Source organism: Anomalospiza imberbis, chromosome 3 (genome assembly GCF_031753505.1).
Source record: "Anomalospiza imberbis isolate Cuckoo-Finch-1a 21T00152 chromosome 3, ASM3175350v1, whole genome shotgun sequence".
Taxonomy (NCBI): Eukaryota; Metazoa; Chordata; class Aves; order Passeriformes; family Viduidae; genus Anomalospiza; species Anomalospiza imberbis.
The window spans coordinates 15,183,261-15,326,533 of record NC_089683.1 but is presented as its reverse complement, the minus strand read 5'-3'; the positions used below and the strand labels follow the sequence as shown (position 1 = coordinate 15,326,533).

Sequence of the window (143,273 nt, the reverse complement as noted above, 5' to 3'; positions counted from 1 at the left end):
GAAGCCACATAAAAGGACCTAATTCAGCATAGCAGTTTAGTGTGAAGCTTGTCTTCCAATGAAACTGAGGAGCTTCAAGACAAATATGTGTGTATGTGAGAAAGGGTCCATTTAAGTGTCTGTTCAACCACCAACAGTGTAGGGTAACACCTGCCTTCTAACCCCAGGTTAGCCAGTCCAAGTCATGCTGCTTTACTGAGGCTGAGAGGGCAGCTCGAGCTCCTCTGCAGAAAATAAAGTATTTTCAGTCTCCAAGGGTGGTGTCTCAGTACTTTTTGTAACATTTAAATCACTTTAAAGGGTCTTTAAGAATTTACAGTAAGCCCTCGTGTTCTTCCACAAGCCACAAATTAATTAGCTTGTTCCTTAAATTCCAGCAAGTTAAGTGGAAATGCTTCAGAGGTTCCTTTCCTGGAAAATGTAAAACATCCTTTGATTAACTCCCCACTTCATGATAATGAAGGCTTGGTTTTTTTTCTTCAAAGAGCTTGATATGATTTTTAAATTTAAGATCGAAGTGGGGTTTTAGTCAGTGTTTGAGGTTAAACTGGTATTTTACTCAAAGTTGGAGGGAAAGAATTTAGCTGGCCACCAGCAAGGAGAGACCCTTCTGCCAATGAGAGAAGGACCATCCATCTCTGCCTGCTGGCTGAAGCAGCTTGCAAAAAAAGCCCAAAGCAATGTACTACTACAAGTTACAGATGGAGACAGAGCAGAGGCTGGGGCTGCAAACCTTGTGGGTGCATGATATCATAGGAACATAGAATGGTTTGGGTTGTGAGGGACTTTAAAGATCATCCAGTTCTGACCCCCTGCCATGGGCAGGGACACCTTCCACTAGACCAGGTTGTTCAGACGCCCACCTGACCTGGCCCTGAACACTTCCAGGGATGGGGCATCCACGGTATCAGACCCACCTGCTAGCTCAGTGCTCACACCTGTGTGTGTCTGTCATGAGTCTGCAGAATGATCCATGGCTCAGCAGACTTGTAAGGGTGTTTGAGAGAGACCTGTGGACACTGCCCCTGGACCGGGCTATCCATGTGTCCTGTCAAACCATTGCATTGCCCTGGTGACCAGTCAGCCGTTTTCTTACCACAGTCTCTGGAGATTTCGGAATCCTGATGTCTCCTGTAAAGGGAAAAAAGGCCTGTTTCTTAGGAAGCTGCTAAATGAAAAGGTCAGATAAGATCTAAAGGGATTTGAGAGACTACAGAGTGGGGTCCATACAGGTGCTGAAAAACACAATCTGTCCAGTTCCTGGAAATCATATTGTCATCTACCTGGAGATGAAATAGTGAGGGGGAGGTGTTCTTTCTTGCAGAAGGTCTAAATCCAACCATCCAGCTGAGGTAGGTTAGTTGCCAGTTCCTCAGAGTAGGTCCTGTGGGGTTTGGATCATGCATCCACAGAAGCCGAGACTGAACGTTACAACAGTCCTGATAGTGAAGCCTTCTCAGACATGGCCTTGGAAGAGCTCTGTGGGCATACACTGCAGTAGAGAATTGTCAGCAGATGCAGATGTGGCATATCTGTGCCAAAATACACAGCCTTACTGTAAAACAGGCAGCTGAGAGCCAGGGAATGGCTTCAGGCAAGGTCTGAAAGGGTTAGCAGAGTTTAAAAATCAAGTCTTGACCACTATATCCCTGTTCTCAGCTCCACTCTGCAGTGAGACTGAGGGCTAGGGAGATATCTCCATGGCCTTCTGCATCCATGTTTACTTAAAAATTGCTGTTCCAAGTCCTGGGGTCCCTGGTTCACTTTCACTAAATTCTGGATGAGAAAATTTTCCCACTGAGTTAAGTGATGTTTTTGCTTTGTAAATCCTGAAATCCTTCAAGACCGAGTGCTATTACACCTCCAAAGTGGTGGTATTTATTTTGTGCCAGTGTCTGTGAGCCTGATCTTCGTTACTAGCTACATAACAGTTGATTTTGTTTCCCAGAGGAAACAAAGTAGGAAGTTGCAAAGGATGAAAATATCTGGGCAAAAGACAGTTGAGGGGAAGAGGGTAATAAACTGAAGCCTAATGAAAGGGCATTCTTAGAGAGTAGCTAGAACAAATACTTGTACAGTAGGTCATGAAAATCTGAGGAAGATGATTAACCCAGCAAAACACTCCTACAAGGTGGTTGTTTCTGAATTACAGCTGTTTAGGTGCTTTCATCTATCTTCAAAGTAAGAATAATGTAAACCTCTTTCATACTCTCAGGTCAAAATGTACTGCTTTATTTTTCCTTCAACGTAGACATTATGGAAGGTTATGGAGTAGAAAATATTGCCATGTTACTGCAGGAGAATTGAGTCCCTCTCCCTCTAATGACAGTCTGCGCTGTAATACATCTATGTTTTTATACCAGCCTACTGCTTTTTTTATTTAGGTTGTGACATAAGGCAGGATACAGATTGTGTATTTCAATGACTGTAGTACTATTGAAGGAGATAACAAAAGCCAAAGTAGTTGACAGTAAAATACCCAACCTTATTTTAAAAGGAAAACTTTCAAAGCAAGTGTGCTACAAGGAAAGGCAGTTGTATAGTCTCAGAAAGTAGGTTAAGGTACCCAAGAGACAATTTGAATGAGCTAGTAAGGAAAAACAGATCTGGGACTGTTTTGAGATATTCCTCCAATAATATTGTAGAAATGAGTAAATCCAAGGGAAAAAAAAGTCGCATTTAATATATATACTGTTTCACGTTGTGCTGATTTCTCAAGACCTCAGTGAATTGTTTGTATGTGAACTGTGGGAAGAGAGGATGCCAGGAGGAGACTGACATCTGTGACCCAGTGTAACAATGCTATAGCAAAATTTACAAGGAAAGACTGGGTTTTGTTTCTTATGATTGAATGTAGGAGAACCTTTTGGGGTCTTTGTTTTTGCTGTGCATTGCTTGTATCCCTGCTAAACTGTTATTGTTGCAATCAAGGTTCCAGAATAAAAGCCTGCCCTGACTGGGATGTCACAGTTTAGCAAGATACACAGCAGGATCTAACACAATTTCTTGGGAAGGAGCAGGAGAAGGAGTGAATCATGGCACAACTGAGAAGAGAAACACGAATTGTTGTGTGTGGGCTGGGAAAGGCTCTTGCTAAGGCTGCTCTGAGCACCGTACCTGCGGCTTTGGCAGCAGCGTCTTGGTACAGAAACCCTTATGGTGCAAATAGCAGTCAAAAAGAGAAGCACTGCACAATACAAGCCATCAGTTTAGGCTCTTGCTAGCCAAAGGCAAGTCTTTATGCCGGAGGCTGCTAATGGAGGGGGCTGTAGACAGTCCCTGCTGCAATTTCTGTGGCTCTGGGCTCCTCTGGGGGTCTGGTGCTCTGAATGCTTTCGTTCAGCCAGCACAAGAGGAGTACACTATTCAGTCAAGCCTCAAATCTTTTAGCTTGGCAAGCTGGTAATTTTTTCTCTTAATGTAGAAAGGATCCTTCATTTCAAACACACTAAAATACTGACAGGCAGAATATTCAGTGGTCCTAGAGCATCTTTTATGCCTTTGTTCAGTTACGCTCTAGTTGTTCTGTCAGCTGAGAATCTGCCATAGGGGAAAACACCACTTACACCCTGTCCTTATTCCTTTGTAGCATCCCCAGGTGAACAACACGGTTTGAAAAAGTCCTCAGTATGACCTTCTATCTTCTTTATGGCATGGCTCACTCACCTGAAAATAAGGTTTTATCTGTTAGTAAAATTAGAAACCTTTGTGTGAAGTCAAATTTATTTCTACAGCAGTTTGTAATGACATTTATTTCATTTGGGATTAAATTCTGCAATTTCCAAAGCAGTAACTGTGAATACTGCTGAACCTTATACAGCAGAACTGCAATTCTAAGACCATTACAGGCTATGATAAAATTTCCAAATCAACTGGAGCTAGGTTTACAATATAAGAACAGGAGTAACATACAGATTTTCATCCCGATGTTGCCAGTTTTAACCATTTGGTCATATAACTATAGCAAAAGAAAGGATGCGTGTATGCAAGTTTGCTTGCAAATGTTGATACTGATACAGAAAACAGAATTCAAAAATTTGAATAAAAATCTTGAGGAAAAGCAGGGGTTAAAAACAGAGGAGAAACTCTGTCCAGCAGTCTGTGACAATCAGACTGATCTTTCATCCCTCAGGATTTCCAGAATCAAGTACTATTTATATTTCTGCCTACTGGATGATAAGAAGGAACAAGCAATTTTGTGTGCACAGGTACAGATGAAGTCTAGTTTCCAGTGTGCTTGTCTGCTGGTCACCCCCTGGCCCAGTGGATGTCTTATCCTTAGGGAACAGAAGGGCCTCATAAAAAGGCTCATGTAGCTGGCATTGAGCTATGGCTTGGACTACAGCTTTTGCATTTGTCAAGGCACTTACAGCATGTTTTCCATCTCCACTACTTGCTCAGTCCTTGTGCTTATGATACTTGAGGAACTAGAATATCTCTGCATTTTTTCTCTTCTTCTGACAACTTCTGTCTGGAATGAGCCAAAGGGTTCAGAAGTTATTAGAAAGAGACAAGAAGAAAGTGTAGAAACATTAAGCTTTGTTCCCATAGAAACCTGTCTAAAAAGCATTTTTGTCATCAGATGGCAGGCAGGGAGAGCCGGCTCGCTGTTCCTGAGGGTTCGGCCACAGGCAGGGGAATATGCAGGTACTCTCTGATTTGTATCTTCGTGTGGTCAATTCTGTGTGCTGTCAGCAGGGAAAAGCCAGGCACCAGGAATACCCCCCTGGTTGCCTTCTTCTGGCTGCTGACCCTGGGTGAGGTGGGGACTGTATTTTGAAAAAGGACTGCGTGCCTGCACCCAGGGAAGGAAGGTGTGTTTTCAGCACAGCCTCACAGAGAGCCAGGAGTGGCCAAAAGGACCAGGCAACTACTGTGATAAGCATGCTTCCAACTGGATTCAGAGAAGAGAGATTTCTCCTTAGGGTTCGGAGGGCACGCAGCAAACTAAGAGCCTTGATGAGGAGACCAAAGTTTAGCCCAGAGGCTGGGATAGAATCATAGAAACACAGAACAGCCTGCATTGGAAGATCACCCATCTGCAATCCCCCTACCATGGGCAAGGACACCTTTCACCAGACCAGGCTGTTCTAATCCCCATCCAGCCTGGTGTTGCACTCGTTGAGGAATTGGCATCCACAACTTTTCTGGGCAACTTGTTCCACTGCCTCATCACCTTCACAGTAAAGAATTTCTTCCCAACATCCAACCTAAACCTACTCTAAATCGGAAGCTATTCCCTCTTGTCCTATTACTGCATGCCCTTGTAAAAAGACCTCCAATTCTCTTGTAGGCCTCCTCTGGGTTCTGGAAGGCTGCAATAAGGTCACATCAGGACCTTCTCTCAGGCTGAACAATCACAACTCTTTCAGCCTCTCTTTATAGGAGAGGTATTCCATTCCTTAAATCATCTGCCCTGCAAGGACATGGATGGCAAGGAAAATACTGGCTGACATATTACCTGAAAGTTGATTCTTGCTACATACAATCTTATTTTACATGTGAAACAAAGTCTCAGAGTTGAAATTCTCTTATTGGTTTTGAGAACCACCTTTTAATTTGTACTGTTTCGTGGTGAACCAGCACTTTGCCACTGCAGGGTTTCATTCCACATGCCACTCAGCAATAGCATAAAGATGCACAGCAGCAGAGCACGGCTGCTTTGAGCTGGGAGAGGGAATGGTTTCACTGTGTCTTGGTGAAAAGCACTCTTCCTAGTGTACACATTCTGCATGGGTGCCCTGTGGTCATTATGCTCTGTCACTGGGGACTTTTCTCATGGTTTATTGAGGTACACCAAGTGGAAGTTGGCCAGAATGTGTAGAGTTTCTAAAAACTCAGGCCAAATTTGCATATTTCATCATTGTGTATTTTAGAAAATTATATTCCAGTGTTCAAGTTTTCATGTTGTACTAGGCAGCATGCTGTGGCATTGTGGAGAGATTTTTTCCCTTGAGGTCCTTCCACATTGTTTTCCCATGCCAAGCACAATAAGTCCTAAAGCATCTCAACTTGTTCTGCACACTGGGGGTGTCCTTTGCACTCCTGACCACTGCATATACTGTGCAGAGCAAAAAGGAGTATCTATTGAAGATGCAGACTGTCAGCTTAGTGGACAAGATTCTACTTAGGTCTGTATGAAGGGTATTTTCTGAAAGACCAGTGTAGGGTCTTCCCTGAACCATTTGATAATGGGGAAAGAATGAGGAAATGAGGAAAGAGGAAACAAATGAGGAAAGAAAGGGAAACAAAGCCCAGACAAAATCACCCACAGGGACACCACATTTTGGGCTTTCTCCTTTGCTTTTGCTGAATATCCATTTCCATGTATTACTAAAAACTTCTGGTACCACATCCTGCTCAGCAAAGCTCCTCGTTTTGCCATCTTCAGCAGGATTTCAGCTCTTAAATGTACTGCACTTAATGTAAGTTGGCATTCTTGTACAAATCTGAGCTGACATTCCTGTATATGAGTGGTTACTGTGGTCATCTGGGCTCCTTTTGAAAACATAGTTCTTAAAGAACAGAGCAGTTGCAGTCTTGGAAATATGGAAAAGAGATGTGGAAGAATAATTCAAATGATAATTGGAAACCATAACAAAACCAGTTCATGGCTTGAGGTGACTCCTGTTTCAATTTTGACAGCGTGATTCTGTTATAAATGTTCCTTTCTCTTTCCTCTCTGGGGTGATGTTACATTCTGGTGCTGATCTGAGATGGCAGGGTTGAAATGCCAGGCATTTCTACCCTCCTTACTTGCAATACTGCATCAAAGAAGATGAAAAGTCTTCCGTGTATGTTTATGTAGCTGTGGCTGAGGGGTGAGCAGTTAGCATTCTGTTAAAGGCCTGATAATGCTAAGCCAATTAAAGATAATTCAGGATATCTAGGTTTTGATTCAGCTACTGCAGGCTAACAACAGTTTTTGCAGAAAAGGAATAAATTTTCTTCCTCAACTATTTGGTCGGGGAATTTGAAATTATTTTAAAAACAATTTCTCTAAGCATTGATCAATTTTTCCATCCATGCCAGTTGAATCTGGCAGCTGCAGATTTATGTCAGACAAATTCTTGCTTCTTTACATTAAAGTTTTTGTAATGTGTTCTGTTGGTGTCTTTGAAATCCTGAGGGTTTTTTTGTAACTTGCCTAAACTTAAGAAACTGATGAAGACAACCAATTTAAATTTTCTTAGAGAAGAACTGGGTCAAAAGTTTTCACCTGAAATGTACTGCTCCTTTTAAAACTAATTTGTCCTTTAATAAATTCTCTAAAACATTGAAATGGAAATCTTCAGACTTCCAGAATGACATTTTAAAGGCACAATGCCTTCTTAATGTCAACAGTTTTTTGTGGGTGTAGTCTGCAGGTTTTGGAAAACTAGTTCACTCTCTTCCACAAGAAAATGCCTTCAGTTTCCTCATATAATGAAATGTGAAGCAAATACTGGAGAGGAAAGTCTTGAACAAAAAGATGAAGTCATTTGTGGTTGTGCTATCAGTCAGTTGCAGAGCTGGCATGGGTGCTTGGCCTTGGAAGGTCTCACTAATGCAGCTCATTCACTTCCCAGCTTGAACTGATGGATTTTAACTATAACTTCCAGCTGGAAAAAGTGGTTGGCTGTATCCTATTGTGGTTCTGGGGATGGTGGCTGCTTGGCAGGGCTGAGGGCAGTGTTGTTCTAATGCAAACTTTCAGGGTGTCATCCTTTGGTGGCTTACAATTTCTGTTCCTGTTAAGGGGTGTGCTGTGTGATCCATGACTGAGTATAGCCACAGAGACCCATCTTATCAGCATTTCTACCCACCAACATCTTTAGTCTTTTTTCAGAAATGGAAGCTATTTTAAAAACAGCTTATGAATCCAGATTCAATGATGTTGTTGTAATTACTGTACCAGGCAAGATGGCTCATTTCAGGAGGGGGAAAGTAGTTACAAATGCAGCATTTCATAAAAAGAGACTTTAATTAAGTTGAGAGCCAAAATATAATAATAGTCTTCTTAATGTAGACATGCTGGATCAAAGATCCTCCAACTCACAGGAAGATTAAACTGGTTAAGGTTTCTACATCATCATAACTCTTGAATTCAGTACTTACCAAAATGAATAGGATCACAAAATAGGCAGGTTCTTATATAGCAAACTATGGAAGCTTTACAGGATTTTTTAAATTTTTAATTTGGATGAAAAAAGTTTTATTCACAGTGTATGGTTTACTAGTGCATGCATTGGTATAAAGAGAGATAGAAGATCCCCGGATTAATGAAAATTACCCAGGTTCTACCTCACTTCTTCCCAACAGAGCTAAATCCTGGCAATATCTTTTCATATATACAGTGCTATTCATATGTGCACTGCTCCCACTAAAGCTCTTCTAGTCATGGTAGCAACTTCAATGGCTTTTCCCATGTCCAGTGGGAGTCCTTTAGTGGTGGTCTTGTGACGTTCCACACTGAAAATCTCACTGGCCTTGCCAAAGTTCTCCAGCTCTTGTGCCTCCCTGAAAGTCTCTTTACACCCTATCCCAGCTTGTACATGTTGAATTCTATCCTCTATCTCTCTGTTTTTATTTATTCTCCATCCTTGCAAAGTGACAGGGCTTCTCTTTGGGACTTGGGATACAAAAATATTCTCAGTGGAAACAAATATTTTTTTTCCAAATTCTTATTCTACACATAAGCAACAGATTCATTGTGTTACTTAGAAAGCCAGACTGTGTTGGCTTGATCCCTAGGACTGCCTTTGGGATGGATGGTCAACCTGGGCCAGCTCCTGTGTGTCCCTTCTGCTTCTATGACATGGTTAAAGCCCCTGGGCTTGGCTGCTCTAGCAGCAGATGGGAACATCAGGGACTAGAACTGGAGCTTCTACCCCAGGAAGGAAAGGGTGATCATTTCTGGTCAAATAAGCACCAAGTACCTCTTGTGCTGTGGACTTGTTCTGCCAAATCCTTAAAACCTTGGACTTAAATCAGAGACTTCAGTTCCTATCTTTGACACAGATTTTTTTTCTAAGTCAGGTAGGTCTATGTCACAGAAGGCAATTTTATAAGCCTGACTCCACTTGTAGTGATAATTTCTGGTTAACTTCAGTGTGACTTAAGCATCTGGATCTAAATTTTCTCTGTTTATGAGATGTGGATCCTTTTCTTCCTATTTGCCAAAGCTGGCAAGTGTACTCTTCTGTGCGTGTGAAATAATTTGTATAATAGGACACTACTACAGTAATACTATTAATTATTAGTGGAATTCTGGCACAGAATAGTAAATGAGGGTTGTGGATCACTATTTCCTTCAAGAACTTCATTGGGGCTTCAAAGTGGGGAGCAAACCAAGGCTACGGTGCTATAGGCTAGACTGTCATTTCATTGTAATTTTAATTATAATGACCCTTTTGGATGAAAGATATTTTGTGAATCAGAATATTATTTGTAATCATTCAATATTTCAGAGCTACTATACTGATGCTGAATATCGTTACTGGGAAGAAGCAGGCCTTTTGGAATTCAAATGATATACAGAAATCATCATTTGCTGGGATGACTCCACTTCTGTTGGCAATCTATCAAATATGCTGTCAGTGGGAGTCCAATTCTGCAAGATGAAGAACAGTCAAATCCACTGGCTCCACTGCACCCCATGCTGGTTTTCAGCCAGGTTTGAAGATGGGCTCCCAAACATCCATTCTCAGCCACAGCTGGTGGTGGGGTTGATCATGGCTGCTTGAAATTCTTCCAAAGGTAGGAATATTTCATTGGCAACGGGAAAGATCCTGTAGGCTCCTGGACAAGGGTCTTGTTTCTACAGCACCATCATTTTCAAAAATATCCCCAGAAGAGCATTTTCTCTACCTGTAATATTTTAGTTGCTTGGGGTCTTTTTTGCTCATCAGGTTTGTTGACAATGATCAGGATTTTAATAATAATGTAAATAGCATCTGTTTTCACTATAGTGTGTGCACGGTACTCTTGGGAGATAAATGACCTTTGTCTGGTTAAGGGTTTGGTTTGATGGATTATGCCATCTACATTTAACTAAGAAATTTTAGGGGGCATTGTCTTGGTCTGGAGCCAGAAAGCAGTTTCCTTTGGCTGGGGTAATCTGTCTGCATGTTTGGGTCAGCTTTCATGGCATGGTCCCACAGATAGGGACTCTTTAGGGCCATCTGGTTTCATGCAAAGGCTTCTCTGAATGACTCTTTCCTGGGTTACCTGGGAAATCCCTCCTCAATCTGGCTGCTCTGAAGCTTTCACAGGTGTCATTCAGCTGTTTGACTTCTGTTCTGGGACTGGGTATGTCATGAACATCCCTTTCCTGCTCTCCCTTGGGGGCCACATACACCAGCTCCCTCACATCCCAACTGTCCCAGGGCCCCCTTTCCCAAACTGCCAGGAAAGCAAGGTCATGGCAAAGAATGGGGAGGAAAGGTTTTTCTTTCCATCTGTCAAACCCCACATAATTAACATTTGAACTGTGTCCATTGGTGGACAGTTCATCTGAATTGGTTTGAGGCAAGCGCTTCTTGTTTTTCAGACCAAAGTGCAGAGATCAGTGCTCAGTGTCTGTTTCCCTGACAGCAAAACACTAGTTTTGTGGGGAGGGAAACGCTTGGGAAGATTTAAATCAGGAACCTTTTGGCTCTTGAAACCTGCAGGATAAACACTGGTTTTGTTCCTGGCAGATGTTCTTAGCACAAGTCTTTAAGAAAGTAAGATGTGAAGCTGGGCTGTCACTGAATGCCTGGGTGGTGCAGGGTGGTGCAATGCACTGGCAGAAGATGGACTGGAGGAAATGTGGCTCTGCCTCTCTACACAAAGTGCTTGAGAATTGATGAAACAAAGGGCTAAACATCAGCCTGGTGATATCGTTAACGTTGTGAATGAGCTGTTGAACGAGAAAAAATTGAGAGACCAAGGCACTCCTTTTTGTCCCTTACCCTCTCTCTTTGCCATCTTTAGCTGGCCTCTGCTCATCACGTCCTTCTGTCACATCCAGTGAACAGCTGCAGCTTTGGCAGGCTTCCCAGCCCTCCTCCACTGCGGCTGGAGACAGCCAGGGCTTCTGCTGGCCACACTATCCCAAGAGGCTGGATGAAAACACTTTCGTCAATCAAGACTAGGTTATCATATTCTTTAAAAATAATGAGACCTAGATATGAAAGATCTTCTTGTGTCTCCAGCTGCACTTACACCTCTGCAAATCCTTAAGAAGCAAAGTGTCCCAGAGCTTATTGTGGTAAAGTGTAGAAATAGCTCACTAATTTAAAGATGCAAACCCATGGTAATATTGCTGTGTTATGTTCCTATGGCTAAAAGCTCTTCTTATGTACTGTTGTCCACTTGGTTAATATGAATGCCTAGGAAGGTGAAAGGCAGTGTTGCGTTTCTGTTGTTTTACCTTCCTTCTAAGTTGCTGTCTGTTGGGAAATTTAAATACCATATGTGGGTAGGGATCCAGTCAAGCTGTAGAGGTCCCATTTGGATGCTGAGTTATCAGGGTTATTTTCTGATCCGTGGAGGTACTAAAATGTGGTTTGTGTAAGGGAGGCAGGCAGTGGTCAAGGATACTTGAATCATTCATGACTGAATCTTTTCTTCTTACTGCAGCAATCAGACTAATACATTCAGTTTTCTGATTACTTTCTGAAATAATTCAGCAATTGCAAATGCTTAAGCACCTTCACAGATTTTGTCATCTGCAGTACCAGAATTAAACATATTAAATAGAAATGAAAAGTAAATATTGCTTGCTTCTCCATTAGAAGTATTTCCTATTTAATTTCTGAGATGTCACCAGTATCTGCATGATGCCGGTATCATACTTAGAGAATGGATTTGCCTGGTAAAACATGAAAAATAATAGTGCAATATAGGTTACAGTTTCAGGCACAAGGAATTGCTCAAGTGCATAAACCTGCCTAGGTGATGATCCAGCCCTTCCCAGAAACATGGTTATTTTCAAAGTTATAGAAGAGTGAAGCAAGAGGGTGAGTGTGTGGTAACATGTTCACACCTTCTTTCCATCTGTACCTCCCATCTGTTGAGAGGCACAGGTGGTATTTCTCCAGGTTGATACTCTTCAGTGGGCTCCTGTCCTCCTCCAGATTTGTGTAACGCCATTTTTTGCACCCACAAGCTTTTTGTAACCTGTGGCAAGGAGCTCTAGAGATGTTGTGTAATCAGGTATTTTCTGCACTCTCAAAATTTTGTCCAGCTGGAGAGCATTAAATAAAACTGATAGGAGACAGGCTGAGAAATTAGCATTCTGCTTGTCTTCTCTGTCCCACCTGAACTTTGGAACTCTCTGTGGTGCCTCTGATCCATTGTCTCACTGACCTGAAGATGACCAGGGCCTTGAACCTTCACTGCCCTGCCCTGTGCCCCTCCCAGCTCATCAGTGCTGCTGGAGGTGGAGGGCACCTGACCCACACACCGTGACATGGAGATGTTCTCTGCATGGCCCCAGCACCACAAGGGCAATTTCTTTACTGTTCTTTGCTTCTCTCCTTATTTTTATTACCACTACTTCTAACTGCAACTGTGCTGAATTTTTCAAAACTATCCCATTTATTAGAGATATGGAAAAAATAATTTAAAATTCATCTTAGGCAGGATTAGATGTTTTTCCATGTGTGTCACTATCTATTTTTCCATTAATTACCTACCAGCTTGCTGCCCAAGTACTGCTCAGTGAGGTCCTCCTGAAATTCTTCAAATTTTTTTTGTTCTAAATAACTCTGTGTCAGCAGTAACCTTTTTTGAGATCATAATTCAATCTCTTTACAGCTCATTAAATCTAATATAACTTCAGCATCTTTTTCCGGAATAGTAATGGATTGCTCAGAAACCACTATCATGGAAGTAAAGCAAGAGCTGTTGCTCTTGCTACAGCAGTAACAGCAGTAACAGCAGTAGCTGTTTCTTGCCTATTTATCCACATTGAATTTAATTTGCCATTATAGAAAATTATGTTGTTTTAAAAAACAGAAGATATTTATTTAAACCAGATTTTTTAATAAGCAAATAATGAAACAAAATATCTGCTTTGAGATATGAAATTATGAAAAGAGTACTAGGGCAGAACTTGTTACAATAGCTGAGAATTTAAGTTGATATAAATTAAATAGATTATTTAAGAATGACATTGCTTATTTTCAAAGAGAGGAAAAGTAAGATCATAAAGCTCAAAAAAGCCACCTCATAAGCATCTAAAACAAGGGGCATTTTTTGGTCAAAATAAGACAGTTTTACAGCTATTTCATCTCAGCAGGAATTCAGCAGAGGGTTTTTTTCAGCAAGTTCATCTAGTTGGGCTCAAAGACAAATCAATTGAAAGCTGAAAAACTGTTTCAGAATAGGAAAAAATGAGTGTGTCTTTTCTGCATTCTCATAGAAGTGGGATGTGAGGAGATTAATTTTAATGGTTTCAATGTCTTGACTGACCCTGTGGTTACTGATGGCTAGTTCAATTAATTAACCATAGAAAATCCCTAAGTTAATAAATAAGAAATATTTTCAATAGTAATCATGTCTCATTAAGGATTTAAGGAGTATACAACCAAAATAATTGTTGCATGTTTTTTATTTTTAAGTTGCTATTGTGCTTTGTATCTGTATTTTTAGACAAAAAACTTGATCCCAATTACCTAGGGAAAAAGCCACATGCAAAGAACAAATCTTCAACTTATATTTTAAAACAGGAAATTATGAGCTACAATAAAAATTTGCAAGCCAGACGTACAGATAAAGTTTATGTACCAGTCCTCAGATAGTACCTCACGTATCTCAATCTTTTATTAAGTTGTATCTTGGCTAATGCTAGAAAATATGAATTGTTTTTTAAATTTAAGTAACTTCTGCAAGATATGAATAAAACTAATTTGTTTCAACCTGCAGCTGACAGAAGCTATTGAAACTGATGAAAATTGCAGGTGGTAGGAGTCCACCCTTCAGGAGTGAGCTGCTGCCACTGTAAGTGTCCTAATCTCGTAATCTTGCTTCCCAGACTCTGAGCAAGATACCACTAGAGCCAGAGTCACACACAGTATTGGTTTATGGCAATAGGTTAAAATAAAGGCAAATGACTGGATACTTGAGTATATTCTGGCTAAATCTTGATGAAATTTAGCAGCTATTCCAGCTAAACTTAGTCTTGATAACAGAGGTCTCCTGATTTGAAACAAACCAGGTATTCCCTGCTTGGTAATACCTCTGACACCCTGAACTTGGGCAAGTTTTTGATTTTTAGGGACCTTGGTAGTGGCATGCAAATGGCCATCAAATGCCACCGATTCTGCTGGGTGGGGTCTGGCACTAAGAGCTTCCTTAATTTCCTTATGTTCCTCCTGGACTCTTTCCTCACTGATCTGATTCCCAGCCAGAACAAATCCACATAAACCCACTGACTGCAAAGGAGGCCCACTGACAACAGCCATGGCCTGGCCTTGTTTATGCACATGTGTGTTTTACCTCTAATACAAAAGAAATGTGGTAATTGTTCATGTTGGTAATTGTTTGTTTTGGTAATGGCTGCCCTTTTTCATCTACCATCTTTGAAATATTAATTAGCTTTCTTGCTTCTTCTCTGATGAGCTAAACAGGGTGGCCTTCCTGGAGGAAGATTCAATCAATATGGAAATATCAGATTATATGGAGAATAGATGTCACCCCTTCTCAGCCTTTGTGAACTTAATTCATAAAGCATCATAAGCAAAATAATTGCTTCTTTTTTGAGTCTGTAATTGCCAAGTATACTATATTTGCTGTTCAGGAAGAAATTATCACTGTGCTATCAGACAAAAATCTGGAGCTAATGGGGAACACAAAATTCCATGTCAGGGAAATACAAAACAAGGTCATGCAATTTCTGCACATCATTGTGATAATGTAAGGCCTAATTCTTCAAGACCATGAAATTAATCCACTGAACAGAAGTCCTGATCAGACAGACAATTCTAGGAGTGGATTCCTATTTAAATAACAATTGTGAAAAACATTCCTAACTAGATTTAAGTTGGGATAACAAGGCACTGTGGTAAGCATTCAGATAAGACACATTAGATTTGATTATAAGATGCATATGTAGATAATAATTTAAAAGTTTCAGGGAGTCAGCTGACTTGTTTTTGTCACATATAGGTTTTTAAAGCAAAATATAAGAGACTGTCTGATTAAGGAGATAGTATCTCAATTGCTGATTTGAGGCAGAACTTGAGGGCAGATGTTCTCCCCAGATCAGTGATGCAGTACAATCAGGCAGGTTTCTTTTGACTGTGGTATTTTTGTGGAGAGACCAGATCAAGGAGATGGAGCTTCTCTTAAAAAGCAGATTAAACATGTAAAACCAGAAAATACCCCACCTTTTAGGCAAAGAAAATGTGTCTAGAGCTACAGTGTAAAGGAAGGGTGTTTAATGCTGTGTTGGGGTCGGGTTGGCAAGACCCCAACAGTGTGAAAATCCTTATTCCCTAGCCCGGCAGCCAAAGAAGATGTCTGGAAGGCGTGAAGCTGAGTTTTCAAGGTTGTTTATTTTTTCTTATCTAAAATATTTTCTTTCTGACCTGCCGAGATCCAGCTAGTACAGAAGCCATGGCAGTTTGCCCTGAGCCCCAGGCGTCTCCCACATTATAGACTCAAAATTAATGTACCATGTTTGTAGTTCCCATACCAATACCTAAAATCTATGTTGGACAGTGTGTCCCTATCCTAGACCAATAGAAAAGTGTCACTATCACACCGAGACATGGAGGACAAGAGGAAGGAAGAAAAGGCTTGGGCACGCCCAGATTCCTCCATATTGTATCCCTGAATTACATTCTAAAAAACCCCAAAATTCTACTTTTTCACCCTGTGTCAATTCCCTTATTTCACTACTCGAGCCCTTTTGGCTTGTAATTCCTCATATAAGGTTGGCAGCCTCTCCCATGGGCTAAAATCGAAGCCACAGTTGTTTTTGACTTGCTGCCAAGGTCCCTGAGCCCCCTGCCAGGGTCTCGAGACACCCAGAGCAGCCGAAGGGATGTTCTGGACTCCGACAATCCTGAACTCTCATGTGCTAAAGTTGCCAAAGCAAAATACCTGTAATGCTGTTACCAGCTTCAAAACATTCAAAACAAGCCTTGTGTTGGTAGCGTTGCCCCCCGAGTAAATGCAGTGCTCCTACAATAGCTCAGGCAGCAGAAGACTGACAAAGCTGATAATTTTAAAATATAAAATGAGGAGGAGAAAAAAAAATCTCTTAATGCAAAACAGGAACAAATAATGGCATGGGATAAAATAAGAGATAAGGACGAGACTTCTGTGCAGGTTCTGCTCATCTGGGTGGCTTGGAGCAGTTCAGAAAGGACCATGCCCTTCCCTGGGGGCAGTGCCCACCAAGGAGCAGGAAGAGATAATGGGATAATTGCAAGTGCAGGAGGACGTGTGAATGAATGGGGGACAGGTGGAATCACAGCTGTGGTAGGAGCACTGTTGGAAACACTTCCCCTGCCCAGCTCTCCCAGCCCTAGCAGCTGCTGGCAGGGAGGGGACAGCTGCTAGCAAAGGGACCAGGCTGACCACACTGCACATGGCTTGGCCCTTGGGGATGACAAGGTGAAGTGCTTTGCAAGGGTGAAAAAAGGCCTCAGGTGTCTGTGTTCACATCAAAGGAGACAATCTGCCACAGCAGCTGGGAGCCAGTAACTGAGGCAACTTGGTGCCCAGCACTGAGCTCACCCATCATAGTGCAGAAACATGCTGTGTCTTTCCATGTATGATGCCCTGATGTGCCATAGTTGCATTCCTTCTGACAGGAGGCAGAAGCAGCTCTTTTACTCTGCTTTTATTGCCACTTGACACAGTTCATGGAAGTGAGCATGATTGTACCTTAGACTAGGTGAAGGTGTAAGCAAGCTCTGCCACAAATGCTGCCAATTGAGAGGTAAGATTATCCCTTGGAGAGAGATTTTCATTGCTATTAGATAAATCTAGTTAGGTTTCCTTGTGCTTATATTTATGAGTATGTTTGAATGAAGAAAAGACATGCTCCTTTTTCAGGATTCTCCTGCTGCCTAGGCACTGTGTGTCTCTGCTGCCCTTCACCCACGTGTTGGTACCTGCTGGGACCAGCCACAGCCTTTGCAAGCTGAAACTGCAGCTTCTCACACAACAGGACCCCAAGACAGGGCATCTGGATGCTACCACAGGGTCCACAGCAGCGTATGGGTAGAGGTGCACAACATAAAATTTGGGAAAAAGAGACATTGATATGGGACATCTACTGTTGCACTCCTGAATTTCAGAAACCGATACCTTCTGCATACGCACGCTGCTGGGTAACTGGGATTATTGACAGAATTGACAGTGCTGTCATGGTATTGGAGTGACATTGCAGTAATCTTCATCTCTTTCATTACCAACTCCAGAAATAAAGGATATCTTATGTTGGCATCTGCATTATTTGCAAGATGTTCTCACTATTCATCACAATAATTTTGTTTCTTCTCTCTTTCCTCTTCTCCCCTTCTGAGTATAAATGCAGCATATTATCTAGGTTCCATGATTTTTTTCTCTTATTGTTTCTCAGAATTGTATTTCCACATAAGACTGACCATGAAGTCTGATATTGCTTCCTTTCTGAGAGTATTAGATTTCTCAAGAGATGAAATATGGACACTATTAGATGGCATTGACTTTTTTAAAGCTGTAAGTAGTGGCTGATAAAATCAGTAACACAGATCATTTTAAGTGACCTTTCATCCTAATAATTCTTTGGCTTTGTCTGATACGGAAATTAATTTTACATAATGTGAGAAGATATATGTATGGAGTCTTGAAAGAGCATATTTTCTTCTGAGTTACTGAAACTTGCAGCTGTATTTTCTCTTTGAAGTTTGTGTCATTCTTTGTGGTAAATGACTGCAGATGCTCTCTGTCTCTCTGTGTTAAAATTTTGTGCAGTGGAAGATGTGGCTAATGTGTTGTAGAGGTATTGTGGTCACGCTGTGAGAGTTTTATAACTCCATGAGGGTCTGCAGGACGCGATCTGTGGCTGACCCTGCTTGCCTATTTGAAGGTGGGTGCTTGCAAGGGTTGATTGTCACAGACAGCAACACCTCGACCAAAGTGATGTCAGTAAGGATGATGTTGTGAAGGCGAGTGGCAAAGGGGCCTCTGCAGTGCTGGAGTCTTCTCCAGGGCTGTGACAGCATCTGGAGAAAGAGTGTGTGGCTGAGGATGAGGGTGGTGGGATGAAGCTGCCTGCCCAGGGACTGTGCTGTGCAAAGAGGTCCAGCAGCTTGAGGTCTTTAAGGAGAAAGGTTTGCATAAAGAGCTGAAAGAAGGTCCAGCAGATCTGTAACCCAGAGGTATTGGGTTTTCTTCATTTACTGTAGATGGATGGGTAGAGTAGAGCCCCAAATCCAGAAAAGCCAGTGCCCCGGCCTCCCCTGGAAAGGAGCTGCAGGTACTCACTAAGTGGAAGACTCCAGCTCCCACTCTTGTCCAGAGATCATTGTCTCTGTCTGCACATGTGAAAGAAGACTGCGTTGGGAAAAGCATCCTGTGGCATTGGGATTGGAGTGGGAATGGAGCCAGAGAGTGCAGCTATTGCTGCTGCTGGAGAGGGACTAATGGCACCTCCTTTATCTGAACCATGGAGATGGAAAGAGCAAGCTGGGGGAAAGCTGTGCTGGTGACAGAGCAGTGATATTGTTGAAGAATCATATTGTTGTAGCATTCAGAGGGCAATTTTTGGGTGTCTGCTCTGTTGAATGCTGGGTGAACATGTAATTGCCATCAACAAATGAGAACAAATGTCAGCTTTGCTTTGAGGTGAGAACCCCTTTAAATGAGGGTAAACTAAAGCCATGAAAGGCCCAAATTACTTGAAAATACCATGGTATTGTAAATGCAGGTGAACCCGGTGGGAAGAAATGATGATGCCTGACTCCAGTTCAGAAGGCTGAATGATTTCTTTATTATAACTATACTATAATACATTAATATACTATGTAAAGGAGACACTAAAACTACCTACCTACTTTTTCTAACTACCATATCTAATGCCTCACAACTCATGACCCTCTCGCTTGAGTCCAGACAGAGGTGGATCCGATTGGCCATCAGGCTCAAACAATCCTCACCAGAAGCCAATCAAGCAATCACCCCAGGTAAACAATTCTCCAAACACATTCCACATGGGAAAAACAAGGAGCAGAAATAGAAATTGTTTTCTCTTTCTTTCCTCTGTGCTCCTTCGTGAAAAAATCCTGAGAGAGAAGAATGTGCCTGCCACACCATGGAAGGGCTTCCATCAGCTTCTAACTCAATATTTCATTTTTTTGTCTTTCAGAAACTGTAACTGGGCATTTTAAAGGGGCTAAAGATGACTGCTGGCACCAAAATTTGACTTTTTTTAATGGCACTTGAGGTAAACCTTGTTTAGTGTCTAATCTTTTATTTTACTAAATATGAAGATTATTACTAGTAACTTGTATTTCATTACCTCTTCTCTGTGCTTCCAGACTCTTGGAGGAGAAGAACATTTAAACGTTCACAGCAGTGTGAATTTAGAATTACTAAACAATTTCCATTCTCAACTCCTATTTTCAGTTGATTCTGCCTTGTCAAATAACATTGAATCCAAGTTAATTACATATTATACCACCTATCCCAGAGGCTGGTGGCTTTGCAAGCTTCAGCAAATTTGATCCATCAAATTTGGAAAAAGCTTGACACAAACCAGTTTAATTTCCTTAAGTCAGAATTCTTGGAGCTCTTTAGCTTGAACTGCAGTGCCTCATTTTGGAGCAGGAAATGAAGCTTAGTGGGAGGGTTTGATTTACAACTGGATCAGTTTTCAGTTTTCCCTCTACTCAAATCTGGCCAAGACATAAACCTCTGAAAAAAATTTTCACTATTTCACTTACACTTTAGATATATGGTGCTGCAGGTAAGTTCTCAGATGATTTCATCTCCAGACTTAAGGCTCCAGCCCAACATAGTCTCAGGAACTCTTCCTCTGTAATTGGGCATTGGAGCCAAGGATGCAGGAATGCCACCCTTGCCATTCAAGCATATGGATGCATAAGGCAAAGCTGTGAAAAGCAGGTGGAGACAGACTAGTGAGTGGAGAACAGATGTAGGGATAGACAGGGTAATCTGGATGGTAGGAATAGGAGCAGGGCAAAAAAGCACAGTGTCGGAACCCAGAATGTCCCTTGGACACTCTTGGATGTTCCGGACCCAGGTCAAAAGCATTTGAGACGCTGGAATGCAGCCACAGACCCCTGTGGCTTTGAACCTAATCCATGGAACAATTTACCAACTTTGCAGGAAGAAATCACAAAAGTTTAGATATTGTAGTAGAAGTAGTCACAAAGTGAGAGGAAGAATTTTTGAGTGCTGTACAGGGGGGTTTTAGGCCTTGTACAGAGGGGTCTGAGTTTTGTACATGGGGGTCAGAGGTTCTAAGATGGAGGGACTTGAGCGTGCCCTCTTCTCCTTCTTTCTTCTTCCTAACCTCCATGTTCTTGGTGATGTTGGCACTCACAGATTGATTTAGAGTAGAAAGTCACTGTTCAATATAGGTGATAGGCATTGGGGAAAAACCATAAACATCTAATACACAATGTATGATATAAAAGAGGGCACCAGCCCCCTGGGCGTCGGAGTGTGCCCTTGCCTGACTGATGAACGGACCACAGCAGTTCAGGAAGAAAATATTTTAGATAACATACTATAAACTACCTTGAGACCGGACGACTGAAGACTACTGAGCCTTTCTTTGGAGACATGGGTTGGAGGAGAGACTTTTCCACCTTTCCAGGCCACCCCAATTACGGAGTGAGCCCGGACAGCACAGTAAGGAGCTGGGATATGAAGTAAGAGAAGACAGTGCGGAGGAGGTGGGTTTGTAATCAATGGAACATATGACCTTCTAAGATCAAATTCAGGATGGGTGAGTTTCTTCAGAATCTTCCCAAACAAACAGACTGAAAATAATATCAAAATTCATAAGTTCACATTAAATGTGTATGTCCTCCTACACAGAAGGCAAGGGTTTGCAGTCAGCTCCATGAACTGAGTTTGAAGGGATTCACAGATAGAAGCAGCCCAGTGGAGTAAGGACTGCTTTGGGGTGGAGCATAGAGGTGATTGAGGTGCCTCACACACACAAGAGGTGATGGGCTAGTGCATCAGAGGGAAGCAGAAAAGCACTGAGACATTTCAGTACAAGGTCTCCTCAGTCACTGTGTGGAACAAGTCACCACAGAGGAACACTGCTGCCATATTAACCAGATTAGTCTCTAGTGATAGCATTTGAACAATACCATCAGAATACTGGCAGACATGTTTCAGAACACTCTAATATCTTGTATAATATCAGCTAAGGAATAAATTGCTTTTCCAAGCTTCATCAAGAGAACTGGGACAGATTGGCAGAGCACATCATACTGCAGGATGCGTGACACTTCAAAGGAGAGAAGTACAGGAGACAGGATATACTGAATTTAATACCTTTTGTATTAATCCTGATAGCAGAAAACAGAGCTCTGTGTATTTCTATGCTAAACTTGAAGTGATCCATTTCCCACATATGCTGAACCCTAGCACTTATTGCCATCTGGGTTAAGGGTCTGCTTTTCTCCTCAAAGAAAGGACTGTGAAGGGTTGACAGCATTTGAGCAGGGTTGATGCAGAGACATAATTAAAGGACAAGGCAGGTATTAAAATTAGTGGGTAGCCACAGGGCACAGGAAAGTGACAGTCCTGCAGCTGGAGCACAGACAGCATGATACCTTGGCTGGGAGAAGTGAAAAGCTGGCAAAGTGAGGAACGTAGCTGAGTCATGAAGGAAGAGGATTGGAGAGGGGGGGGTGTGTGGAGTGCTTTGGTCTTCCATTCAGTGCCAGGGAGATGTGAGCAGCAGTATTTCAGTTGTAAATGACTGATGCAGGCTTGGTTTGAAGAAGTAGCCTTGAATCTCTGCAAAGTATTTTTTGGAGGTAACATTTGCAAGAGTAATACATTTCCAATACGAGGTCAGTGCTCTCAAATCCAGTAGAGGAGGCTTTTGTGGAAGATGATTCACCTTCCAGGGAGATCAGGCCCACCATTGTTGGGGAAGGAGAGTCAGGAGACCATTGAGCAGTGTCAGCAGACCCCCAGAGCAGCAGTTGAGGGACTGCTGGCTCTCAGACCTCTCTTGAGTGCAGTTATGACATTCCTCCGGGGAAGGAACCTCTCCTGTGCTGCCAATTACATCCTGACTTTGACCACCTCGATGGGGTGCAATACGAACCATCCCACGGTCACTGAATGGTCGTTTGTAGACTGTTAAAAAAATGAATTTGGAAGATCAAGCTCAGTTAATTGAATTTACTCATTTGGAAATGTTTCCTGAAGCCTTGTTTGAGATCTGCATGCATTTAATATATGCATGTCTTGTAAATGCCAGAAGAAATTGAATATGCAGGTCATGAAACAGACCTTTGGATGGCCTCTCATTTAGGGAAATGAAGGGGTATTTCAAGAAAGACTGAAAAGTTTCCCTCCAGGGCAATGCTTTTCTGGCTGAGATGGCCTAAACTGTCCTTTTTGATCACCATATCAATACAAAGAAGTGTGTTGGGGTCTTACTTTTAAAACTGGGCAGGTTTTAAAACCCTCAAATACTAGATTTAGCAGAAACACATAATGTAACAATTTAATGCTAACTGTATATTAATGTAAATTTCATATCGAGTGCTGCCTCACCTGCACTTGGACTGTGACTAAAACAGAGCAGTTCCTTGGCCCTGTACCCTTCAGTCTCAGTCCCCAGTTGAGACCAAGCTCAGGGCTTCGTTCCTGCAGAGTGAAGGGAGAAGTTGGCATGACCAGAGTCCTAACATGGACCTGGGCAATGTCTTGATCCCTCTACATCCAACAGAGCCTTACAGATATTGTGCATAGCACTGTGGGCTTTTTCTTGCCTTGCAAAGGTCTGCATTAGAGAAACCTGCCTCAGGACCCATTTTCAGGGAAGTAATGTGCTCAATATACCCAGAGAACTCAGGATTCATCCCTAAGTAACACTTTCCTGAAGACAGTTTCCATGGACATTTTCTTTGAGTACTAATGATCTACCTTGGAAATATGATTCTACAACTTTACTCATGTTCTTCATATAAATAAAAGAACATAAATTATGAGCTTCAGAGTCTGAGACAGGACAGATAGGTAACACTTGAGAGGATTTGCAAACTGGTCTCCTGCTGGCTGCATCATATTTCTATAAATGCTGGTTTCAGTGCTGATACCATCAACATAGGCCTAATGAAGCAACATTGTGTTGAGAGAAGGGAAAAAAGCTTCATTTTGGAGGTGAAATTTACTTTTCTTTCTTCTTCTACTCTCACTGTTTTTGTATTACTCATTTAATACTGTGGTCACTTTTCAAGATCTCCTGCAGGGAATTTTGCCTCCTCCTCTTCCCTGGGAAGAAGGTTATGCAGGAATTTTCCAGCTCTGTTCAAGTACTGAGGAAATATGAAATTTAAAAATGAAAAATCTGTCTTTTTAAAAGGTGAGAGAGCCAGACATCTTTGCACAGAGTTGCAGGAAGTGATAGATGAAGTTTGGAAGCTTGTTATGAACACGAGTGGTGCTGCTGCTTGATCTATTTGTTATGTACTTAATTTGTGGCTTAGCTTTAAATGAAACTAAATGCCAGCTGTCAGTCTAGCTCGGAAATGGTACAAAATCTGGGATTCTGGCTGTAGAACTCATGTTGCTTAAGGCAACCTGCATTAATAGTCTAAGGTAGCCCATCTTGCTTTTCCTACAGCACACAGTCAGCCATTTGGGTGATGTATATGCTACTGTCTACTGTAAGTGTTGGTGATACTTTCCATGTAGAAAATGCCATCAGTGTGACAGATATTCACTGCCAACACATCAAAATGGAAAGACTGCTGCAATTCAAATAGAAATATCCTGGGAGGTTCTCAGCTATGTTGAATTAAGGCAGGAAGAATAGATCAAATGTTTTTTTCTAAGCTCAGTTAACTCCATGAGAACAGGACACAGATGTGAGTCCCTTCAAGGCAGTACACTTGTCTGCCAAGTTAGAAGGCAATTATTCTTCATAAATCTGTCTTTTTAAATCCAAGCAGATCGATTGTCTCGTCCATCCTTTGCCTATGCAAGCACCCAGACAGGCTCTTTTAGCACCACCTACAACTAAGCACCCTCTTTTCAGGAGAGCCACACCATGGAGGTGATGGAACCCCTGGCTGCCCTGCATATTCCTTTACAATGGTGGATGTAAAGGTATGTTCATTTTGCTCACATTTTAGTGCTTTAACCAAGAAGTCTCTGTTCTGGTTTTAAGCATCATCTTGGCTTTAGATATCTGATCTCTATGCAAAGAAATAGAATACATCTAAAAATTTATTGTCTAGCTAATAGGCAGAAAAGTGTTGCAAGAAGACAGGGTGGTTTCCTTAGGTCCATGTCATGGTTGCATCAGTGTAGAGCTTCCAGAACTGCACTAAAATTGGCTTGGTTACAAGACAGTCATCTCCTAATAGCCCTATTTTGCCAAATCACCCAGGCTCTGAAAGTCAAAATGGCTTCTGCCCTTCCTGGTGACCTGTAATCCTGGGGAGACATCCAGCAGATCCAGTGAAAGCAAAATTTGTTTGGTGCAGTTGTAAGCAAAGCCTACATAAAAATACGTGCTCGTTTTGATCTGAGTAACACATTGGTGATTTTCACTTTTTTTTTTCTTCTTTCAGATAGGGAGAATGCTTTTCAGTATTTGCAAAGTGCATTTTTAGATTGTTCTGACTACAGCCATTACTGCTATGGTGTGTCTTCTCTGGCTGACATTTGGCCCTAAAACCCCAACAAATGCTATAACAAAGTGAGAGGAGTTGGCATAAATTGTTCTCTCATGTGCTGCAGTGGCACAGCAATGAAAGAAATGTTGTTCATTTTTCTTTTCTTTGAATTTTAATTTAAAGACCATATTGATAAATGTATCTATTCTGTTATCATGAAACAAAGCAAGGAAATGAGATGTTTGGCCTTATTAACAAGCCTCCAGACAGAATCCAGCAGGAGAAGTGAGACAAGGAGAGATGAGGGGTGGGATGTGGTGTGGAACAGATTCAGCAGCAAGCCCTGGGCCAGTTGCTTGGTGGCACTGGGTATGACTGGGGCAGCCTGGAGACACGCCCTAATCAGTAAATACAATGGGAAAGTAAATGTAAATATAATGGAAATGTAAATGTAAATACAGTGGGAAAGTATGTTCTAGGTATGAAAAAGTATGGGAAATTCTGCTGGCACTTAGGAAGTTTCTGCTTTAACTCTGTTGGCATCATAGAACAGTCCTCCAGCTCTTAGTCCCACCTCTGATCACAGTATGACCAACTTTAAATTTAGGTGATATTGTCCACACCCTCATTCCACTGAATTTTGAAACTCTAGGGTGGAGAAAACATTGCTTCCCTGGATAACACGACCAGTGCTGGACTATTCATCCACATGATAAAAATATCGTGCTTGATTCCCCTGCTGCATCTCTGACTCCTCTCCCTTGTCCTTTTGAGGTGTGTACCTGTGAAGAGGTGAAGCACCTTTTGAGATGCTTTGTCCTTCCCTGTAACCTACCATGCTGTTAAGCAGCAGGAGGCTGCTTGCCTCCAAAAAAGCAAATTAAGAAATTAGACCTGAGCCAATATATACAAAATAGTTTCTGGGAGACTGAAAGGCCACACGAATCTCAATTTGTGAATCATTTCTGCTGCAAAAGCAGAAAAAATTCATGAAAGTGAACAGCTTGGCATTGGCATTTCCAGAACAGGAATTTGAGGGGGTTTTCTTTAATCTTGATTTTGAAGAGACTTAGAGATTGACAAGGAATTATGGAAGAAAGAAGGGTTAAACAACCTGGAGGCTGAACAGAAACACTGCTCTTATTTTGACCCATCTGTAATTTGTTGTTTATATTTCAGCTCCACACAAATGGAAAGAAAAGCTATGAGCATTACTTTCTCAGCTCCAGAGGAGACCGGAGCAAAGCTTGCTAGTGACTTCATGGGGGCTTTGCTCTGAAAGTGGTGAGCTGTCACTGGGCTTAGACAAGAGGGCTTCCACTCCCTCCCAGCATCTCCACTGCAGTGTTGAACTACATTTTTAAACTGTGAAAATGTGGAAAACTGCAGCTGTGAATCCTCTGATAAATCACAGAAAAACAGGGCTAGAAAGAGTCACAAGGGCTCATTTAATTTTTTTCTGCAGCTTCACAGCAGGTTGTACCACTTCATCATTTCTAACCACCCCCTGTCTGACCTGTATGTAGGATGATGGAAATTTCAATCTCCCTAACTGCTGTCCTTACCTGCAGGATTTTTTTTTTCCCCGTGCATGCTCTATTTTTTTCTGGCTGCAACTCAAGCTCATTGCTCCTGTTCATGGTAGACATCCATTTATGACAACATTTTATGTAGATGGAGGATTATGTTTCCCTTCAGGCTTCACATATTTATGCTAAACCCCTATTCAGTCAGCCTCTGCTCCTGTGGTGATTTCTGCCCCTGCTTGGCAGCTGGGCTATCTGCAAGCTCCACTCCTCAAGACACAGCACATTACTCTGTCTGGTGTGGAAGGGTAATTTCCCATTGTATGGGCTCTTCTCCTACTATATCCACACTAGAATATCTGTGTTTTGAATCGTCATTCTGCCCTTTTCCTGCCCATAGCTCCCACTTGCTTTGCTTTATCCATAAGCTTACAGGCATACTTTCCATTTCTCCACCATCTGAACCCTCGGCAGAAGCTCTTTAATTGACCCTAATGTCTTCAGACACAAGGGAAAATTATGTGATGCTTTACCTGCCATCCACTTTAGAGCCCTAAAAAGCTGAGTTTCAGAAAAATGGATTTTGTTCCCTTTGGAGCAGAAACCCCACAGCAGAGCTGGATTAATTTTTGGCTGATACAGTAATTCTTGCTTCCTCTTTCCATTTGCTTCATGTTGTGTCAAGTAACTCCTGCACTTGCAAATGAAGGAGAGGATATCTGCTTATAGTACATACCCCTCTTGTGCACATTGAATGGCAATGGCATATAGGAGAGCCTTTTGCTTTGGAAGACACCAATGTTCTTCATAAATGAAGTCTCTGGAAAATCATAATTCACCACTATGAAAAGAGCCCTTGTTTGATAATGTGCTATGGCAGTGCCCAGTAACTTTGTACTGGTAATGAATAATGCCATAACAGGGAGCTTGTGGAAACAGGAGCTAACACAGGACAGACCCCTCTGCCAATTCACATATGTCTTCAGTCAGGAGGTATGACTGGAAGTGCCTGGTCCTGTGCCAAACAGGACATGGGACAATAAAACAGCTCCTCTGAAGTACTGATAATCTCCCTGTTGGTCTGTGAGTAGCCTGCCACTTCTGGCTTGCATAAAACTGAATTCTCAGGTGATCTGCTGCTGTTACTAAGAAAAAACAATAAACTCCTGCCTCTCTGTGCGTGTGCTCTTTTACCAAAAAACAACAAGTAAAGGCAGAGTTGTTCTGGGGGATCCTGTGCAGAGTCTTGTGGAGCTCTCTGAGATGCTGAGGGCTCTGGGATTGCATGTCTGCCATAAACCAGGCACCCAACACTGGCTCCTCCAGCACTCAGTTAAAACATGTCCAGCACACAGCCTGGCTGCATGTGTTAGCACATAAACTATAAAAATCCCACATCTCCCTACCTGAGAGGGGTGAGTTAAATGGGCAGTCCCAAAGATTCAACATCTAACTGGGCACAGTAATGACTGGCTTTAAACTTAGGAAAATGAAAGAAAACGTCTGTGTTTGCTTGCTGATGACCCACGGCTCAGGGTTAATGTTTTCAAACTTGCCATGAAAAATATGGATTGGAAATATAACTGGTTAGGAAATTGAAGGTCTGTGTCTGCAAGCAACACATCAATTCCAGCATCTGGGGCTTTGAAAAAAGCCTACATGTGATATGGTCTGCAAAAAACCTGGGATTTTATGAGCCAGTGGTAACACAGTAGACATGGCAGTGGAAGCAGTGTAGAAGGGAAATGGGTTAAACTAGCATATAACAAAATATTTCAGAAAATATCACTCCCTATTTACACCTGGGGCATGAATGTTAATCTGAAACAATTGTACTTCTTTCTTTTATGCCTTCCCTACCAAATGGTGTTACTTTAGATTTCCACTCACTTCATCTATTTATCTGGTAGGGGCTGCTTTCTCTCCCTGAGCTGAATCCACCCCAGGAGGAGCTGTCTCTAAGGCTATGCAATTCTGCCAAGCCTGAATTTGATCCACTATGCTCAGTTGTCCTACTAATGCATCTGTCTTGGGTCCAAGTGCTCTCCTGGTTTGAACTATAATTATCCTAAAACTAGATTTTTCTAAATTTCATTCCCTTGTAGCTTTTTATAGTTCTGTGAATTAATTATTCAGAGCTGTAGAATTTCTCGGCAGTGCTTTTCCATAGCTTTTATGGACATGGATGCATTTCACTCATGTAGAGCAGAGCATGCACTAGAACTTCAGATGGGGACAAGGGAAAGACTTTGTCCAAATGTTAAACATGCTGAGTTCAGCATGTTCTCCTCTGACACCATCTTCTTGAATCTGAGGCATAGATAATCTCAGAGGCTGAAAGTGTCTGTACTTCCTCCCTGGCTTTTTTAGGCTTTAAAGTCTCCCTTTTCCTGTTACAGGTTGATGCCACCTGTAGCACTGTGGGGCAGGTGGGGCTGCTGTGAGCATGAGGACCAGTATGGCTGCACAGCTGAGCACTGCCAAAAATACCCCCACATTTTGGCTGGGATGGGGGTGAGGTGCAGCTGGGGTGCAGTGGAGACTGGAGGACATAGAGTCCTAGCCTGGAACCAGAAGCTGGGGAGAAGTCAGCAATCTCATTTTGCTGCTGAGAGAGAGTGGATGTGTGTTTGGGGATGGCCAGGTTCTTGGGGACATGTGAGAGGAGTCTCTGGGATGCAGGCTGGGGAAGAGGTGTCCAAATAAAGCATAAAACTTGGTTTGAATTTCACTTGAGCAGGAAGATAGTAGGAATATTTGAAGGTTGGGGAGGCATCAAATCACAGACCTATTGGGCTGCTACTGGCACAGTTCTTCTGGCTTGCTCAGCTGAGCAGTCCCCAAAGTAGGTGTGTGGGGAGATGTGCCCACATGGAGGTGTTGGTCCTCCCCTCAACAGGCTCACCCCAACTTTCCAGGGAGTTACAGCCCCTTCTTTCACTGGACCCTTTCCCCTGGAAAGGCCACTCACACATTGGGGATTTCCATCACAGAGAGCAGTGAAGGGAAATGTCTGTGCTGCAGCTGCCAGGCTCTGAGCAGGACCCTGGTTTCCCTGCATTTGGCTCTGCAGAGGCAAAACAGCAGCACCAGCAAATGAGATTGAGCCTCTTCTGCCTCCCACATCCTCCTTTGGGTAAATGCAGAGTGTGTACTTTAATTAGTGATGATACATGAGGGAGACAGGAGATGAAGCAACATTCAAATTAAGTATCTGCAGAGCTGCTAAGAAGGTAAATATGAGCTCCTAGACTTGGGGGATTTTCTTTAGTCCCTTCTTTTGCCGCAACAGTTTTAATTCAAAAAGCAAACAAATTGTTGTTGCAACACTTTTTTTTCTACCAAAACACACCTTTGAGGTCCACCTTCACAGGCATCTGAGCTTTATGGCACTACAAAGCCCAGGGTGGGGTGGTGGGGCTCCCACTGCAGCTGGGGGCCAGGCACAGCATTGCACCAGGCAAAGGGTTGTTGCTTCCATGCTGCAAACCCACAGTGAGGGTGGTGGACTGACACCTGCACGATACCATCAACCCTCCTGCAGCAGCTCACCCTTTGACAGAGGCAAACCACAGCAGGTTTGGAGCTTTTCCTCAGGAGCAGAGGCTTCAGTGACTGCTAACTAGCCTGACTCCTCTTTCCCATCCCTTTGCTGTGTCAGGGGGGTTGTGAGTACATCTCTGCATGTATTTCTGCTCCCATGATCAGGAATCACTGCTCACAGCTGTGTACTTTGTACTACTGCTCATCCTGGGACATCTGAACAGCTCATACTTCACCCTGAGCATCCTCTTTCCCGCTGTCATGGACGGGCCTTCAGACTGAAACTGAGTGGGATGCTGAACACAAATACTACACAGGCGCCAGAAGGATAAATGAAAGCTTATTGAAGAATAAATTAACCTTGCATTATATTTTTTTTGGAAGTGCTTAACTTGTTCTGTGCCTTATATGACAGATTTTTGTTTGCTTTTGCAAGTAATACGGTATTTAATTATTGGACAAAGCACGTTTCATAGCAAAATATGTTTTTTAAAGCACTTTGAACTGATAAACAGCAAGTATTCACACCCCCTTTACTATGATTTAACTTTAATAATGATTTTGGTGTTTCAGTATGAGTCAGGCAACAACAGAAGAATTGCTGAAGAAATTTTGCTAAAAACCTCTCTGAAAAAACAGTTATGAGTCAGAAGAAACACAACTGGATTTTACTGGCTTGGGACTGCCTTGGTTGGATCTGTAATTTCAGAAACCAAATTCCACATCTGGAGCTGTCTACAGTTTAGCTATTAAAAGGATGTCTGTGATTTTATTTCAGTGCCACCACTGGGGTATAGGACCTGCCCTGAAGAAGGGGTGGCTGCCAGCAGCCACTGATGCCAGGCACAGAGAACCCTACTACAACAGGAGATTTCCTGCAGTGATGACTCAAAACAAGCAGCCTTTTTTCCAGTGGAAAAATGCATTGTCAGTGTGAAAGAAAAATATAATTAGCAGAGGCCAGAAAAGGAAGACACTGGAAGACCCCAGAAGCTCCAGAGTCCCTACTTTTGCTCTCTGCCCCTGCCAGTGTAATTTGTTTACCTATCTTTTTGTTACGAACAATTAAATTTTATGTGCCATTAAAGGCTGGTTATTTCTGACAGGATACCAAAGAAAATCAGCAGTTGTGTCATTTTTGAGAGTTCATGTGTGGAAGTGCAGAAATGTGTTCTTTGCCTAGGTGAAGCCAAACTGTATATTATTTAACCAGTGCTGAAACTCTTACAGGAAAGGTGACCCAGTCCAAAACTTTTAGGAATACATCTAGTTTAGGAACTTATTGGATGCTCTTAATTATTTCTCAGTTATGTCAGCATAAAGGCATGCCTTTAAAACCTCTGTCAGAATAAATTTTGCTCAGATACCACCAGCATGGAGTAAAAAACTGAATTCCTCTTACTTGCCTGGATATAATTTGATATGAAAAACCTAGTATAATGCTAATATCAAAAAATCTGGTGGTAGTTGCATGGCAATCGGAGCTCAGAGGAGCTGCTGTGGCTCCAATAAGATGTGCCTTTGAATGCTGTCAGGAGGATCAGCTGAGCACGGCTGTACCTCGCCAGAGCACCAGTGGGATGCTGATAATAACACAGTGTCACACATTGTCCAGGATCCTGCTAGTGGGCTCCTTTATTGGATTATTGTCTGTTTGGAGAGGGGAAAATATCCTCTGCTTGAAGCAGATTGCCTCATGGTTTGTGTTGTGATAAAAGGTGATCAAACATCCATGGAAACTGTGAGCCTTTTTAGTTGCAAAGTTGCTGCCTCTCTCTCTGTTGGTTTTATTTAAAAAGTGCATGTTTTGGTAGTGCTGTGGCAAAGGTAGTGCAGGATGCTTGGCAAGGCTGGAAAGCAGCCTGCCCTGGGGAGAAGTCCTGCCATTCCAGCAGGAGTCCCCTACCCTTGGCTGTCATATTGGTCTGGGTGAGCAGCCCCGGTTGAAGGATCTGCTCCCCTGTGTGCCTGCCCCAAACTGGCCCCTGGGGCTTTGTGGGATTGCATGCTGGGTGCTTCTGTTCATGGGAAACACACACAAAATTTTCAGGCCCATGAGTAAACGTGGCTGTCTTCAATTCATGAGAAACACACATGAATTTTTCAGGCCAGTGAGTGAACGTGGCTGTCTGCATGCTTGGAATTAAGTGTGTTTTTCACTACTTGAAGTCAAAGCTTGAGGCAGGAGAATCGGGGCATGCCTGCAAGAGCATGGAGGATCTGGTGATTATCTAAATGCATAATCAATACCCCTATTTACTTACTAGTGTGCATTTGTCAAATGTCCAACAGTGTGATTAACCTATTTAAGTATTTTCTTCAGGCATAAAGCAACCTTTCCAAAATTACTAACTTTTTTCTCATTGAAAATGTTGTTAATTAATACTTTTAGTGTCCTCCCCTGTGATTTGCTTTCTCTTAATTACCAACAGGAGCAATACAAGAGTGCTCCACTGCCAGTGCCAAAATTAAACTGACTTTCTCCAAATTGCACTGACTGATCCACATGGCTGTGCCTTCAGGTACTAAGCAGGAGACCTCAATCCCACGGGAAGTGCTGCTTTATGAGGCACTCCGTTTTTACAGAACCACAGAGTGATTTGGGTTGGAAGAGACCTTTAAAAGTCATCTAGTCAAACAACCTGAAATAAGCAGGGACATCTTCAACTAGTTCAGGTTGCTCAGAACCCCATTCAACCTGCCCTTAAAAGTTTACATGGATGGGGCATCCACCACGTCTCTGGTGGATGTGCCAGTGTCTCACCATCCTCATTGTAAAACATTTTTCCTTCTATGTAGTCTGAACATGCTCTCTTTTAGTTTAAACCCATTACCCCAAGTCCTGCTGCAACAGGCCCTACTAAAAGGTCTGCCTCTGTCTTTCTATAAGCCCACCTTAAGTATGGAAATTAATTTCAATAATAAGTATCTCAGGGTAGTTTCATGCAGATGGGAGCAGCATGAGGACATGGGTGTCGCAGCAGTAAGGTTTGAGCCCTGGATGAGAAGTGCAACATGGTGCAAAGTCCCTCAACCACAGGGTGCTGGGGAAGCAGCAATCCTGATGCCAGTGGAATGCCCTGGCTTTTGCAGGACTCTGCAAAAGTGTCCTAGAGCACGCAGGCTGGGAGAGCACTACAGTACCATCTTGCTGGCTCCAGCATCCCAGGAAGCGCTGTCAGATTTCTTTATCTTTCTCTTTGGATCGGCCATATGAAAAGAAGTGGTCTCAGCAAAACTGAAAGTTGCTGTGGGGAAACACCAGGCTTAGAATATTATTTTTCATTGCCCTGATTGAACAAAATTACATGTCTTTAAAAAGCTTTGCAAGGCAAAAACTAAATTTCATTTAGACACACTAGTATTTTTTCATACTTATTTTCTGACTTTTGCATTCTCCTGTTGTGTTTCAGAATAGAAAAAAGTAACAGTATTGATACTTTCTGCTGCAGTGAAACTCTTAAGTCTTCTTACTCTATTCCCCCTTTCTCAGCATAAATTTACCACACTGAATGACAAAACCAGAGTTCACTCTGTTACATCTCACAGAAACAAGTTTTTCAATGGCTACTTCTCTCTGTGGGAACTCATCCATTTCAAGAGCTCTCTGTTATTTTCTGCTCAGACAAATTAGACATGTCATTTTGTGTTTAGAAATTGCTGCTGCTGCCAGCATGAGGAAATAGCCTGGGTGGGAATGCCAAGCCCAGGTGGGAATGCCAGGGTATCACGGGCAGACACCCAAGGCCCTGCAGCTCTGCCCTGATGGTGGATATGCTTATGCAGGGACCCTGTGGGACAACAGGGTTGTTGGTAGATGCAACTGAAAATAATCACGAGCGGGCTGTGGAGTGTAAGAAATTCCAATTTTTTTTTGCTAATAGATGCAGCTAAAATGCCCCTGGCCCCAAATTTTGTTTGATGATGAATCCCAGCAAATATTGTAGCAAACCCCACTGTGAAAATCTCTCACATATAGAGCTTTAGCATATAGGGCATATCTCTAGCTCAAAAGCACCATGGCAAGAAATGAAGCTTTTACATTTTCCTTATTTAGCAAAACCTTTCTCTTTTTCATAAGAAACTTTAATATTAAAATCTTGTCTAAAACACCTAACTTTAGTGTCTGACATAGCAACTGCAGCCTGGGAGGCAAAATCAGGTCCTTTTTAGGTTTCCATGTAATAAATGGGTAGACAACAGTAAATTAAATGAAAACGTGTCAGTTTAATTCATAAATTCTTCACCTCTGTCAGGCCTAATTTTTTTTTAATATCTCCACCCTCAGTCTTTCTATTATGGGAGAGAAAAACCACGCAGCCAATTTTCCTTTATGTTGGTTTAATTGTTGCTCTTTTTGACTTTGAAAAGGATACCAAGTGTTCTCATATATGTAAATGTGCCTGATGCCTTCGGCTGTTCAAATACTGAGACCCCCCCATAGGCACTGGGGTATCCCTGGGGCAACCTTAATACAAATGTAGGTAGAAAGTGCATTTTTTTATTTGTCCAGCTGTGCAGGCTCACATCTGCTGTTCTCAGGCTTTCTGCCAATCATTGCAGCTCTTACAATTTATTTTTCCTTGCTGGGGAAGAAAGCACCCAAGACAATCATGCTGAGAGAAAGAAGAGCAATCATGCAAAGGTGGACTATTGACGCTATTTTTGTTACTTTCTTTTTCATCTATCTGATGTTGCTGGCATAGTGGTAGGCATAGTAAGTAGGTTGGAGATGAAAAAGCATGCAAAAATTACATTAAATATTGTGTTGTGGCTACATTCTCTGAACACTAATTTTCCCTTGCTTTATGTTATATTATTCAAACTAGACAAAGAGCCTTCAGAGGTAACTAGCAGATTTCCTTCTCCTGCCTCTCCCTGCCCTACAAGTTCATCTAAAATAGGCCAGGGAAGTACACTAGAAAATACTGCAGGGAACAATCTTGCTTTGGCAGGAAAATGCATTGTAAAAATCTACCTGCTCTTTTTCACTTCCAGTTTCTGTGATCCAGATGACTGGCAAGACCCCTTGGCATATTTGTTTCTGTAGTACATTAAATACTAGGTCTGCCTGTTCAGGTAATGCTGCTTGCCTGTACAGAAGATAAGAACCATGGATGCAGCTGGCATTTCCCAAGTTATGTTTGCTTGGTTAGTCTGACTTGGAAATGCAAAGGAGCACAAAGAGGGGTTAAAGTTCTTAAACAAAGAGAGGGCAAAGGTTCAAGCCCCAGCATCTGGTAACAAAAATAGGAGGTTTTAGAGATGAGTATCCATAGATTTATCACTGGAATTCAAAATTTATCAAAGAAAATAGTTCTGATAAAAAATTTTCCCTCTTATTTCCCCAAGCACCTGCCAACCAGCTTGGTTTTATCACAGGTAAATAGCACTGGCTCATGTCTCCATTACTGTTCTCATTTAAATTTCTTTAAAGTGATCCCTCATTAAGGGATTTCCAAAAACAAGATTAAAAGAGGATTAAAAAAAAAAATTGCATTGTCTTTTGAAACGTTGCTTTCTTCTTCATCAAACATACATTGTGAGGAAGCTCAGTGATGTAGGGGTCTTACCCCTGCTCCTCCAACCTCTCCTGCAAGGTTGTTTTGCAAATGGCCCAGCTAGGCAGGAGCTCCTTCCCAGGCAAAGTTGCTGGCCAGAAGCTTCCCTTGGGGAACTGCCATGCGCTTCCAGGATCACAGTGTGGGGATGACCAGGATGACCATGTCCCAGCTCAAAGCCAGAAGACATGCTTTTGGCTGTCACTGTTTGCAGAGGAAGCAAGTTCTGGCTCTTCTGGGAGAGGAGGATCAGAGCCAGCCTGACCCACAACAATCTCCCTTGCCAGATGTCTGGCCATGTCTGGAACAATTTGTCACCTTCAAGGACACCACCAGCGCTTTCCATCCCAACAATCCAACAGATATCAGAAGACCAATGGGAAAAGAGGATCTCAATCCTTAATCCTTGCCAGCATTTTCTTCCTTTGGTTTTGATGCTGGGCTGGCAGGTCAAGTCAATAAACTGCTCAAAAAAGGTAAATACCACTTTAATCCCTTCCTCCAGTTAATCATGGCAAACCACAGGAAGGCAGATAGTAATTCAAGATTAGCAATAGCCTTACGAAGCTCACATTATAACCGAAGAAATTTAAAAAGCCACACACTTCAAATACCTTAGTTTCCATCTAATCCTTTGATAATTAAACCCCAGATAGCAAAAAAAAAAAAAAAAAATCACACATTATCTTCAAATTCCACATAGTTGGAATGATGCAAATGAATCAAATTTAATCCCTCTTTGTTTCTCACTCCTGACTGTGGAAACTAAATGAAAAGCAGAAAGAAAAATCAAACAAAAGGTGAGATGCCAAAGCAGTTGTAGATTTAAATTTGTGAAGGTCCATGCTGGGTCATCATGGGCTTTTTACAGATGGGCTTAACAAACATATCCCACAAAAGAAGAACTTTGAATAAGCCAAATATACCCAGTGGGACCAATTTTGCAAATGTTTTCATAGAATCAGAGAATCATTTAGGTTAGAAAAGACTTCTAAGATCATCAGGTCCAACAATTAACCAAACAGTGCCAGGTCCACCATTAAACCATGTCCCTAAGTGCTACATCTACGTGTCTTTTAAATACCTCCAGGAATGATGACTATACCACTCTACCCAGGGCAGCCCATTCCAATGCTTGACAATGCTTTCTATAAATAAATTTTTCCTAACATCCAATCTAAACCTTCCCTTGAGGCTGTTTCCTCTTACTCTACCACTTACTATCCTGAAGAAGAGATTGACATCCACCTAGCTACAACCTCCATTCAGGTAGTTGCAGGAAGTGATAAGCTCCCCCATGAACCTCCTTTTCTCCAGTCTAAACACTCCAACTCCCTCAGCTGCTCCTCTCAAGACATGTTTTCTGGATCCCTCACCAGCTCCATTGCTCTTCTGGGAGGGGAGAAGCAGCCCTCACAAACTCGTTACAGGAATGGATCTACAGCCTCTTTTCATCTCAGATTGTTTGTGAGCAGTTGTCAGATTTCTATGGCCATTTTTCTCCATTTCCCCAGGGATTTCTGTAACTCGGGAATTGATCTTTAGCAAGCATTAGGATTCTAAATCATCTGACATCTTGGTGCTATTTCTCTGGTTGTCTGTCTGTCTGGGTTGAACCATCTTGCACACTGGAAAGCTGCGATTCTTGAAGAAAGAAGTTGGGCATAATGATAGCAACATCCCATTTGGATCTTGTGTGTTCTTTAATAGTTGTTGAATACAGAATTATTTTCAGGGTTTATGCAATTTCTTGTGGGGTAGTACACAGAACATTAGAGGGTTCGAAGAGAGCAGCAGCCACAGGCACTTCTTAAGTAAGTACCCACTGACCATGGAATGTCCCTGAGCCTCCCAACGCAGGCAGTTCCTGACAGACGCGACCAGAGCTGTGCTGAGCCGGGTGCAGAGCAGCACAGAGACCCATCTGAGGATCACCCCATACAGAACACAGTACTCACAGCTGCAAATCCCCGTTGAACCTGGGAAGCCTGGAGAAGAGTCACTGCAGCCTCAGAAATGACTGCAGGTCTCATTTCAAAACCTGTCCACCACAGGTCACAGGGCAGTGCCACACAGAGGGAAACCTGCTGTGGTGACAACCACGTTAATAATGAAAGTGGGGTTGAGCACCATAAACTGTTTTCTCTCCCCAGACTTGAACCCTGAGGGCTGTAAATCTCGGAGGAGGCCTCAAGTAGGTACTTGTGCTGTTGCCACCTATTCCTGGGCGGAGTGGTGTCGTCACCTGTGCCACCGCCCTCGCTGGCAGAGCAGCTGGAGAGGCACGAACCACAGCCCCATCCTTGAGTCCAGCCGTGCTTACGTTGGCAAGGCTGGCACAGGGAAGGGTTTGCTGGGAAATCAAAGGGATTACTCCCATATCTCCTGTGAGGAGAATCCAGCTTCAAGCAGGTGAAGTTGGCAGCGCTGGTGGTTAGATAGTTTTCCATTATATGTTCCTGATTGAGTTGCTTCTAGTTTAAACTGTTCAGGTGCTTTAGTTTCCAAGTTTGTTCTTTTCCTTGGCTGACATTTTTATTATCTTCTTTTTAAACTGGCAAGATGGTTCAACTATTTTTGAAGGGCCTTGGAGAAAATGGCTATTGTTAAGTAACATTTTAATATCTGTAACATTTTCTTCTCTTTGCATCTATGTATCCAGCTTCAAGGTATTCCATCTTTGAAGTACATGTGAAAGGTTTGATTTCTTTGTGTATTTTGGTTGGTTGCTTGCTTTTTTTTTTTTTAATTTTCCCCTGTCCCTATGAAAATCTGTTGGACTTAATGCAAAGATAAGCTTTGAAGGTTTTGAAATTTTTCTGTTTGCCCCCCCCCCCCCCCCGTTTTGTCATTTAGATCTTTTACTATCTTTTTCCTGGTGTGGCCTTGATTTCAGCTCTATTCAGTTCTTATCTCAAGACAGCACTGAAGGTGCTCGTGGAGAATCCTGTAAGGGGAGGCAGAGTGAAAGCTACCGATAAGGCACAGTGACAATTACATTAAATTCTCCATATATTTTTGACTGGTAAAATGTGCTGTGCAGGAGCTGGGAGAGGGCAGGTGGGGAGGAATATCCTAACAAGAAGATTCACTTTGTGCTACATGCTGTATTTCTGAGCAATGCTTCCAATCACCTCCCTCAGGAAGCAATCAGCATCAATCCCTAAATCCCCTCCATTTTGTGATGGGGTATGGGGAGAGGCTCTGTAACTTCATGTCTTGCACAGAACACTGAGCGAAGGGTGGGCGCCTGTCTCCAGCGAGAGGGATGGCACCCGTCCAGACTCAGCCGACGGCATCAAGTTCACCTGTGCAACTCTCCACGCTGCTGGGGGGCCACTGCCGAAACGGGATGGGCGCACTTTTGTGGCAGGGAGCTCGTCCCATTGCCCTGTTCAGAGGGAAGCGTGGGGTCCGTGTGCTGGGAGGCGGCTGCGCTCGCTTCCAGCAGCCACTCCAGGCGGCTACTGCTGCCGCCGTCCTCCCTTCCTCCCTCCCCGTGCACTCAGCGCTGGACACCTTCAGCCGCTCTACGGGATACGTGCAGGGCCGGGGACGAGCTGGGGCCGCGGGAGAGGTCCCAGTCTGGCATTCCCTTATTTGTTTTGGGGGTAAAAACCACAAAAAAAAAAAAAAAAAAAGAAAAAAAAAAAAAAAGAAAAAAAAAGGAAAAAAAAAAAGAAAAAAGAATTTAAAACCTTCCAACACTTCCAACATAAAAAATCAGAACTTTTCCCGCCCCGCTCCCCTGCCCGCGGTGCCGGAGGAGCCGGCAGCGAGCGCCAGCGGGGCGGGCGCAGCTCCCCGCGGGCGCGCAGCCCCGCGGAGCCACCTCTCCGCGCTGTCCCCCCGGCCCCGCACTTCCTGCCCGCGGCAGCGGCCCTGGCGGGGCCGGGCAGGGCGATACCAAGTGTCCGGCGCGGCGGGAGCGGCGGCGGCGGGCGGCCCCGGCGCGGGGCTCGGCGCTGCGCACGCCGCGGGGCGGCCGCGGAGCGGCGGTACGGTGCGCTCCGCCCCCCGGCGCGCCCGCTGCCCCGCCGGGGAAGTTGCGCTCTGTCCCTCGCTCTCCCTGGTCCCTCGGCGACGGCTCCTTCCTCCCCCTCCCTCCCTCCAATGCGCCTCCCGCTCATTTCCTCTTTTCCTCCCCGCTCGCCGCCGCTCCGCAGGCGCGCGGCTCGCCCGGGCGCCGCCGCGGAGTTGTAGCTCCCAGGAAGCCGCCGCGCCCCCGCGCAGCCGCCGCCGCTGCTTCCAGGCCGCCCCGGGACCCCGCTCCGCCAGCCGGGTAAGAAACCCGGGCTGCTTCGCCGCTACCCGCGGAGCGGCGCGGAAAATTCGGTAGGGCTGCGGGAGGTCTGCGCGCTCTCTCCTACCGCGGCGACTGTCGGAGGGCGAAGCTGGAGGGAAGGGGGAGGTTCCTGGCTTTTGGCGGGGGTATTTTCGGGGAGACAGGGATCAAAACGTCCTGTCTGGATCGTGGGCGCGGGGCGCTCCGCGCATCTCTTACATCCCCGTGGGGCGCGGAGCGGGGCGGCTGCTCCCTTCGCCGCCTGGAGACGCGGAGCGGATCCGGGCGCCCTCTTCGCGTCCGGGGGATGCGAGCGGATCCCCTCTCTACCGCCACGGAGCTGCGGTGCCGGCGCTCGCCTCGCCCGGAGCGGAGGGAATTGCCAGCGTTTCCCCTGCCCTCAAAAAACCCCAAGCCGTGTGTATCTGTGTCCTTGTATGTCTGTGGGTGTATGGATATCTGTACATCTGTGTGTGCATATCCCCGTGCAGCCCGCGTGTGTGCTCGGCTGTGTGTGAGCCTCCCCGATGGTGAGGGGCGTTTCGCGGCTCTGCTTTATGGTGGTTAATGGTTTACCCGGAGAAGTTCCCGACGCATGAATGTTGCAGGGCCCTTTGAGTCAACTCCTACAGACCCGGACTTCCTATTGCCAACCTTCCCTCCCAATCGGCCTTTAAAAATGCTGGCGTTTGCCTCTGGTGAGTTGGCTTTTTTGTCTGTCTCCTCGCCTGAGAGATGTCTGGGGCTGTGCTGGAGGCCGGATGGCTGCGGCCAAGGTCACCCCAGTTCCCTGGAAGCCGGGCAAGGGGGAACACCCTACTCCTGTGAGGTTGTGGCAGCAAAGACATCTGCCAGCCGTGGTTTGCATCAGGCTGCTTTGGGACCTGCTGGAGCACATGGCTCCAGCACACACTAGCTGCCGAAGTAGGGAGAATTGCAAGAAATAGGAAATAAAACAAGGCAAGTGTGTTTACAAGAAAGTTTCTATGTAAATAAGTTCCTGCTTGGTTTGGGAAAAGGTCATCTAATGCATCGTCAGGAACGAAAGGTTTGCTGAGAAAAACAGCTGGTTGCTCAGTAGGTCTGTGTCTCCTGCTCATAGCTGCGTGATTTTTACCTACATAACGAAATCCTGAGCTTTTTCACAGAAATACTTGTAGTCAAGCACTGTAGCTGAGCATTGTCCTGTAATCCCATTCGCAAGTAAAAATCTGGTAGGAAGATCAGATTTTCTCTGTGGGAAGAAGAAAGGAGGAAACAATCACTACCTCCCCAAAATATTTTCTGTTTTTCCTATTGGGAGCCATTTGTCATAATTTCAGGTTCAAAAGCTCTTCTTGCCTGAGATGAAATTTGAGCAAAGACTGGGGGACTATTTCAGCAGCCACTGATATCATGCTGTCAATGCTGGGGTCCACCAGCATTGTTGGGTACTTTTGGCCAGGGAGCAGAGCCTGGAGGAGCCTCTGCACTTGTTCTAGAGCCAACCTCACTCCTGATGCCTCAACTCTTCTCAGGTGCTTGGGTTGGAAACCCTTTGATTCAGGTGAATGGATCTTAGAGCTGAGTGTGTTTGCCTTCATGTAGTGTGGTGGGGCTTGGGGAAGAAGGCAGATCATCTCATATTTTCCTTAGGTTTGGTGAGGAGGTGCTGGCCAGCCAGCAGGACACACATCATCTTGTCCTCACACCTATTCTCTGCATTTCTTTGTTTCTTGCCTTTCTCTGTGTAGAGGTGGAAGTGTAGGAAACTGAGGGGAAAAAATGGGTGCCACTATAGAGTGGCTGTTGCAACACTCTCAGGAGCTCTGGTGAGGAGTCAGCTCTGCTGGCAAAAAAAGTGCTTTTGTTGGCATAGCTTAGTCTGTTCAGGGAATTGCTACAGTGCTGGAGTGGGGTTTGCTCTTGCAGCTGGCTGCTTGCACCGGCAGGAACTTGTGTAGACAAACCTTTCTAGCTCTCAGATGAGGCTGCCACTCTGTTAGTGCAGGCAATGCTTTGCTCGCTGCATGTTGCAGCTGGCACTGCGGTGCCCCCACTCTACCACCTGAGCTCATGGGCATGGAAGTAACACGGGCCAGTTATTGGGAGATGGGGATAGAGATTAATATGTAGCCTAAGCAACATTAAACTTGGATTATGACTCCACAGGAAAAAAAAAAGGAAAAAAGAAAAAAAGAAATAATGTAATCTGTGTTTAGAAATGTTGCAATTAAAAATCCACATGCAACTTTTTTTTTTTTTTTTTATTTTTTACAAGCAAGGTAACATTCTTCTGAGTGCTGATTACTTTGACATGGGGAAGACAAGAATGCTGGTAGACCAAGGGGGCAGTGGGGATTCAAATTCTATATCATTGGGTTTTTTACTTCCTTTTAGTGATGTGAAACTGTAAGCAATGATGCTGCACTGTTTGCATGTGCAAGATGCACTGATACTCATGGAAAAGGATCTCACACTTTTCCAAAGAACTGCTGGAATTTCCTTCAAGCATGACTTGCAGGTCAGATTCAGGAAAAAATGCAATGTGTTTTCCAGTTAACGGAAGAAATACAGACTCTTCTTTTTAAATGTTTTCCATCATGTTCCTAGGATGCTTTTTTATATGTGGGATCAGTTTCTGTGTTCGTTACCTGTGTTAGAAAATTGTTTGTGTCCAGCATCTTCATCTTCATTGAGCTTAACTTGGATACAAGTTAAATTTCTTCTGGCAAGAGGTTTATCTTACATTGTGTTGACTGTGTTACTGTATTGTGTGTAATCCTACCCATGGATAATGAAAAGATTAGCTTTTGCAAAATTGTTGAAGTTTAGCTTTAATGAACAGAACTTGTTTTCAATCAGTGCCTAAAATTTCCATTGTTCCAATAATCGAGAGTATAAGAAATTCAAACAGTTATCTTCCCTCAGTCTTTTGCTGCATAAAAGGTTCCACAAGTCGGTTTTGTTTTGCTAACCTGCTAATTAACCCATTGATGTCTGCATTTCTCGACTTACACAGATAGGTATCCTCTGCCTGTTGTCATGCTCTGCTGGCAGAATAATAGTGAATCCTTGAACAGTGGGGGCAAATACTCCATGAGGAGTTCCTTACTTTACCTCTCAGAGTCTTTCAGTGGATAGGAGAGAATTTTCATCTGACTCTCCTGGAAATGTGACCTTTCTGGAAGTGTGGTGTTGCTTAATGGCTGGGAGACCTACAGGGTCTACCGCAGGATGTATTATGCATTCTCCTGCTCTGATTGTGCTGGAATTAGAAGGCAGGAGCTGGAGGGGGGGAGGGCAGATCAGTCTTGTAATCTAAGAAATATTGCAGTTCTTCTGGATTGCACTGCATGAAAGATGCCTTTATTGTTATTACTAAGAAATGCTTCTTATCATTTGCACAGTAGTTTTGTAGATACCTGTGAGTAACCAGCGTGAAAGAAATGGCAATGATACTTGGGTTGTTTCAGTGTTTCTTGTCCTGCGGGTGTGTATCTTTTTAAAATCAAAAAGAGTAGCAAGTGGTTTAAGGAATTCTCCCTGGTGATCAATTTTAGTAGAGATACTTGGAAACACATGCCAAGCAGCATTCTGTTCAAAAGATGTCAGCTACAACCCGGCCAGCCTTTTTCTTCCCTTGCATGCGATGTATTTCCCAGTGATTGAGCTGCCTGCCTGAAGGGGCACAGTCTACTTGAAAAAGCAGCGAGAAAACTTAGACATAGCTGTAGTTGCATGTACTTCAGGCATCAGCCTTTGAGACTTTCTGCCAGTTTTTTTGGTGACTCCTTCAAATACGTTCTAGCCGTTTTTTTCTTTTTCTGCCCTCTGTTTTTAAAGGCAATCAGGCTGCCTGATGGGGAAGAGTGCAGCTCCATAAATGTATGTTTAACAGCAGGGGGAAAAACAAAAAGGTGCTTGCTAGTATTTCAGTTGCTGTAATCTTAATGCATTCAGAGAGGTGTTTAAGCTGATGGTATCCCTTTAAATATCCACTTGGGTTGGAAAACACTGGATTGGTGACAGATACTTCAAGGGTGGAAGGCATGACTTGCACCTACAGAGATACTTACTGAAAACCAGGCGTACTGGGATCCTGATATGTTTGCCAAGAGCAACAGCTAAACTTGGGCAGCTGGTTTAGCAATTAAATAATGTTTTTGTTTTGGACAATGGGTTTATCGTAATGAATTAGCCGGTGGACAAGTCAGAGTGGCAAAGGGGTTTGTTTTTGGTTCCCCAACCATGCAGCATACCTGCTTCGGGCACGTACTTCCCAGCAATGGAGGTGCAAGAAGCATTTCACACGAATTGTCTGGGAGTGGGAGCGTGTACACTTGTGTGTCCCTTGTGTGTAAACTCCGGATTCTAGTAATCTTTTGAAAATAAAAGTGTGATGGATGGTATAGCTTGGGCATGGAATAGGAAATACATGGTGCCTTGTGCTTAGAGGTTGGCATGTGCCTCATGCAAAGTCATTTTAGAATAGTCGGGGGCGGCGATGGGAGGAGGGAGGAAAAGAAATGCCTTCAGGGGGCTGGGAGCCAGCGCGTGGGCGTGCTGCAAGCCGTCCTCGCCAGCCTTCCGCGCTTCTCATTCACCTCTGCTCCGCACAGCCTGGCCTCGCTGTGCAGAAAGGAGCTTTTCCTTGCTCGGAGGTAGCAGGAATTTTTTTTCAGGTTTCTTTTTTTCTTTCAAAGGGGCATTATGCGCAGGATGCTCTGTTCTTGGCAGCCCGCCCACTGTGTGAGGGGAGAAAGCTCACTGGTTTGGTCACAATGCAGATAGCCATTGTCAAAGCCAGTTAGCATATGCAGGGCATCCTGGCATCCTTTCCTTTTTCTCTTGAATAAAGCTTTTTTTTTTTTTTTTTTTTTTTTTTTAGATTTATTTAGCAGGCAAATTTTGTTTCTCCAAACACAATCACTTTCTCTTTCTTAAAACTTATCTGGGGAAAATTTCTTTGTAGGGCAGTTTGGGGTTGCTGGATGAAAGCTGCTAATGTGTGAGAGGAGAGTGGGAGTTCCATGGAAAGATGTTGCGGATGCATAACCATTAGCACCAACTTTGGCTATGAAATGTGTGTTCAAAAAATAAAAGCAACCAAACTTCACAGTGCTTAGGAAAGGGCCTAGAAGCAACATCTGTTCAGTATGTTAGAAGACGCTTGAAAACCCAGTATCTCCCTTGCCAGAGCTGAAGGGAAGGCAGCAGCTTGAAACCTAGGCTTGGGAGCAGGGGCCTGGCAGGAGCTGCCTGGCCAGTGGGTGTCACAGGCAGCTGCCTTTCATCATCTGCAGAGTGATCAAAGCACTGTCCTGGAACAAGCTGGGGTTTCTGCTTTTCCTTCTAGCTTCTATCCAGTTCAAGGCTCTTTTTCAAGAGTCAATACCCCTGTGTGACCCTCTCTGATCTCACCTCTGTGGTGTCCACCCTGCCAAAGCTCTTGTACTGAGAGAGCTGGAGCCACTGTACAGGGGTGGGGGGAAAGAAAGTAGGATCAATATAAAGCCCTCCATGGTTAGTCAACACGATTTTTGCTGGGCTGAGTTTTATTGCTCTTGAGCTCATGTATGTCAGCTTTGCTTCAGAGGGGTTCTGGAAGGCTTTCCAGAAAATGGGTGCTCCTGTGTGTAACAGTTTATTAAAGGAGGCACTTATGCCAAATAAAACATGGGTTGAAAACACAGATATTTGACAGTTGCAGAATCACATGTGTTTCTGAAAGTCAGAACCATTTAAATGGGAATGAGCACGTGCTTGTGTCCAGCCTCTCCAGTGGCTTTGTGCAATGAACCCTGGATGGTTGCATCCAGGTGGACAATGGCAGACCATGACCACCCCTGATGTAAGAAGCCAGATTTCCCCAAATCCCATGGTAAACTATTTCCCTTGGCTTAGGTTTGATGTGAAACAAACTGGCTGAAATCAGTTGTGGGAGAACTTTTCATTTCAGGTGGTTCCCCTGTTTGTCGCCTGGGGATGGTTCACTGGGTGCTGCACCCTCAGTGATGGCTGAAGCCCCTTCTCTGGATGTCAGGAGTTTGACCACTGCACATGCCTGTCACCCCAGGGAACACAACGTGAGCCTGAGGTGCTGTGATCCTCCATGCCAGGCTCATCCCAAGAGCAGCAGCTCTGCCAGGACCAGTCAGGGTTTCTTCTAGGGTTGTCAGAAGATGCATCAAAAGATAATTTTAAAAAATGGAAATCACATTTCATTCCAGCTGAGGGTAATTGAAGCAGTGGTAATGGTCTGAAAGTAAATGAGATTCAGCTCTGTAGACTGCAGCCTCAACTTTCTGTTCTGCTGGTGTCACGCTTCTTAAAACGGCATTCATTCCTAAATCTGGCCCTAAAGCTCTGTTGCAAAGAGCTGTGTTTGTCTCAGAAGATAGGAAAAGATCACACTTTAATTCATTCTCTAGCCCTCGTCTCCCATCTTCTTAAGGATTCCCTGAACCTGCAGGCTGAATTTCCCAGCCAGGTTTGTCCCCATGGGAAGCCTCCTGACCTGGTGGGATTTGCAAAGGAGCAAAGAATCTGTCTTGCCCTGTTCAGATGGAACAGCCCTCCAAAGCAGCTTGCAGTTTCAGGCTGAATAATCTGTGACTCCAGCAATGCTTGTTTACCAGTCACAAAGAAGACAGGAATCTTTGCAGGGGAAAATTCCATTGCTGACACCTGCCGAGGTACCAGTGGACTGTCCAGAGTGGAGGATGGGTGCAATTGCTTAGCCTATTACAAGGGGGGATCTCCCTGTCTCTCTTCTGACAAAATGTCTTGGTATACACAGGGTTTGCCAGATCTGGTCTGTTCAGTCACACCAACTGTGATTTCTCTCAGGTCTTCTGGTGTTTGACTGTGTCTTTTGTGGCCCCTGCTGGGGACTCTTGGCAGGCTGTTCATATGGTGTGTGCTGTAGCTTCCCAGAAGTCCTGTCCCTTAAGTAAGGCACACTGTTCTGAACTGAGAGCACCAGAAACAGCTGAATTTACTGAATGCTTGCTTTTATGGGTGTAATTCAGAAGGCACAGTTTGGAAATGAAGGTGCACTTGCTGGCCATCTTCAGAGCTCTGATTTGTTGCAGGCAAGGATGATCTTCCTCAGATTTGGCTGAGCCATCACCTTCTGAGCACCAGGGGCTTCACAGCCAGGTGTTGGTTAGTCCCATTTGTGTTGGGACGTTTTGAATTAGCTGTGCTGAGCTTTGTTTTCAGATGTTTGATGCCCACTGCTGGTGCTGGGGTCTTCTATGTATCATTAATGGGTTTGATGGCTTTTAATGCTTAGTGGGGAGACACGTTTCTAACAAAAATGCTCTGCACTGCTTGCTCACTTCCAGGAAAGCACTGCAAAAACATTTTGGTGGAAGTTTTGGTATCCTTAAGGTGTATGCATGCAAAAGTCCAGGCTGACTATTGAATATTAACGGCTCCTCAGGGGCTTGTGAGAAGTGTGCCTAGAGGTGGAGCAGCCTTAGACGGAAAGACAGACTGTGGCATGTGAGTACCGCCAGGGGTTTAATGCTGTGCCTGCGGCTCTCCACACCAGCACACTCCTGTGTCGTGCCCGCTGTTCCAATGCAGCGGGGCCTGAGGAAGATGTGCAGGTGCTGGGGCAGAGCAGTGCCATAGGCTGAGCTACTCAATGCCAGCCACCACTGCCATCTCTCTCTGTGACCATGACATCCCTGTGCCAGGTTCTGTGTCTCCGGCTGCAGCCTGTGGCTGGTGTGCTGTGGGGCTTGCAGGGTGCCAGTTTGTCACTGCTTGTCTCCTCTGCTCCCCCATCTCGCCCCCCTGCCCACATCTAGCCATGGAGATGCCAGGCTCCTGTTCATGATGTCAGCCTCCATTTGAAGCCATTTCTTAACTGGTAGTCAGAAGTGGGTGAAAGGAGAGGGAAAATTCCCTGACTGGAGTAGCAAGGGTGACAGGTCTCAAAGACATCAAGATGGTCACTGTCAGACTTCTCCAGGAGCTTGGGTCCTCACAGGTCATGGCTCCCACTGAGTAAAAAGATGAGGGGACTTCCAGCATTGTTACCCAGGTGTCCCTGTGGCTGCTGAGGAGGCGTTTGCCCAGCTGTGTTCCAGACAGCTCTGCTGCTGGCTGAACCCATCTGCACGCGCCCTGGTGTGCTGGGACAGACTGTGCCAAGGTAAATTATGGGCTGCCTGTGAGGAAGTGGCAGCCTGTCCTGGCAGAACAGGGAAGACCCCTCAGCTTAGAAAAATCTTTGTCACCTGAGGTTGATATTTCACCTCTGAAACTGCGATTGATGTGTGCTGGAAATTTTGCACTTAACGTTGCTTTTCCAGCTCTCTAGAGGTTAACAAGACACTGGTGCATCTGGTTTTTGCTTCGCTTCCAAGGTGGTTTTCCCCTTATAAAGATGAGAGTGTGTAGGTTTTTTTAAATTAATAAATGATCTGCCCAGGAGCACTGGTTTGTGATAAACTTAATTTAAATGCAGCTGCATATTCTGTAGCTGGAGTGTGGTTTTATGTAGCATAAAAGAGCCTCAATATGCAGAGAGAATTAAGGTTATGTGAGGTACCTTGGCTCTGGCATAACAGCTTATATCACTATAATTTGGGTTTTGAATTAATTCAGGTTTCATTCAGTCCTTGGAAGGTTTTTGAGCTGTTTCAACTATTGATCTCTTATGTCCCTCCATCTGGTATCTTAGCTTATATAAATTACAGTCTGCTGTAATAAAAGGCAGTTGACACTAGGTCCTGTGTGGCTGCTTAACAAATCTATTTTAGCAGATACCTCCCTTCCCGTGACCTTCCTCATTCATTCTATCACTCCCAAATCTTTATTGTGTAACTTGAATGTAATGTTTAGTTTAGAGCATCCTGTGAAGCAGGGAAATGCAACTCAAAAGGAGGCTAAAAAGGGGAAGAAACTTCCTGGCCAATGAATGTGTAATTGCACAATTTAGTTAATTGTATTGGAAAAAAAGTTTAAGAGGAAATAGGATAAATAACTGGCACTGTTCTGTCCCCAGCTGCCTGTACCGTGTTTAGCTGAAGGCTGATTGCTAGTGTGCAAGTCAGACCAGGCAGTATATGGCATTTGTCAGTAGTCTTCTTGGGAAAAAAAAAACCCCAACATTTAAAAAATTCTTTGATTCAGTTAGGGAGGTCAGGAGGGATGGGAGCCAAAACTGACATGTAATGCAGAAATGCAATCTGGAAATTTGGGCTGGGGGAATTTCTTCTGCCTCCACTGAGATGAATCTGTGGCAGAGCAGCCCATGATATGTTTCATGAAAGGCCTGGTTGGCATTTAGGTTTCTCCTTTGCACAAGCTTCTTCCGGCTTCTGTTGATTTCCCTGCTGTTTCCCTGAATCTGGCAGGGATCACTGCTTGTTATGATAACATCAGTCAGAGATAAGACTCTTGTACAGAAGGCTCCATGTTGTCAATGGTTTAACTACCAGTTGCAACTGTGTTCAATAAATAAACCTTTGGGGATTCTCAGAATGGGGGTTTTGGAGGTGTGGAACAACAGTTAGTCACTGCAGACCTAAGCTACTAGTGTAGGTCCTACCATATTGGAGTCTGCTCCAAGTGTTTCTGTGCTATAAGGAGAGCTCCAGCAGAGCAGATATGCAATGAACATGTATAGGGCAGCATGAAACATTTTCTAAAATCCCACAGGAAAAATCTAAGGCAATAGATGTGTTCATTTGGTAGGATATCTGTGACTTCTGTGAGCCCAACTCTGATGTCTCGCAGCTAAGGTGTGATGATCCTGCTTGGGCAGAAGCGTAAGTCACAGCCTTCCAGAGAAAGATGTTGGTCTTTTACTCACTTGGAGAGTTTAATTTAATCTCCCAGGTTGAATATCATGTGCTGTCAAGGACTTGTTGACTTACCTGATAGACTGATTGCCAAGGGAAACTGAAGGAAAACAGGGCAGAGATTATACCACCATCCCTGCAACACCCAGCAGACCCACTCTCCTTTCTTTTATGCTGGGTTTTAGTTTGTTTGTTTTGGGTTTTTGGAATTAAATTGTTTTTATTTTTGTTTGGTTTTTTGATGGTACAATATGGGGTAATGGTTTTAAACCAAAGGAAGGTTGCCTTAGACTAGATGTAAGGAACAAGTTTTATTTTTGTTTGGTTTTTTGATGGTACAGTATGGGGTAATGGTTTTAAACCAAAGGAAGGTTGCCTTAGACTAGATGTAAGGAACGAGTTTTTTACTGTGGGAGTGGTGAATCACTGACACAGGTTGCTCAGAGAGGTGATTGATGCCCCATCCCTGGGAACATTCAAGGTGACATTGGAAGGCGTTCTGAGCAACCTGATCTAGTTGAAGATGTCCCTGCTTGTTGCAGGGGTGTTGGGGCTGTATCACCTTTAAAGGTGCATTCCAAGCCAAACTATTCTATGATTCTACTTCTACAATTTTTGGGTTTTTTTCCCTGCTGAGGGGTGGACCTGGCTTTGCGTTTCACTTCACTGTTGCAGGTTATATTCACCAAGCAGTGTCAGGGTGACTTTGTGAGCAGATGTAAGTACCAGTGATACAGCAACAGCCTTCAGGTTGCAAAAATTAATATTAGAAGGTTGTCTAAGTAAACTGCAGAAGGGAAACCCTGGAGGCAGAGAGCTGGCAGGAGCTGGACACCTGCTAAAAATGCAGGCTGCTTTACAGCATGTGAAATCAAAGCAGCCTGGGAGCCTGTTGAAGCTGTTCAGTCAATAGGTGTAGAAGGTGTTCCAAATAAGCCTTGAAGAATGTTTTGAACGCCTCCCTGTTGCTGTTTCCTGATACTGTCAATGCTTGGTGTTTCCTCCATGCTCTGGCATTATTACTATTATTGAAGTTACTGAGGATGTTGCAAGCACATTGCTTAGGTGAAGTGGTAACGGGAGAGGTGCCACTACAAGAATCTGAGGCAGAAAAATGAGGGCAGCAGTTTATGCTGTGGACACAGCATCAATCTCTCTCAGCAGTACCAGCCTCTCAGGTGATGCACAGTCCAAGGTGTTTCTGCACTGCAGCCACAGTGGGGTTTTGAGAAGAACACTTGATATAGCTTTTACATTAGCCACTGTCTAATTCCCTAACTGTAGCACCCTGGAGGTCAGGAAGGGCTGGAAAACCTGCGCAGGAGCCTGCGCTGGGCTGTGATGGCATCTGGGCTCTCTTGAGTCAGGTTGGCAGTGCTCTTGGGTAGTGACTGTCCTTTGGTGGCCAGAGTGAACTGACCAATAGCTCTGCTGGAATGTAGGGGCCTAGAGGCCTCTGCTTCTGCCAGGGAGTTCATTTCCTGGCATTGTGGGTTGAATCATATGCTGAGGTGACCTCCAGGCATGGTGGCTTATGGGCCTGGTGTGAAAGATGGGGAGGAGAAGGGGGTGAGACGTGAGTGGGAAGAGACTGTGCATTACAGGAAGGGCTCAGTGGACACACTCCAGAGCAGTAGGTCAGCCAGCACAAGTGCTGGCATGGCTGCATGTGCTGTCTGGATGCATCCACAAGTATGTGCAGAAGTGAACAACCAAAGTTGAGGTGCAGTGGTGAGTGATGAGTGAACTAGCTGCAGGGGAACTGGAGGAAAGTTAGAGTAGAATAGAACAGTTCAGTTGTAAAGATCCTACAATGATCATTGAGCCCAACTGCAAAGTGACAGGACAATTAGTTCTTGAATGTCCATGGAGTATTGCCACCCACACATGAAGGGAATGGAAAAATTGTGTGTCCTACAAGCTTTCTTCAGTTTGCATTTGCAAGAAAAATATTAAAAAATCCACCCCATATTTTTAAAATAGCAGAGTATATTTGAAAAAGAAATTGCAAATAAGGAAGTGCAGAGACTTATTGTAGTCCTGGGAGTATCTCCACTGCTGCATGCGGTGTTTGCAGGCAGGTCACGCCATCCACAAACATGGCAATGTTAATAACAGTATTGATTTCTCTTAATGCAGTTATGAAAGCTGAACTTCGGAGGTGTGGGAGGGCTTTATTGGTCATTGGCATCGAGATGGATGAAGAACAGCCAAAGGGGAGCAAATGGAGGCTAGAACAGGGCAGGGTGAAGTATGACCAATACAGGAAGAAAAGTGACCACAGCACTTGAGGCTTCTCCACTGAGTAGAAAGAAATCTGCTTAAAATGTAACACCTATGACTCAAAGTAAAGGAATGGGGTTAAAATCACTTTGAAAAACAAGACAAAAAATAAGAAAAGGTGTCTGCAGTGCCTTTGGTACAAACCAAGGCCTGTCCAAGGATTCTGCAGGACACGGCAGAGCCGCAATGCCTGTGGGGCAGGCAGGGGTGGGTGATATCTGACCCCTCAGAGGGAGTTTTACCCCTATCAGATCAAAATGTGTTCTGAAAAAATAATTTGTCACCTTGGTTTCTCAGGTCTCTCAATTAAACTCTTTTTGTAAGGAAGATCTTTTCACATGATTATTTGGAGCAGTCTTCTTCTTAAGCTTTTTGCTAGCAGCTCTGAAAATAGTAGACTGATGCACTCATCTCTTCCTGCACAGCCTCCGAAAGTTTCTGACATCTCTTCCTTTAATTCTGCTTTGTAATTGAATTTCTGCCATGAGTTTCTTCTGCTAATTCATTTATAGCATACTTTTAATTGTCAGTGAATTTGAATACTGCGTGGACTGTAAACATAGAAATTAATGTGTGCTATCCAATTACCCTCTACTCCTGCAATTTGGAACAAAGGTTTTATATTATTTCAGGCATCCCTGAAAGTCTTTTAGAATGCCAAAATCCAGCATCTGGACTGTGAAATTCCATTCACTTTGAGCATATAAATATGGCCAAATAATATTGCGCTATTTGGCTTGTTGGATGGGGAAAGCACAACAATTTTGTAGCAGCAACACAGAAGAGAAATTAAAAGAATTTCTGGATTGTGTTTCCTATTTTGCCATTGACCAAATTCAGTCCTTATCTTGTTTTTCCATTGGGGTACATTTGTTTTTCAGCTTGGAGAAATAACATCCATCACTCTGTAAGATAAGGATACTAAGTTTTTATCATAAAAAGATGTTGAATCTAAAATGATTTGCTTAAATGTTTTTGTTGCTGCCAGGTTGCAACATTTATGAGTGCCTGCCCTGGGATCTCAAGAGTAACAGAAAATTTCATGGTAACAGAAAATATATTGGAATTTACTTCCTGGGAATAGAAGACTGGTGCAATTAAAACCTGCACTGATGAGGGAAGCTACCAGGATAAAATAAGAACAAGAACACAGTCATTTAGGGGGCACACACTTAAGGGGTTTTCTCTTTGCCTTTATTTTTCCTTCTAGGCTCTTTGGCCCTTAGGGAAGTTTGTTTGAAACTGCTCCCCAGAAGATGGGAAGATGCATGTGGGAAGGTTGGGCTTCAGTACAAGCCATTCAACCAGCATCACTCACCAGTCACCAGGGGAAAGGACACCTTCAGGGGATGACTGGTGACCCCATGTCAGGGCAGGATACCCTAACCTCACCTCTGTGACACTTGTTTTGTTCTTATGATTTGTAGAAGGAGCTGTATTTCAGCTGGCTGCTTGACTTCTTTTCTTCTTGGTGTTTATTTCTGAAAACCTGTGGAGAATTTGTGAGTTTACCATAACAATCAAAAACCAAAAAATATAGTACTAATTTTTTTAAAAGGAGGAGATGGAATTGCAGTGCAGTCACTCTTACTTTTATTACAGTGTTTTTCTGGAAATTAATAAATTATTTCCCAACTAGTCATCTTCTGGGTGCTAAGTAACAGCATGGGTTAGTTTGGAACAAATAATGTCAGACATCCTAATTACTCTCTGGAGCAGGCTAATAGGCCCTGTAGATAGAAAAAGAGCAGATTATATGACTTACTCCAATCCTAGTTAAGTTTTTGGGATGTTTTGATATCATAGAAAAAAAAAGGAAAAGAAATTTGGTTGAAACTTATGGATAGTGCAAGGTAGGTGTTCTGACCATGATCCAGACTTAGCTTCTGTGTGTGATCAAGCTGAGAAGTAGTGTTGGGTGAGAATTTCCAGAAGTGGACCCTATGGCATGGATCATTGCTACTGATGCATTTGATAAAATGCTGGTTCAGACTCAACAAGTAGCACCAAACTAGGGGTTATTACAAGTACTTGGGGGGAGAAAGTTATTTGATTTTCAATAGCTTTGGACAGAATCAGAAGGTGACCTTGGGGTCATCGTTCCCACCAAAAGGCTTTAGTATGGGCTCGCATTTATCTCTGGTGAGTGGGTTGGCTGTACAGAATACTCAGGGGTGGTTGGAGGGCCTCCACTGTAAAGTGTTGTGGGGTCATGGTGCGTCATACATTGCTTTTCCAGCATCATCCTGACCCAACAGCAGCAGACACATGCTTCCATAGGTAGGGGGATGGACTTTGTGTCTGGTGTTGGGATCTCCTGGTGCTGTGGCATTGCTGGAGTAGTAAAGCCTGCATGGGGCACTGCACCTTAGGGAATATGTAAAAAAAATTAAAAAGGCTAGCAAGGATCTGAATAACAGGACTCAAGAGGAAAGATGGGAAGGAATAAGGTGTTTGGTCTGGAGAGAAGGTGTAGGATTGGCACGAGGAGTTTACAGTGTCAGCAAACAGCAGCAGCTTGCTGTAAGGGGAGAAATATGAAACCCTATGTCTCTAGGGGTTAGGACCAGTGGAAATGAATGTGAGTGGTATCATGAAAAGCAGGAACTCCCTGTAGGGATGGTGAAGTGTCAAAGCAGACTGTTGGGAGGCTTTGTCTGGGATGTCTGTGGCTGGGGTTTGGCATTAGGCAGACCACATGTGTGTGCGAGGTGTGGGCTGGAGGCACCTAAACACAGTGGGATTTTTTTGCAGAAGGTACAGGGTTGCTGGGTCAGACAGGGATCTGGCAGGAAAGAAGTTGGTGTATTGGTTTGGAGAAGGTGAATTCTTCCCAGCTGAGCTTGGCCTTGGTGGTGGAGGAAAATCAGGGTCAGCTCTGTGAGAGGCAATCAGAGCAAGTCACTTGCTTTCGATTTTCTAATCCACAGATTTTTGAGAGATTAGGAATCAGGGGAGAAGGTGAACCTTGCTCCTGGTGCTCTTATCTCTGACTCCTTAAAGGCTGATGAACCCTCAGCATTCAGAGCTGGCAGATGCTGATGGCATGCAAATTTTTATATTCTTTTTCCTTGAGAAACATGCTCAGTGAAAAAAAAAAGTGATTTCTAACTTTTCAGAGCAGCACTTAGTGGCTGCAGTAAACTTGGAACTGGCTCTAATATTTTTTGTTTATTTTGTTCCAGTTTTTACATCTTGGTGTAGTAATATTCTGTGGTATAAGCCAAGCAAACCTTCTGAATCTGAACTTGATACTTACTTATTTCAAAAGATGCCTTTTTACAAAAAACCATTTAAAATAAGAAGGGTGATTTCAACAGATTATTGAACATCAGAAGAATTTGCTGTCTGAATTCAAGACAAATCTGTGCATTTTCAATATGGAAATATTTCATATTTCAGGACAAATAATAAAATGCAAATACACTACAAAGCTGTTTCCCATTTTAGGGTAAGAACTGGAGCAGGGTTTTTTGCATGTTTAGACTATTTCTGCTTTTTTTTAACTGGGAATGGTAGCTTTTATGGGAGAGGCCAAGAGTGTGAAGATTGTCACTTAGAGAAAAGCTGTAATGTAAAGCATGTTTGGTTTGTGTCTTCCCTTCCAGGTAATTGAGCCCCGTGGACTTTCTCTGAAGAGATTCCAAAATAGGTGGTGAGTACTTTGCAGACCCTGCTCCTTTCAAGGTGCTCTTTAATTTAGTAATAGTAAAACTAAATGAGAAATAGAAAGTGCAAGCTTTGTTTTTTGTTCTGCATTGAGTGCAGAAGTTTGCATTTGCTGAGTTAATGACGTGCTTTAATTTTAAAGCTGGCAGGGCTAATCTTTAAGCAGGTGTTGTCAAAATGTTACGATTTGCACTTAATAATAACCTTTGCACTAAAAATAATTTCCTGAGATTGGATAAATGAACTGTTACATTTTAAAAAAATACTCGACTTTAGGGATAATCTGTACAAATTATGTTGCATTTTTTACTAAAAGCCTACACATCCCACTGGGGCTGTGTTTTCTGTGTCAGAAAGCAACCTTAGAATTTTTTCCCTTCTCTTCTGTCCAAGGTGTTAATCTAAAGGAATGCAATTTCCAGAGAGTTATATGAGCTGCATAACCCATACTAATCTCTGCCACATGTGACTGATTTTGTTCTGCCTGCACCCAAGGCTCCCATGTATTTCATTGTTATGCACTTCATTAGGTTCTTATTTGTGAGTAAGCGAAACATTAAATCATTCAAGAGCTGCAGGAGGATGAGATCGCTAAAAACTGCCAACTGGTGCCATTTCAGGTGCAAAATGCTGATGTCAATCAGTGCAATTTCTTTTCCTCTGCTGGAGCTGGTCTCTCCAATGGTGCCAGCTGAGACTCTGCTCTGTAACACCCTTTGCTGTTTGTTTTCATTGTTTCTAGAGAAATACATACTTTATTTCCTTTTTCAATTCTAGATTTCTTTCCCATGAGATTAACCAAATTATATAATTACCCATTAATTCCTCAGGAAGTTCATTCCTTCGTTGCATTTCCCTAGTGCACAGGATACAAGCTTTTAGAGCTCTTCAGTGTTCAGACTGACTAATGAACCATGGCGGGATGCCCCAAACCTCTAATGGACTTCTCCGTCTTCCAAATCTGTGTATTTCCCATAGATCAGATGCCTTTTGATACACATGGTCCCAGGTTGATTTGAAGTGTCCATAGAGGTGAAATGTAGCCATCTGCACTGGTAATTTCTCAGGGCAGGGGAGGATGATGGAGTTTGGTGTGTCTGTCAACCTAAATACGAGTTCATTGTGCTAGAAAACAGTCACTTAGTATTGATAAGGGGCTTACTTAATGCTCCTTAAATGTATATCTTATCAACTCCCTCTTTCAGCAGTAAAAACATTCCTTACTTAGTAAGCTGTCTTATCCTTATTTTCTGTATTGAGGCTTATGTTCCTAAAACTTGAGTTTTACAAGCCCAAATCATGAATCCCACGTGCCTTTCACCAGAATGCTCTTGTGAGCAGTAGCTTATGAATCCCTCCTCTTCCCCAGCCCTGCAGCGAGGATGGGATCTGTATTGTAAACCTGCATGGTTTGTATTGCTAATTTCTGTATTGGGACCTGAATATTCAGTGGATCTTTTTTGAGAGGTTGAAAAATGAAACAAAATTCTTCTTCTGAGGACAGAGAGGAGTATGAAATGGATGACAGTAATACCATGTGTGCAAAATCCAGGTAATTTTAAACTGTCTCTTTAAATTGTACTTAAAATTGGATTTTCTTTGTTTCTTGTTTCAGGTAACACCTGAACAGGATACGAGTAAAAAACCACTTGTTGATACTCCAGACTGTTTGTTTAATGTGTCTTTTTCTTGGGTAGTCTCTTTGGGTAGTGCTTTGAAAAGTTCCCGTGGATCTTTCCTTGGAGCTTGGGCTCCTGATGCACTTTAGTTAACAGAGATTAGAGTTGTTGGGTGGCTGTACATCACATTTTTTGATGCTTCAATGGTCTATATTGCTCATGTTTTCAAGTTCCGGTGTGTCTATGATTTCAGTTTGGGAATTCATATGATGCATACCAGAAGAAGGTACATCTCCAGAGCATAACAGCTCCTGTATGGAGCCTTACAGTGCTCAAGCTGCATCAGTTCATGTTTAACATGTATTAAGAGACTGACTTGAAGGCAGACCAGTGCTGATCCTGATGGGCATGTTCCAAAATGTAATGTGTGGCCAGTGGCACATGGATGGCTTCAGAATAAAGTATGAAACTAAAATGTGTATGAGCATGCCTGAAGGTAGCTTGAATTTTACCCCAGCTACACACGTCTGGAAGTGAGGGTGCTGGCCATGGAAGGGGGAATTGACATTTGGATGCTTTCCTGCTGGGATGCCACAGGGTCTGATGCAGCAAGCTGCTTACCTGTGCTTCTGCCTGTAAGCACATAAGCAGCTCTGGGCAGGGAAGACCAGGGAGCCAGACACATGATGGGACATGCACCCATCAAGGCCACCCTGCGCAGGACACCGGAATGGACAGCTGGGTCAGCATGCCTTGGCATGTTTCAGGGTGCTGCTGGGGTGACTGTGCTGGGAGGTTGGAGCTGGGATGTGGTCAGGAGGGCTGTCTCTGTCCCGAGTGCACTGCAGGGGGGCCATGGCAGTGGCATTGCTGTAACCTCTGTGCTGTTCTGGAGGAGCACATAAGCAGCTGTGACCCATGGCCAGGGAAGGCAGAGGATGGGACATGGGATGGTGTGAACATCATTTCAGAAACTGCCTGCTGCTTGCATGGACGTGGGGCTCTGAGTCTGGAATAGGGCTCCCTGCTTCTCTGGACCAAAGCTGGAGTGTTTGATGCATGAAAGTGAAACTTTTTGCAGCCAGACTGACAGATCTGTCCTACCAAACTGGCTTTGAGAAACATTATATTTTTTAACTGAAAGCTGAGTTAAAACCCCTGTAGCCTTTGTGTTTGTGTGGAAGGGGTTCTCCTTGAATGGGAAGTTGCAAGAATTACTGGAGGGCTGAGCTTCTGAACATATCTCAGGATCACCTGTGGCAAGACATGGAAATCAGGGAATGTTCTTGCCACTGGTGTTGGGAGATTTGTTGGAAATATGCTGTATGTTCTATGCACAGAGCAAGGTCCTGGGCATATGCCCATGACTTGGCTCTGGTCATCACTAGGATGTCCTCCCTCACCAAGATCTCCTCATCCTTGAGTCCTGGTGCCTTTCAGCTTGACTCTGTCTCTACTGCCCTTGTCAACATTTCTCTGCCTTCTCTATAGCCTACCTGTATCCCCATGTCCAGGGTCCCGTGGGATCACCTTTCCTGTGAGCATTCAGGCTCTGCAGGAAGAAAAAATCCCAGCAGCAGTGCCAGGTTGAGGACCAGGGCAGAGAAGGAGAAGAGAGCAGGCAAGATAAGTGGGAATTTGAGGCTGCGTTCTCCTTCCCCCAGGCATCATCTGCACTACAGCCTTGAAAATCTGGCTTGTTTCAGAACTCAAACTCAAGTCCTCTTGGGGAAAGGAAGACCTTTCAGTTCTGTTAACTTTTCCTGTTACCTTTCCCTACTGTCTGGAGGGAGCTTTGAGTGCCCATGTCTGCCATACATAAATCTATACTGTGGGTAAAGGGAGGGGAGATGGGAGTGCAATTAACTGGAAAATGTGTCTTAAAAAAGAACAAATGAAGAGCACAATAGCAAATGAAGTACCTTTTGTGAGTAGCTTATGTAACAAAGTAATTGAAAATAATTAATTATGGTTTAACGTGTCTTCAATCAAAGCTTCCAATTTTTCCCTTAACCACCTTTAAAAATTTCTATTTGAGTCTTCAGCTTTTACATTCTTATTATAAATAGGTTTTACTGATGTCTCCTCTGTTTAGACCTTTCTATGTTGTACTGCCCATTTCCTTTCCATAGTCACTGTTTGCTCATTCAAGGATGTTAAGAAAAAAAGCCCAGAATGACTGCGCAACACTGCTGTTCAGCTGTGTTTGTTTTTATGAATGAATCTCCTGCGCAAGTGCTCACAGGCTTTGGGATTGCTCACTTTTCAAAAACTTTTAAAATTCAAACTTTGTCCTTTATTCTTTACTGTGACGGGGAAAAACTAAAGCAGACTTTCCTTACAAAAAAGTAAACTCTTAGCCAAGATTTCCAAGCTGGAAGATAGTGGGGCTCTGTAACTGCCTGTTTTCCCCACTGTGTGCTGTGCTCCCCCAAACACCACCTGCCTTCTCCATTTTGTAGAGATATTGCTATATGGCATGAAAAAGGAGTGGCTCCTAATGCAAGTATCTCGTGTTGATTCACTGCTATACAACTGTTCATCCCCTAAGAGTGTGGGATTACAAAGCATTATCATGCTCAGATTGACTCAGGTAGTACTATTTTTATTTAAGCTGTATTAAGGTATCGTTGTGAATCTTTGGTCTTGCAGCATGGGTGTAATACGATTTACTATTTTTATAAAAAATCAACATGTCTGTACAAATCCTGTCTATGACAAGAGCTGCAAAGATTAGTCATGAACTCGACACTTTTTCCCCCTCTTCTCCTCTACAGTGAGTTATTACACTTTTAATTTTTCTGTGACCTCTATCGTGTTAGCTAGACTTGGAATAAAATAAGGTGGTGCCTTGGCTTACGGTGGCAGGGACTTGGTACTTGCTGGGAGAAGCTTTGGTGTAAGTGGGGGGCTTTGGTGTAAGAGGAAGCAAAGTTTGGGAATGCTCAGTGGAGTTACCTGGGCAGTCACCAAGGGAGTGCAGTGGTGCAGTGGGTTTAACCCACCTGAAGCCTTGAGGACCCTTCTAATTCAGGCAAATGAGACCTGCCCTGACCAGCAGTTCTGTCCATCCTCCTTGCTGGCTTTTATATCAGGCCTCACCAGTCTTAATTTAAAAGAATGGTAATTTGGAGTGGATCCTTACCTTGCTCAGCTCCTTCTCATTACCCTGTAGCAGCTTGGTACGCTGGTAATGCAAAGATAAACATGCATCCTAGGGTTAAGCTTGGCTAAGGGATGCAGTCAGAAATATCTACAGACAGCATGTCTGTCCAGCTGCATGCCTGCAGGTTGGATAGACTGCCAACCACTGTTTCCAGAGGGGAAGAAAAAAAATCATGGCCTTTCTTGAAAAGGGAATGCAATGAGATGAGGCATGATTTTCCTCAACTGGGACAAATATGAAGATGATCAAAAAAACTTCCTTTGCAATGGGTTTGAATGCTGTTACCACTAAAAGTCGGCATGGTTTGCAAAGATGGTGTGTGCAAAAACTGCTTCACTACATTGCTTTGGTGATCTAAGAATTGCATAGCAGAGTGACAGTAGCCCAGCTTTCCTGTAAGCTGCTTGGATGCAGCTCCCTTTCTGGGGAACTCAGTAGAATGGACATTGCCACTCCTAGACTTCTCAGCTCCAGGATTCACTGGGATGGGGGCTGCTCCAGGGCTAGGAATGCAGCACTGTCTCCTGAGGGGGAGTTTCTAGGAGCCTTTCTGGCCTTCATCAGCATTTGGAAGGAGGGGTGATGGAGAGAGAGGTTGAATGTGGGCATCCTCCTGGGCTCTGTATCCTGGCACAGCCTGGCTGGTGAGCATCTTAATTGCTGTAATGGCTCATGGCACTCAAAGGCAGCAGGAGGCAGCCATGGTTGTTTTGAGTGTGGTCTGCAGTTGTGTGAGTATGAACATACAAAGAGACAGAAGGAGCATTTCTATCCCCATCAAGCCTTCATTTGAATTTAAGGAGGCATTTAATATGGGGGGTTTTACAGACTTCTCCTTAATTAGCAGGAATGCAGAATAACATTCAATAACTGCTTGACTACTACCTTAAATAGAAAAAAACCTGTGGTAATGGTTGGATGCTCCACGGTTCGGTGTGGGCAGCACAGTGTGTCCAGTGAATGGGGGAGAAGATGCTGTGGGTTTGCCAGTGCAGGTCCCCAGCCAGGTTCTTGCAGAGTCCTGTTCCCTGCTGACCACGAGCTGTTGCAGCAGGTATAGAAATCAGCTGGTCAGCGCTGGTCTCCATTACACCATTTACAGTAGAGGAACATAATGTGCCAATTTCACCATAACAAAATATATGGATAATTTTGATATAGGATGCACATTGCTTTGTTAATGATTTGGTTTGGCAGGCTTTGTTTGGGATTTTTTTGGGAGAGGGGAGTTCCCCTAACACCACCAAGTGTTGCTTGTACATCTGCTATCATGTCCGGACCTTGCCCTCCTCCTGCACGGTGTTCTGGTGAAGTTCCAGCAGAGCATCAGTGAGGTTGCTGGGGTGCAAACTTTTTTGTGTGAACAAAGAGAGTCTCAGCTAAGCCAGGCAGTTGTTTTCTTCTCCCTATGCATTTGGTATTTATAAATATCACACTTGGGCTACCATAAAATGTGGCCTCTTTGCAATCAAAATCCCAGTAGTTCCTTTCCAGAGAGCTGACATGAATTCCCAGGAAAAGCAGACATGGCCATCAGTCCCTTGTCTAGATTTTGTTGTTGTCTGGAAAGAAGCATTGGGGTCTGCAGTTGGACTAGATGATCACTCTGTGTCTTTTTCCAACTAAACTACTTTGTTCTATTCAAGTGCAGACAGGATTGGAGAGCTGGAAGAAGACTGGGCTGTAGGTCTCAGCTGTAGCTGTGTCCCTGATTTCATGCAGGAGTGGTGGGAGACATTTTCTTTAATTGGTACTTGCTGGCTGACTATCTTACACCCTAAAACCTGAGATTTCATTGTCTCAATATTGAATTCATCAGTAAATTGAGTGCAGTAAATCTGTTACAGTAAAAATGAAGTGGATTAAATGACAGAATTTTTCATTCCACCAAAAACACCGTATTTGGCCTTCATTGAATTTCAAAGGGAATATAAATTGTCATTTTATTCAATGAAATGCCACAGGCAAAACAATTTAGGAAGTATGTTACTTATTGTAATTTGGGGAGGAAATTTCATTTTAGCGATTTACCATCCAGAAATTATTTTGTGGCACATCAGTATTAAGACATATCCTTATGGTATAAATCATGTCTCATTAGTAGTTATTTACCATTACTGCCTATTTGTCAGAATAGTTAATTGTCTTGTTCTGATAATTTATATTTCAATCACTAAGGCAGCTTCTTTTTAAATCCTTTTATTTCTAGGTGAAAATACCTTCTCTCTGAATGATAATTAAATATTTTAACACTGCAACAAGGAGCACAATAGATAGATACGTTAATACAAGCGTTTGAAAATATAAAGTTGACAATGTAAAATCTGTGCTCACTGGTTTCAGAATATCCCTGAGTTTTCATGTGTTTTCTAACTGTTTTGAATCCAAAGAAAAGGGTTTCTTTCTTTCATTTTGGTTGGTTATTTGTTTTAAGTTTGACCAAGTAGAGTAGATAGACTCAGCTTTTCAGTCACAGAGTGAGGTAAGAGGATGGGATGGTCCCTGTTCTCCACTATAAAAATAGTGGGAGGTGAATTTACCTGCAAAGTGGTAGCTGAGTGGAGAACTGATAGAAGATAGCAGGTGCAAAAGGAATTTCACAGCAGACAGGTACTAAATTATGCATTTTGTGTGGTACCTGGGAAATTACTTCAGAGTGTCCTCCTGAATCAGTGTGTTTTAAAGATCATAGCCTGGGACTCTAGGAAAAAAAGGTTTGGTTTTGCAGGTTGTCAGATTCTTCAATTGTTTCCAGATGTTTAACAACTTTGTGGTAGTGTTCCCCTCCAGCCACATTTTCTCTGCACCCTGGATAAAATGTGACTTAGTAGGAGAGTGGGCTTTCCACCCCTTCTGAATCCTTCCCATGATAATAAAGAATATCTAAACAAATGTAAAAGTTTTATTTTATTTTTCATTGCATCTCAAGCATCCTTCTCCCAAGCTCTGCAAGATGCTCCAGCTAGGGATGATGATGTCTCTGCCTGGACAGCCAGGCATCCTGGGGAAACTAAGCAGCATCCACCTCCATGACAGCACCCACACAGAACACAGGATTTGTTATAACTGAATACAAGTCAAAACTTGTAAGAAGCGGTTTAATAATGGGAATACCAGCAGACCCCTGAGTATAATGCTGCTGCTGTATGCTTTCATAAATCTAAGGTTTAGGGATGACAGTTATGATACATGGCATTGGGAGTATGTGAAACAGCAGTCATTAAACAAAAATGAGCTTTTAAACTAATGACAGCTGCCTAAATGGCTTTGCAGTGAAACAGATTCCCTGAGGCTACCATTCTTCAAATAATACAGGTCCTATTGACTTTAAAAAAAAGCAGGAAAATATTTTGTTTTCATGCTGTAGTACTGCTTTTACATTCATCCCAAAGGTCAAGCTGTGAAGCATTCGCTAAGCTTTAAACTGGAGGTGTTAGAAAAGAATGAATGGCAATATTTCCAGTAATTCATTCACTGTTATTGCCCTGAATTAAGCCACGTGCAATACCAGGGATTCACATCTGTACCAAGATGGTATACTTCTAAGTGTAGTTACTTACTTAGTTAGTTAGTTACTAAGTATAGTTACTTAGTTAGTTACTTAGAAGTAAGTATACTTTTCTCCATCTAAATTCAGCTTAGTGTTTAACCCAGTAGGTAGTTCTGCACAATAGCTTTTGTACAAAATTTTATCCGAATGTCTTTATCAAAACCTCTTCCAACTCCTGCTGGTTTAAAATTATACACAATAAAGCAGCATGTTGCTTTGTCTCCTTTGAGGACATCATTCTCAGCCTAAAGCCAAAGGTTTAAAGATGCATATTTTGTCTTTTCCTTCATGCCAGGTGTCCTGATGGACCATAGCTACCCGTATCTGAAATGCATTGGCCGATTTCCTTGAATACACATTTTAAGCAGGTTGATGGTTGCAGAACAACCTATTCTCAGTCAGCCATTTCCACATATTTTTAACTTTGGCTTTTCCCCTGCCCAACTTTGGTTTCTTCCTGAAAATGCTTGTTTGGCTTCTGTCTTCCTGTCCCCCTCATTCTTCACCTTTATCTGAACTCATGGGTTTTTTGTTCCTCCTTTTATTACCAGGAATAGAGGAGAGGACAGAATAACCCAGACTGTGGAAGGATGTCAAACAGCAAAATTTGGTTGTTTTGATTCACATCTCTTCATACCATATGCAACTTGGAACTCACTTCTTGCTCTATAAACCCAGCTTCAGGCTGGGACTGGCCTTGCTTGCTGAATAACTCCAAATAATTCCAAATTTTTATAAAGCAAGCAGTTCCACTACAAATGTATATGAAATCTGTTGAGAGAAGTCATATTTCACTTTCTTCCTGTCATAAGATGGCAGTTTAAAGCTGAATGTTGGAGTGCTCCTCTGGCCAGGGGTCCAGAGGTCTCCTGACAAGCCAGGGATTTGTGTGCAGCTTTCAGAACCTGACAAATTCTCTTGCAAACATCACCAGAAATCCTGGCTCTCTGCAAGCTTTGGTGTTCCTGGGAGACCTGGATAATACATTGTTCTTTCCACCACTTTTCTTGTTTGCCTCCGTAGTCTGTCCTAAGCACAAATGTGCTTTCTGTGGGCAGTTTTCCGGGGAAGAGAAGTGCTGTCTCGTTGTGGTGACATCAGCCATATTCCCTCCTAGGGATTCGTACTCTCATCTTCCTAGGGAGTATGCTTGTGTCAGGAGGGAAGAGTGGAAGAAGAAGAGTCGTATTAACTAAAACATGAACATTTGAACAGATGGCTGACCTCTGTAACACCAAGAACTATTTAATTTTTGAAATTTGCAGGCTGTTTCAAGTTTGTCATGCTCCTTACAACCATCTGAGCATAGATGCACAACAATTTATTCGCTTACTGCAAAGCTTTGTTGTTTAATTTCCCTGCTGTCTGAAACACTGAGCTTTAGGCTGAATAAGCAAGATCCTGGATCATCAATGGGATTGGTTCCCTTTGTGACAACTTCCTTTAAACCACTGAAGGCTGAGGGAGAGGAGACGCTCCCTGTCATGGTGGAAGGAGCTCAGCTCCTCTGTTTTTCTCACTTCCCCAGCATGCTCAGCCCTAGCACAGACAGGGGCCATGGAGCAGTTAATTGTGGGCAGGGAGGAGACAGATGATCATCCTGCCCCAAATCACTTAAACGCCTTAAGAGTCTACCCTTGCCTGTCTGAAAGAGCCAACTAATCTTTCAGTGAGCTGCACAAGTGAGCACTGAGTTATATATGGTACAAAGAGGGAGATGACACAAAATGATCGAATTCCCCTATCCTACCTCTACCACAGCAAAACCTGTGCATCATTTGCTTGCTTAATTGTAGAATAATATCACTGTTTGAAGAAAATTGTTTCTGGCTGTAGGTGATTCTCGTCCTCTGGAGGCTTTTAGGTCAAGGTTGCATATCTTTTGAAAACAGGTGGTATAGGCTGAATGGGTGGTGACTAGGTGCCAAAATTCTTGGAGAAATTATTTGAATGAAAAGGTATTGGACTAGATCAGTGGTTCTCAATGCTTTTTGTGAGATCGCAGTGAATTCTCAAGAACTGTGCTTCAGGCACTTGTGTGGCAATTTGAAAGAGCAGTATCTGCTTGGTGACCACCCATAAAGTCTTTGGTGCTGTCCTGTAGACCTGCTGGAATGAGTGATGCCAAGAGTCCCATCTGGGATTCAGTGAGTCAATATTGGAAGAATAACTGAAGGACTTGAAAAATGTTTTTATAAGGAGTGTACAGTGTTAGTCCTCTGAAGAGTGAAAGAAAAAATAAATCTGTATCAGTGCAGCATGCATTTCTTTCATAGACATCTGGCTTATCACTATGCTTGGCTCTTCTTAATTACTGCTAATGCTTCTGAAGGCTGTGCACTTGGAAATGGAATGTGGCTGGCCTACAGTCAGGGCACAGCAGCTTTTATCAGGGCCATTCGGAGGCAGACCATCTGCAAAATTTATTTATTTTTTCGTTGGTTGTCTTCTCTAAATAAAAATGTGATGCTGTGAGAATGTCCATTCCATTCTATTCCTACACTCCACCAAAGTTTCCATTTTCTGACAAATTGTTTTTGAAAGTTGTATTTGGCAAATATCTGTTTACTTAATTCCTCTCTTGTCATTGCTGCTTGTCTAAGAAACCCAAATCTCTTTGCATCCAAGCTCAGTTGTAGCTCAGGTCAGAGTATTCTTTAAAATGTAGTTGCTTTATGCTCATTTGGGTTTTTTTAGCTCACTTCCTTTGGCGATAGAGGAAGTGCAGGTACTTCACATCTGATGGAGGCAAAGCCGGTACCTGCAGAGCCAAGGGCTGCTAGAGGAGGTGTGACACTCACATGGTCAGGGTTATGAAACATAAACTTTAAGAAATTTAGAGATTTTAGAAGAGCTAAGATTTTAGTTAGAAATAAGCTGTATTGGAATTAATTAAAATAAATGGGTAGGCCTTGCTTGATGAAGTTAAGAGTTAGTAGTTAACTAATAATTGATTGCTTGTCAACACAATGTTTAGTTAGCTGGGTTTATAATGAGGAATATAGAAACTGACAAATAGCTTTTAGGAACATAAGACAATTGTGGGCCTTTTCTGTTCCAAAACCAACTACAGATAAGAAATGGGAGCACTACCAAGGGTTCATTTCTCACATTTGCATTGAAAAGGTAGAAAGGTCAGAATGAGGAAGACTTCATTTACTTCCTCATTTTGGGACCCCTCCCCATGAAAGGGACCACCGACCCATTTCAAGGAACAAACTACGCATGCTTAATAGCTTTTGAACTGATTAGCATACGAAGCGAGGAATGGGATGTACCAAAATGATGAATGTGTATTTGTATTTTGGGTATTCAATACTTGTATGGATAAAAGGACTCTGTAATCACCTGAGGGGCGCGGTGTGTATTTGGGAGCTATCCCGCATGCCACCCGGCGTCGTAATAAACATACACTTTCTAACTTTAAACTGTTAGAGAGTTTTTGTCCGTCACAGGTGGATATCGGTGCTAGATCAATATCCATATTTTTTAATAAATCAGTTCCTTGCTTACCCCAGGTGTTGGAGCTTCAGCACCCCTGGCACCCCCTAGCTATAACACAGGAGTTTAACAGGGAGTAGCTTTGCAGGAGTGAGTGTCTTCTGCCTGCAGAAAAATGTGTGAAGGTCCTGCTGGCTTAGGTCTGTGTCAGAGCCCAGAATGTGCCTTGGACACTCTTGGATGTTCCAGGCCCAGGTCAAAAGCATTTGAGACGCTGGAATGCAGCCACAGACCCCTGTGGCTTTGAACCTGATCCATGGAACAATTTACCAACTTTACAAGAAGAACAAGAAATCACAAAAGTTTAGATATTATAGTAGAAGTAGTCACAAAGTGAGAGGAAGAATTTTTGAGTGCTGTACAGGGGGGTTTTAGGCCTTGTACAGAGGGGTCTGAGTTTTGTACATGGGGGTCAGAGGTTCTAAGATGGAGGGACTTGGGTGTGCCCTCTTCTCCTTCTTTCTTCTTCCTAACCTCCATGTTCTTGGTGATGTTGGCACTCACAGATTGGTTTAGAGTAGAAAGTCACTGTTCAATATAGGTGATAGGCATTGGGGGGAAACTATAAACATCTAATACGCAATGTATGATATGAAAGAGGGCACCAGCCCCCTGGGTGTCAGAGTGTGCCCTTGCCTGACTGCTGAATGGACCGCAGCAGCTCAGGGAGAAATCTTTTAAATAACATACAATAAACAACCTTGAGACTGGATGACCGAAGACTACCGAGTCTTTCTTTGGAGACACGGGTTGGAGGAGAGAATTTTCCACCTTTCTGGGCCACCCCAATCAGGGAATGAGACTCGACAGGTCTGTAGCCAGCAAAGGATACTTCATCATTACCTTCAACAAAATTGTCTTTTCAGGAGAAGACTTGGAAGAAGTAGCTCTTTTTCATTTTCTTTTTCGGAAAGTAATTTCCCTGGTCATGGTGCCCTCTCTGAAGTGAATTAGCTGCTTGGGACCCTGGGTTTTGTTTTAGAAATAAAATAGTCCTTCATCATAGAGCTCTATTCAATACTGTGCTGTTCAAATCTGTAGGGAGAAAGGGATAGTCCCTCTGTGACACTGATTTTATATTTTTTTAAACTGATAAACTTAAGGCTTTCCCTGAAAAAAGTGAGCTTAAGTAAATCATAACATGTTTTCCCCATAGTTAACAGTTATGTAATTCAGCTTTGGGCATCCTTGCCTAGCAGTGAGTGTTTCTGGAGGAAGGTAGAGAATAGGGACTGTAGTTAGAAAGGCAAATGCAATTACAAGAGCAAACAGTTGTTTATATTCTGTAAAATTGGTACTCATTGCTCTCAGGTTCACCTTCCTTGCCTTAAGGTTTTCTCATTAGAAGCAGTTTCTGTAAATACCATCTCTTTTCCCTTGGAGAGATCTCAAAGAGCTGGGCTGGAATTAGAGTCTGCATAATCAATAAACTCTAATCTACTTGATGGGTTTTTTTCCCTTTAAGTTGGTTCTTTCTGTACTGGAGAAAATATGTCTAAAGCAAATGTGAAATGAAGAAGGGTTAGATTCAACTTGACTCACTTTTACTATATTATACTTTTACAGTATATACATATACTGTATATATGTGCTTACAATTTTGCAATATGAATGTCTTCCAAAACAATTATAATTATTGCAAGGTTGACAACTAAATGATTAATCTACTACTAGACAGCCAGTGCAGTAGTGTCTTTGAAACACTTTTTGAGCCTCTTTCCTGCTGTTCTTTCCCTCCCAGTCTGATTTAAAGATAAAACACTGACCATTAAATAAATTGTGATGTGTCGCCTGCTTCTTTTTCAGTCTTCTCCTTTGCTTCATCATTGTGCTTCTGTTTTGCATTGAAAAGTGTGTAATGAAAGGCTCTGAAGACTGCCCTGCACCAGAACATCCAGTCTTGTATTTCATTTGAGGCACATGTTTAAATTATCCTGGGTTTGGCTGGATTTCTTTGTGCACTCAAGTGCAAGTGCATGATTAATCCAGGTGAATAATGATACTTGAAAGATTTCGTTGATGGGAGGTCACAAGTGTTTTGCTTTGTGTTAGTGGTGTAGGTGCAGAGCATGTGAAAATATTAATTGGTCATCTCTTTGACTGGAGCAGTCCTTGTAATGAGAATAGCTGCTTATATTCTGGGTTTCTTCTCAGAAGGTCTCTGCTTTTGGCTACGTAGTATGGAGGGAGAACTTTTCATGCTTAGTTAAGGAGCTGAATCTGCAGCTGAATTTAGGGAGGTGACTACACACTGTAAAAACCAATAATTTGTGAGAGAAGAGGCAAGACCACAGAAAATATTCCAGTTTCATTCTTCATGCATTCTACAAACTTGTACATTTTTAACATTTTTACAGCTACAAGTCTTAACACTGTGTACTGTGCTGCATTGAGACAACTGACTCAGAGGAGCCCTTTCATCACCTGTTGATGCTGTGAACCTGCCTCTGTGCTAGTTCTGGTTTTAATTGTCTTCCTTTTTAAAGAGATGTCCTCAAATGTGAGCTGAGGTTAGAGGCTAAGCTGTTCCTCATTACTCCGAATAGCAATGATACATTTCGTTGTATGTCCCGTTGAGCCGGCTTGGAGCCAATGAGCAGCAGTGGAGCTGGCATAAGTGATGGAATTGCTCACAGCTCCTTAATATTTTCCTTAAGTTGTTTTGGTTAATAATACAATGTAATAATAATTCTGGACAATAATAGGTTTGCTTCTTGGGCTTGTGCGATGCCAGTTCTGTTGTTGTGGAGGTTTTGCGTTTAGCTCTCAATAAACATCAGGCACAAAGCCAGTTGCTGTGTGCATGGCTGACCACAACATGATGAAGCTATAGCACATTTTGTCTGCACTTGGAAATATTTTCTTGTCCCTTAAAGGCAACTCTGTGCTCTGACAGTGACACTTTCATTGGAGAATGAGAAAACTTTGACACTGGCTCCTACTGCCCACCTTTACAGTCCCAGCTTTCTCAGCTTTCTTAGTTACATACAGTGGAAGAAACAGTCCTGAAGTGCTCATAAATTCTGAACTTTGCATTTGCTCCGTTTGCTGAAGTTCAGGAGTGAGCTTCATGGAGATATCTGTGCTATGTTAAGGTTATTCAGAGCACAGCTTGGTTTTGGTCTTAATGCCTTTGCTACCAAATTTTAGTAGGTAAAGGTGGGACAGACTGCTCCAACTCAGCAGCAGATTATTATTGTTTTGTTGGGCAGCTTTGGTGTCTCTTCAGAAATTACTCAAATGACCAGTGTTTATAAATAAGCAGTTTCCCTTCTTCTCAATCTCCAAATGTGGGAAACCTGTGCTGAAGTCAGAAAAGGGATGCAAAGGGAGCATCAAGAGCACCCTTGCCTCTGGGTGCTGTGGGCTGAGGCTACAAGTGGAAATTGATCTCATTTAACCTTATTTTTAAGATATTTTTGTACATTCTCATCATCACAAATCCTCACACTTTCGTCATCCTCTTGTTTAGGTTTCTCTGTGAGGTGGTTGTGGTCAGCATGTTTCAAAATAGCAGATTTCATGAGGCTGTGTTGATTGCAGAGCCCAATCTCCTGTAGTTGCAGGGAGTAGACTCCAGCCCAAACAAACTGCTCCCCTCTTGGATGCTTGCCCTGGGGATAGGCTGTTCACCTCCACCCTGACTAGAAACACTTTCAGTTTCAACTCGATCATGGGCTCTTTAATAGTTTGAAGAGGTTTTGGTCAGTGCTGTGGGTTTATTTTTTTCCATCTGCTGTTCCCCATCCTGATGCCGTAACAACAAAAGCTCCTCCTGCTTTTGTTTTAAGATACATCAGCCAAGTGCTGCAAGTTTCCACATTCTGTGCTTTTTTTAAAAAAAACTGTATCATTGAAGAACATTTTGATCTTTGTTCTTTGTTTTTATTTGCATGACCTAATTCAGCTTGACTTTGGCAATTTCCCTTTCCCCCTTTTTTTTTTTTTTTTTCCTGACCTCTGACACAGCTGTCTTTGATGAGTAGCCCTTCTTTTCCATTCCTCACATACACTCTGCTTAGCCCTAAAAATCCCTTTTTGGTGATATTTTTTTCTCCATTTAGATTGGGACTCATTCCCTGGATGTCTCCCCTACTTTGTTTGGGGTTGCTCAGTACCATTTTTTTTCCATCTTTGCCATACAGATATTCTAAGCTCATTACAAGAGTGTTCTTGAGCACTTCCATCCAGCTGACTTCCATGCTGAGTTCCTTAGATTCCTCAAAGCTTATGGGAAATTGAAATTTTTGTGTTTCCCTAAATCACCTCTCCATGGTTACAATTGCCTCCAGAGTTGCTTTCATTGAGGACTTTCGGCTACTTACAGTGTCTAAATTAGAACTGACCTTTTCTAGTTCAGCAGCTGGAGGATTGCAATTGTCTTCTGCTTCCAGAAATATCTGTGGTCAGCTCTTTACGTTAATAGTGGGTTCTTCAGTTGAGTATTTTGGGAAGTTGCAGTCCCACAGTAAGATAAGCCCTGTTGGCACTTCTGTCTTGTTGTGAACTTTGTAATCTGCACTGTGCTGCCATGCAGGCTCTGTAGGGTGTAGGATAACCTGTGATGTGGCCCCTCCTTCTTCCAAGTAGTGTTGACTCCATACCACTGCAGTTCTTTGGAGTTTCTTATTGTGCTACCTGAGTTTTCTCTTGCAGTGCTCTTCCTCTTGGTATCAGTATGTTAATCTATGTTCTTGTTTCTTACTCATCATCTGTGAATTCTGGCTAATTATCTAACATCCTATCTGACTGCTGCTATTAATGTTCATATGCTCTTTGCTCTCCTAAGTTTGGATATAATGTGCTTTTTTGTCCACATTTACCAATCCCCCCATCTGTTTATTAAAACCAAATGTGGGAATTAACTGATTTTCCTGATTATCCTGTCTCTAGAGGTGTTTTTTGGTTTTTTTTTTTTTTTTTTTTTTGTAGTTTAAAACTCCTGTCTGTGCCTGCTGTGATCACAGAAGGACATATCTCATACACAGAAACGTCCTTTTCTTCCATGAATGCCTTCTGCTGGTGGAACACCCTAAAACTTCCCTTCCAGTGTCAGCTCTTGAACCATATGGATGGCATTAACTTGTAATAGCTTTTCCTTCCTTTTGTAGCATCTAAAGGTCCTCAGGGATGATGCTCAGAGTCTAAGGCTGGTCTCCCCAGACTCTCTGTAGCCTAGAGGGAGGCAGACACCACTAGAGAGCATCTAAAATAGGCTCCTGCTCCAAATTGCCTTCCTGGTCTACCAGCAGAAAGACTATTTCTTCTGGGCTAAATTTAGTCCTGAGCCTGGTTCATGCCTGTAGTTGAGTTCTCCATCTGCACACTGAGACCAAGAGCCCTTTTCTTACTGGAAGGGCAGAGATAAACCTCTGGGGGGAAAAGGAACTAGAATACTCTTAATAAGAAGAATCAAGTGAAGTGGTGTAAATAAACAGAGCTGAGGACAGTACAGTGGAGCAGCCAGGGGTCACAGAATGGAAAAGGAGATGGGGAAGCGGAATATGATGGATAAGAGTCAGGCCTCCAACATGTGAGCTGTGGCCTTGCAATCAAAAGCAGCTGAAAGACTTTTCTGGTCCAAAGACATCTTGCATCATCTCTCCATGCAAGAAAAATGAGTCCAGATTGCTGTGTCTAAAGAATTTTTGTTTTACTTCCCATTAGGAGGGTAGACACAAAATCAGATTTCCACTCCAAGTTGTCTTATATTTTTAGCCTGTGATTGGATTCCAATGCACACTGGATATTTACATTTCTGGAAGCAGACTCTGGTGCTGTTGTCTTAACCAGGATCCAAGTTAATTTGCTGAGCTTCCAGATGGGAGCCATTTGTTTCTCTATTACACATTTGCAGGAATGCTTGATTTAATCTAGATTTTCTAGCTCAGTAATTTGCCTATTTTAGCATTCAAGCATTTTCCCTACCTCCCCCTCTGCTTTTTTTTTCTTCCTTATCCTTGAGCTGAATTATCCACTGTGCAGAATAAAGAAAATGGGTTTTGCAAAAGGAGCCACCTGTCCATCATCCATCCAGTGTGGAAGCTCTTGGGGAGCTGATTGTCCTTCAATCTCCTACAAAAGGTTTCCTAAGAGGTGCCTAAGTGCAAGGCATAGCTGGTACAGCCTCTTAGCCCTATTTCACTTGGTTTGTTGAGACTCATTACATTTTGCTATCTTCTTTGTTTTAAACTATTTAATGATCACCTTATTCTGGTCTAGTCCTTGTGCTGAATATAGATGTTGCTACCTTATTGGCTCTTTTTATGTTGTGGGTAGATAAGGATATTTGCAGGAGGAGGTTCATAATTTTCCTTAGCAACATTCAGCCTCCAGTGCATTGAGTGGCTTGTGATTGTATTATAGCCATTTCTTTAATGAAATTTTGAACTACATGGCTCTCTCGCAATCACTTCTGCCTGGGGTTCTTAGATAGCCATGCAAGCACTATGTGTATCATTGCTGTGACATACAGAGCATCCTGAAGGAGCAGATGAGGTGCAGACAGGTAATGTTAGCTCACGAGCCAGCTCTTTTCTTCATTGCTGCATTTTCCGTAACAGCTAAGACTGTGGTAGGAAAAAATGATGCACCATGTTCTAGCGACTTTAGTTTCAGAATGAGTGTATTGAACCAGCTTGAGGTCAACTTTACTATTTCTTCTTCTTGTGTTACAAATTCCCAGTGCTCCAAATAGCCAAATGTCATTCCAAAAAAACCACAGAAGTGCTACATGGAGAGTTTGCATCACTAAGCCCTGGAGACACAACATGCCCAGGGCGACAGGCACGATTGAGAGTTTGTCTTGAGCAGGTTGGGTCCACACTGTGCAATACTGAGCATGTGGATGGATGTGTACAATTGCTCTGCGTGGTTTCTTGTTGTTTGTGGTGATGGAGCAGCTGAATGAAGCTGGGGCTGGCAGGGAATAAGCAATAGGCAGCTGTCCTACATCTTTCCTTGCTGAGGTAAGTTGCCTGTGAGGCAGATGATGGGAATGACATGAGGTACCAGGAAACATCCTTTTATTCTTCATCTGTACAACATAAAGTCTTGCTGCCTTCTGGTCTGGGACTCAGCCCCAAGATGCTGGGGTGATGTTTTCAGCCAGGTGGTGCCCAACCTTTGTGACTACAGTGCAAAGTGGGGTAGCTGGCTATGCAGTCAGGTGCTTATAGCCAGGCCCTTGTACCTTTTGGGCATGAAAGGGTCAACATTGGCTTTCTCCACAGCACATGAGCAGACAGATTTTGGAGTGCTTTATCAGGTGGTGGAAGAGATGAGGCAGGGCAGGTGAAGCAATACCGTGGCTGTACCCTGGAAGGCGGGCACAGGCTCAGCAGCGTGGCTCATCCCCAGCACCGAGGGCAGGGGATACGTCTGGTACATGCTCAAAGGGTCAGGGCAAAACTTGGACATGATTCCCAGCACCACTGGCAGGCTGTTAAGCACCACAAAGGCAAAGGTGATGTAGTTGAAATATTAAAGTAAAAGATTATGTTGTTAACAGTTCTCAGGTCAGCCTTCCAAGTTAACAGATAGTAACTCAAACAGGGTGGAATTTCTTTAGAAGGAATAAAGTAGTATAAGAGATGTTTAAATTCTTGTCTTACATATTTGAAGACAATAATGAGCCATTAGTGGGAGAACTGGTTTAATTTACTTACAGGAACTGAAATGACATGATATATTTGAATAGGAGAATAATTTTTTACATTATTTGATATAAAACTTACATATTTTATTAGAACATTGTTTCTTATCTCTCTCTACCACTGTAAAAAAGGATGAATATAAAGAAAAAAAAATTGCAGTTGTAGTAAGTTCTGATGTGTAGCTGGGAGATAAGCTTACTGCATCAAAAAGGCCATCCTGGAAGTTTTCTCCCTATTATGCTGTGCATGCAAATTCATTACGACCCTCTAGCAGTTTCTCAGTCTTTTCCTGCCTTATTGTGATCTGGACCCTGAAAACACAGGATAATCCTCTATAGTCCCCCTAGTCACTGTGGTATGCGTGTGTTGTGAAAATGGCTCAGCAAGGCTGCCCTGCAGCAGCCCGAGCTGGTTCAGGCTACCTAGGAAATCCTATTAAGTCAGAAGTGTCAATACAGTATGCACAACTTCGGTGCAGAGGGGACTATTTATAGCTTCAGTAAGAGTATTGTGTGCACAAGGCTTTTCTTTCACACCTAATCAGGGACCTTGACACATTCGCCATCCCTTTTACCTGCTCAGCAGCTCGGGTGCCAGACCTCTGAGAGCACCAGTGTTTTAGCTGGAAAGCCTCATCATCTTCTAAGAGCAGCTGAGGGCCATTGTGGAGGAGGACGCTGTGATTTTCCACCTGCCTCTCTGCACATCATCTCCTCCTCTCCTGACTCATGGGCTCAGCCATTTGGCTCCTGGGGCATGCAGTGCCCTGCTGTCACCATGAGCCTTGCTGTGGGACAAGGAGGGGTGCCATATATATGTCAGTGATGTCACTGCGTTTCTGAAGCTCTTCTCAGCCATGAGTGAGCTTTGTGGGGTAAAGTGTGTAGGATCAGGAGGTTGGAGGGACAGAATGTGGCAGAGCTGCAGGGTTGGTAACAGGGCGAGGTGCTTGGCCTTCATGGGAATGATGATTTTCACATCCCACTGGCAATGTCAGTGGTTTTTTGGGTCTGCCTGGGGAGGTAGGAAGGACTCACCTATAAGAAGTTTTGAGGCTGGGATAATCCAGTGGTGGAGCAAGAACGTCCTTTGTGAGTGTGTGTTCACACTTCAGTTTTAAGCTTTGGCATTTGGCAAGCACACTAATAGTATGTCAAGGAATTACTATGAATTAGTTTCAAAATAACATAGCATTGAGCGGAGCACAAAGAACAAAGAGGAACACGTTCCTTCCAGCAGCTGGTCTGGGCTGGGGTCCCCCCACCTCTGCCAGTCCCCTGAGATCCTGCCACAAAGTGCAATCCAGTGTGTTAACAAAGTGTGTGAGCTTTCTGCAGTCTTACTGCATTGCATCAAGTGAGTTGATTAGAGAGATTCTTGATTTTCCTGGGTTTTTATGTTCTTATTGGGAGCCATTTGTCAGTCTGCACAGAAATCTGATTAGCTGAGAATTGCTGTCTCTCTGACCTATAACGTGAAGGATGCAGCAATAAACACAGTCAGCTGGGCTGCTGGGGGAATCTGTAGGATTCTTTGGAGGCTGGGAAGGAGATACTTGCATGCTTTTCCTTTATGAACTTGATGATGTTTGGCCTGAGGGTTCTGTGCCAGCACTCCTTGAGGGGCTGGCAGCATGTTTCAGCCCTCTGGTGCTGCTCTGTGGGGTGTGTGTGTGAGACAAAAGGGAGCTGCCTTGTTATGGGAGGGGAGCAGGAGGCTGGTGTTACTGCAGTTTCAAATCTAGCCCGGTGGCAGAGAGGTGAGGCAGAGCCTTAGGCAATGGGAAAGGGAATATGCTGCTTCTGCAGAGCAAGGAAAATATAGCTGACTGTGGTGCTTCTGCGATGCTTCCTAACAGTAAGCACACTGCTTCTTGCACAGTGTGGTTAGTTAGTTAAGTAGGTTTAAATTCAGAACTCCTTCAGGAAGTGGGGCACAGTATAAGGCTTTTCCTTTGCCCGGCAAATACACCTCTCCATCACTCCACACAAAATAACCTGTAGCTCTTAAGCAAGGGGATAATTAAACTTGGCACCAGGCACCTTGGTGCATTTTCAGAGGGTGCTGGTTGAGCACAGTAAATGATTGGGTAAAGCATGGACAAGGTGGCTAATGACATGCACAACAACCAACAATGAGCTGTTTTGAAAACCCAGTTTGGCTAGTTAAGATGGGCCAAGAGGCCTGAGCAAGAGTGAAGCAAGGGCTAGTTACTAGCTAACATAATCTACTGTCCTACAGCCAACAACTTACCATGTGTTTGTTAGGTTGGACTGGGAGAAGATGTTCCACTTCAGCTCTGCTTCCTAAAATATACAAAAATGGTTGCCAGCTTTTCCAACAGATTTTTGAATTAATTAAGGTATCAGCAGGGCTGCATTGGATCTGCTTTTTATCATAGTGTAGAGGAGCACAGTGGTTGGAGTGACCCAACTGTCTTAGCTTCCAGCTTTTTATATTCACAAACATATTATTATTGTTGAAGTTGTGGAGCAAAGTTTATATCTTCAAGTCTTGTAATACTTGGAGCTGTCCAGTCCACCCTTGAGCTGCTGTGTGAACTCACCAAATTCTTCTTGTCTTGGAGGTAAAAGTCAGTAGGGAAGTATTAAAATTGAGGCAGATGCCTTCTTGTGATTTCAAGTGCCTTGTTTTATCTCTCAAATTTGTTTTCATCAAAACTGTTGGCTTACACTTGCTGTCCAAGCACTATGGTATTCAGCAAGTAGTGAGGACATTTTTCTGCTTGGGATGAGGCATTGCCAGCAGTCTCAGGGTGGTGCAGAGCTGGCGTGGTGTTTGCAAATGATCACTCATAAAGCCAGTACTGTGATTAATTAGTGTTTTCAGAGCTCTGAAGCAGGCATTTCTGCATTAATAATGTTCATTTCTAAGTGGCACTCTGCTGGTATGGAGTTTCTTTTTGAACAGAAGTTGAAAACAGGTAATTTTGACATTAGAGTGTGAATGTAGCCACATCAAACTGTGGGCACAAACTGGCTCTTCTGTTAAATGTATTTGCTCCTTGAAAGTTTTTGTCACTTAGATTCAGAAGTCTTGCTGCTCAAGGTGTAGATACGTGTGTACTGACTTAGTGCCCCCCTTCCTTTTAAAGAAGGTGAAGTTTCAATAGACATTTTGGAAAAAAACAGGGGATCTTTCAGCTTTTTATTTTAACTTTGAGGGAAGCTAAGTTCTGTACCAAAAGTTCCTAAGGTGAATGGAAGGTTTCCTCCTAGCTCCAAAAGTTCAACCTGTTGACTGTGAAACAATGAGCTGCTGGGAAACCCTTTAACTCTTTCCACCTGCTGCACTTCTGAAACTAAATTTTGAGGAGTCACTTGAGATCCTGTAACTTGTTTATCTGAAACACTCAAAAAAGTTACAAGGAACGATGTCTGAGGAGCTGCAGAAGAGAAGTAAGAGCCAGCTTCTAGTTAGTAGGAATTCAAAGCTGTGGTTGAACTCATGGGAAGGGATTCATAATCCCACACTAGCTCTTTCTCCAAAGAGTCTGCGGTGAACCTTTGGAAGTGTGAGCTGCAACTTCTGCCAGTGTTCCTGGATGACCTGGATGGTTTTTGGGAAGGAGGGAAAGGAGAAGACAAGCTGAGAGCAGAGTCACCTTCACTGACCTCTCTCTTCAGGCTTTGCCTGCTTCATGGAGAGACTTAATTGAGTGTTTGAGAGACTCTTATTTTGCCAGTGTAGGAACAGGGATACTGAGGGGCATAATGGAAATCTGTGAGGTGATGTCTGCTCTGCATCATTGCCCAGGAATTTTTGAGCATTGGGAGGATGCAAAATGTAAAACCTGTCACTGGGTGGAGTGAGCGCGAACATGTGGTTTATGCATGTGGTTTTGCTTTTTATTTAAGGGAAAAAAAAAAGCTAAAAATAAACTGCTGGCTCGCCTCCATTTCCTGGTTCACACAGGGCTGTGAAGGAGCAGCCAAAGGGATGGGGTGGCCAGTCCAGCCTGGAGACCCTCCTGCCTGAGCCCAGGGTGTCTGGAGGGATGAGGTGAGGGGGTGAGTACAGGGCAGCCAGCACCCTCTTGGGCAGCCAGTGAGGAGTGGGGCTGGTGATGTGGGGCTGCTCTTCCTCAGAGTGCTGGGAGGTGACACTGCACTCAGTCTTTCCCACTTGGGATGGCTGTACAAAGTTCCTCTACACCCATAAATATTTGTTGTGGTGCGAATGTTTAGGTCCTCCATCAGTCCCAAGTGTATGTTTTGGCAGTGAGGGAAGGGGTTGGCTTTAAACCCTAAATTCCAGAGAATAGTTTAGAGGTCTGGAATGGCTTAGAGGTGTAGATGAAATGGGTGAGCAAGCAGAGAAATGGTGAGGCCATCAAAAATATGTAATGTAATGGCAGCCCCTTGTGCTGACACAGGAGCATGGCGATAGGGTGGTGTAACTGGTGCCAGAACTGAGAGCCACTGGGCACTGTGTGACACCAGCCATGCCAGCTGCAGAGGGCTTTGCTCTCCAGCCAGGGAGGAGCAGTGGGTGCTGGGCTGGTTTGCTGAGCCGGTTCTGGGAGAGCTGCAGGGAAGGGAGAAAGGCATCTCCTGGCTGAAGGGATGGTGCAGCTGTGTTTCTCAAGAGTCGCCCTGGGAGTTTATTTTTCCATGAAGGATACTACATTTTGTTTGTTTGTTTTGAAAGAAAACCTAATGACACTGTGTAGGCCATGCACAGGTGATTAAAATGTTCATAATATGAAGACGTTTATGAATGGTTGACAAAAGCAATAGGAAGTTGCTTCATGTTCTCTGCTCTTTACCAGCAGGGTTGAAATTCCCCAAGGTTTTCATCAGTAAGGTGTTGTGGAGCCTGGTTCTGGCCCAAGCTGCCAGCAGAGACATTTATGTTATCCATGTGAGCTAAATTTATTTTACTCCACCTTGTTTGAACCTCCATGAAGCTGTCTCACTTATCTTAAATCCAGAAGCTAATGTTTTGGAAAGATTTGTCTGAAAATCCTCCTAAATTTTATCAGTGATTTAATGTCATTAGTCCTATCAATGTCTCTGTATTTACACTGTGTATTTATACTTCACAGCTTGGTAATTCTCAGAGGTTTAGAAACCTTGTGGAAAAATTTGTATCAAGCAGTGAAGCAACCTGATGGGGTAATCAGTGGCTTTGGTCTTTTGTGATCTCAGTTTTCTGGTCTATATTAATGTGTTTTTCCCATAGCTTGGAGGAGATGGTGCTGGCAGGTTCAGCTGTGGGCTGGTGGAGTGGCACCAGGAAGGTGTGGGCTTGTTGAGCAGTGGGTTGCACATCTGGGGTGGCTAATGAGAAGCATTTTAAAACATCAGAGGATAATGGATATTATGTTTATATGTAAAAGGTACTTTAGACAGCATCTGGAGGGGTTGCAGGTTGTCCATCTAGCTGGCAAAGTATCTGAATATCAGAGCTGCATGGAGAAGCATCTTGCCATACTTGGGACTTTTCTGAGAAAGAATAAAATTGATGAATGTAACTTTGTGGAAAGAGAAATGTGGCTGGTGTGGTGCAATTGGGCAATCTGGGTTTCTTTCCACTTATTTTTTCCCTAAAGCAAGTCCCAGCCCTGGTGGCTCCATCTCTGTTGCATGGCCCTGTGGGGATGCTCTGGGCTATGGCCACTGAGCACCAAAGCACCCAGGGAAGAGATGTTCCAAGGGAAGAGGTGCTCCTGCATTGACTGGAGCAGTGGCACAAGGGCCAGGAGTTTGTTTGCCTCATCCTTGCTGCTGTTGCAGCCCAGGGATGGCTTGTGGCTTTTTATGAGCTGCAGGTTGTCCATCTGCTTGATTTGCCTCTGTGGGGGAAGAATTGATTCTGTCAGTTTTAGCTCGCCTTGAATTTTGTGACTAATTGCTGCAGCAATTGAATTTGGTGTCTGAAGGCAGCACTGCAGTCATGCATGATGGGAGGGGACAAAATTAATTTTTCTGTTTAGCTTCTTTGAACACTTATTTTAATCCAGCCAGTTTGGCTAGTTTAGTTGTGGGGTGTTTGGTTGGGTTTTTGTTATTTTGAGGTGTGTATGTATTTGTGGTTTTTTTGTTCTTAAGAAAAAATAATAATGTCTTGCCTCTTTTATGTAATGTAATTAGACAGCAGAACAAACTATTGAATGGCTCTGGCTAAAGCTGTGAAAAAGTATTTTTAACTTCATGCTGTTGCATGAAGGGTTTTCCTTTTTCTGCCTTTATGATGCTTACTGCCCTTTTATATTTTAGCATCTGTTCCTGTAAGAATGTGGAAGGAAATGAGCTGGCTCAGCAGAAACTGAAACCCAAACTAATCTCATGTGTAGTAAATTCTCAATAGTCTCATTGTCCATGGGCACTTCAGCAGCGAATCCGGGGGGGTGGGGATAGCAAAAGCACCATTAAAACCTGAAATACATCGCAGAGAAAGGACCAAAGCCCTTTTGTTGTTTCCCCAGCATCCCACCGGCTTCGCTCTTGTGGGCCATGAGCGCAAAGCCCAGCAGCAAAGCACCTGTGCCTGTGGCTCGGGTGCTGGCCTGGGTCCTGCTGCCAGGGTGCTGGAACCTGGCTTCTGTCACCTGCCCCAGCGGCGGGGCAGCCGGGCCCTGCCAAAGCTCCTTATGAGCTTTCCGAGGCTGGCTGCCACGCGTCCCGCAGAGTCCTGCTGTCCTTTCACCCCGTGCTTCCCCGCTTACATAACTGGCTTAGGTATTACACTCCCTGCCCTCCTTGCTGTGCCTTCAGCAATCCTGCATCACTCAGCCTCTTTGTTCCAATAAATAGCTTTCCAGCCAAGTCACTCCTTAGGTGAGGCTGGAAGTGTTTTGAGGCAGAGGCACCAAGTTTACATTCTTGCCTATTTTGTTTTGCAGATCTGCTTCATACCTAAATTCACTGGGACTGTTTACTGAAAGTATATGGAGAGTAACATTTCTCATTAAAAAAAAAAAATCCTGGTAGCTTGTGAACCCATGTTGCTTTCTCTGGTCAGAAACTGAAAGTGAAATGGATTTTTTTTAATTGCTTTATCAGACTGAGGGAAGTGTGGAGATTAGTAGAGCCTACACAGAAGGAAGTAAAGCATCTCTTGAGTGCTTTAATGACCTGAGTGGCTAATTTGTTTAGTATGAGTTGTCACTGAACCTTCAGTTTGGCACTTAGGGTTTTAGTTTGTTAAATACAAATAAATAAAGCATGGAAATGGAGTTTCTAACTGTTGTGGCCCAGTGTAGCTGTGCATATATTCTTCAGTCTGTCGGGCAGGTTTGCTCAATCCGTGTTGGTATTCCCCAGCTGGGCTTTTCTGTGTGAGGTGTTGACAGGTATGAGGGAGGTATTCCTGACCCTCTACTCTGGTGGGACCTCACCTGGAGCACTGTGTCCAGCTGAGGAACCTTCAGCACAGTCAGGGGCATGGACTTGTTGCAGTGAGTCCAGAGGAGGGTCATGAAGATGTTCAGGGGGATGGAGCTCCTCTCCTATGAGGAAAGGCAGAGAGAGTTGGAGTTGTTCAACCTGGAGAAGGCTCCAAGGAGGCATCATTGCAGTCTTTTAATATGAAGGGGCTTATAAAAAAACATGGAGAAAGGTGGGGTATTTTCAGGGGTCTGTAGTGACAGGCCAAGGAGCAATGGTTTTAGACTGAAATAGGGTAAGTTTAGATTGGATATAAGGAACTTACTGTGGAGGTAGTGAGAACTTGGAGCAGGTTGCCCAGAGTTGTGGATGCCCCATGTCTTGAAGTGCTCAAGGCCAGGTTGGATGGAGCTTTGAGCAACCTTGTCTGGTGTAAACTGTCCCTGACCATGGCAGGGGGTTGAACTGGATGATCTTTAAAGGTCCCTTCTGACTCAAACCATTCTGTGATTATGTGATTATTTCAGTCTGATGTGGTGCCAAAATTTGCATCTGTTTACTGGCAAGGACTAATATTTATACTGTACTTTAACAACTGTTGGCACTACTGCTTGATGAAGGTAAGCAAAATTCCTCTGTCTCAGTGGAAAAAATGTTCTTCAAGTTTAAGACATGAGGCCTCTAATATTTTCAGTCAGGGTAATTTTAATGATATTTAATGGACTGGGAGGCAGCAGTGGGAAAAAGGACCATAACCTTTTATCATGCAGCTCCTCTATCTTTAGCCCATCTTTAGAGCTGCTAAGGACTGACTTGAAAGGACTCTCCACCTCATCAGTGCAGGGTGATTGCTGCTGCAAAATGTGTTTCTGCAGCCAGCTGCCTGGCAAAGAAGGGAAGCCCTATCAGCTGCCTTTCAGCTTGAATCACCCACTTTTTGGCACAACAACAGGCTCCTTTTGGCCCAGTACATAGTGCCTGGCACAGCAGAAGCAAGATCTCAGCTGCCACTTCTCTGCATCACAGCAGGAGCCCTTCAGCATCTTGCTTTTATTTTGGGGCAGCCACTGGCAGGTGTTCTCCCTTGCAGAGCTGGAGCAGTAGGCTTTGCCACTAGTTAACTTTAACTTGTACTAGCCTAAGATGTGCTTTTAGTGAAAAAATGGGAGCTCCCACCACTTGCGTGGATGCTTGAAGCCAGGCTACTCATATCAAATGTAGCGAGGTCTGGAGTGTGTGCATGCATTTCCATGGATTTCTCCTGAAAAGCTCCAGGCTTGGAAATCCTGGCATTAACAGCATCATCAAGAAATTGGATGTGCTTTAATGGAGTTATTTGTGGGCAGAGAGTGGTGCTGTTTTTGAGGAACTCTGTGAGCTTTTCCTGAGGTGCTCCCAGCAGCTCCTGTGAATTCGTGGTGCAGCCTCCTCCTCCCTGCTGAAAAGAGCACATGGTAGAGAAGCAGTTACTTTCCATAAGAAAAGCCAATATGGGGGGTTTTATGCACACACAAATTTTATTCAGTGGCATGCTGAGACATTTTGAATGAGTCACATGTCAGCAGTGAAGAGCCATCAGAGTGAGTGCCCAGCTGAGCACAGCTGTGCCTGGCCAAAGATGCCTGCATGCCCCAGTGTACATCCAAATGCCATTATGGCATAGCCCGAAGCTCTGGCAAACTTGGGGTATTTTTGCACAGTCTTCCCCCATCTATTGGCTTGCACAGTGATCCAGTCCAGAGGGAATTTCTGGTTTGCAGAAGGTTGTGTTGTGTTGCTCTGGTGCAAATGCTGCTTGGAGCTAGGGGGAGAGTTGTGCTAGATCCCTGTTGGCCCACCCATGGGTTAGAGCAGTGAAGACACACTTCTTTCAATGTAAAATTTCTTTTAAAAGGGAAAAAAGTGCTTTTCTTAGCAGCAAATCTCTCATTGTCTGCAAGCACCATGGATCTGTAAGTGTGCATGAATATTTGCTGAACTGCTGAATCCTGAAACTCCTCACACTCCAAGAGGGCTACAACCTGCTTGTAGCATTCAGGGGTATTTTCAGTCATCTTTTCACTGCTTAGTAAGAAGGGATTCTTTTACTCTATTTTCAGAGCAAACTTCCTGATGGACTTTCTGCTTGTTTCAGCTATTCCTCGGATGTGCCAGATCTGAATCTCACCCTTTATGATAAAAAAAACCCCACTTTATTTTGAATAAAATAGAAATATATATGTTTAGTACACAGATCCTACTGAATAGCAAATAGAGAGTGATTGTGGTCTCTCCTAGTTGAGGGTGTGGTTACATTTTGGTTGTTGGTTGGCTTTGTACAGCCCTACTGTTTTGTTTTTAAAACAAATAGGCTATTATTCCCTGTTCATGCACTGGATGAGTGATAAAAGTGGTCCTCTTCATTCACCTGACACTGAGAGCTAGAGAAGAAACTGGAAAAAGCCTTGTATGTTTCGCACTACTATGTTTTATGTGTGGAGATGTTCCAGTAATATGCTGGATCACTTACATCTTGGCATTGTTTTTCCTCTGAGCTTTACATCTTATGCATTAGACCTTCTCAGCAGATGGGTTTTGAAGCTCCACATTCAGGGGTGCACAGATCATGTATCTGGTGCCATGACACTGCCATTTGCCATCAGCTTGGAAAAAGATCAGGATGTCATTCTGAGAGAGCAAGGTACCCCTTTGGATGGCAGGAACAGAAAAGGCATGGAACACAGGGATAGTCTGTCCCTGAACAGGGGAGAAGCTGCTCACTGGAAGTGTGGAGGAGAGCCTGGGCAGAGCTGAACACAGATTGACCCAAGGCACTAAGGTCAAAAGGCAAATCCCCTTCTTGGAAGAGTTCCCAGTGCAGATAAGGGAACCTGGTGTTGAGGTGGTGCGTGTGGTGCCAGGGGTCAGGAGACTGTCACTGCACTAAGTGCAGGGGAGGATTTCTGTGGCACGGGGAAAGGACACTGAGTCTCAGGAGAGGCAGGAAGAACCTGGTCAGTTAAACCAGGAAAGCCAAGGCTGATGTGGGAGTGATGGCTCTCTATCCCTGTGTGCAGCAGAGGGGAAGTTCCAGAGAAGATGGTGTTGGGACCAGAGCAAATGTGGTTACCAGCACTGAATACATTTGAAGTCAAGTTAGAAGATGATTTTTGAGCCAGTAGAGGAATGAGGCCTTGACTGGGGTGGTGGGAGCAAAGCCTGGCTGGTTTTTGGGATAAAGCTCAGGAAGAAAGTCAGTGACTGATGCTCTGTCTGACATATCCGGGCCTAAACACAGTTTTACTGAAGCAGCTTGTCTTCAGAAATATTGAAAATAATGAGTATTGATTGCATCTAAGTCAAATATGTTAAGATACATCCACTCTGAGATAGCTCTGTACAGAAACCGTTAAGACAAAGCTGAGTAACAAAAGCTAGTAGAACATTAGGACCGCTTGGAAACAACAAGAAGTAGAGAAATAACCTATAATAGCCGTGTTGAATTTGCAGGAACAGTGGCAATCAGCATCTTTGCTTCAGTGCATGCCAGTGGTGGATATGCCTTTCCAGGGCTGGCACTTGAGCAGGTCTTCCTCTCTTACTCTTGGCTGCAAATTTGGTGTTGGTATGGGCTGCTTCTTACTGCACTTTGCTTTATTTGAGCCCAACAGAGTCACACTCCCAGCAGAGTGCTAGCCAGATTGCCATGGGATGTGAATTAGTGGGGAAAATCTGGGAATTTTATAAGAACAGTATATTTATTGAGAGCAGTTTGTTGTCCAGTGAAGCCAGAGCATAGCAGATCATTGCTACAAGAAGTAGTTTTGACTCTTTCACTCCTTTGTAAAGCAGGACAGGAGTTGAGAACTTTGTCTCCCAGATTTGGACCAAGTGCAGTTTCAATGGCTGTCTCGGCAGGTCAATATCACAGATGTCTGTCCCAAACTGGTGGGTAATTGCTTTGTGCACAGCCATTAATGAATTTTTTTTTTCCTCCAGGAATGTGAAATTTGCTCATTCAATCCCATTACAGTGCAAAGCCATTTCTTACTGTAGCAGAAATGTATGCCCAGCTCAGTTCTTTCTGACCTGCCTGTAGCTTTGTTTTTGTTGTAAGAATATAATTTGGAGTATATTTTTTCCACATTACTTCTTAATCGGTCTAGCCTGATATTTTTCAAACCTGTGGTTTCCTTCCTTTTCTCTCTCATTTTCTATTATTAAGTCTTCCAGACCACTGAAAATGTCTGAGATGTAAATTTTAGCAATTTTGGCACAAGTCTTCTTTTGGGTTATAATCAATGGATGCTCTAGCAGACTAAGGACAGGTTGAAAAACAATAAACAGGCTTCGTGCTGTGGGCTAATGCTCAAGATGGAGAACAGGGAAGATGGGAGTTATTACAACTGAATATTTACCCTAAAAATGCATGGATAAGATAATTGATGTGGTACTGTACAGAGGAAAGACCTGGATGGTTTGCAAGTATGTATTACTGTATTTAGGGTCTGATTCTGTTACATCCAAGCAAAGTAAATATTCCATTGGTATTTGTTAGGAAGGGGATGGTTTTTTGTCAGTGACAGTCATTTTCTCACCAGTATTGTTGCCCAATCCTGGCTCCTGTGTTTATGGTCTGTGTGTGGGACCATGAGAGAGGAAAGAGGGAGGCAAGGCTAGAAGATGCCATGTAATTGCAGAGGTGGGGAGGATGGAAAGGAGCTGAGGGGAATGGAGCAGATTGAATGTCTCTGTCCATCAGAATAAATGTGCTGCTGCAGCCTCATAGGCCATACAAGAAAGGGCTAAAAGGTAAATGGGTCTGAAAAATGGCATGATGTTGAAATGGTTTTACAAAGTGTAAATGTACACTTTGATTTACCTTTTTCATCAAATGATGTGCTTGATGGGCAAGTCTGGCTCTGCACCTTTGGTGGCAGAGCTGAGAGCCCTGTCAGAGGTTTTACAGGCTTTTTTGTCTAGTTAATGCCAGACACAATGGGACTGTGGGCAGCCCTCCCCCAGCTTCCCACCAGCATGTTGGAAACTGCAGCAGAGCAGCAGAGATTCCTAGGAGAGCTCCATCAGCCTTCAGCTGGCTCCCAGTCAGACAGGACTTTCTTTCAGCAGCAATCCTTTTGGTCTTCAGCAGAGCTCAGGAGGAGGTTTATTTAAAGCCCTGGTCCTTTCTGTGGAGGAAGTAGGAAGCGCTTCCTCCCCGTAGATCTCTATCCAAAGCTTTTGTCCACTTTCTTACAGTCCCACCCTGCTTGGAGTCACTCCAAAACCCAGCACGCAGCCAGAGCTGTGTGCTATTGTTCAGCAGGGTCATCCTTAGCTGCAGCTCCTCTCCTTTTCTAAAACACAGAGTTTGGGCACCAAATGCTGAAGAGCTCTGTCCTGGGCTTTGCATGTCTACTCTGCCCCACCATCCTCCTGCAGTTGGAAATGTCAGTTGCAGAGGAAATACGAGGGTCAACCTTCCTTTGGGAGGCTATTTGATTCTTGCCACTGGCTTTTAGTTGTGAAACTTAAAGGAGGTCTCAAAATAGGTCTGACAAGGCATGATCTCTGCAATAGAGGGTCAAGAAGCTAAAAAATTAATGTTAACCACAAGAATGAGAGAGCCTAAAATGCTTTTAAGGTACTACTGCTTACTCTTTTCAGAGCAGGGGTGGGGAAATGTGGGATTATTTCTGTTATGCTATACTTATCTCAGAGAAGTCCAGCAGCAGGATCATGCCTGTGTTTGCAGGGGGGTAAGAAGAGTCTGAATGACAGGCTCAGTCAGGGGAGTGTCAGCTGGAGGATTTACCTGGTTCTTCCATGGTCCAGACTCGCTTCAGCTGAGCAAATAAAACTTCATCTTCCTCTGTCAGTAACCTCTCCCCCAATGCCAGTGTGACTCCAAACATCTAGATCAGTTGGAGAACTGACTCCTCTGACCCTGAGGGTGGTACATTTGCTGGCCTTCCCTTTTTTAACTTATGCAGTGCCAACAAAGAGCTGTTGGCAGGCTTGAAGGCAAAGGGATGCGGCCTTGCTGTTGTGTGCTGAAAGATGATGTGTGCACACCCCAGGAGAAGGTATCACTTCAGAAACTTTCAATTCCTGCACCATTCTCCACCATCAGAGCCCTCCTTTTAACCACTGCCACAGCCTTTAAACACTTTTTTCCTGTTCCTTTCAAGAGGAAAAAATAAATGATAAATTATTGTGTTGATCTTACGCAAGTGTTGCATTTACGGAAAGATCTTGTTGACATGGTTTCTCGCACAGGATACCTTCTCCTCCTGCAGAAAAGTTGCTGAAAGCTTCCAGGGAAATAGATAATGTTATCTTTGGTGAAGGGAAATTAGAAAAAAAAAAAAAAACAAACCAAAAAAGCCAGCTTGCTGTGGATCTAGTGTGGAACTTGGTTTGCAAAAGATGCAGAATTTGGTTTAGTAGGATTTTTAGTCCTGTTAGAAGTGGAGCAGACTAGTAGTTGATACCAGGTGTAGCTTAGGGTTGTTTTAGAGACCAGAGTGATAAATTAGGAGGCTACAAGATGGCTGAGGTCAGTATCCTGACCACCTGCTGTGGCCATACCCAGGAAAGTTTATCTGTCCACGGCCTGATATGTTAAAACCTTATGGATTAAGTGCTTTTTTTTGCATTTGCTAAAATGAAGTTCATGAAGATCCTTCCACCTGAGAGAGCAGTTTTAAGAGGATGTCAGGAGTAGATTTTCTCACTCATTCCCTTCTCTTCATGTGAACATGAAAGTCCATCTTCAACATCACTGTTGAGAGAAGACACATTTCCTGTTTTTGCAATCGAGACCTTCACCGATGCGGCACCAAGGCGGTGGGACAGGATGTGCCCCATATGTGGTCTCAGGTGCAGGTCAGCTCTTCTCATCCCACACCTGTTGGGATGCTTCCTGCTTCAAAACTATCACATCTCCTTCCTGTTACTATACCCAGTAAGCGAAGAAAATACACCCATTTGGCCACTACTGGCATCAATTAGATATAAATATAAAATTCAGCATGACTTGATTTTCCATTTGATTCTTACCCAGCCTGCTCACAGAGGCTCAGCTCCAGGCAGCCCTAACCCACAGTGCTCAGAAAAATACATTTGGTGTGGGTATTGCCAGGGATGGAGCCTTGTGGTGGAGGTTAATGAGAAAAGTGATGTCTTGAGTGCAGATTGCATGATTTGCTTCCAAGATGATTTGCATTAAAGTGTTAAATGCTACACAGAAATGCCAGAAGAAAGGATTTTCATGTTCTTGGTGTCCCTAAAATTACCACAGTCTCTTCTTTCTCCTCTGATATGGAGCACTCCCTTTCTTGGAGACAGACAGTCATATTGTTTTTCTGCATAATTTATAGTGAATGCACTTAAGAGCTAATCAAACTCTTGAGTGTTCAAGATTAATGGAAGTTGCAACTACTAAATGTGTGGGCTGGGACTGGAGGTGTCCTGCCATGCTGCTGCACCAGCCTCCTCTTGCCTTGGTCTTGACAGCTGGGAGAGTCTAGTCAGTGCTGTCTCCGACAGCCCAGTGAAGGGATGGTACCCATTTTTATAGGGATTTTAGAGGAACTAGTCACAAAATCATAGGGTTTGCTGTTTTCTGCAGATAACTTTCCCATTTTTAATGATGGAAGCTGAAGTGAGAGGTGAGAGAAGGTATTATTAGATCCCTGAGCATCATGCTTGGCCAGAGAGATGGTCTGTCATATCACTGCTGGTCAAAAGCGCCCACTGTGTTCAGGATCCACCTCACAGGAGCACCAGTGCTCATCCCTGTGATCATTTGGTCTGGAGTTCACACCACCAAGGCACTGCCTTGGGCAAATGCCCACGAGTGCCCTTGCAGGTGGTTGCCTGTGGGGAGCTACCAGCCTGTGGGGACCCACTGGCCTGGGTGTGCCTTGGCATGGGCAGTCCTTGCCATGCAGGGAGGACAGCAGGACATTGCAGGATATCTGGGTGTCCACATCCCAGCATAAATGTTGCTATAGTCCAACACAAGATGCTTGCCATTGTGTTCTCAAGGCACGAAGGCTGCCCTGATAATAACCTGGACACAAAACTTGCATCATGTTCCTGGTGTGACACTTTGTCCAGGTTGTGTCCTGGGTCCATGGCTTTCCTGCACAGGATAGTAGTCACTGTAATTTTGACTCTTTGATTCTAAAAATGAATTAAAAAAAAAACCCTGTGAGATTGGTACAGTCACATGCACCAACTTGAGTAATATCCTTAGCTATTCTAGAGCTTGGGCTGGTTCCTACCAGCAGATTTGGTCTTCTGCTCCGTGAATTGCTGCATCCAGCAGAACCAGGTTCCTTCCTTATGAGTGGGATGCTGTTCTCAGTAGTTATTTCACTCTCAGTTTTTAATTCACATCTCTGTAAGGAGAAAAATCCAGGAAAGTTAAGCTCTAGGTTTGCTATTGGATTTGATACTTCAATATTTTTTTCATTCAACAAACAGGAAAATAAAGCTGTGAAACAATTTGATTACTATTATTTACCACTGAAGGGGAAATAAAACACTGTTTTGAGAAAAAAATTTGATTTAGTGGAGTATATTTTTTCAAGGAATTTAACTAGTGGCTTTTGTGCTATTTTGAAGTGATGATCAATTTTTGAAAAAACAGTACTTTAGAAACCTAGATTAATAAAATAAATAGGTGCAGATATATTAAATGTCATATTTTTGGAACAAAAACAACCTGTGTATTAGTAGTAGAAATTGTTAGCCATAGCTGTGTATTTGGAGGTTGAACGTGTTAGTAACAAAGAATCTTTCTCTTTTGGTTGATTTTTTTTACCCCTAGTATATCCTAATACTTTAAGTTAATGTTGAATTTTTGTTAGAGGTAGCTGGTTGGCATATCTCCAAAGCCACATTTTGTAGCATCTTTTTGATGCCTTAAGTTTTAGCTTTCATATTATCCAGACTCTGTACTGCATTAGTGTGTAACTCTGAACTTCATATAAAGTGTCAGCAAGCTCTCCTCACAGTTTAGTCAGACAAAACAATCCTTTTCCAGCCCGAGAACCAAGGACACCATTGCAGCTTCAGGCCCAAAAAGGGTAAACAGCAGCAAATTGAGGAGAGCAAACTGGGAGGATGGGACTTCATAACCTGAAGCTGTAATTGAACAATTAACGCCAATATGTAAACGGACCAAAACTTATAAAAGTGTGAAAACTTGTGACTCGGAGTCCATCTTGGGTGGAGCCACGGCCAGGCTCTCGTACTGCCCAGGGTGTATCCTTCAAAGGCCTTTTAAATAAATCTTCTTTATTCCTTTAATGCTGTCTAGCCTCTGTTCTAGGTAGCCTCTAAGGCATCATTTTCACGAAGGCTATACCTGCTAAAGAAAGTTTTTTTGTTAAATAAAAAGGTTTCTTTTCACTCTTTGAAACCAAACCCAACTCTCTTCCCTGTTCTGTTTCAAAGTAACTACCCTGAAATCCCCTTGATTCCTCCAAGCCCCGTATCTCAACACAGTACCTGCAGCTGGGGAAGAAAAGGATGTTAGATCTTTTCCTTGTTTTTTTTTTTTTTTTTTTTTTTTTTTTTTTAATTTAGGCATCATTAACAGTGAGGATGGTTTTTCAGACCATGCCTGGGGGCTTGATATCATCTGTCGTTGTCTAGTTAGCCGGTGTCCTTGTCCCCAAACTCTCCATCTTCTCCACAGGAGTGGCTCTGATGCTGTGGAATTTGCTCAGGTGCCATTGGCTGGCTCTTGTTACTGCCAGAGTTTGACTAATTCTCCTGAAATTTAATCTGGATTCCTTTCTCCCAGGGCTGCGATTATTCTGTAGAGAATTTTTGTGTGATTTACCTTCATCAATTAAATAAATGCATCATAGGAAACTTCTAAAATCTAATGATGAAACAGCCCAACTGTGCTACTTCTGTGGTTTTAATTATATTAACAACACAGTGCCTTGTGCTAATTTTTGTCACTTTTTTTTCCTTTTTCTAAAAGTGTTCTCTCTGATTTCTCTGTTCCCATCAGGAACCTTCCCCTATCCTGCAGGTCAGCATTCAATGAGTTTTATTAAAAATTATGTATTACAATACTATATTCAGTGAACATGACGTGGGTTTTTCCTCATGCAACCCAACCTTCTCAGAAAAAGACCTTGTGCACTAAGACATTGTGCAGACATGTTTTCCTTGATCTGCAATATTGTGTAAACAAACTGTAATTTTTTTAAGCCTTGCCAACTTTGCACAGCATCTGAAAAAATAGGACTGCCTGCTTCTCCCTTGGTTTTGTTTAAAAAGAAAGGACAAAGGGAGGAGATGAGGAAAATCCACTCATGATTTTCTTTTCCTGTCTGCAATCACAAGCTGCGTTACTGCCCAAACTGCTCCCACCCAAATTAACCCAATTTCCTAAATTACTTGAAATATTTCTGTGTTTTTCTTACTGCATTGGGAATATTTGCCCTTTACAGTAATAAGCTCTCCTCCCTGAGATGGAGAACATCATGGAGAGCTCCCCAGAGAACTGCCACATTTCTGGTCCCAACATGGGTCTCGTTTATTACTCATTAACAACAGTTCATGAATGTTTGGGGGTAGTTTGTCATTCTTTCACTTCTTTTCAGTAGCTTGTAACCATACCATCCATAGCAAACTCTCCTCTGCTGGTGGGGCTCAGTGTTGGTGGGCTCAGTGGGCAGCAATGGGTGCAGCGGCTGTCGGCATCCCCATGCTCTTTGCTGTGACTCCAGCACCTGGAAAGATCCTGCCACTGGGATCTGCAAGCGCCTCTTCACCACACACTTGTGATCCAGATATTAAATGGTTCTCAGGTTAATGTACTGATGCTCGATGTCAGTGACTGACTGATTTTTCCCTATAAATTAGGAATATAATCCTGAATAAAGTGCCTTCAATAGGTGGGAGCCACCCAGACACCTGTAAGCGAATTTATTCTGTTTCAGCCCTTGCAGCTGACTCCATGAAATGAACGTTCCAGCCTTTGTCTCACATAGCCATTTGCAGGGTTGGAGTATTTGTAATTATATCATTCTTTGGCAAGGTGAGGGGTAGGTGGTTATTTATAATGGATTTTCACCGCAGACATGGAATCAGGTTTTCGAGACCACACAGTTCCTGGGTATGTGTTTATGAATAAACTTACACAGTGAGGTGGCTTGAGGTCTCTTTACCAATTCACTCTGCCTTTCGAAGGGCATTCAATGAGCATATGTGAATTGTTACTGAGTTTTCTGAAACTGAAATGTGGGTGGTACACGGACTGGTCCTTCCCCTTCACCCACTGTTTTTAATAAACTTCTGAAAAGGATTGAACTTGAAAGTAAGTTGCAAATAAGCAATGTTTCTTATATAAATAAAAGCAGAATTAGTCACTGAAAGTGAAAAATTTTAAAAGACCATTTATTTATTTAGACTGGTCTTTTCTTCACTTGTCACGTTTCGTTTTTCTTTCTGTTTCCCCAAAGGCAGCAGCAGAAGCAGCTTCGGCCCCTCTTGACCGGAGCCTTTTGCATCTCAAAATTTTTTTGCGGCATTATTGATTAAGGTATTTCTTTTACCTCACTACTTCTGTTATTAGCTTTTCAAGAGGTGAAGATACTCCTTTTTGCAATTCAGACTTTATCAAAAGGTGTTACTTTTGGGCCCGTGTCTGCAGCCTGGGAAAATGCGGCAGGTGCTGCAGTGGCTGGTATGTGGGTGTCGGCTTTTGCCGCAGGGCAGGAAAGAAGTTCATATGAGTTTACCAGGCAGGACCAGATAGCTATAGCAACGTGTTTGTATATCCTGTGCCTTGTCTGTTGCAACGCTCGTTGCTTAGGATACTGACATTAAAACATGTAACAAAATCTGCTCTTCACTCTGGAGTTCATTATCTGTCCCAGCCCATGTAACTGCGCATTATCCCCAGCTCAGATCAGAACCACTGACCAGCCCTCGGCAAAGCGTGGTCCGGAGGATGTTGTTATAATCCTATTTGCAGCCTGTTGCTGCGTGATCATGTTTTACCTAAACATTTGTCACTAGCTGGGGTGTCTGAGAGCCCATCGCCCTCTCCCAGCTTGGCCCGCGGGAGCTGGAGGCTTCCTAAACACATCTGTGTGTGGCTGAGCTGGTGTGAGCTGGTGCTACGGCTGCACAAAGTGTATTCCCAAGGGTGTGTTCCTGAACTGTGCCAACACAGACCTTCAGTGGCTGAGGCTTGCGTTTGGACTACATGTGGGGAGTTTTTTGTGCTGTTTTGTTTGGTTGGTTTGTTCTGTTGTTTATTTGGGGGGGTTTTGTTTGAGGTTTTGCTTGCTTATTTGTTTGGGTGTTTTTTGGTTGTTGCTGTTGTTGGCTTTTTTGTGGTTTTGTTGTTTTGTTTTGTTTTGTTTTGTTTTTTAATACAAGGATCAAACTTTTAAAAATGGAGCCTCAGTGACAGATCTGATGCTTTAGGTATTTCATTAAAAAAATCTTCCACCCCTGTTGAAATGGTTCTTGCATTTCAGACCGACCCAGAGCAATATTTGCTGCCTGGCTTATGCTGTTCATTTTCTTTGGGCCCCTGCAGTCAAAGAGGCACTGTGCTACAGCTTCACAACTGTAACAGATTTGACACACTTATTCTGCTTTATAAATGAACACTGCAAGAGAAATGGTGCTACACTTCCCCCCTGCAAAGCAGATAGCTCAGATAATATGAAGAGTATTTGTTCTGTTTCTCTGTGCACTGCCTTTCTCAGCTGGAAAGCACCTCTGTCCTATAGACAGGCATTTCATCAATTTTCCTCTTTTTATTAGCACTAAATTAGTATCCAAGGGGGTTTGCACAAGGAAATACATCTCTAAGGGGTTATTCCTCCTTTTGCAGCCGTAACTGATTCACTGAGAGGATCCCATCATGAGCTCGTTTCAAGTCAGTTTTGCTTTCACAAGCTTTGCAGTAAAAAGCTGGTTTGGTCTCTGGCTTTCTGGGTTACATGGTCAAAGCGCACTTCTACCGGCTGTGACTGGTGGATGACAGAGAGTTCTTGTGAAAATGGGATTCACTAACCTTTGTTACAAGTATTTCAAGTACTTTAGCATGCGGAAGCTGACAGCCAGTCCATCTGTTGGTAAAAACACAGAATTGCTACTTTAGCTGTTTCAGACTTTGCTACAGTTACTCACCCAGTGCTGCACAACCCAATCTTATGGTTTAACCCCAGCCCCCAGAGGATTGAGGAAGAGAATTGGGGGGGGGAAGGGGGCAAGATAAATCCATGGGTTGAGATAAGAACAGTTTAATAACTGAAATAAAAGAAAATAATACTATAATAGTGATGATAACAATTGCAATGAAAAGGGAGCTAATAGAGAAGTAACATCCAAGGGAAACAAGAGATGCACAGCACAATTGCTCATCACCTGCTGCCCAGTGCCCAGTGCATCCCTGAGCCGTGATCAGCCCCCTGCCCTGACAATCCCCCCCAAGTTACACTCTGACCACGACAGTATGGAGTATCCCTTTGTTCAGTTCAGGTCACCTGTCCTGACTGTGCTCCCTCCTAATTTCTTGTGCACCTTCTCACTGGTAGAGCATGGGAAACTGCAAAAGTCTTTGACTTGGGGTAAGCACAGCTCAGCAACAACTAAAACTTCAGTGTGCTATCAACATTATTTTCATTCTCAAATCCAAAACACAGCCCTGTGCCAGCTACTAGGAAGAAAAGGAACAGTGCCCCAGCTGAAACCAGGACACCAGTGTGTGTCTTGGCCTCAGTAAAATACCTTTTTGTTCATTGCTAGGCTTTTGCTATGAGATTATTGCTGATTTTTTGTAAGTGTAGAAGGACAGAGGTTACGTTCAGGTGGGAGTTCTCTGGCAGCTTGGTTTTGAGCCTGGCTGGAATTAATTAGAATTAGAACAGGTATCACATAATTTTAACAAAAATTTTGGTGTGAAACTGGACCAAAAGTGCATCTGCATTTCCCCCTGTTTAAGCCTTACATGGCCCAGGGTGTCTTTCAGGAGCGGTGATTGACTTGCTAAGGCCTTAGCTCTGCATTTAGACTACCAAGATGTTCCTTGTCTGATCACCTCAGGGGCATTCCTTCGATTGTTTTTCTTACTGCTGTGATAATGCCAGATGCTCTGAGGGCTTTTGCTCATCAAGGAAAGCAGGGACAGACCTGGCTGCAGTGTATGTGGCATCACTTCCCTGGATTTCACCCTGGTGTGATGGGAAATGAGGGAAAGGCAGGCTGTGCTGGAGTTAGGTCTCTGCTAACTGCCCAGGGCAATGTTGGGTGCAAGGATGTCTCTTCTACTTTGCTTTCTACACGCACTGCAACAAGCGATTTAGCTGGTAAAGGCTCGTTTAAAAAAGCAACAAAACACAGCCCTAATCACAGGACTGACCAGAGCATCCCATCCCTGCTCCCTGTGATTTCCATTAGCAGCCATCCTCTGAGTGGTCTTGTGGCTAAATCAGCTGCTGAGCCTCTGGAAAGTGATTTGATGAAAGCATTTTATAGCAATCGAATGAAATGTCAGTTGGGTGCCAGCAGCAGGGGTTGCTGTCATGATTAATGAGATATTTAGGCATTTCATTTTGAAGGAGCTACCTGCAACACAATTTACATCAAAGCTTTTTTTTTTTAGATGGGCTTTAATAAATCAATGTTAATGTTGGTTATTTAATTATTCACATCAAATTGGTTATAACTGCAGGATTGCATTTGGGCTGAACACATTACAAAGCCTTTCAGAAAGCTCATATGCAAAAACAGGTTGTATTCAGAGCATTGCACATCTTCTGATATAAAGTGATGTGAAAGGGGAGGAAGGGTTGAAAAGGCCTGTAATCTTTTGAATGCAAAGATTGCTTAATATAAAGTTTTTGAAGCTGATATTTAATGAGCTTCTCTTCAAATAACAGGATGTATCTACCACTAGGACAAGTAGTGAAATCTAGTTCTAGATTTATTTATTTATTTTATTAATCTAGAATTGTTACTTTACCTCTCTGATGTCTAGGGGTCTCTATATTTAAGGGAACAGGAACAATAAAGGTATTATAGGAAGAGGGAGAAATTATATTAAGCCTTTTCAAACCTCTTTTAACTACCAGTTGAAAGTTTTGCAGTCCTTAACCCTGTGAGTCAATAAAGCTGAGGTAATTTCTGCTTAAAGCCCAGCTCCTGCATTAAGTGGGCTCTACTGTTCCTCCTGCCCATCTCCCAGGGAATTCTGAGGCAGTGGTTGGTGAGGCAGGGACTGCTTTTCAACCCAGTTCTTACAAACACCTGGGAATCGTGAAGTGAAAGGGCTCACTGAAGGCTGGAAACTGCAGGCACCTCCTGACCCAAGGAGATGAGCATACTGTTACAATTTCTGCTCTTTTAAAAAAAGGACCACATCTGATCCATTATTTGCTCCAAGCTGCTCTTTTCTGCAATTTGACTTCATCAGACTAGAATACTGTGTTTGCTGCCCTCGGCACTGCAAGGATGACTATCTGGAGCAGAGAAGATTTGAAGACGGAAAGACAGTGGCAGTAGCTGAGAGTTAGTGGTTTAACTGGAGGGCAGCCTGATGCTCTCCTAGGGGTGATGCTGGCAGGGACCAGGAGCTGCAGCATCCCTGCACGTTGGGAGCAAGCAGAGGCATGTCAGGCATGTGGAGAAAACTGCAATATAATGGACAAAAATAAAGCTTTGGAGTTGAAGTATTGGCAGCTTTTCTGGAAAACAGAAGTGCTAATGATAACACAGTTGTCCGTTAAGCCCGATGCACGGAACTAACGAGCAGCTGTTTGTCTCTGAGCATTAAGCCACAGAGCAGGATGTGGATTTTTTACATTGCTGAGGCAGTGCACAGACTAAGTGGAATACAAATAAAACAAGCTTACATTCTCCTGTAGAGCAACTTATTTTTTGCTGACCTTTAGCATTTTAAATTTTTTGGGTTCTTATGCACGCTTGGAATTTTTACTCTCTGGGAAGAGCTTAGCCCCTGTTTTTCCTGGTTTCTGCATGCTTTGCAGCTCAGCTCTTGCAGTTTCCAGGCTGTCTCCAGTGTTGGCCTATTGCTAACCTGTCTTCTGCATTGGCTCTGAGCAAACCCAACAGGCACAACAGTCAGTGCAGAGAAACATCATTTATGCAAACCAGTCACAGGGGTTTGTGCACACTTGTGAATAAACTTCTTGAATATGAGGAAGGACATGCAGCTCAACCTCTAGCTCGGCAGCACAGTTTGATATTGCTAGATAGCCATGAAAGACTGCAAGGGACAAAAGCCAGAAATTATCAAGCTTTTGTTTTTTTTCACTTGCTGCCTAAGTGCAACTTGACCATCTTTCATTTTGCTGAAGGAGCTCTCCTATTGCTCACCTTGTGTGGCACAACAAGGGCATTGTCAAGAGAGAGAACAGACCCAGCCCTCTCCTGATATCCTGATGAAATCCTGGATTTAAACGTGCTTTAGCCCTGGTGAGGAAATATTGAACCTACTGAATAAGCTTCTCTAAAAGTATAAACCCAAGTAAACCTGATAAGAGTTGCTTTGCCAAACATTTTGCTTTAAAAAGCCCTATTCTCTGATTCTCTGGGATGGCTGGAAAGGATGAAATCCCTTGTGCTGGTGCTGCTGTCACAGTGATCCATCTGCTCATGCTGCCACCATGGCTGAAAAAAGAGGGAGAAGTCTTTTGAGGTGCTGCTGTTGAGCATGGCCTGTGCTGAGCTTACCCTTGCTGCACCCTCCTGTGACCCTCAGGTGCCACAAGGAGCACGAACCAAGCCCACCATACAGGATCAAGCTCCCACTGCTGTGGGGCAAGGGATGCAGGGAGGGAGGAGAAGCTGTATAAGCCAAAGGGTTTCAAAGAGCATCTGGACAATGCAAACATGACTGGCACGGAGCCACCTGCTCTTCTTGCTTCTTGTTCAGCTACATTTACTTTCACTTTTGAATAGATGAATTTTTCTTTTCATCACTGCTGCTGCTGTCCCTGCCTGCTCCTGCTCAGTCATCACAGCAGATCAGCTGGTGTAGGAGCCCAGAGCTGGGCATTGCAAGCCATATGATGGAGGAGTGGGATTGCAGCACAGACCTAAAATACTGAGCTTTATTACTTACCATATAATGAGGATTAATAATAAGAATTAATATTTCCCAAATACTTCCTCCCAAACTATGTTCCCCTCCACAGCATAGTAGTCACTGGGAGAGCCTTGAGGAAAGGAAGCCAAATTAAATGAGGTCTTTTCCTGGTGATTTATAGCATCCTTTTTCTCCTCTTTCCCCCTTGCCCCAGGGGGACCCCCTGTTTCTAGCAGTGTTCTCCCTCTCCCCAGCCCCCCTGTGCCTAGTGTGGCTGGAGCTCAGGCAGATTTTCTCTTGCTTTGCAGCTGCTGAACCCAGACCCAGAAGAGGATGGGGAAGCAGAACAGCAAGCTGCGCCCCGAGGTGCTCCAGGACCTGCGTGAGAACACTGAGTTCACAGACCACGAGCTGCAGGAGTGGTACAAGGGCTTCCTAAAAGATTGCCCCACGGGCCATTTGACTGTAGAAGAGTTTAAAAAAATATATGCAAATTTTTTTCCCTATGGCGACGCGTCGAAGTTTGCGGAGCACGTCTTCCGCACCTTTGACACCAACGGCGACGGGACGATTGACTTTAGGGAATTCATCATCGCCCTGAGCGTCACCTCCCGGGGCAAGCTGGAGCAGAAGCTGAAGTGGGCGTTTAGTATGTACGACCTGGATGGCAACGGGTACATCAGCCGTGGGGAAATGCTAGAAATAGTGCAGGTGAGGCATTATCTCTATTGGACATCTTATTTGTGTTGCTGTAACTTCTTCACCATGAGACAACTGGAGCTGGAGAGAAGGGATGTGCTGAACTGGGTCTCTCCTGCCCCAGGGAGGTTCCTGAGCCCATGGTCCCCAAAGGGACCCAAGATCAGACCTACAAGATGCAGATGAGGAAAGGGCCTGAGATATGAACAAGGCACTTGTGCAGCTGGCCTGCAGCCAAAATTCTGCAGCTCTCCCTGGGGGTTTCTTACTGTGATGTTCACACAGGATCAAAAAACCCTAAATGCAAATTCTATTGACCTGATTAATCTCAGAATTAATGCTTTGAATCTTCAAATCTGAGTCAATGTGGACTCTGGATGAAAGGCTGTAGCATTTGTCTCTGCCTTTGTCTCCCAAAGGCAGAGGACACGTAGACCCCACGCTGTAGTGGGGGCAGGCAGTGCAGTCCCCTGTATCCCTACCCCACATGCTGGTGGGGGTTTGGCCTCAGCAGTGGCTGCTTGTCACCCACTGTGCAGCTGAGATGTGTGTCCCATGCAGTGCAAGGGAGTCATGCATCAGCCAGTGCCCTGACACTGGTCCTCATGGCTGAGGTGGGATAATTTAGGTGGAAGTGTAGGACTACAGACACTCTAAAGAGGTCTTACCATTATTCATGTTCTTGTAAGTCAGAAGATGCATTTCCCTAGCCATCCACAAAGGCAAACAACCCCTATTGCTGTATATTCATATTCACCATAATCCATGTAGCACCCACATGCATACGTGTAACTAGCTGGAGGGTGAGAGCCAGACAAAGAGGCAATGGCGTAGCCCAGCTGCAGAAGAGAGGGTTGCATACCATTGTCTCCTCTATTTTAGCTCAGTCCTGCTCATACATTAATCTAGACTCTGACTTTCAATTAAACTGACCCGGCTCTTCTTTTGAAGAACAAATGAGTACAGGAAAGAAAAATAAAAAAGCTGCAGTCAGAAATTCCCATTCATTTTGGTTTATGAAGTCCTGCAGCTGCCTGCCAGGGTCAGCTGTGGTTTTTTTTGTTGCTACAGGCTTAAATTCTTTTTCTCTGTCCTGTGCTTTATCATTTGGGTTGTGTTTTTCTTATATCTCTTTGTTTTAACTTTTTTTTAATACTCAGGCAATTTACAAAATGGTTTCATCAGTAATGAAAATGCCAGAGGATGAATCCACTCCTGAGAAGAGAACAGACAAGATCTTCAGACAGATGGACACAAACAATGACGGTAGGATTGCCACTGGTACCCCTTCCTAAGCTCTAGAAATAGAGGCTTTATAGCCCAGCCTTGGTAGATGGCAGAATTCTGGGAGAAGGGAGAAAGGGTGGGAATGTCCTCAGTGGTGCCTCTGGTCTCTGCCTGGCCTCGTTGAGCATCTCTGGTCCATGATAAATAGGGTGAATAAGTAAGCAGTGAACAGAGAGGGTGAATTCTCCTGCTGGGGGGCTGGTAGGGGAGCAGTCTTTCCCTGACATTTCATGGGTGAGTTTCCTTCTGCAAAGGCTCCTCTGAAATTCCCATGTCTTCAGGTTATTTTCTCTGGGCATAACACAAACTTGGCATAGGTTTTGCTCCCACTGCCCTTGATAGGGTTGCACTCCTGGGTTTGTCATCAGCAACATTAGTCCTGAATGTGGCTGGGCACCTGAAAGCAAAAATTCCCTGGGTCCATAACACTTATTTTCTGTGCGTGTTTATGGCATGTATACATATGTGGTCACGCACCTCTGTTGCACTATGAGCATCAGGGGGATGTAGCAGCTCCCAAGCCAGGTTGTGGAGCTCCTTGATAAATTATCTGACAGTATACTCATCACAACCCCTCCACCTGTGCTGGCTCATTTCCTTGGGTTTGAAAAATGCAGGCAAAAAATTATCAATTCCCTCTTCTCATCAGCCTCATGACATATTTCCTCTATTCCCAGTTGAGATAGAGCTTTTCCCGGGGAATTACCCTGTCAGAGGCTGAGGTGGCAATTGCCCACACTAGTCAGGAGCTGTGTCCCACTGATGTGCTCAGTAAGAGCAAAGATTTTATTCTAGCACTGAGATATGGAGACCCAAAAAAATACCATCTTATGTACATAAAGGGTTTTATTTAAGAGGATTTTATGGCTGCATTTTGGTGTCTGCTGCTGCAGTCCCCAGGGCAAATTCCTGGCCTTGCTGAAGTCCTCAAGTATTTTACCTTTGACTTCATCCAAACTAGCACTTCATCCCCTGGCTTGACATGTGGAGGGCCCTAAAATAACATGATTAAAGTATTTTTGGTCTGCAGAAAGTAGCGGTGCGTGCAGACGTGTAACAGAGTAGTGGTCCCAAAATCTGATATATATATATATATATATATATATATATATATATATATATATATATATGCATGCATCCTCCATCTGTTGCACTTTGTTGCTGAAATAAAATCATCCTATTCCCAGTAAAATATCAAAATATCAACCATCTGACTGCTGGGCATTGCAAATATATTTTGATTTGGGCTTTGCTTTTAAGTAATACAAGGCAAAGGGCAAGCTAATAAACAAACTGATAATTAGGAGACCTCTGCTTTTGTTAAAAACACTTGGTTTGGGAGCATTAGCTTAAAAGCCAGAAATTAGTGTGCCACGGGTTTTTGAGCTTCTGTAATTTCTACAAGAGAAAGGATTGCTCATTCATGGAATCACAGAGCTATGTCCCTAAGTGCCACATCTACACATCTTTTAAATGCCCTGGGCAGTCTGTTCCAATGCTTGACAACCCTTTTGGGGAAGAAATTTTTCCTAATATCCAATCTAAATGTTCCTTGGTGCAACTTGAGGCCATTTCCTCTTGCCCTATTGCTTGTTACTTGGGAGCGGAGTTCCTCCTGTTCAATCTCTTTTGCGTGCTGGCCACCAGGGTCATTCCTCTGCCATCCTCACAACAGGCTGGTAGCATCCTGGGGCTGCTGCAAACTGGCACAATGAGCTGGTGCCTCTCTCTCTTGGGTGTGTGTGGACGTAACTGGCAGCAGGCAGCTCCCAAGTGCAAGATGTTTGTGTGTGGGTCCTGTCTCGAGCACAGCAGTTTGGGGTGGGTAAGGATAGCCCTGGGGTGTTGTGTGAGGGTAGGGTAGGTGAATGCACAAGCTAAACGGGAGGTCACTAGACATGGTGTATGGGATGCAGCAAATGCTTGTCTCTTCCTTTTCATAGGGAAAACTTTCATTTTTTATTAATATTGCCACATGTCCTATTTCTGCCATGGTTCTGAGTGCTGGAGCAAGGGGCTGTCCCATGCCATTCCATGGGACTGTTGGAGCCAGGGGATGTGAGGGTGGTTGCTCCTTCAGAGATCAGTTTTCAGACCCTCAGACTGTTACAGGGTCCATACAAATCAGTTCCTCTGGCCTAAATTAAAGATGTGTAAACCAGAAGTGCTCAGGAGCAACACATAGCAGTAGGTGTCCCCCAGGGCTGGCTTTGCTTGTAAAAAAAGAAAGAACAAAACCCATCCTGTTCCTGTACACCCAGCAGGGCACAGCAAGTGACTTGCAAAGTCATGGAATCATGGAATAATTTGGGTTGGAAGGGGCCTTTGAAGGTCATATAGCCCAACACCCTGCAATGAGCAGGGACATCTTGAACTAGATCAGGTTGCTCAAACCCCGGTCCAACCTTGTAGGTGCCAGAGAAGCCATGACTGCTCAGCCCCATGTGTCACAAGAAACAAGAAGACAAAGTGGGGATATTTGGAATATTTAGGTTTAAATGTTGTAGTAATACAAGCATCATTTCAAAGCATACATGTGTTCAGGTACCATACCTTGTGTTCATGTGTCATGTTATTCGTGTAGTCTGGTTCTGAGTAAAAAGCTGCCAAATGGTATTGGAACAATTATTTTTAGATTTGGGACTGTATTTTTAAATAAAAAAATAGCAATTATTATGCTGGATTGTTTTGAGGAAGAAAAATGCATTTGGGCTTAAAGGCTTGAGTAGGATTTAGCTGCTGTGCATTGCACTAAATTCCCCTCGATGCCTTTGCGATAGATTAAATAGACGTTATGTTGCCTCGATGAGGAGGTGTTCTTTGCTACAGCAATGGTGACAGGAACAACGGACTTTTAAAAAATGATTTTCATTTTGGTTGTCCTCCCTGTCAGGTAAACTGTCGCTGGAAGAGTTCATCAAAGGTGCCAAGAGCGATCCCTCCATCGTGCGGTTGTTACAGTGCGACCCCAGTAGCGCGAGTCAATTCTGATGAGAGCGGACAGTGTGCTCAGAGAACCTCGGCTTGTGTCCTTCAAGCTTTGCTCGCAAACGGATGCCTTCTCAACCATCCCTCCACACTTCGCGGATAAGACCCCGTTGCCAGATTGTGTGTGTGTGTGTCCGAGCGAACCAGCCCTCGCTCCCCCCACTAACACCAGTGCAGCTCTCCTGCGGCAGCTCCGTTTCTGCTTCCCCGTAATGTTACCATTCACTCTGCACATTTTAAACATTAATCGAAAGGTATGTTTACATGCAGCTACGAGAGAGTTCAATGGCTGGTGAGATACCACTTCACTTAGTCCGTGAGAAAGGTGATGTTCCCATAGTTCCCGAGAAGATGCTAGGTAGGACTTTTACCCAAAGTAGCAGATGGTAGATAATTTATTTTGCTTCAGAAATTACTATGTTGGAAAATAAAAAAAAAGAAAAAAAAAAGTGGACTGAATGGAGTAGAAAGTTAAAAAAAAAAAAAAAGGATAAAAAAAAGCAGCTTTCCTGGGCATGGTTCCAATTTTCTTTTTGAGGAAAATTGCTTGCACTTATCTAATGGTCTTTACTTTCTTTTAATATATATATAAATTATATATATATGGTGAAGTAAAATTTTAAATATTTAGGTCATCTATTTAAGGCATAAAATAGAATTCAAGCTTTGTTTCTTCTAGTCGTCTGTGATTTATTCAAATCTTGGAGATTGTTTTTTTGTGATATTTATGCATTAGCAAATTGCTGTTCCAAAAGAAATGCATGACTAGCAGTTTGTGGATATTTCACTCTGTTTAATTCCTGAATGCAAATATTTGTTCATTTTTACTGTCAGTCATTCCAGCATTACTGTATTAACAAAAGACCTGAAAGGAGTTCATCCTCATTTTGTATTTCTCAGTGGAGTCCTACTTTCTGGTGGTTGCTGCGTTAAATGGCTTTTGAGTGCCCCGAGGTGATGTGACTGGCACTGCTGTTCTCAACTTGGCTACACCTCCTCCCTTTTGCTGTCGATATGTTAATAGTCTTGTGCATTCCAGTGTTATTTAATATCTGCCTAATGCCAAGAAATATTAATTGAAATAAAAGACTACTTTTCTTGTCACTGCCTGTCTTGATCTAAGCCATGCACCAAGTTCCTAGTGTCAGGTATTTGGAGAAGGGCAAGGATGGCTCCCTGCACAACATCTCCCAGTCTTGTCTGAGACACAATTCCTTTAAATGCATAGGGGTTTTGGGAGCTGGCTGTTGTGGCTGGGTTAACACAGTGGTGTTGGTGCCTGTGGGATCCAGCTCCATGCCAGCTGAATCCAGAGTAAAGATTGCAGGAAGGTGACAACTCAATTTCTGCTGGATGCAGAGCAACTCAAGGCAATGAAGGAAAAGCTGCTGGCTCTGCTGGCTGGGCTACCATGACCACAGCTTTTAAAAATAGAGTTCCTGTCAGGTACCAGGTACTTGCTGGATTAACATTTGACATTGGTAGCATGGGAAGCAGTTTTCTCCACATTCATCAGGTCTGCAAGTAGCTGTATAAGCTGCCCTCTCTACAAAATAAAGTATCAAAAAATTATTTGGCCTGAAGTTAATGTTGAGCATGGAATGAAGGGATTTTTGCTGTGTAGAATGTTCTAGTAGTGGTGAACTACAATGCTCTAGTATGTGATAATACTTTTAATATTAAAAGAAAGAAAGAGAAATGTTTGCAGTATCCAAGTGGAAATACATTTAATCAGACTTGGTCTACAATACAAACTTGTGTCTGTGCTGCCAGCAAAAGAGTGTGTTCATTTTTTCCCCTGGAAATTCAAATTTGAGAAATTAAACCAACAGTCCTTTCAACCACAACACCCTGCTGATGAGGCAACCCTGAAAGGGATGTTGATCAGAAGCCTGCCTGTTTTCCCAGGGTGAGCCTAGCAAAAAAGCCCAACTATTGAAAAAAATGTAATTCCACAGTAGCTGATAGTCTGTTTCCAGCCTGCTTGTGTTCATGCTGTCAGTCTGTCTGCCAGAAGATGCTGGAGTGTTAGATACGCTGCAGATGTTCTTACACTAATGACTCTTCTTGCATGGGTTAGGTCCAAAAGCAGCTGTTTAGATGTGAACTGGCCACCATGGGCTTCATCATTTCTCTATCATTCTTAGAGTGTGAAAAAATGTCTTTGACCTTGTCCTGGGATGGTACCTCTGAGGGGGACCACAACATTTGACTCTTGTTTGTGCATTTTTTAAATTAGTCAGGCATATCTTCAGTAAAGCATTGCATGATATCTTGGGTATCAAAGATGTAAAAACTGTTTTGCTGTAGCATTCATAAATGAAGCAGCTTTTTTTCATTTGCTCCTCTAAGTGGAAATATTACTGCCTTTCCTGGCATCTCACTTCTTCTGATTTCCTTTGCTGACTGTAGTGAATAGCAAGTTTAAGTAGCTGTTTAATAAAGCCCAAACTCTTCTCATTTGGAGAAAGAAAAATCTCCTTACAGAAGCTCATTTTGATAAATAAGCTTACCTTATTTTTGCAGAAAGAAAGTGAAAGAATCTAAATTTTAGAGGTTAGAAAGTTCCCATTTCTTTGATGTTACAAGTTTTTCTCTGAAATGGACCAAGGTATCCATGATGGAGTTTGCTGCTCACCACAGTCTGACAAGCCCCTGCGCAGCCCTGTGCAGACACTGGGGTTGTGTCCTGCTTCATTGGACCCAGTTTCTCTTGTCTTTCCCTTTGCCTCTTTAAACTTTCCAATCCTAGATTTGAGGCTTTTTCCAGTTATCCCTCATTGTTTTCATAGCTTTTAAGGAGTTTCTTCTTTTCAGGGCAAGATGATTTCATTTCCTACTGGGACTGTCACAAATTATGTAAGATGGTCCCAGCTTACTTTATGGGAAGAAGTGAAGGAAGATGCCCAGGAAAGGCGGTCACGCATGGCATCCCAGGAAAAATGTGAGATGCTCTGAAGCCCAACCAGGCTGAGCTTTCTAAAGGTGGCTTCTGATATGGGGAACCTTTTAATTGAAAGGCCAGCTAAGTACTGGAAAGGGTTTTACCTGCTACTGCCAAGCAGCCCTCTTAAAATCAGACCTGCTTCAGAGGCTGAGGTTGTGCATCCACAGTCACTGGATAACTTTGATCATCTTGGCTGTGCTTGATCAGCTTCTAGGAGGATGTCTCTGCTTTCCTGGCTGGTAACAAGGACTCAGAGGGGAGAACAATTTCCAGGCTCCTTCTCCAAGATGTCATTTGCATGTTGATAGTGGCAGAGTTCAAAACCAACTGAGAAATCAATGAAAAGATAAGAGAGCTTTACTCTCTTACATCCCAGGAATGTCTTTCATAGAGGGACTATTGTGTAGAGTGGTTAATCATTTGGGAAATTAAGTCCAGGCGATTAATAGGAAACTTCAACTTGTAAAGTGGTTTAAGTGTTTTTGTGAATTGTATTTTTAGTCAAAAATGGAGTCAAACTTAGCAAAAGTAGTTTAGTACAAAACAGTCTTATCACTGTGTCCACTTTTACCTCACTTTAATAACCTATGTGATTATTTTCTCGCCGTGGAGATATTTAACACTCTGAAAACTCTGGCTAATTACTGCATTAATTCAGGCTTTTCTGTATGAATTGCAGGTCTTATTAAGCTAATTCAGAATTATGTCATTGTCTTTCAGATAAAGTCTGTCTGGTTGCAGCCTAACTCCAGCATGGTTGGCAGAGGTGCTTGGGTACAGTCTTGAGTGTCTCCCTTGCCAAGTTTGAATTGGCCCTTTGTTTTTAAATCAGACCCTTTGCAATGTATTTTTAGCATTAGCCTCTGAGTAATAAACTCCTGTGAAGAACAATGTGCACATTTCTGCAAGCACAGGGCAGATGGTCTCCATGGATAGTCCTCTATCTATTATGCAGGGCTCTATTCATATTTAAAGGTTAGGAACAGCCATCGACTTTAATGGTCCAGTGGGCAGACTGGCATTTTGAGCTACCTGTGCTGCACCACGGCAGATACAGTGCTGATGAACCTGATAATTGCTGTTATCTCTTTTGGGAGGAGAGCTGCTTTATTGAAAAGAAGGAAAAGGGTGAGAAAGGAGAGCAGAGCATTTCTGTGTAGGAGCTTTGGAGACATGCCTGCATCGCTGGGAGCAGTGTGACTGCAAGCAGACCTTACCTGTTGCCTACACATATGCAGTGTGGTGGTTTGGATGCAGACACACTTCTGAACACTCTCCTGTTCACTGTGGCTAAAGGGCAACCAGTGCATCACCAGAAGGTCAGGTTAATCCCAGGCTTTCAGCCATGTCACACGAGTCAGAAACCACTGCCAGAAGGAGGCAAGGAACTGTCATGGCAGCAGCCTGGTGTCTTTGGGGACAGACGGGCAAGGTCATGACCATCAGTTGGGTGGGTTATTTTAAGAGCTAGCTGGCTCTTTCAGATGGAGGAACAATTTATCACAAACAAAATCTGTATTGATTGGGCTGTCACTGGAGGGAATTATCTCTCACATGAAGGTGAGAAGCAGAATCCCCTCCTTGCTCCTTCCTACACACATTCCTACACCTTGGTGTTTGGTGTTGCTGGGGCCTGAGTGGGTCATGATCAGCTGCCTCAGCAGGGTCACTCAGGCCATTCTGCAGGAAATGAGGTGTAAGCAAGGGAGCCCATTTTTCCCTGGCACTTGGTTGTGCCTTCTCTTTCCCAGCACTGAGGATGGGTTCTCTGCAGCAGAGAACAGGAGCAGGGACAAGTCCTGCCTAAGGGTCCCATCATGTCAAAGTCACCCACAACATAAACTTTCATTGGTTTTCCCAGGTCAGGACACAGACAACTTTCCAGTCACTATTTACATTTTGCTTTTTAGTTTCCAAGTACTATCCTTAAAGCCTAATGTGGGTATATATACATTGAAACAGGATTGAATCTAGATTTTCATCAGCAACATGTGGAGAAAAGTAACCTGAGAGGAGACCTTATTGCTTTCTACAACTACCTGAGAGTAGGTTGTAGCCAGGCGGGGATGACTAACAAGTAACAGGATGAGAGGAAATTGCCTCAAGTTGCACCAGGGGAGGTTTAGGAATATAAGAAAAAAATTTCTTCACTAAAAAGGTAATCAAGCATTGGAACAGGCTGCCTAGGGAAGTGATTGAGTCATCATCCCTGGAGGTATGCAAAAGATGTGTAGATGTGGCTGTGGTTTAGTGGTGGACTATATGACCTTACAGGTCTTTTCCAAACTAAATAATTGCATAATTCTGTGCTGCGGCTGTAGGTGGTTCTGCTCCAGTCCTTCCTCACTCACAAGAGCAGCCATGTATTTGTTCTATGTATTAAAACACCTCTAATCCTTCCTTGACTTGTTTGCACAAGAAGATGCAAGCTGCTATTAACCCCTGGTGCCTCCATGGTGGGTACATGCAAGAAGAAACACCTTGTTCCTCCCATGTGGGGTTTGGGTTGTAACCCAACCCATGTCAGTACTGTGCTGAGCCTGCACCAGCGGTTGTGAACTCCAAAGGAGGTATCTGGCAGGCAGCCTGACCTTTTCACCTCTGTAGGACCCTTGTTCCTGCTTTTAAGAACTGCTCTACTGCATCTTTGAATTTCCTTACTGCATCTTCGCCGTGGCAGTGGCTGCAGGGACAGCCCATCCCACACCTTCTACACATAGCCAGGAGACTCTGTGGTGGAGATCTGTGGAGCAGGGCTAAAGCATTCCTTGCCAGGTCTTAAACCAAACATGAATAATGGGCACTAAGAGAAATCAGGCTTGTTTGAAGAAACACTGAGATGCCCAGGCTCAGAGGAGAGTGCCAGCTAACTCACTAGGATATTGGCCCATCCCCTCTCATGGAGTAACAGAACTGAGTTAGGGAAAAACAGAGCTGGTACAGATAATCCTCTGCCTGAAGCTGGAATTTGTCTTTCATTTGGGTTGCTCGGGAGCAAGATGTCTTTATGAATGGTTTTTAAAGTGTTTTGGGAGCAATCTGGGGAAATGCCATGTGCTGAGCATCACAGCATGGAACTGGGAGCACCATCCTCTTGGGGACACTGAGCCCTCATTTGCTGCAGCTTGTAAGAGCAGCAGGTTTCCCATCTCCAGCTGCCTCTGGGTTGCTGTGTGGGAGCTTCGGCCTCCCCGCTCTAGTGCAAAGGTTCAGTCACAAAATGGGGGTGGGAGAAGAGACCCCTCGTCCCAGCAGACCCAGTTGGTGTGAACAAACACAGCTCCTGGGGCTGTAGCAATGACTGAATACATGTGTTTTTCCTCTTTATTATTTTCTTTAATATTTTTCTTTAATATTTTCCTGGACCCTTTTCAGGGTAAATTCCACTGCTGAGTGGATGCATGGGCAGCAGGCACAGTGCTGGCAGCTGGTTCCTCAGGGACAAGGTGGGTGCACCAACTGTGCCTTAATACGCCATTAATGATTAGGAACAAAACACAAACATTACAGACACTTTCCTTGGAGAAAATAAAATAAACTCAGCTAATTGCACAGCCATGGTTATTCCTTTGCTGCTTTCCTTATGAAATATTAATACATGTGAGGCTCACGACAAGCAGGTTTGATGCCTGCTGAAGGACACAGGCAGTGCCATTGCATGTGTGTGGTGACACCAAGGAGCAGGGCTGCCTGCACACTGTGGACAGTGCTGGTGCTTGAGATGGGTTTCAGGTGCCAGGGTTTACCCCACCCTGCGCCATCCTCCATCTCACCAGCATCGTGTGCAGTGAGGCCTGAGGCAGCTGCTGCTGGCAGACACCCTGACCACTCTGGAGAAATGTGATCTTTGGGGAAACCGGCTTTCATAGCCTTGCTGTGCCCCACCTGGGTAGCCTTGGGGGCTAAAGATAACCATGTGTAAAAGAAGAACTTCACTTTTAAGCAGGAGTGGCTTAAGTCAGCTTTAAAAGCAGCTGTTGAACCCTTCTGAATTACTTGGCAGGGAATGCCATATCCACTTTTCATTGAGCTGCTGGTGCTTCAGGCACGTCACCACAAGTCCCCTGTGGGGCCTGCTGACAGCTGCAGCGTATAGCAGGGCTCCTCAAGCAGCCCCCTGTGGGACTCCAGCTGTCCCATGAGGATCCCAATGTCTTCTGGGACCAAGGCATCATGGGCCACATTGGTGAAACCTTCAGGATTGCTCTCTTGATGAAACTCAAGAACTCCAAGCCTGCTTAGACCTTTAATAACTGCCAGCGCTGCTGCTAGAAACTGGGGAAAAAAAAAAAAAACCCAAAAGAAAAACAAGAAAAAAGGTCTTTTCCCTTTTTTTCCTTTGAGTGTGATGCTTTCCTGGGGTGCCTGTGAGGGAGATGCTGGATACTCTGGCTGCACCTCCATGTGGCCCCTCCTGTGCCCACCACATGGTATTCAGATGCTCTCTACACAGCAGAGGCCAGGGACACCTCAGTTGCTATGGCAACACAAAAAAGGAGACAGAGGTTTAATTTTTTTTTTTCTTTCAAAGCAAAGCAACTTGCTTGAAAGCCCACTTTCTATTTTGGGTGACTTTGCAGACCCCCATGTTCACCTTCTCTGCACAGTTCACAGCATCCATACTGGGCAGGATGCTTGAAAGGAATAAAACATCCCTGGCCAGCAGCATGAGAGCATGTGATGGTCTGGCAGCCAAGGCAGTGGAAGGGACCCATGTCTTCTCTTTCTCTTCCCTGTTCTATCAACTGTCTAGCAAAGTTACTCTCAAGGCACTTGTGCTTTGCACTCCCCTGCATTTTTTGGTGGAATTTGGCATCACCTAGAATACAAGGGACAAAGACGACTGTGAAGGACAATTATGATGAATTTTAGGCCTTTTTTAGGCTTCTTCCACCCAGCTACAAGTGTCAGTGCTCTTATGTGGCATGTGTTTTTAAACTTCCTTTTCATGCTTGAGCCAGCACCAATTGATGGTAACTCCCCCAGTGGCCCATGCTTGCTTGCTTTGGGTGTCCCACAAATCCCAGCAAGCCGCCTCACAGCTGAATTTGTGGGCAGGCAGCAGGCACAGGTGGCAAGGGGACTTTCTTGAAAATGTTTGTCAGCTGATGCCACCAGCAGTGCATGAAGCTGATGGTACTGAAAATGTGGTTCCTTACTGCGCTGCTTTATAATCACAAGCACTTTCTTAAGGGTAAGGCTAAATGACCTGCCTCTGGGGTTGCCTTGTTCTTCCCTAGAATGAGCAATTCCCACCTCTGTCCTGAAGTCTGAGTCACTTCATAATTTTCACCTCCATCAGCAGCACAGCTCTGTCTTAAAGGCTTTTTCTGAAGATAGACTGCTGAAGTTTATTCCTTCCTCAGTAATGTGATTTAAATCACCCTTCAATCACTAGTCATTTCCTCACCTTGTGGCAATAAGGACAAATTAGCAGCTTAAATAAGAGAAACCTGCTTCTAGGAAATGGGTTTTATTTAGAGTGGGTTTTTGAGAAGTGGCTGCCAAGCTTGGACTAGTTGGTTTCTCTGCTGTGGGTGTATGAAGGAAAATGGCACAAACAGGAAAAATGGCACATTCTCATGTTGTGCATGACAATGATGCAGAAGGAAAGGGTTTCTGAGTGCTGTAGTGGGGTGCTACTGGAGCACTGTAGTCATCCCTGCCTGCATCCTCTCTTCACCTGCACCAGAAGAAGCTCATTGCCACAGTGGGTAGATTTTTCTGAGCGGCTCAGCACAATCTGAAAGTCACAGATTTCGGTGCTTAATCAAGCCCTGAATGGTGAGGGAGTCTGTCCCACTGATGGTATGAAGCCACTTGCATCATTGAATAGCAATGAGATTTACTCTCCAGCTTGCCTCCAGATCATTCCTTTTCCTTAAAAATAGGGGGAAATTATTTTTAATATGAAAAAGAGTTATGCTGGGGAAGTGTTAAGACCCAGCTGCAGGGGTTGGCATGACGGGCTTGCCTCTGGAAACAAAGCTCAAAGTTCACTTGCTCTGCCCATGGGATTGAGAGGATTATTGGTACTTCAGAGAACTGACCACAGCCTTACCAAGACTGGCCACCTTGGATGACTAATTAGTGATTTACAAGGAGTTGGAGCCTATAGACATGCTCTGTTGTGTCCTGGAAGAGAGGATGGAGTTGCACAGTGAGTACCTGAGTAAGCTGGGGTTTCATACAGATGAGAAGAGCTGAAGTGAAAGTATTTGACCCAGGCAGGCTTTTAACTTTATCCATGTATCTTAAAGTAGCAAGCTTATTTTTTCATTCCAGAATAGTGATATTTTACTCCTTATGCCACTAGCATGGTGGTGAGAAGCTAAGCTATTTAATTTCTTTTCCTTAACCAAAGTTGCAACCACTGCTATGGGTGACAGTGACCCAAGTTGAGGAGTTGCTGCCACCTAAAATGCCACAGGAAAGGCTTTCCAACAGTCTGCTAAAATGAACAGAAAGAAATTGCTTGGATCGGGTGGTAGCCACCTGAGTGCACCCAAAGAACAGAAGGATGAGAGTGCAACCTCTTTCTAAAATCGGCCTCCAGCAAACATGATACCAAATTATTAGCTGGAGTTTCTTTTAATCATTACAGGGAATCACTAAGGCACTCCAAATCAGTAAGCCTCATATCTGGACCAGAAAATATCAGTAGAAACTATAGCAAATTACAGACATTGCAGATGCTAGATAAATGTGATGTATAAAGGGAAGAGATAAAATGAGCTCTTACAAATGGAAGTTGTGCCTGATAAAACCGTGATCTCTGCAGGAACGAAGAGGTAACTCATTCTTAAATGGTCTGAAAAGGGAATGATGGATGGATAGAAAGATAGATAAAAATAAAGAAGTTTACTGGTGATACAAGATTGTTTAGGATCATTAGAGATTAGGCAAAATATTGCAGAAGTTTTTCTACATATTGATTTTGAGGCAGCAAAGCTACTACCCATTAACTAAAGCTTAGTTAAGTTACCTAATATTAACTAAAAGGAAAAAAGGACTCTAAAAAACAGTAGTTCTAACCATTCATACACTTTGAGGTCAAAATTTACATGGTATTGGGATCACTTTGGGTAGAGGTCTGAAAATATCAACTCAGTGCTCACCTTACAAGACAAAGAAGCTTTTGGAGAGCCTTACAGTTTAGGATGTTACTGACCTGGGTAATATGGTTCCCTCCCTGGGCATCACAGTCGTCATACGGGGTTACGCTGGCCTCTAGGACCTGCCACCCCTGCTCGGGCACAGCATGTCCCACTGTGCAGCCTGCATGTCCATGTTTCTGTGCCTTTAGCTCTTTGCTTGACAATTTAAAGTCTCTACATGGCAGCTGGTACCTGGCTGAATCACACACAGTGCCAGCCATACCTGTGCAGAGCAGCGGCAGGAGGTTTCCCAGCTGTCTAATGCAGGCAGGGAACATTTTGATCGGCCCCTCTTGACCCTATAGCTAATGCAGGCCAGAGAATCTGCCTTGGTAATTTGTGTAACAGGCTTGTACCTTTGGCCTGAGGCTGGAGACAATGTCAAACATCTGCTGCTGGACTCCTGAGGGTGACGTCAATACTCTTTTGTCCTAAGTCTGATATCCGCTCAGCTGCATCCATCTCTCCCAAAGACAAATTGTACTTTATTGCAAGGTATTGCTCAGGACAGAAAAATCTCATTAGATACCAGCAATTCAGCACTTTACACTCATAGTAATAAATAATGACCAGGCTAGGTTTTTTATCTCCCTTTTCACTTTTTCTTTCCTTTCTTCCTTTCTGTTGGTGCACAGACTCTCAGGAAGAATAGAGGAGCTGGCAGGATGGCAGAGGATGGCTGCAGAGGGTCCCTAAGCATTACTGGGGACAGTATCAATAGGCCAGGGCAGCAGAGATATGCTCTGCCTTGCTGCAGTCCCACTGGTATCCTCTGCCCAAGCAGGGTGGTTTTCTGCAGGAGACAACAGCAGTGGGAAAAACTCAGGGCCTCTCCCAGGGCATGTCTTGGGGTGCATCCAAGGGCACACCCAGATGAAGCTGTCCAGCCCTGGGTAAGGGGTGACCTCCACCTCCCACATGCAGTAGGCACTGTAAGATAATCTGTCTCCAGCCTTCCTTGAGCAATGGGATGCTTGTTTGGTCAGGAGTGCAGGGAGCTGGGCATGGCTGGACTCATCTGCTGCAGAGGTTTTTAGGGAACCCTCACTTTTCCAGCCTGCCCTTACCTCTTATCGGCTGCAGACACTTCAGGGAGTCTCCGTTGTGTCCCGCAAATCCCTGTACTTGGTGGCACTGGGCAGAAGAACGCTGGGAGCTGCTGGCAGCCCACCTGGAGGGATGCACCCTGGGCAGGGTGTACTGGGTCTCTCTGCTCTGACCTCCTCCCTCCCATCTTTCCTTGAGCTCAAAAGCCAAAGGTTTAAGGAGTTATATTTTCCCTGCAAGCTTTGTTTCCTGCTCAGCTTGCTTCAGCGCCAGTCAACTTATTTGCTGGTAATAAAGAAATTTCCTCTCTTCTCCCAAAAATGTAGTGTGGGGGCATTAACCACAGCCTTGGGAAGGTCCCGGAGCTGCCGGCCTTGTGCTGCTGAGGGGCAGGGGGCAGCAGCCAGACTCGCAGTTTGGGGCTGGACGCGGCAGGGTGCGGGAGGAGCGAGGCCCTAGCGCGGGCTGCTGCTGCCATCTAGCCCTGGTGCCGCTCAGCCCTCACCCACGCCGCCTTCTTCGGCTGCCTTCTGCCCACGTTACTGCTTTGCTGCAGCTTTCCTCTTCTGAGCCACCAAGAGAAGTATCTTTTAAGGTCTCTTCGTGTAGCCCACCCTTTCCAGGAGTGCAGCCGTAGCGGCTGCAGGGCCGGGCCGTGCGGGTCGCTCTGCCCTGCTCCCCACAGGCTCTGTGCACCGCATCCTTCCTCCCTGAGATTCACCTCTCCTGGGGGAGGACACCCGCCGCGCCCTGCTGCTGGCATGGTGATTGGATCCAGCGGCTCTCCCAGGTCCCTGTCCTAAGGACACCACCAGTGTCCTACACCTGAGGCCGGGAAGGCTTCTCAGCTTTTGAAGCCTTTTGCTCCCTCCAATGTCTGCAGCTGTCCCAGGAGGAGAAGCAAACAGTGATCAGCACATTCGGCTGGGGACACAGGAAAACTTCCTTAGGAAGGTGAGAGGCCGCCTTATAAGGGTCAGGGCTCCTGGGTGAGGAATCTTCTTCACACCATGGAGCAGGATGAGACTATTCCCTTTGTTCCAACAGCAACATTGTTTCTTTGGTTTAGCATCCATTACCGGTCCTCCCTCACTATTTTTTCTTCTTTTTTTTTTGAGGCAGGAGTGGGTCCTCTCCCTTCAGCAGCTCCTCAGAGGGCGCTGCCCGGTTTAGATCCATTTTAGCACTGGAGCACAAACCGTCAACAAGCAGAGCCCCAGAGAGGGGCAGGCAGGCAAGGCTGGTAGTGTTGGCAAACCCCATTGCTGAATTGAGGGAACTGTGCTGCAGGGCTCAGCCCCGTGGCACTGCCAGACCCACTGGGGAGCAGGGTCATGACAAGCACACTAGGGTTGGAAGGGACTTCAGGAGGTCTCTAGCCCAGGCTCCTGCTTCAAGCAGGATCAATTGTAAGATCAGCTCAGGGCTGCTCAAGACCTTGATCTGTCAGGTCTCAAAAGCCTCCAGAGATGGAGCCTGGCCAACCCCATTAGTCCTGGCTGTCCCCGTGAAGCAAATTTCTCCTTGCATCCAGCCTGCCTTCCAGGTTTCCAGCTTGTGTCCACTGGCACTTGACACCCACAATCCTGCAAAGCTGCTCTACAAAAGGTGGCATAAATCAGTTCCATGCACTTACTCAAAAAAAAAAACAAAACAAAAAAAAAAACAAAAAACCACTGAAACTCTGACAACAGCAAACCTAAATTGACCCCAGCAAGAGAGAAGAATAAAAACCATCACAGAAATTGCTACTGAAAGAACCAAGTCTCAGACTGGGCTCCAAGCAGGAAACTGGAAGCTGACAGAGCATTTGAGGTAACAGCCTTAATAAATAATTAAAGAAACCCTATCTCTATTTGACGTTTTCTGTGTATTAAAACCCTCACATCCGCTTTCCCATCTCTGTGAATGGATGGAATGAGAGCTTTGGTTGGGGATTTTTTTTTTTTTTAGCTGTGCAATATCTTAATTATTGCTTTGTACATACTTTTTCCATGTACTTTCTTATTTCCATTTGTTCTCTCTAGTAACATCTCACTCATGCTGTGCTGTAACATCGGGAGTGTGGGATTCATTTGAAAGTTTTCTGTTTCACTCCTTTCCTCCTCCTTCCCTGGCTCTGACCAACAAAGTTTCTTGGATGAATTTTTTTTGAGCTGAGCTCCATCTTGTGGGCTCTTCTGTGGCGAATTAGTCACCACGTCCTTATCTCTGGGAGGATCTTGCTTGGCTCTCTGCTTTGCTTGCAGCCAGGTATAATCATAGAATCAATCACAGAGTTAGAGAATGGCTTGGGTTGGAAGGGACCCTTAAAGACCGACTAGTTCCAACACTCTGCCCCTGGAAGGGACACCTGACCACTAGAACAGACTGCCCAAATAACCCACAGGGGAATGAAACCCAGATGGCAGAAGAAGGTGAGTCCCATAGTACCTGACCCGTAAGGAGTTTGGGAGCCATTCTGGTTGGATGCAGGAGAAATCTCCCTCCCCAGAGTGAGCAGTCTCTGGCAAGTTGGATTTTCTTTTGCTTTTCACTTCAGTCAGATGTTTTAATTGTTTAATGCATGCTTTGACTGAAAAAAGTGGGACAACTGTTGCTGAGAAATATTTATTGAGCTGTTATTGTGAAATGCTGTCGCTACTGATGAACTATAGTTAACAACAAGTAAATGGATTTCTTAAGCAGGCTTTTTTAAAATCTAACAATGCAATAGATTATTTTCTTCTTATCCTCACAGTAAGGGCAGCAGTACTTCCTACTGAAAACTGCATCCATGTTATCTTGTTCTAAGCACTGCAATCCTGTGCTTTGCAAGATTGCCAGTATCTTCTTTTTTCCAGCTAGTGAGCTTAGTAGCCAAATATAAAAGGTGATGCTTAAGCCAACTGAATGTCCAAATCCTGTTCGCACACGGTAGGGAACTGCTGTCTCAAGGTACCTTAAATAATACCTGTAAAATATTTTGGGAATTCTTTGTACTGAGCTGCTACAGTTACCCTTTCTCAACTCCTTGCTGAGAAACTCAGTGCTTGCTGAGTTCTCAAGGTACTCTGAGCCTCCTCATCCCTAGTAATGATAAGGTGTTGTTAGCAACCCAGCTGGGAGCACTGGTCTCTGCATCACTGTTCTGAAAGTGTCTCTGCCTTTCTCTCCCTTCCTGGACTGCTGCACAGCCTTGCTGGCTGCTGGCTGCTCTCTGGACTGGAACATGGCAGTTGGTTCCATACCACAAAAGCAGGGTGAACCAATTAGTCCTTTGCAAAGCACTTAGAGAGCATGAACTGAAGAGACTATGACTGGAAGGCACTTCTTTTTTGTGGGAATACTGTGGGTAAGGCAGGGATCAGCTTCCTAAAATGAGTGAGAAAAAGAAGGGTTGGATTCAGCATGCTAATGCTTTTGTCTTCAGGCAAAGACTAGCACATAGAGGAAAATTGTTGCTGCAGTGTAAGCATCAAGAAACACATTCAAATAAGGGTCTAATATTTACTGGACTGTAGCAATACTTGCAAGACTACATGGACACAAGACTGCAGTGTGCTCCATTGACGGAGCTCCCTTCGTTTGCCAGTGATTTCCCTGCAACACTTGTGGCTTCTCCATGCTGAAGTGGAGGGGATTCAAGGAGCCAGTGTTGTTCATGACCAAAGTGCTCACCTTCACCCTCAGACTGATCCTGCAAAGGGCAATATCATCTTGGTGGCTGTGCTCCTCTGGGTGCTCATCATCAGCTTTCAAAAAGTGGCACCACCATGGTTGAGTTACTCTAAACACCTCCTGTACTGAGAACTACAAAACCAACTGAAGAGCAAGAGCAAAGCTTGCCAAAACCTAAGTCCCAGCCTCAATATATGCTCCCTACTCTCAATGTGGTTTTAGGTTGGTCAAATACAGTGCTTTAATGAGCTTAAGACAAATTTGAATTGCAGGCATTTGACTTGGGTTCTGAAACCAGACCATGGCCATGGAGATACCAAGTGCCTTCAAACTGTAAAGAAAATCAGGTGATGCAATCAAAACCAGGGACACTCTCCAAACCAAGTCTCTCTCACTTCTTTTGGTACTGATCAGTGTTTCTTTCAATAGAAAATGAAAAATAATAATTATTGCAATGATTGATGATATTTTTCTTTTTGTCAATAAAATATTATTCATCTAAGCTCCTCTTGCAATACTTGTGGATAATGATCTTCTTACTTTTTTTTTTTTTGTGGAAGAGGGTTGGTTTGGAAATCTTGCTGCAAATTGATGCTATGTTTAGCTATAAAACACCTATTTAAAGGATAGCAGTTTCTGGGGATGAGGTCTGTGGCAGAAGAACTCCCTCCAGTACTAGCTGTTTCTGCTCCTGCAGGTGGAGTCATGAGGTCCCTGCTCAGTGCTGCTCCCAGCTCTGGGTTTCTCTGCTGGTGAAAGTGAGGTGGCAGAATTGACTCTGCCATGGCAAGTGCTGCACTGACACTTTGTCTGCAAGGCCTATGTGGTAGCCTAGAAGACAGCAGCTTAAAAAGTAAAACATGAGTTAAATAGCCATGCAGTAAGACAAGGGATATCTGCCACATGGTACGCTGCCATCAGCAAATTCTCCTTCTCCCTTACCTCCTCTCACTCTGTATCAGTATTCTCCAATCTGTCCTAAAACATCTTCACCTTTGATTTTCTACCTGATGTAATTACAGAGGATGAGTGTTTCTCAGCTTTTTTTGGTATATGAAACTACCTCTGCATCAAAGAATGTCAGCTGAACTCGAGTACAGGACATGTATGGCTACACGGGAACTAAATATGAGGTCTCAGCTAGACCTCAAGTTAGATCTCGAGTATCTTCACTATACAGAAAAGAGAAATGGGACGATAAGAAGCCATCCCAGGCAGATATCTTGGTATTTTCCTCAGATATTACTTTTGTTTTACACGTGTGATCCCAAGAGAATCAACATCACCATCACTGGTGCCAGCGAATGGAGTGAGCACCAGGGACAACTGGAGCAGGGATGCCACAGCCCCTGCTAATGTGCCAGCAAAGCCCACAGTGAGACAGACAGAGCACCATCCAGAGCAAGGCTAGCAAGGAGCAAGCTGAAGGGCATAGGCTAGTCTTTGCTCCAGCTTTAATACTTGTTGAGCTAATTACATCAGACAGATGCAAGCTGATCTCAATTTTTCTGGCATGCAGCTCCTCCCTTCCTCCTGTATCAGACAAGCCTGCCCCAGGGAGGAATAATTAAGATGTGCAGTTAGAACAACTGGATTTGATTAATAAACACAGCAAAAGAGAGCAAAGGCTTTAATGTCCCAAAAGGCCATCAAGGGGAGGTCAAACTAAACCATATGAGCTCACTTCTTACTTTGTTATGTCTTTGTTGTCCTACATGGTCCTCGCTCCAGCAATAAACAAATTTACCTACTGTGGATTGTAGGGAATGCCCACGGTCATCCTATGACCAACTACTATCACTTGGGGTATTTTTAAGTCAATTAACAAATGGGCAACTAAGGTTCCATGGAAGCCAGGAGCCAGGCAGCCATGAGATGAACTATCCCAAAAACCAGAACATATGGTCAGCATAACCTGAGAAAGTTAAGTCTTGCTTAAAGACACACCTGCATTACTGTAAATACTTACTAATTCCAGAAAGTACTAAAAGTCCCTTGGCAAAATCCATTGGGGTTTTTTAATACAGAAGATGCTTCAGATTAGCCATTTTTAAACACTTGACAGACTTGTTAGATGTGGCTCAGAGAGCATCAGCCAGTTCTATGACATATCTGCCATAGGAGAGAAAGGTAAAGAACTACATCTCTTTTGGGGAGCATCAGATTGATCAAAATGCTGGTTAGCATGTTTCTGCAGTCCTGGCCTCCAGCAGAGATGTACATTTTGGATTTCTGAGACAAAACCCAGTGAAGTGGCTAAAATAACCAATCAAGTTAAATGAAGATGAAGAAATTAATTGGCAGCCTGCCAACTTCTACTCAGTGAAGCTCACTAATTAGCTTCCATAAGTGATTGCTTTCAAACTACCTGCTGGAGATGGTATCCATGGGCTGTAAGTAGAGGGAGGCAGACTGTGCCACTTGCCCAGCAAGACAGTAGCTACTACTGCACATATCACATAAGGTCTCACTACAACTCAACTCCCTTCTGACTCAAAACAGCCCCAGCCTTCAAATAGGCACTTTGAAAAAGTAGCAACATCTCCTTTAGACAACTGCAGCTCCTCAGAGTGTGTTTTCTGCATACCTGTTCAAATGCATTTAGCTATTGCAGAGCAAGATGTGGAATTGTTACAGTATTAACATTTGATTACCGTTTACTACCTCTGTTAACATGTGAGAATCATTACATTTCCAGTTGAATTTGGAGAAGCTAAAGGTAACCCTGGTTTGGATGCAGTGAGTTTCTATAAGGTTAAGGCTACTGCTCCACTATGTGTATGTACTGAAGTTTGCCATATGCATTAGAATAAAGGCAAGTACTATTTTAATTACAAGCTTGAAGCTGGGAATAAAGCAAATAAAGAAAGCCACATGATGCTTCAAGAGACTCAGGAATTAGGTACCATCACTCTTGTTTACCCTACTAAATCAGCTAATGGAGAGTTTCTGCTGGAAGCACAGAATGGAGGTTAAACATTGCCTTTCAGAGCTGTTTGTATGCAGTTGAAAACCAGCTTTATTTCTCTTCTTGCTAGTCACTCTATCAGCAATGCCAACCTTTGGACAACCTTTCAAATTTTAACATTTATTCTAAGTTAGCTTAAGCTTTAAGTACTTACTCCATACATTAAGATCTTTCTCTTTACACATCAGGCATTTGCTATGGTATGCCTGCAGTCCAGGACCTTCTGGCAAATATATCAAATCCAGCTCTAGGACCAAGTAGTTTATAAGAAACATCTTCTAATTTTAGTTCAAAAAGTGGCAGCAAACTAGCATAGGTTAAACATAAGTCAGAATGCTCTGTTTCAATAAGCAGACTATTTTATTACCAACAGCCCCTGTATTAGATGACACTAAGTAGTAAATACTATGAGCTATCACATTTAATCCAAAGGCAGAAGGGGTAGCATATCTTTTCATAAGATTAAATAAGAGCTCTTAATCATATTGCACATAAAAAAGATGTCAAGTTCCATTTCTTATCTCTTTTATACTAAAGCCCTGGGCAACACAGGCCAGAAAGCCTGTCAGCCAGCTTCAGCTTCCTGGGTTTTCCTGTAACATATTTTAGTTCTCACACACATAACATGCAGTGTGCCACTTGTGGAGCCTGTGCTGTATTCTCTCTTTAATGGACTGGTATGTTCATAAACAGCCACCAGTGCTGGCCACAGCACTTGTAGACGAACTCACAGAAAACCAGCACTGCACTGAACCTGCAATATGCAACATGGTATGCACATGTTCAGTAGTGAAAAACAAATGTGAATTCACACAGTATTCAATTTGTTGACAGTCAACCTTCTTCTAATCACATATGAAAAAAGACAATTCAGTTTCCCTACCCATTGAGGGGGTTTCCTTCACTTCAGTTGGGAGGGCAAGGGTAGGGGAGATCCATTTATTAGTAAGTTCTGGGCTTGCAGCATGTGGTCTGCCCTCATATATGTTTTAAGAGCCATCCTTGACACATTAATTTTCTACAGATTAATGAAACACAGGACCAGTTATTTCAATATACTTTATTTTAAAACAGGTAGGTCACAAAGCACTAAGCTTAGCCCGTTCTGCCATACACAAGCTACAAATACTTGTTTGACAGTTGAGGGTCAGTCTTTAGTAGCATACATGAAAAGTGAATAAAAATCCATATAAAACAATATTCAAATAGTTTCCATAGGAACACAGATAATTGTGACCCATCTCCTAGTCATTTTTCTTGCATTTATGCCAAACCTAAATGTTAAAAAAAACACTTAAAAAGTCTACCAACAATTAAGTTAACAGTCCCCCAAATGCCCTAAATTCAATGCCTAACCTTGCACTTAGTTACTAAATATTACCTATACATTAATACTAGCTGAAGCACAAGTTGCTGGATATTCAATTCCACTTTCCCAGGCACAAGAGACTGGCAGACTAGCAACATCCTGCTCCTCCACCTCAGCTAGGAACCCTTGCTCCTTGATCTGCTGCATTAGTTGCCTAGAAAGAAAAAAAAAAAAAAAAAGTGAGTCAGTAAAAACTGTTTCACTGCAATCTACCTAAAAATGTAAGGTACATTTTTTTTAAATGCCAGTGAGTATGAAATGAATTCTTTATGCAATAAAGGCAGACTCCATGCAGGTCACTTGTGGCTGGCTAGGCTTTAGGGTAAGTGCCAATACCAAGCTAATTTTACCATTTCTGTATAGGATTAAGATTTGCAAAGATGCACCTATACAGCTACATCTGTATAGCTCATGCTATACAGATTTACTAACTTAGTGCTCAATAGTTTAGAATTTCAGATGTGAAAATTCCTGACAACTTAACTGTCACTTATCCCACACCCTCACATTACTGGGTAATTTGAATCAAGGAAAAGTATGGATAACAGACTAGGAATATAAAGGAGCCGACCAGACCAGTAAGAACCAAGAATTCATTCCATACTCATCCAAGAGCTATACTAAAACACAACCTTATAAGAACTTCAGTTGACTGAGTTTTTGGACTTAGTTCATAGATTCATAGAAAGGTTTGGATGCAGCCCAGGACATGTTTGACTTTCTGGGCTGCAAGGGCACATGGCTGGGTCAAGCCCAGCCTCTCACCCACAGCATCCTTCAAGTCCTTCTTAGCTGGGCTGCTCTGGATCTGCTCATCTCCCATCCTGGATTCATACCAGGAGCTGCCCCCATCCAGGTGCAGCACTTTGCACTTGGTCTTGTTAAACCTCATGAGATTCCCATGGTCCCACTTCTCAAGCCTGTCCTGGTCCCTCAGGTGGCATCCGATCCCTCAGGTACATCAACAGCAACACTCAGCTTGGTGTCATCTTACAGTTCTAGTTATCTTAGGTATGCAAGGCAAACAGTTGTGCTACTGCATGGCTCCTCATGTATTACTGGTTTTTACTTACACACATGTAATCATCTTGTCCTTTATCTTTCACAGTTTCTAGTCACAAATTTAGTTGTTCACCTTCAGAATTTGTAGATGACATTCCAAAAGACTTTTGCCTGTCCTAGAAAGATCTGCATAATCTCATTGGTGCATGCCTCGCAGTTCAGGGCCAGCCTTTATCACAGAATTTTCTTGCCAAAACAGAAAACACACACAGGCCTGAAAGAGGGCTGTGCTGTGGCTTTGGATTACAGTTATGTTTGCATAATTAAGCTCAGCATGCCTCAGACCAAGTATTAAATTTTAACAGCAACCTAGTGATACAGTGAAAAAGCAAATTATTCTCCCACAGAGCCATTTTTAGTTCAATTAGACAGTCTTGGAGTGTTAAGGGAAGTCTAAAAGCTTCAGGTGTTTTGAAAAATGCTTCAATCAACTGGAGGTTTCACTAAGGGAAAGAAGAAATACAAACCCTGCTTATACCGGCAGAGTTAGTAGAAGAATAGAAGAAGCTTCCTCTTACTTTTATGTCAGGAATTCCCTTGAACTTAAAGATTTTCAATACATTCTAAAACAACCCAATAGCAGAGCTAATCATGCTTTAGGCTAACACTTCTGCCCAAAAGTCCTCTGCCAGTTCAGCAGGCAGATACCAGTAGAGAGGTAAGGGCTTCCTCTTAATGGAAACCCCACTTTTACAGAAGGAGAAATCCATTAACCTGTGTTACACTGCAGAGCACACAGGTTACTTTAAACTGCTGTTTAAGTTACACTTTCACAGTATCCTTGCACTTAAAAGGTAGTCCTGCTTTCTTTACTTACCTGCTTAATAACTTCCATTGGAGATCTAGCACTCTGCACTGAGCACTGAGCCAGAGCTCAACCTAAACCAAGGAATAGCTCTCAAACAAACATAGAGATCATACTGTGAAGCAACACTGCTGAATATCCCTGCATCCTGCAGTCAGGATTTAGTAAGCTACTAATTTAGAAGACAACATATTCTAACTGTAATTGACTGGTCTCTGATTACAAGTCACAGAAGCTAAATGTAAGGAATTCATAATGGTTCTGTATGTTGTGCAACAGTGAAAACACTAGCTAGAATCTAGACTAATGAAGTCTCCTAACATTACCCCTTTAAAAGCATCTCTCCTATAAGTGTGTACAACAGAGAAAAGTAATTAGTAGCATCAGCATTTTTCTAACCACACAACAAAAACCTTCAGAGGCACTGCCTTCTTCCACACCAGGAGGTTTTACAAGAGCTGTGGCACCAAAACTAACCTTGCCTGTTAAGTGGTAGCCAACTGATACCAGATATTTATTACAGTGATCTCAGAAGCACTGATGGCTCAAGATACTTAGTTACTAACCATGCTGGTCTTGACATCACGTAGTGTATTGTTGGCCTCTGGAATCCATTGAAAGTAGAAGCTGCTGCAACAGTATAGGCACCCATGTTTTCAAATAGGATCCAGTCACCAACTTGCAGCTCTGGCATATTAAACCGCTCAACAATCCGATCTAAGCCATCACAGGTTGGTCCCCAAATGCTGCAGGAGTAGCAGCTGTCATCTGGCTTAGGCCGCTAAAGAAGAGAGTGGAGTTTAATTATCTGACTATCAAAACAGAGCTTCCAGAAGTAATATCATAGTGTAACATTCCCCCTCTGAAGAAAAGGAAGAGCTGCTTGCAGGTTCTTCACCTATGGCTTTGAGTTAATTCTACTGTGTGCTTCATAAGTTAAACGCCAGAGTCTGGCAACATGAAGGGAGCAGTGAACTGAGAAGTGACTGCTGCGACAAGGATTCTCCTACACCCATGATATGTGACTAGTACGTGATTTTTCTGAACAGGCATACCTTTTGCAGGACTGGCTTAACATGTGCATGATCATACAAGATGCAGTTGAATGATCCATAGACCCCATCATTCACATAGTACATAAGAGTTTTGTCATTTGCATCATCTTCATCTGGAAGAAGTCGAGACACCAGTGAGAAAAAGTCTTGGAAAGACACACACAGTTGGCTAGATCTAAGTCTAGGTCTTGACTTACATACCATCAGAACCTGTTTGCTCCTTTAAGACAATTTTCTTTGCAATGATGTTGACTGCCAGTGTGAATGCTGATGCAACATAGTATCTTCCTGGCTCTGCAATAATATTTATTCCAGAATCTGAAGGGAAGTATTTATCCAGGGCTGGGTTGATTACACTTGTGATCTAGGGAAAAAAATCAGATGCCAGTATTAGTATTTCAGCAGATATTCAGGTGCTACCTTAGAAGTCTGAGATGAAGTAAGACCCTTAAATTCAAAATTATATACTATTGAAACATGTAACCTCTATTAACATCCATTGTAACTTCTATTGACTGCTTTTGCTTTTTCTCATTCAAGATCTTGTTTGCAATTAAATTTACTATATACAAGGCAACAAAAGCAGACACCACTTGCAGTTTAAAGTTTAAGTAACAAAACAGGTCATGTTTGAGGCTGAAGGAAATCACTCCTCCTAGGCTCATTAAACTGTCACTAAGGCCCTGCAAGTCCCCACACTCCAAATTTGATTTGTAGTCCACCTGTAGTGTTGCTACTTATGCACTATTCCACAGCTTACTAAATCCTAAAGGTGTCATCTCATGGGATCATAAGCATACAGAAGGCTTTACCATCGTAGTTGAAATTCAATTGCCTTCATGAACAGTTATTTCCAGGTTCTGAAGATACCTCCAACCACAACATGACTATCATGCTGTGGAGCCCAATGACATAATTTGCTTTTGATGCCTCACATATGCCCATACTGCACTATGAGAAGCCAGACTTCAGTAGGCAGTACCAAAAGGGCTACAATGTTAGCTCACACTATTATAAGAAAACTTTTTATGTAACCCACTGTATCTTTGTGTTAATATGTAACATTTAACACCTCTTTGGGTTAGAAGGCAAGGTGCTCTGATAACACTGCTTTAAGTGGAAGTCCCATCAATATGCAGCTCCCTTGTCTCTTCCGAAAGCAGAGCTATTGCTGAGGTAAAGCAGACTGGAAAACACTGAACAACTTAAAAATTATCCAAAAGCTAGTCCTAAATCAGATCCAATGCTGACCTCATATGCTGCCACCCCCAAGGACAGTATGGGTTCAGGACTACCCTTTCACCCTATTTGGGTGCAGTACCCATCTATTCAGTCTGAAGTACAGCACCAACTGGAAGAAGTCTCCCAGTAACAATCAAGCCTGTAGTTCAAACCGGTTTTTCTTTTTTGAGACTTCTGCATGTTTGTGCAATCATTTAGCTATGTATCTAATGAGCTCATATAATTTCTAGTTTTCAGATTAATTCTTCTTTCCCTTTTAATTACATTTCTGACCAAGCACACACATTTTTGCAAATGTGTCTGCATACAAACACAAAAAGCAAGATTTTATTTAATCCAGATCAACACTCAAAGCAGACTCCAAAACCTGAGAACTTCTCAGCAAAGCTATACCTCTTCAAATTTAAGCTTGACATCTTCAGACCCAGGAAAGCCACCACCAATATCAAGCAGATACATATTGAAGCCAAGTTCAGCCTAAAATGAGATGAACAGCAACACTGTCAAGAAAAGTTTATAATTTATGTCAGTTTATAATTTATCTTATTAACTTAAAAAGTAATGTGAAGTCATTTCATTAACACTTAAAACAGAGCAAACACATGTTCACGTAACAGCAATTTGAGTTTGAGCTGCCAATTTCAGTTTTGCCAAGCTGGTCAAAGTAAGCTACCAGGACCTAAAAAATTCCTACAACATGAAGTCAGTGACTTAGCTAGCTTTTAACCCTGTAGCAGTTGTACAGTTCATTCAGTTTTGCCACAACAGTTGAGCCGTAGTCCCAGAGAAAGTAGAACTAGACTTACTCCCATATCAAACACACAACGGGCATCAGAAATAGCTTGAACAAAGGTCTCTGGGTCTGTACATCCACTTCCAACATGGAAACTACAAAAAGATACAAAATATCAGTTGCTATTTGGCACATTAGTCAAGAAGTTTATACAAAACTTCTGTCACCACATGCAAAGGCATCTCTATTGTCAGGTAGACCATTTAAAGGAAACTTATTTGGTACTATATTTTGATATTGTCAGCTCACCTAACTCCAACAATGGCAAGGTCAAGCTCTTTTGCACGCTCCAGAAGAAGCCTGCTAGTCTTAAGTGTAGCTCCAAATTTAACACTCAGACGACAGACTGCTTTGGAGTCATCAGTGGTAATGCGCAAGACTAACCTAGAAACATGAAAAAATGAGGAGTTAAGTTTCAGTACAACAGACATCATCACCAGGCATGTATGATCTCAGAATGAGACTGAGCTTAAAGCTCTGTGTATCCCTTCCTAAAGTGCCAGGAAACTCTACAAGATTAGATTTCATTGGTTAAAAGTATGTTTATTATTTCACAGTTTTGCAGACTACCTTAAACTAATGAACAAGATTCAGATAAAGCAGATATTTCTGTATCTTGGGAACCCATGGAAGAATTACAGAACAATTAGCATTACTTACTTGGCTTTTGGATGGGCCCTTGCAACTTTCATTAGTTCTACTTCACTATCAAATGTCATCATCTGCACACCACTGCTGGCAGCATGTTTGATTTGAGATACTTGTTTGCAGGGATTTGCATATATTATTCGCTCAGGAGGCACACCAATGCTCTGTACCAGCTGTATTTCAGTCTGAAGAAAGAACAGATTACACTTGCAGAAGATATTTCTAGATGGATGATTAATATCATCAGAACAACAAAAGCAACACCACTCAGTTATGCTTAATTTTATACAAACATGTCTTGTAAGGCTGAACAGATACCAACATCACAGGTCAAAAGAGAGTCGAGATCTCACCTTACTGGCACAATCAAATCCTGCCCCAAGAACAGCAAGTGTCTTCACAACGGCTTTGCTGTCGTTGCATTTTACGGCATAGAAGGGGGTCACCCGAGGAAGGGCCTTATGCCACCGCATGTGCTTCTTCACAATGTCCCCGAGGTCAGCAACATAGAAGGCATCTTTATCATCCTAGAGCAAACACACATCTTAACATTTCAAACAACAGATAACAGGATAAGCCTAGAGGTCAGCATTTGAGGGGACTGTCTTGTGGGTCATTTGCAAGGACAACTTGTTCTATTAGTTTATAAGTTTGTAGCATCGTGAAATGTAGTGGTTTTCCCCTCATACTTACAGAAGATGACACTTCATTTATTTTTTGGTCAAGGATATCCTTGGCTGTAAAGCCTTCATCAAGGAAGGTCAACTCAAATTCTTCTTTGCTGAAGTTACTCATGACTTCTAAGATTTCAGGTTTATGTGAAAGGACTTAGGTATGAACTGCTGGGAAAAAAAAAAGTTAATTACTTAATTTGAATTCATATAGTTTACATTTAATATTTCACTTAGATTCATATAGTCATTATATGACCACTACTTCGTGCTCATATAATTTACAATTATACAGCTCCTACAGTGATCACTAATAGCTGCATAGATCAGACACTTGCATAGTGACAGAACAGATGTAATCAGAACCAAGGAGGCAGACCAAAATAATCTTTCTAGCTTAAAGGAAAATTCTCCTCTGTTCAACAATTCTATGATGCTCTGAATCTGCTCAAAGAAAAAAACAATCAAATAAATACTGTCAGTTATTATTAGCCTGGCTCCCTGGAAGTTTCTGCTCTCTTTTCCTTCACCTCCACAACAGAGCTATTAATATTATGGCTAGTGTCTACTTACGACTTTTTTTTTTTAACAACTCCTAAGCACTATTTTAGCCCAGCAGCTTCAGAAGAAAGGGTTTACTTGTTATTGCCAACAGAATCCAAGACTTCAATGACTTCTGAGTAGTGTCAAATCTCATTATATCCAAGCCAGGTAAATATCTGGATTCTCAATACAGTTCAGACTATGCATAAAGCAGACATGAGAACAGGGCTTTCCTTGAAGTTGTTCTGTTGGTAGTTAGAGTTTCTCTGTTCTACTCAAGACCTCCAAGCTACAGGAGAACCTCAGCTGTCATGAGTGGCAGACACACACTTTGAGACTGGTTCATAACTCTCACCTGCAAAGTCTTAACAGGGATCCCAATTAGTACTTTAGAACAAGGTTTTACAGCAGTCCATCACAAATCTTCATTGCTAACAGAAATCTACCTGCCAAGTAGAAAGTCCCTTGAGAACTAGAACTAAAGAGCAAAAGCACACTCCTCTGCCATCCATGACCCACCCTTTCACTGGATAGTCAAAATACAGAACAACAGCATTCTCCATCAAGCTGTTAAGCAGAGTGCATGCTACCTTTCAAAGCCTTGCAAGTCACTCATAGGGGAGATACGGTTTCATGTAACGGGGTTCAGCCCTCTTCCTTCTCTCAGCAATTTTTACAATCAAACTAGTCATGCAGACTAGGATGAAAACTATGCAAACTCTGACTTATTCACTAATATTGTTACTGCTTCCTTTACTTTCAGAAAGTCTGGCTATAAACCAATTGAAAAAGGATGCTTTATAGCTGCTACAGATTAACAAGTTTCTAAAACCAACAGAATTGTTAATTCCATACATGTGTAAAACAACATGCATTGAATTTTACTGAATAACTTTGAAACATCAGCAATTATACTTCATTTCAACCTTCAGAAACATATGGCAACAAGAGCTACTTCATATCTTTTGATCATTTCTCACTTATCAGACACAAATCAAATTTGAGATTCAAACTAGATTAAGCTTTGATTCTAATAAACCCAACAATCCATTGAACCTCATTCTCCTTCTGCTCTCATTCACGTGCAGTGATAATTCTGCCACAAGCTGGATTAAAGTCTTCTCTTTAAAGCCTCTTTGAAAGGACCATGAGAAATAGCAAATTAAACACTTCTCAGGAAGGTGCTTGTTACTAAGGAGAAGCTGCATCTCATCATAGACTCGCAGCTTTGCAGAAAACAGTTCAGGGACTTCAGCTGTGGTTAAGAGATGTGAACACCATCAGGAAGAATTTAGTTTAACCTCACCTCTGCAGAGAAGTGCATCAACAGCACTTTTCCTTTTAACATATAAAAGGGAAATTACTATTACTGGCCACAACAGATTTTGTTAAAAAGTTCTTACAAGCTTTCCATCTCCACCTCATTGCACAATTTTAACTACAGTGTAATTACACAGCATACAGCCAGAACACGATCATGTAGGTGCAAACTGTAACCTCCCGAAGGATGTTTCTATTTGGACTGTGTGTAAAGTGTCTGCAGCTCCCCAGAAGAAAGGCAATTTATGCTCATCTAGAATTTGTTCTCCAGCATATTCCCCTATTTAGCAGCTGTACTTCGAGCTGAGTCATGCCTGCAGGCTCCGTACTCAAACAGCCAAGCTGCGTCTAGAAAAGGTGCCCGAGGCGCCCCTGACTCCGGAGCCTGCAGAGGCTGCGGTGTGCACGGACGGGGCCGGCTGCCCTGCGCTCACCGACGCCCTTCTCCCTGCCCAGCCTGACACTGCGGCTTCCCGAGGAGGCGCCTGTCAGCCCCGGGCTGCACCTTCATTACAGCCCACATCACCCTGCGGCTGGGCCCCCACCCCGAGACGGCCGGGGGAGCAGCGCTCCGCGGGAGAAGGGCCCCGTCCCCATCCCTCGGGGTAGTCAAGGCCCGGTCGGATGGGGCTCTGAGCAGCCGGGTCTAGTGGAAGTTGTCCCTGCTGCAGGCAGACTTAGAGCTAGATGGTCTTTAAGGTCCCGTCCAACCCAAACTACTCTGTGATTCTCCGATCCGCTCCCGGCCCAGGCCAGTGCCCGCCAGGTGTGCAGCGCCCCGGCGCCGCTCGGCCCTAGGGCGAGCCCGGCCGCCTCAAGCCCCGCTCCTGCCACGCACCTGCCTTTCCCCACCCCGGAAACAGCCCGGCGGCCACGGCGGGGCCATCCCTTCCCCCGCTGCCGGAAAGCGCCGCCAATGCTCCCCAGGCGAGCCGATCTGGTCCGCTTACAGCCGCCCGGAGCCTCCCGCCGCCCCGCCGGGACCGGGGATTCCCCGTGCCCGGCGGCAGCACCGGCGCCCAGCCCGGGCCGCGCCGCTTGCCAGCGGCCCCGCAGACACGTGGCTCCGCGCCGGCCGCTTCCGCCGCCCGCTCCGCTCCGCTCCCCGGCACAGCCCGGCACTCCCGCCGCCCGCCTCACCTCACAGCGGTGGCGGAGCTGCTGTCAAGCCTCCGCGGCAGCCGATCCCCTCGCTCCGAGCCGCCTCCCCCTCCTCCTGCGAGCCGGGCGCGGTGCGCGGAGCCGGGCGGGAGCGCCGGACCGGCTGAGGAGGAAGGAGCGGGGCTGGCGGGGCGAGCGGGGCGCCGCGGCTGACAAAGCTTCGCCACGGCCGCCGCGCTCCTATTTATAGCGCCGCGGCGTCGCTGTGGCAACGCACCAGCTCAAACCAGCCGCGATCGGCTGGGACCGGGCGCGCTCCCACCGCCGCTATTGTGACGTACGGCCGAACATGCGCACGGCGCCGTGCGCCCCCCGCCCGCCCCGCCCCGGCCCGGCCCGGCCCGGCCCCGGCCCGGCCCGGCCCCGGCCCCTGCCGTGCGCCGGGCGTGCCGAGCCTCTGCGCGGGCTGTGTCCCTCCCGGGACCCCTGCCCCGCGGGGCCGCCCGGGACGGGATCCCCCTGAGGGGTGACGTGCGCGACCCCAGCCCTGCCGGCTGCCAGCTGCCAGCAGGTGCATGGCCCGCGCCGACCCCGCCGCCGGTTCGGTACACCCGCGTCGGTACCGCAGCCTTAGCGTGAAAAAGCGGCTGCAGGAGGCCGGAGGGTTGCGGCTTCAAGCGATGCCTTTGGCAGGTGGTGGAGGAAAGCACTGTTGAGCCAGGGAGTCCGGAGTGTGTCACACTCGGCGTGTCGGTGGGGCGACAGAGCCATCCAGTCTGTGCGGCTCTCGCAGCCCCTGTGCTCGGCACTGGCTGCTGTCCGCAGCGATGCTGCCCCTGCCTGCATCTCTGACCACCGAGGGTGTTATACAGAACACTTCCCGTAACACTGACCAGTTTTTCCAACCGCTCTTGCTCTGACACTGGTAGCTGTTTCCACTGTAAGGTTATTTTGTATTACTAGTTTGTTTTAGAAATGGGCGTCCGTGGAAGGTGTAAAGTATCAATTGATCCTTTCAATCCATTTTTGGTTTAGCCCTGAAGGACTGTGCTTTCTGCCCTTGTCAGGAAAGACATTTTCTGCCCCTCTCCCGCTCTCCTTAAAAAGTTCAAGCTTCACCCCATGGTAGATGGACTAAGTCCTTGCCCTATGGACTGAGTTCCTGCCCTGTCAATGTTTGTGGGAGGACAGAGCTGCCCTTGCCGTGCTGAAAAAGTGATTTTTACACCCAGCCACCTCTGGAGCATTTATAAGAGAGGCAAGAAACCTTTCTGCAGCACATGCTGCAGGGCAGAGCTCAGGGTACTCCTGCTCCCCATCTCCAAGTCACTGAAGGCTATATTAATGGCTTTCTGAAGGTAGACATCTGGGCAGCCCCTACCCTCCTGCAGGGCTGGTGAGTGAGCACTGCAAGGTGGAGAAAACCCTCCATCCTACATGGGGAAAAGTGGTGGGAAATGCTGGCTGCTGTGGGGTGTGGGATGCTCTCATGGAGGTATCCAAAGCAAAAGGTTGTGCTCACTGGCCTCAGAGGTTCCATCCTCCACCACTCCCACCAAGCTCAGCTGGAAAACCCACTGTATTTCAGGCAGAAGCAGATCAAGGAGATGTCCTTGTCCACCCCATATTCTGTCTTCTGCAGCTGGGTTGGGGGTGGAGGGCACCAGGCTGGGGCTGCAAAACAATCCCTTAAAGGATTGGAATAAAGGAAAACACCAAGATCAAGCAGATAATGAACAAAAGGTGGACTGGGACACAGCCACAAGAAATGTCAGGGGACAGAGGTGCTGGTTTTGGTTAAAATAATTTAATGAAAGAAGGAACAAAATATCCTAAAGTATTTTAAACATATATATATATATATATATATATACTTGATGTGTGTATATGTTGTCACACATCCAGGCATGAATTACAGAAGGTTTTCTAAATAAGAGCAAAAAGTGAGGAAAACCATCCCAGTGTGTAGCACCTACATCAGCTGGTCCTAAGGACACTACCTGCCCTCAACAGCAGTTCTGGTGCAGCGGGGCCACTGCACAAGCATTGTCTTTGCTGAGATAACTCATCAAAATCTCTGACGAATTTCACACCACCTCCCCTGCCAGTTAACAGACCAAATAATGGGGTTCACATGCCTCTAGGTTTGGCTCTGTGGGCAGCAGATATAATTTAATTTCATTTTTCTTCTGCTGACTGTGAATAAACAGGGATTGCAGAATCACAGAGTAGTCTGAGTTGGAATTAAGCATTGGAAAAGCAGACAGAGAGGGAAGGGAAGGGCTGTGCCACCACCACAGGAGCTGGCTGCTCACTGAGCTGGCTCAAAAGCAGGCACTGTGGTCCAGATAATAGCAATGGCCATAACTTGGCCCCAGCACTCCAACACAGCTCTGGTACTCTCCACCTTCTCCCCTCTGGCCGGGGCTGAGAAGAGCCTGTGGCTGTCCCCAGCCGTGTCCTGGCTGACTGACCTTGGCTGGGGCAGGGGGGCAGGGGCCAGGTAGCACTGCCCTGGTGTGAGACAAAATGGAGCTGTACCCAAGGCTGGGGAGCAAAGGCTGGACTGCTCCAAGGGAAAGAGGTGACAAAAACAACCACAGGATGCAATTACCCGAGGAACTGATGCATTTTGCAGATAGATAATAGAAAGGTTTTATCAGCTCCTCAACAGGATGGGATTACCAAATATTACATCCTCCTCCTAGTTCCTGTCTCTGGAGGATCCTTGAGAGCAGGTGGTGACAAGGGCTGGCTTTGAGGAGCATAATGTTTGCAGGAGGTGCTCCAGTTCAGGACCCCTGGGTCCCTGTGCCAGAGGACAGTCAAGGGCAGCTTTCAGGCATATTCAGGTACAAAAAAGGAGGCATGTCCTCTGCTTCCTGTTTCCTGGCTAGTGCCCTGAGGGTCTGGCCAAGCTTCTCTAAGGGGCATGAGCAGCTGCCCAGCTCCACCAGTCACAAGGGCAGAGCAGATCCTGGGTGTGAAGAACTGGGGGATGCTCCTGCAGCTCTTGGCAAGTCACCACCAGTCTCAGACTACCTTATATGAAGCAGTTGCTTGGGCCAAAAACGTTTTCCAGAAGAGGGCACTGGAAAAGCATTTGTTGGTAGGAGACTGTGGCCATATCTTCCTGATGTTTCTCTTCCTCACTTTCTTTCTACACAGGGCCCTTGCTGCTGTGGAGAGACAGGATAGGGAGGACTCTCTGGCTTCCCTATAGCTGTCAATGTCTCCTACATCTTGCAGTACAGCAGCAGCTGCCTGGTGGGCCCTCACCCTGCTGATTGATGGGCGTCCTAGATCTTACAGACCCCTATATTTGGGAGGAGCTGAAGCCAAGCCCCAGGTTCCTTGAGCTTTGGCCAGGTGGGGAGAGCTGCCCAGTGAGAGAGAGACGAAGTGGCCAGCACCAACACAGCAGCTGGAGAAAACCTCAAGGTAATGCCTGGCATTTCTCAACTGCTTTCCTTCCCTCTGAGTCTACCCACGGTCTTTGTGCTTCCCAAGAATTTAAGCCCTGTGACAGCTCATGGAGGCTGGTAAATAGTACCTCCACTTTATGGATGAAAAACAAACTCAGAGGAAGATTCAGTGACTTACCAAGGATTGCAGAGAGTAAATTCCTTATAGGGGTGTGCTGAGATGTGTGCCCATGTGAGGTGGAAGTACTATGTGGGCTGTGGGATGCAGGATATGTGCATGGGGGAATCTCATGGGGCTACCTCCAGCTCTCTTGGGGCAGCAGCTCTTCATTATCTTTCAGTTCATTGACATAGAGAAAAGAAAAACTACAAATTGTCCCTGTCAGGCAAAAAAGACCGTTAGAGAAAACAATGTTTCCAGGATACATTTTTCATGTCTTTTATTACACATTTTCTAGGCATTTGAATACAGTTTCTTGCAACTCAGTGTTACAAATGTGATGTTACATCCTTTTGAGTCAGAGCAACAAACTAAAATAACTCCTTGCAGTGGCTAAATTAAAGGAGACAGAGTAACCAAAATTCCTGTGAAGTGACTGGAAAGCTTTGCTTTGCAGCTCAGCTCCAGAAATGCTTATGGATCTGTTTTCTGATTTGCCTTTTTTGGGCTTAGTAGCCCAGTTAAAAATTAGTTCAAAACCTCACATGCCATGAGGTGAAGCACATAACTCTGACATTACAGCACCAGTTTTGTGCCTGAGCCTTGTCTAATCCTTCAGTTACAGATTTGAGGCAGATATATATGAAAAATAAATTTTAAAACTCAGTGTTCTCATATGCATGTTGTTAAATATACTTGATATATCAAGATGTTTGAGTACCATCATCCTCAGTAAGAGCTCAGCACCACCTAGAAGTGAGCCAAATAATGAGATTTGACTCTTGTGTTGTTATAGTTAATTCACAGATTCTGTAGGCGATATACGATGGTATAGCAGAGTTTCAACACTTTGTATTTTAATAGACTCCTCATCTTGTTCTCAACAAAGACAATGTCAGAATTCTCTGAGAGTCAGAAAGAAAGAAAAGAGCTCTTGCAAGCTGTTGAACATTAGCTTGAAAAGCAGAGGTAAGCCTGTTCTGTGGAATTAATGGAAAGGGAGCCATGGAAATGACAGACAGATCCTGTGTGTGCAGGCAACAAGCGGGGAGGCAATGGTGAGTCCTGTTGGCACGGCACTGTGATGCTCAGCCCATACACTGCATCTCTCCCTCATGTAAAGAATGTCTTCTGCCATGGTGAAACCATTGCTAGGGCCACAGGGCATTGCTGTCACACATAATTCACAGCCAGCTTCTGAGCCCGCCCTGGTAAAGACCTTGATTTAGTCTAGAAACAGCCTGAAAGTTTGAGCAGTTTTGAGTGAGGAAGCACTCAGTGCTTGTATGCTCATCGAGTATCACAATGAAATGATGACCACTGGTTGTGTCAGTGCTGGATCTGACCCCTGGATGTGTCTTCTCCTGCACATACTGCAATGGCTACTCAGAAAGGAGAGTGCTGTCTGATGAGAGCAGCAGCAGCACCTGAGTATGCCACAATTTGCAGAAATTAACATCTTGCAGATTTAAATCCTAAGACTCTCGTGTGGATCCAGTCTTAAGGTGTTGTGCAAACACAGTGAGATGACAGACTGCTCCAGCAAACTCACAGTTGCTGGTGGGGAATTCACTGCATGGTGTGAACAGACAGGGAGCAATGGTGGCACATGGCACATATCGATGAGCACAGCCCAGCCCTGCTGGACTTCATGTGTGCATGTTGCTCATACTGACATTTGCTCACAAAGGTTTGCTGTCTGCAAAATGTGTGTCCCAGTGGAGAGCTCTGAGTACACACTTAAGATTTGCAGTAAAAGTAAGGACAGCTGGAAATCTCAGTGTCTTGGTTTTCCCCACAGCCTTCCTCCAACTTTTGCTGTCTTCAGATAGATGAGTGTTAATAACATGTAGGACATCTTTTTCTCTTAGGGCAGTGGAAAATTTAAGAAGCCCCTCAGAAGTCAGCATGGTTTCCTGGGGTTTGTGATAATATTAGTCTTCCGTTATCACCTTTGATAGCAGGAATTGATGATGTGAATGGTAGAAGTGAATATATTGAATGTGCATCAAACCTGTGACACAGCTCAGGATATCTGGGAAAGAAAAAAAGAAAAGTATATAATTTAGGAGGTTATAAGTTCTGGATATGTTAAGCATAGCAAGTATTCATTTCTTTCCATGGTAATTCTAGGTATATGTCATGTAGCAGACAGCTTCTCAGACTGAGAACTTCTGAAGGTTTTCATGTCAGGGGAAGGGAATAATACATTTCTGTATCATACATTCTACTCCTGGAAAAACTTTCAACATAAGTCTTTTGACACTACATAACAAATAGTACAAGACTTTGAAGTGGTAGTAGATTCCTTACTTTTAGTTCATATTCAGGGAATGAATGAGTTGTAATGTTACCTACACACTACCAACTGCAAACATCCAAGAAGCAACACCTCATATTGAAAACCTCACATTTTGGATTATGACTGGAGTTTAATTTGGGATTAGTTTAATCTGGTGAAGAGCAGTTTAAGAGATGATTATCTCAACCGTAGCTACAAAGATGGTGCAAAATTCTCAACATTGTCAGACATTATAGGGAAGAGCAATGGCCATAAGTTGTGCCACTGGCAGTTCTGATTGGATATTGGAGAAACTTTTTCTCCAGGAGAGTAGTGGAACCCTGAGACAGAGGTGGGGTGGCCATTCTTGGAGGTTTTCAAGTTTAAGCGAGAAAAAGCCATGGCTGACCTGCTCTGGTACCTGCTGATAGTCCTACTTTGGGTGTGAGGTTGGGCAGGAGACTTCTTTTACAGCTGGTATTTCTGGCTCTGTATTCTGCACTCAGATAAGCCCACGGGTGATGCAAAAAAACCTCATGACATTTTTTTTACTCGGTTCTCTAATGGTGTGAGTTGAGGCGTCTGCGTGCCAGAGATGTGACAAGGAAGGCACAGAGACATGTTGGGATGGAAGATGGCTGACCACTTCTCCCAGGACCCTGCTTTCTGTCTGTTGCACAGCCCCTGTGTTGGACCAGTGCTTCAGACAAAGACATTGACCAGGATGGTCAAACACCCTTGCAGGCAGGGGATGGGCAGTGTGGTGCTCCAAGCCTGTGCAAGGGGGAAGGAAAAGCAGAGAGCTTTCTTTGAGAGAGAGTCATGGGTCTGCCAAGCTTGTGCAGCTGTGGCCTTGCTCCCTGCAAGGGGTAGTCCTTTGGCAACTTGTGCCTGAAAACCTTTACTTGCCAAATCACACAGGGGGAAAGGCCAAAGAGTCACATCTTATGTGTCAGGAATTACATTCAATCCTATATCCATTAGGGGGCTTTTACCACCCTTGTTCTTGAACAGGTTAGATAAACCTCTGAAAAACTGAGTTTTGGAAGGGGCAGAATTCAGATCCAGATTTTGTCATCTGTTCAGTCATTTCATTAATAAGATGGAATAACTACTGACAGCAAGTAGTGGTTTTATGGAGTGAGACAGAAAGTTGTGTGTCTCAATGTGAAGCCTAGAGGCATACAACAGTCTTTTCCTAAACAAATTGAATCCTACAATTGTACCATTGATGAGACCTGCCTGAAATCAAGGGCAGCTCTATGCATGAAGTGGTAGAGCAGTAGAAAGGATCAGGCCTTCAGAGGTACATTTTCATCATAATGTTTGAAGATTTACGTGTATAACTACGCAACTCGGGGTGAGACTGTGCCTCTAAGGCAAAATATATGAGCTCACATAAAGAATTTATCATTATAATAACAATTTGCATTTCTATAGAACCTTTAATCTTAGGATCTCAAAGTGCTTAACAAACACAAATTAATTAATCCTCACAACTCTCCTGCAAGGTAGACATGTATTATGGAGAGTCGCTAGCAGCTAGCTTTCCATTATAAGTCTCATTTTAACTACCTCCTAACTTTGCCAAAACTAAACCAATACACACAAAAATTTCACAAGAATGATCTTGTCCTGGGGTAGGATCTTTTTAGAAATTGTGGAGCAAATAGGATAAGATAGTTTAAGATAAGTAGGTTAAATGGGGAAACCAGAAAGACATCTCTGAATGAACTAATGCACATAGTCCATTAGTCCAGAGGGGAGGGAAATGCAGAATTTGGGACAGACACATGTCTGTCAGGGGCTTCACTCATCCCCAGTTATGAAGAGGAAATCACTGGGAGCCACATATTACCTCCTTTGGAGAGTTATTCTGTAAAACCTTTGGGAAATGGCTGGATGAGCAGACCCAGCCATGGTCTGGTGTTGTAGATGGAATATTACCTTTGGGGAGAAGATGCCAAATCCAGCTTGAGAGCCAATGTCTGGCAGCTCGCCCACACATGGATGGAGAGCAAGAACAAATTCTTCCTCTGCACGCAAAAAAAAAAAAAAAAAAAAAAAAAAAAAAAAAAAAAAATTCCCAAGCAACCTAAACAGAAGGAAGAAAACCATCCTGGGAAAAACCACCTCTGACAACTCAGAGCTGCTCAGACCTGGGGCCCAGGCGTGGAGGAGGGAGACAAAGTCTTTCCTATTCCCTTCCTTCCAAAACAGGAGGGTGAGGTGTAGGTGGACAGTAGGGTGGAGGCTTGTCCCTTGGCCTCCGATTGGGGTTTGCTCTGGCAGGCTTACATGGATAGCAAATTGCTGCCACTCCCAGGAGGAAGGAGGAGGACAGGGGATTATGACTCAGGTGTTTGTAGGGTGGTACAGCCTCCAGGGATGCTTCCTCAGCCGGGTGCCCTAGGCTTGTTCTGAAGCCCCAGTGAGCACCTCATCCCCACGGAGGCAATCGGTGCAGCACAGTGCCTTGTGCTGCTTCCCAGCTACACCTTTGCCCTCCCCCCGGGCATGCGGGATGACTCAGACGCCCGTGCCCGTGTCGCTCACTCATTTGTACCCACGCCTTGCAGCCCTCGGCTGCCATCCCGCTTGTTGGCCCGCAGTGCACAACTGCCTGGCTCAGCAGGTGCTGTGTTTTGGTGACTCTTCTTAAGTTGCACTTGAGAAAAATAAAGCAAAGTCTGAAAATAACTCAGAAAGGTTGTGTAAAATCTGTGATGAGCTGTTGTTGGAGCATTTTCCAAGAGTATGTGGTTGGAATATACAGCAGGTAGTACCTGTAATGTTGAAAACTTTTGATATAGAGCCATCAGGGAGATCCAGTGGTCATTTTTTATTTTAAAAAAAATGGGATTTTACTCAAAATGGGGAGTGAGACAGACTCTGCTCTTAGTACTGTCCTTTGGATATAGACAATAGGAAGAATCCTCTTTGCAAAATCCATCAAAGAAGGGAGAAGAGAGCTAGAAAAGAAAGTACAGTTTGCCTTTTGCAGGCAGGTGGGTCCGGTGGCCCAAGCAGACCTGGAACACTGCAGGGGCCATGCAAGCAGCCCTCAGCAAAGCCAGCAGCAGGGCCTGCTGCCGGAGCAGAGCCCTGGCCCCTGGCCAGGGTCAGCCTGGGGTGCCCTAGAACAGCACTGCCTCCCTTTCACCACTGGAAGATTGCACAGATCAACTCATTGATATTGAAAAGAGCTCCAGAGGTGCAGAGATAAGAATTATTTATGACTAAACAAAATAGACCAATGGTGTTTTTTTCGCAGCAGTTCATAGTCCAATGCCAGGACTTGGCTGTTATCAGGCCACGCATTTAGCCAAATTCTGGGCATGTTTTCTTCTACTGTGATCAAATGACCTTGCCCTTGCAAAGGCAGGTAACATTTAACCTTTGTTTTCATTGCATTTGTAGCTGTGCAACAGGTACAGCACATGGCCTGTTGTTATCAACCTTGTTACAATGCTGTTACCAAGAGAGAGCAGAACTGCACTTCACTATGAGACCAAAGTATTTTGTATTCTGAGGAATGAAGACCTTGAGTACTCTGCTCTTACCCACGTCAAATTGTAGCTTGCTCTTCAGACAACCTTTTGGGTTTCAACAGGATGAGAAGATAATCTAAATATTCACTCTTAATGACTTTGAAATATCCTTGAATGGTTGCTTAATTTTTCATATGCATGTGCTATCTCATACAAAAAGGCATGGAGAATAAAAACCAGAATAAAAATGAAACATGTGGGGGTTATTCTCTAGTAATCTTTCTGGTCAGTATTGCAGTCCCCTGCAAAGCTGTACACATCTGGCCTGGGGCAGTGGCCTTCACTACTTGTTGTTGTTAACAAGTGCTGTGAATACAGCTTCAGACACAGAGTGGCACAGGAGGAGAAATGCTTTGAGTTTTAATCCATGAATACTAACATACTGAAGCAAGAAGTATGAGAGAATTGATCTGTATAAGCAGCTTGTTCTGCACAAGTAAATCATACTGCAGTTATCTGGTTGCTGTTATTTTCTTGAGTCTTTCCATGGGTGACAACAAATTAAACTGATTACTGTGATATAGTAAACCCTTGGATTTACCTTCAAGTTTTTCTTTAGCCTGAGAGCATTTTGAGAGTTTTCTTCCTGATCCAACCTCCTGCTCAAAGTAAGCTGAGCTATGGTGTTAGAGTATTTTATTAGAGGTTTAATATTCTCTGTCCCCAAACCATCAGATGAATGCCCTGATCACAAGGCCAGTCAGGCTTTCTCCTTCCTGCTTTCCCTGCTCTCATGTTTGGTTGCACAGTGACTCAGCCTCATTCAGCACCTGGGTGTTCCCAGGTGAGATAGCAATAGCAGAGATCTCTCATAGGACAGTATCAAAGTTCTCCTTCACAGCTTCTGCTCCACTTGGCTGCTGTGCAGGAGGAGAACACTGTGCTGTCACTACCCATCTGATTTCTGAGAAGTCTCCAAAATGAACTCATCTTAGCTCCAACTCCCCTGCACAGATGGGCTCAGCACTATCGAAAAGTGAGAGATCTCCAAACTGGATATGGACATCCAGACAGCTGTCAGACCAAGCATGGATATGCCCAGTGGATTTACCTGCATGTAGGGTTACCCAGTCCAGAAACCAGGCAGACAGGATT

At 43.9% G+C, this 143,273-nt stretch overlaps 2 protein-coding genes and 2 long non-coding RNA genes across 6 annotated transcripts; 2 read left to right on the top strand and 2 right to left on the bottom strand.

Moving 5' to 3' along the window:
- Positions 1–24,214: 24,214 nt before the first annotated feature.
- HPCAL1 (hippocalcin like 1) lies at positions 24,215–105,477 on the top strand. Of its 2 annotated transcripts, none has more exons than XM_068183468.1 (5): positions 24,215–24,294; positions 55,416–55,462; positions 99,708–100,110; positions 101,259–101,364; positions 104,279–105,477. In XM_068183468.1, the coding sequence occupies exons 3-5, from the start codon at positions 99,733–99,735 to the stop codon at positions 104,374–104,376; spliced, it is 582 nt and encodes a 193-aa protein (XP_068039569.1). In that variant the 5' UTR covers positions 24,215–24,294; positions 55,416–55,462; positions 99,708–99,732; the 3' UTR covers positions 104,377–105,477. The 2 variants fall into 2 exon arrangements, with proteins under 2 accessions (XP_068039569.1, XP_068039568.1); XM_068183467.1 differs by lacking the exon at positions 24,215–24,294 and adding an exon at positions 39,437–39,718.
- On the bottom strand, positions 104,805–115,760 carry LOC137470299 (uncharacterized). Of its 2 annotated transcripts, XR_010996989.1 has the most exons (3): positions 114,834–115,760; positions 108,538–108,731; positions 104,805–107,647 (listed from the first exon to the last, which is right to left on the bottom strand). It is a non-coding gene; the product is annotated as an uncharacterized lncRNA (long non-coding RNA). The 2 variants fall into 2 exon arrangements; XR_010996990.1 differs by lacking the exon at positions 108,538–108,731.
- Positions 115,761–123,197: 7,437 nt separating this feature from the next.
- Positions 123,198–132,984, bottom strand: ODC1 (ornithine decarboxylase 1). The gene is made up of 11 exons (XM_068183465.1): positions 132,801–132,984; positions 129,820–129,968; positions 129,480–129,653; positions 129,139–129,311; positions 128,728–128,862; positions 128,492–128,573; positions 128,079–128,162; positions 126,645–126,807; positions 126,444–126,556; positions 125,955–126,169; positions 123,198–123,675 (listed from the first exon to the last, which is right to left on the bottom strand). The coding sequence occupies exons 2-11, from the start codon at positions 129,919–129,921 to the stop codon at positions 123,534–123,536; spliced, it is 1,383 nt and encodes a 460-aa protein (XP_068039566.1). The 5' UTR covers positions 129,922–129,968; positions 132,801–132,984; the 3' UTR covers positions 123,198–123,533.
- Positions 132,985–135,138: 2,154 nt separating this feature from the next.
- Positions 135,139–140,137, top strand: LOC137470300 (uncharacterized). The gene is made up of 2 exons (XR_010996991.1): positions 135,139–137,240; positions 138,666–140,137. It is a non-coding gene; the product is annotated as an uncharacterized lncRNA (long non-coding RNA).
- Positions 140,138–143,273: the final 3,136 nt, after the last annotated feature.

Excerpts from the sequence above, each read along its gene's own strand:
- HPCAL1 (XM_068183468.1), top strand. The coding sequence starts at position 99,733 with ATGGGGAAGCAGAACAGCAAGCTGCGCCCCGAGGTGCTCCAGGACCTG. Across the intron at positions 100,111-101,258 it reads AAATGCTAGAAATAGTGCAG|GCAATTTACAAAATGGTTTC; the intron begins GTGAGGCATTAT and ends TTTAATACTCAG. Across the intron at positions 101,365-104,278 it reads GATGGACACAAACAATGACG|GTAAACTGTCGCTGGAAGAG; the intron begins GTAGGATTGCCA and ends CCTCCCTGTCAG.
- ODC1 (XM_068183465.1), bottom strand. The coding sequence starts at position 129,921 with ATGAGTAACTTCAGCAAAGAAGAATTTGAGTTGACCTTCCTTGATGAA. Across the intron at positions 128,863-129,138 it reads AGGGCCCATCCAAAAGCCAA|GTTAGTCTTGCGCATTACCA; the intron begins GTAAGTAATGCT and ends TCATGTTTCTAG. Across the intron at positions 126,170-126,443 it reads TTAAGCCAGTCCTGCAAAAG|CGGCCTAAGCCAGATGACAG; the intron begins GTATGCCTGTTC and ends TCTCTTCTTTAG.